Source organism: Rhinopithecus roxellana, chromosome 5 (genome assembly GCF_007565055.1).
Source record: "Rhinopithecus roxellana isolate Shanxi Qingling chromosome 5, ASM756505v1, whole genome shotgun sequence".
Classification (NCBI taxonomy): Eukaryota; Metazoa; Chordata; class Mammalia; order Primates; family Cercopithecidae; genus Rhinopithecus; species Rhinopithecus roxellana.
In genome coordinates, this window is record NC_044553.1 from 78209348 (window position 1) to 78349572 (window position 140225).

The window sequence follows — 140225 nt, forward strand, 5'->3', positions numbered from 1 at the left end:
TTTGTTTCTTTGTTTTAAAATTTTTATTGTTGTTGTAGCACCAAAGAAATGAAAACAGATCACCCCCAAAGTCAAGCAAGTGATTGGGTACCCCGGCCCCTCTGGCCCCTCCCTCAAGCCCAGTGAGGAGGCGGGCGGAGGCAGGCAGGGGAGACGACTCAGGGATCGCGGGGGCGGGGAGGTGGAGTGGAGAGGCCCGCTCTCACGCTGGTCGGGCCCTGAAACCACACCAGTTCTGAAGACCGTTTTCTGCCACACCCCCACCCCCAGCTGACCAGGGAGGCAGCAGGACATCTCCCCATCACTCAGCATTCCCAGCTCAGGGCACAGGCAGGCTGGGTCCTTGCTGACCTTGCCAGAGGTTGAGCCACCCCAGGGTATGAGGAGATGAAGAACTCCACAGCTCCTCCTGAACCCTGGGTGGGAGCAGGCAGCTCCTGTGCTGTAAAGAAAAGGCAGTTCTTGCGTGCAGCTCACCTCAGTCGAGGAAGCCCTGGAATGTTCAGCAGAACACCACCATTGGGACATGGGGCTGTGGCAGTGGGAGACACCACACATGGCGTGTGTGTGTGTGGCGGCGCGGCTTGCATTCAGTCCTGTGTAGGAGAGGAAAGGGAATCAAAAGCTTGAGCACAAACAGATACCTCAGCCTGGTAAGCTGCAGCTCTGCTCAACTGCATCTTCTCTCAGCCCTCCACACACGCTCACCCCCACTCCCACATTCACACACACACACCCATTTCCCGGGGGCTGACCTCGTCTAGCCTCAGCCTGCAGGGTGTGGGCAGAGAAGGGCATCTGGGACCTGGTGCCAGTGAGGAGCCCAGTTGGCTGGCACTGGGCCCATTTGAAGGTGTCTCAGACATTTGGCCAGTATGTCTTTCTCAGGGGTTTGGTCACAAAGGATGGACTCTTCCCACCCAGAGGATGCAGGGACAACACACTGTGTCCTTCTGGTCACTGGATCCTCTCGCTTTCCCCAAGCAGCTCGCCTGGCCACACCGTTGGAGTGAACCCTCACTGCCCTCAAGGACAACAGCAGGGTCTCACCCAGAGCGTGATGGGGGGTGCCAGCAGGTACCCCCAGGAGTGGGGCCTTGGCCCAAGCAGAGCTTTCCCTGAAGGTGCCATCAGCCAGGGCAGCTCTGTCCCCTCCCTGCTCCCCATCTTATGTGTATTCTAACCAGAAAAATGTGATAGCACATGGGTAGCCTAGGCAGTGAATAAATACCTCAGATGTCCTCCTGCAGCAAGTGTCTGTATATGTTGTGGTTATTTTCTATCTTACATGTTCTCGAATGTTTATATTTCAATAAACCTCTACCTCTTCACACAAGCAGGTCTCTCTCAGTTGCTTTGAGTGGCCCTTCCACTGAATAGTACTGGGGAGAGGTGAGCTCCTTCAGAGTGAAAGGGGACTGAGTGAACTACTCCTGACCCCTTGATTTCTCCTGAATCTTCTCCCATTCACTCACCCCTTCTTCAAAGGGAAGGCTCACTGAGCTCACTCTCAGCTTACCTTCTGTGTTAGCAGGGTTCCCCTGAGTTAGCATTACCTCATCATCAGAACTGACTCCAGTGATGTCACATCAGTGTCCTGGCAGGCACAGGGCCAGTGGGTCACCTTGATTGAGACCCTGTTGAGCTCCTGCTGAGCTCCTGCTGGGTCAGACGATAAGGGAGGACCCACACAGGGTTATCTAGACGGAGATGGATTCTTTTTTTTTTTTTTTTTTTTTGAGGCGGAGTCTCGCTCTGTCGCCCGGACTGGAGTGCAGTGGCCGGATCTCAGCTCACTGCAAGCTCCGCCTCCCGGGTTTGCGCCATACTCCCGCCTCAGCCTCCCGAGTAGCTGGGACTACAGGCGCCCGCCACCTCGCCCGGCTAGTTTTTTGTATTTTTAGTAGAGACGGGGTTTCACCGGGTTAGCCAGGATGGTCTCGATCTTCTGACCTCGTGATCCGCCCGTCTCGGCCTCCCAAAGTGCTGGGATTACAGGCTTGAGCCACCGCGCCCGGCCAGATGGATTCTTTAGACTACAGCATCACTGGGACTGAACAGCAGGCTACCACTGGTGGGAGACAGAAGCTGCAGCAGCCGCAGAACTTCTGGAAGGCTTCCCATAGGTGGTAACGTTAAAGCTGGAAGAGTCAGAGTTTGCACCTGGAGACGAGCAATTCTTGCAGAGGAATACATGCATGCATACATACATATGAATACATATGGAAATGCAGTGGCATCAAAGGACCTGGCATTGGGGAACTATGGCTGGTGCCTTGGGTCAGTGGGTGGATGGGAGGGGAATTGGGAAAAGCTGGGGCCAGGATTAATGGATTTGGGAGCCATCCTCTGAGAATCAGGATATATTTTCACCAGGGCATGGGCTTAAAAGCTTTTCTAGAAAGGTGATGCCAGGCGACCTGCTGGGCGTGGAACACTGGGGCACTGCCAGTGGAGCTCAGGCCTATCCCCAGAGCCTTTCTCTACCATGATGCACACTCCTCTGGGCGTACCCTGAAGATGTGCAGAGAGGCAGGCCTTGTGTGGACTGGTAATTGCCTCCGCCGTCCATGACAACGTACTGACGACACCTGTTTAGGTAACCACGTGAAGTCAGACTACCAGGGTTTCCCATCTGGCATTTTTTATTTTGTGTGTGTGTGTATACATATACATATATACATACACATATATGTGTGTGTGTGTGTGTGTGTGGTTTTGTTTTGTTTTTGAGACATTGTCTTGCTGTGTCATGCAGGCTGGAGTGCAGTGGCACAATTATAGCTCACTGCAGCCTCAAATTGGGCTCAGGCGATCCACCCATTTCAGCCTCCCAGATAGCTGGGACTACAGGTGCATGCCACCACGCCTGGCTAATTTTTTCTTAAAAACTTTTTGTAGAGATGTGGTCTTGCCACGCTGCCCAAGCTGGTCTTGAACTCCTAGGCTGAAATGATCCTTCTGCTTCAGCATCCCAAAGTGTTGGGATTACAGGCATGAACCACCACACCCAGCCTCTGGCATTTTGAAATGCTAGAAAAAGAGGGTGACATTGGGACAGTCTTGAGCATCCATTGCTGATTTTTTTTAATCTTGTGAAAAAAAAATATTCTATAGTACTTTACTGGTAACCACTCATTGGTATCACACTTCACACCTTCTGGCTACATGGAAATTAAAAGGACCCATCTAGGAGGGAGCTGAGTGATGAAGAGCAGAACCAGGCCCAGAGGCATTTGAGATGGAAACAGCACGTGGTGGCTGGCGAGGCAGGGATCCTGGGAGAGTTCTGGCAGAAGTGGCATCCAACAGAAATGATGAATTTCTGATCCTTTTCAAATTAACAAAATATTGGAGAATATCTTGGCCTTAAGAAGAATTTCTCAAGCTAGACCCTTCAATTAAATTAAAAGCTGGATTAAATGAGTGGCTGGGCGTGGTGGCTCATGCCTGTAATCCCAGCACTTTGGGAGGTCAACGCGGGAGGATCACTTGATGAGTCTGAAACCAGTCCTGGCAACATAGCGAGACCCTCCTCTCTACAAAACAAAATTTAAAAATTAGCCAGGCATGCTGGTGTGTACCCAGCCCATAATGATTTCTTTTTAATGCTTATTCTTAAGACAAAAGCAAAAAGTAAGAGTTAGGGAGAGGGGGTAGAGTCACAAATAGATGCTTTGTCTAAGACAAAATACAAATGGCTTGACCTCATTCGCTATCAGGGAAATGGGCAAGAAACCACCTCACACTACTGGATAGACACAAAAGTCATACTGTACCAGGTCCTGGCAAGGATGAGCAGCAGCAGGACCTCTCACACTCTTGGGCTAACCAATTTGGAAACCACTTTGGCATTACCTAGTAAAGCTGATCATGCACTTGGCCCTAGGGCCCTGTAATTTTACTCCTACGTTTGTGCCCCAAGAGATGGGCAGGAAGGTTCACACAGCACTGATGAATGCATAGTAAGTTGGCTGTGAAACTACCAATTGAACCTGGTGTGGTGAGGTCTCACAGCTAGGGAGCAGAGGAGCTGGGGCTGTAGTTCAGTGGCTGCAGGGCCCAGAGCCTGTGCCCTGAACACAAGTGCTAAGCCCTCTATACAAGTTGTCTCATTTCATACTCTACCCACAGCTCTATAAGCCAGTTTTTTTTTTAATTATGTGTTATAAAATTATAGAGACGAGGTCTCACTGTGTTGCCCAGGCTGGTCTCAAACTCCCGGGCTCAATCGATCTTCTCGTTCCGGCTTCCCAAAATTCTGGAATTACAGGCGTGAGTCACCACGCTCTGCCAAGCTAGTTGTTTTGTTCATTTTTCAGATGAAGAAACTGAGGAACAAAAATGTGCTGGAAGTCGTATATCTAGTGAATGGCAAGGCTGGGGCGGGACTCCAAAGCGGGTGCCTTTTAACCTCTCCCCCAAGTCCTCCCCTTCAGGGAGGGAAAGGGGCGAGGGAGGCAGAGGTTGTCTCCTTCTGCCTCCCTCCAAGAGGAGAGGTGCCTCTCCCTCTTGGGGACAACCGTTGTCCCCAAGATCTCGGCTATGCTACGCTGTGCCCAGCTGAGGATTCCCGGACAGCCTCCAGAAGCTCCTAGAAAAGCTTGCCCGGGCCGGGCGCGGTGGCTCAAGCCTGTAATCCCAGCACTTTGGGAGGCCGAGACGGGCGGATCACGAGGTCAGGAGACCGAGACCACCCTGGCTAACACGGTGAAATCCCGTCTCTACTAAAAAATACAAAAAACTAGCCGGGCGAGGTGGCGGGCGCCTGTAGTCCCAGCTACTCGGGAGGCTGAGGCAGGAGAATGGCGTGAACCCGAGAGGCGGAGCTTGCAGTGAGCTGAGATCCAGCCACTGCACTCCAGCCTGGGCGGACAGAGCGAGACTCCGTCTCAAAAAAAAAAAAAAAAAAAAAAAAAAAAAAAAAAGCAAAGCAAAGCAAAGCTTGCCCGGCTACAAGTCACAGGCCCCACCACGCCATTGGCCAGGATTGAGTCACGTGCCCCCCCAGAGCCAATGGGAGCGAGGGGGCAGGGTGACCCGGAATGACCTTAGACTGTCCGCGCTGCGCGGAGGGAAACCCACTACAGGCTGCGCCTCTCCCCCAGCGAGGGGGTACCCCTGGGTCCCTGGGAAACGGAATCGAGGGTCTTATGGAAGAGAAGGTTTGGAACCACCGCTGGAGGGAAGGGGAGAAGGAAGCAAGCAGGAGTTGCGGGAACAGGAAGGGACTAGGGATAGAAGCCGGGCTTGGAGACAGTGAGGCACGAACCCCGGCAGACAGAGACATACAAGGGGTGCCCATCTCCTCAATGGGCGGGGTGGGCAGGAAAAGAAGCAGAAGCTGGAGCTAGGGTGAGGGTTGCGGGCGGCGAGTATATACCCGGCCTCAGGGAGGGGCTTTTAGGAGGACAGGGGTCTCCTTTGGAGCAGCACCGGGGACGTTTGCTTGGCAAGGTTTCTTTGTGCGAAGTAACCGAAGCCAGTCAGGCCAATGGAGGCAGAGAGGAAAGGGATTTATTATTGGATCCAGGGTGTGCGGAGGAGCCTAAGGGCAGTTGGACCTGTGTTGACGTCCCGAAGGGCCCGGAACCCGGGAAGCTCTGCCCGCGGAGGGTATTCCTTTCCCTCTGAAGACCACCTCAAAGCTCAACTTTACCACCCACGCATGAGACCGCCCTGGGCTGAACTAAAATCTCACCATCCCAATTCGAGTTTCTGGGAATTGTCAGCTCCATTCGCGCTCATTTAAATCCAGTTTTTTTCACGAGGTGAGTAACAGGGCAGTTGACAGTTCCCAAGTTTTGTGTGTGCAGTCTTCAGTCCTGGAGGGACTCTTCTGCTCCAAGTCCACCGATCCCAGGAGGGGGTCCGCTGGTCCAGTACAGCTCAGTACCCAGCTCTGGATCCACAAGCTGAGGCTGGAAGGAGTGGTCATGAAGAACTCAGCATGAACGCAGCTGGGTACGAATTCCCAGAGGTGTCCTGTCCCTCCACGGTACCAAGGACCCCTCCTTTGAGAAACTGCTTCACTGGAGGCGCAGATGGAGGGAGGAGTGGGCAACAGAGTTGAGAGGGGTTCCGGGGGCACATGGCTCAGCCAGAGGAAGCAGGCTGGGGAGGGGCATTCAGAATGGCCAGATGACCTCGAGGGGAATGCCAAGCCTCTGCCCACTTTGCCTGTGGCTCCTGAGGATGGTCATGCTGTCAAGCTCAGAACAGTTGAGAAACTACCTTTCTGGGGCAGATTAGGGGACCACCGGGCTTAGTTTGCTGGTTTGCTGTGTGGCCTATGACAAATTCTCTGGGCAGGCAGTCTGTGAAATGGGGACTCTAGTGTGATCAGACACACAAGTGAATGAGAACTCACTTTGAAATGTCTAAAGCGCAGTGCCTAAGGCCTTCCCTGGCAAGACAGGGGGTCCCTGGTAGGCACTGTCCTATGGCATTAGGGCAGTAATTGGGCCAACCAAGCCTACAGGCCCGCAGCATCCCCTATGGTGCTGAGCACTGCCTGCCCAGCTCTACTCTTAGCCACAGGGTCCCCTGGGAAAGTGTCAGGTGGTCTCATCCACCAAGAGTCATATTGACACTGTGCCAACATGGACATTTCAGGCCTGTGGCAGGGAGGGGACAAGGAGTGGTTTCTGCCAGGGAGGCCTCTGACTGCAGTTGCCTATGACAGGCTCCAGGCTTCAGGTCTCATAGAAATCCTGGCCTTGGGGGCTTAAGGCACAGCCAAAGGGGCCTCCCCTCTTCCCAAGTCCTTGCCCAGCCACTGTTGCCTCAGGCCTCTTTTTTTTTTTTTTTTTTTGAGACAGAGTCTGGCTCCGTCATCTAGGCTGGAGTGCAGTGGTGCGATCTTGGCTCACTGTAAGCTCCGCCTCCTGGGTTCACGCCATTCTCCTGCCTCAGCCACTAGAGTAGCTGGGACTACAGGCGCCCACCACCACGCCTGGCTAATTTTTTGTATTTTTAGTAGAGACGGGGTTTCACCGTGTTCGCCAGGATGGTCTCCATCTCCTGACCTCGTGATCCGCCCGTCTCGGCCTCCCAAAGTGCTGGGATTACAGGCTTGAGCCACCGTGCCCGGCCTTTTTTTTTGAGACAGAGTCTCACTCTCGCCCAGGCTGGAGTGCAGTGGTGCAATCTTGGCTCACTGCAACCTCCGCCTCCTGGGTTCAAGCGATTCTCCTGCCTCAGTCTCATGAGTAGTTGGGATTACAGGCACGTGCCACCACACCCAGCTAATTTTGTATTTTTTAGTGGAAACAGGGTTTCCCCCATGTTAACCAGGCTGGTCTTGAACTCCTGGCCTCAAGTCATCCACCTGCCTCAGCCTTCCAAAATGCTGGGACTGCAGGTGTGAGCCACCGTGCCCAACTCACTGAGGCCTCTCAATTCAGCCTGTCTATGCCAGGACCCTTCAGCTCACTGGGCAGAGATGCAGGGCCTGACCTCAAGCTCTTGTGCTGCAGTGAGGCTGTGAATCTGCCCCTGGCTGACTCGGCACAGTCTACACTGCCTGGGCACTGCCCCTGGCTTCCAACTTTTCTCAGATGCCCTTCCTTGGGCTCCAGGGCTGTGGCTGGGATCTAGGGGCAGATAAGACAGAGGTTGATACCATGGGGGTGAGAGAGGCAGGGCAGGGGGTAGCTTCCGCTCTGTCCAGAGACAGGGAGGCCAGCTCAGGAATCCATTTAGAACCAGTAAAAGCCTGAGCTGGAAGGGCCTTTCTAGCCTTCTATTTCCCCTCTACAACCTGCAGACGGGAAGGCCATGGGACAGAAAGGAACTGGTCAGAGGTCACTCCCCACCCCATCTAGAGGGTCCCCATATGCTACCTTTCAGGTGCTGTGGAGATGACTGGAGGCTCCTGTCCTCCTGGTGCTGGAGCCCTTGGTGCTCAGACCTGCAGCAGGTCCCACTCCCTGAGGACACTTGAGAGTCAGAACTCTTAGGGTCTCCCAGACCCCATCGGCGGCTCTGACCCTCTTTTATGAAAGCCTCCCCATCCTGGCTAATACGGTGAAACCCCGTCTCTACTAAAAAATACAAAAAACTAGCCGGGCGACGAGGCGGGCGCCTGTAGTCCCAGCTACTCGGGAGGCTGAGACAGGAGAATGGCGTGAACCCGGGAGGCGGAGCTTGCAGTGAGCTGAGAGCCGGCCACTGCACTCCAGCCTGGGCGGCAGAGCAAGACTCCGTCTCAAAAAAAAAAAAAAAAGAAAGCCTCCAAAGAGCAGCTGAGGCAGAGCACAGCATCCCCCACCCTATTGAGCTCCTCATTGCAGGAGCTCAAAGATGATGACCTTGGTCAGAATGAAATGGTATTTAAGCACAAGCCAGTAGCTGTCGCCAGCCTGGGAATGTGCTGTATTGTCTGTCACTGGCAGCTCTGCATTACATCAAACTATTTCCTGAATATCCCAAGAAGTGCAAACAAAGCCTTGCGGATTGAACACTGCATAAAATAGGCTTTGTGCTGGGCGCCATGGCTCATGCCTGTAATCCCAGCACTTTGGGAGGCCGAGGTGGGCGGATCACCTGAGGTCGGGAGTTTGAGACCAGCCTGACCAACAAGGAGAAACCCCATCGCTATTAAAAATACAAAACTAGGCCGGGCGCAGTGGCTCACGCATGTAATCCCAGCTCTCAGGGAGGAAGAGGTGGGAGGATAGCTTGAGCCCAGGAGTTCGAGACCTGCCTGGGTAATACAGCGAGACCCCGTTCTCCACAAAAAGGAAAAAAAAAAAAAAAAGACAGAAAAAAAATACAAAACTAGCTAGGCGTGGTGTGCATGCCTGTAATCCCAGCTACTCAGGAGGCTGAGGCAGGAGAATCACTTGAACCCAGAAGACGGAGGTTGCAGCGAGCCAAGACTACACCACTACACTCCAGCCTGGGCAACAAGAGCAAAACTCCATCTCAAAGGAAAAAAAAAAAAAAAAAAGACTTTGTGACTAGAGCCCATATGCAGCCGCCCCTGGGCACATGTATGTGATTTTATGACTTTGGTACTGACTCAGCCTAACTGGACCCCAGATACAGGAGAAACCAAGGAGGACGGAGAACACAGGCACGCTCCTTGGTGCACTGTGTCCCATGTCATCCTCACATCAATCCCATGTCATAGGTACTGTCCGTGTTCCCATTTTACAGAGAAGGATACTAAGGCTTAGCGAAGACAAGACTTGCTCATGCTCGCCAAGCTTGGGAGTGGTGGAGAGTGAAGTGTAAGACTTCTCGGTTCCACGGCCACTCTCCTTCCATGCATTGCTCCAGGTCCAGGGGCCCAGATGGCCTGATTCCCTGTGCCCCACAGCCTACCCTGCCATACCCCCTCCTGCTGCTGCTTCCCCTGGCTTCCCCTCTTCAGAGAGAAGGCAGACCAGGAGATAGATCAGGCCTCAGGCTGCTGCTCAGTCCCACCCGTCCTAACCCCTGTGGGGATAAGATGGCAGCCTCCACAACATGTCCCTAAATGCCTCTGCCCGCCCGGCCCAGGTTATCAGAGAAGAGGGAGAACTGTGGGGGCTGAGGAGTATCTGGGAGGGAGGGTGGGGTTTCTCCCCCCAGAGCCCCTCAGACGCAGGCACCCTTCACCCTGCGGTCATTGCTTCTCTACCAGCTCCTATTCAGCTGCTGCTGCTGCAGCCTCAGTTTCTCAGGGAGACTCTCCACCAGCTTGGAGGTGGGTGGGGGGAAACAGTGAGTACATTCCAGGCTGAGCCCTTCCCATGGGCAGTGAGGGCTTGGGAGAAACTTGAGTGACAGAGTGTGAGGAAGGGAAGGTCAAGGCCATGGTAGGCACCATGTGGCGGGCACCAGGGATCAGGCATGGGGGAGCCTGTGGGGGCCAGTCAGAAGCACACTGCAGGGGGGCAGCTGCTGAGCACCTGGTCCTGGACAGCCTCCAGGACCCACTGCTGAGCTCTCAGCTGTGAGTCTCAAGCTTCCAGCACACTGCAGACCTTCTCGAGGTCAGTCCGCATCTTAGCCAGCTCTGAACCCATCTGCAAAGAAGTCTGGGATGGAGGAGGGCGGGGCTGCAGCATGTCTTGATCTGGGGCCTCCCCAAGACTTTACTCTCCCTTGGATTCAGAGCTCCAGCCTCACAGGGGCCTTTCTAGGGACTGTGCTTTGCCCCAAAGAGGCCACCATGGCGGTATCAGGTGCAGTGCTGACGGAACAGCACCAGGGGAGGGGGCAAGAGGGCTCACCTTCCCCTCCAAGCTGTGCAGGTGACTGAAGTCCAGAACACTTGCCCTGAACCCCTAATCCTTTACTTCCCTCTTTTACCCTGACTCCCGCAGCACTCCCCATACGGCTAGTACTGCCTAGCCCAGGAGCCCCTGAGGGCAGGCCTCACATCGCCCTCCATCTCCACATCCTTCCCAGGGTCCCCGTACAGGTTCCCTGCACAGGGCTAGGCCCGCAGAGCCTTGCTCCCCAACGCACTTGTTTCATCACATCCATTGCTGAGTCCACCCTGCCAAGGATGCCTAGTCCCCTCTCAGGGCCACGCTGAGGTTGTACAAGGACAGGGCAGCCGGGGTTCCAGGCCTGGGATGAATCTAGGCTGAGTCCTCAGTGCTCAGTGGAGAACCCCCAACCCGATTCATTGGTTCCAACAAGCCAGGCTCCCTACACCATCCCCTGCCCTGCCCGGCCCAGGCCCTGCCTTCACTTCACACGGCCCCTGTCTCAGCTACTCCAGCTCTTGGAAACAAGGGCCCAGTCCACATGGCAATGGGAGATCACACCCAAGTTCTCTGCCTGGGAGGTCCCACTTCCATCCAGCCTGATCTCAGGGAAGGCAACCAGGGCTGCCCCACACTAGCTCTCACCCCTGGAGGGGGCTGTCCCAGCTCCACCCGTCTGCCCTTGAGCTCACCCATTGGCCTCTGGTGGAGTCCACACTGCAGACTCCAGTTCCTTGGCAGACCTGGGTCCCACAGCTCCTGGGGTATGAGAGGCAGAAACGCTGCTGGGGTGTGGCAGGGATAGTGGGAACCTGTCCCCTTGCCCCCACCCCGTTCTGTGGATCATTAGCTCCACCAAGGCCACTGGGCAACTCAGCTGGGGCACAGGCACAGTTCTATAGAGCTGGGACGCAGGGACAGTGACCCAGTGAGTAAACTGAACAGGGTCATAGGATTACTGAGTGTCAGAGCTTCCCAGAGTCCCCCAGACACCATACCCAATGTACAGATGGAACCTGAGCCCCACAGCAGTGAGGGGCTTGGCTAAGGCCACTGGCCAGTTTGTGGCAGAGCTGGGACTGGAATCTCCATTGGTGTTTGTGGAACCCCTGTCGCTTGACCAGCCAGTGAGGATTCCCAGCAGCTCCACCCACAGGCTGTGGGGCTTGGAGGTGTGTGGGTGGGGCTTGGCTGGCACCCACTCAGGTAAATGCCTGTGTAGTACCCAGGAGAAGCCACAGTGGGCTGGGTGGTGCAGGGGTGAGGTGAGACCCACCTTCCCTTTGCAGAATCTGGAGGCTGGCCTGGGGTCTCTGCTGGGGTCTGCCCTGTGGGAAGAAGGCAGGTGGCTGCCCTTCCTTCAGGCTGGCAGGATTGTCTAGATTCTTTGTGTGTGTGTGTGTGTGACAGTTTTTGCTCTTTTTTGCCCCGGCTGGAGTGCAATGGCATGATCTCGGCTCACTGCAACCTCCGTCTCCCAGGTTCAAGTGATTCTCCTGCCTCAGCCTCCCAAATAGCTGGGATTACAGGCACTTGCCACCACATCTGGTTAATTTTTTGTATTTTTAGTAGAGACAGGGTTTCACCATGTTGGCCAGGATGGTCTCTTGACCTCGTGATCCACCCACCTCAGCCTCCCAAAGTGCTGGGATTACAGGCATGAGCCACTGTGTCCAGCCAGGATTGTCCAGATCCTTATGTACCTGTCCTTGGGTGGGCAGGCTCAGGCCACCCTGACCTGGGGGCACCTGACCCTCACCCCTAGCAGCTGGTGCTGAGGGTTCTGGTGCCAGTGGCAGCCAAAGTCTTGCTCCTGCCCACAGGCACCCAGCTCAAGCTGGAGGGCAAGGCCCTTTCTATTCATGGACAGATGGGCCGTAGTAGCCCTGGAGGCCCCACACCCCTGGGCCTGAGCACCCTGGTACTCAGGGCCAGGGTGAGGAGCTTGGGACCCATTAAACACACAGGAAGCTGAGGCCCCATGAGAAGAGCTGTGGCTGTGGCACAGCCCAGGCCTCCACTTTATTGCACAAGTCCCTGACTTCAGGCTTGGGGAGGGCTCTAGGGTCCTCAGGAGGGGTTCTTTGGGGGCCCTGACTGCAGGTGGGGCCACCTCACACCGCCCCAAGCAGCCAGCTCCTGCCTACCTTTCGCCTCTGGATCCCAGCAGCCATCTGGTCATTCTCCCTCTCCAGCGCCTGCATCCTGCTCCTGTGGCTGGCCAGGGAGGGGCAGGCTGCATTCCCATCTAGGGGCCCTGCTATCCCATCCTCTCATGCCTGCAGAAACCCTCACCCTGGTTCTTGGGTTTGGGCAGGTCCAGCCTGCAGAGGGGAGCAGATCTCCTCCTGGGCCCTGGCCTGCCCTCCCTGGCTGGCATGTGGACTAGGGGCCTGGGGGCTCACTGGGTGGTGCCCACCCAGACTCACAGCAGCTCCTTCAGCACACACTCTGGCCTCTCTGCAGCTGCATGAGGGTCCTGTGGTTACATGATGGGAAAAGCAAGAGGGAGTAGCTGGGGGCCTGAGGTCCCAAGTCACACCCAAACCAAACCACCCAGCCAGGAAGATAGCAGGAAGCAAATTGGAGGCGTTCTGGGTTGAACTGTATCCCCTGCAACAACAAAAAAATATACTGACGTCCCCAGTACCTCCTAATGAGACGGAATCATTACAGAGGTAATCAGACTAAAATGAAGTCAATAAGCTGGGCTTTCATCCAAGGTGACCAGTGTCCTATACCAAGGGGAAATGTGGACACAGGCACACACACAGGGAGATGCCACACAGACATCCCTTGCCCAGGAGGAATGTCAAAGACTGCTGGCAAAGCACCAGAAGCTGGGGGCAAGGCCTACAACAGACCCTCCCTCACAGCCCTCGGGAGGAACCAACCCTGCCGACACCCTGACGTGAACTTCAGTCTCCAGAACCAAGAGACGATGAATGCCTGCCGTTGAAGCTAGCATCTTCAGCACTTTATTACCACAGCCCTAGCAAACTCACAGAGGGTAAGTGGGCTCCAGCCCCATGTGGCCCCAAAAGGACCCTGATTTCGAGCAGAACTTTCTCCTCAAAGCGGCCGCACCGCAGCACCAGGAAGTGTGCAATCAGTGGCTAATGCTTCATGACTGAATACCATGTGTTTTCACATGCTTGTCAAATGTCACCCTCTTAAGCACCCATTCAGGGAGGATAACTGTTATTTTCCCTTTTACAGATAAGGCCCAGAGAGGCAGAGTAACTGCCCAAGGTCACACAGCTAGTATATCGTGGAGTCAAGATTTAAACCCACAATCATAGCCACTAATCTGGGGACAGTGCAGACTACTGAATCCTGGGATTGAAGACAGACTGAGGTAGAGACCCAGAGAGGGTTGGGTGGAGAAGCTTGAGGCTGGGGATGGGACTGGAGGTGGAGCATGCCAGAGGCCCTGGGAGCACTGGGCGCCGAGCCCTCAAACCCCCTGGCCAGCCGGACGTTGATGTAATATGGCTTCATCCAGACCCTATCCAGCTGCTGCCCCATCTCTGAGAGCCTCGCCCTGCTGGAAGTGCGCTGCTAGTCTGGTCCATCAGCCACTCTGCACAGGACCCCTGCCCAGGACCCAGGGTCTGCATTTTAGGCCATCCTCACTGGATAGGCCCAGAGCCCAGGGTCCCCACCTGCCCGCAGAAGGTGAATCCTGGGTTGGTCTTCTAGGGGTCCAGGGAGGGAGCAGAAATGGCCTGGGCAGTCTCTGACGGGCTGGAAGGCCCTACACATGGGGCCCAAATTGGCACTGGCTTATGCATCATGTGCAGGCTAAGTGCATCCGGCTCACCTAGCACCACTTCCTGCTAGGAGATGAATCTGCTGAGGGCCCAGCCCTCTGTCACTCCACTACCTTCTCACTGACACCATCCACTGCAGATCCTCAGACTTGACCAAAGAATATAGCCCATCCAGGCCCTGAGGATCTGTCACTCCACTACGTTCTCACTGACACCATCCACTGCAGGTCCTCAGACTTGACCAAAGAATATAGCCCATCCAGGCCCTGAGGATATATCCTCTGACCCTCAAGGGTCTGGTTTGAGAAATAGACACACACACACACAAAAAAAAAACCCTGAGATTTTCTTCTGTACAAATATATAATGGCAGACTCTACTTCTGATTTTAGGAACAGCCCCCTCTGAGCACAGCTGTGTACCTGTTTGAGATACACTGATTTAGACCAACTCAGCCTTTTCTGAGGCCCAAGGCCAGCTAAACTTTCTCTCCTTTTCCTTCCATTGTGATCAGCAGATCAGCTCCGTCGGGGTCTTGTGGCAGAGTGTGGATCCCACCCGGGGTCCTTAGAACACTACTTCCCTATGGCTCCCAGGCACCTCATTGCAATCATAATGGCTAATGTCTGTATCTCTCTCTGTGCCTGTGTGTGTGCATATCTGGGGGTGTCTGCACATGTCTGATGTGTATCTTGGGGGGGTGTACGTACATGCATGTCTGTGTGTCTGTCTGCCCATGCACACATACACTTGCCCAGGAGACTTACAGATGCTGGCCAGGAGAAGGCAGCCACCAAGCTGGAGTTGAGTCAGATGGACAGGAGCTGGGACATCTAAACCCTAGATGTGGCCCCTGTCCCATGTCCATAGTAACCCTTGCACCCACTGTCGTCCTCATTTGGATCAGGGACTATTTACAACACTCCTCACCTGTCTCTCTGGGTGTATGCGCATGCAGTTTCCTCTTGCTGAAATGCCCTTCATTCCCTCTCTCCTCCTGGAAAATGCCTGTCTATCCTGTGTGACGGTTCAGAGGCTCAGAAACCCTTCTCTGGGAGGGACTCTCCTATTTGCCACCCCTTAACCAACTCCCATTGTGCCTCTTCCCTCATTTGGCACATTAAATTATCATTGCTTACAAAATAGGCACAGTGGCTTGTGCCTGTAGTCTCAGCACTTTGGGAGGCCAAGGTGGGAGAACTGCTTGAGGTCAGGAGTTCGAGACCAGCCTGGGCAATGTAGTAAGACCTCCATCTCTACAAATAAAAACAAAAACAAACTTAGCCAGGCATGGTGATGCGTGCCTGCAGTCCCAGCTACCTGAGGCAGGAGGATCGCTTGAGTCCAGGAGTTCGAGGCTGCAGTGAGCTATGATTGTACCACTGCACTTCAGTCTGGGTGACAGAGACTGTGATGCAATCAATCAATCAATTATAAATCAACCAATAATAAATAAATAATTGCTTGCTCAATTACCGGGTACCCCCAAACCATAAGCTGTTGAGGACAAGGAGTGATCTGATTTGACATTGCTTCTGCACACAGAAGAGGGCCAGGCATGTAGCAGATGCTCAATAAATGCATGCTGAACACATGGATGGAGAATGATGAGGCATGATGAGGAAGAGCCAGAAAATGGGAAGGAAGTATAGGATCACGATGGGGGCATCCTAAGGAGCGGGTAAGACATTAGTTGGTTTGTATGGGAAAGACTGGGCAGTGGGGAAGACAATGGGGAGAACAGGGTTGTGGGGGGTGGAGAAGAAGGAGAGACAGAGAGTGCCCACCTGGGGAGGCCAGGTCCCACTCTGCCTCTGGAGTCTCTGCAGTTCCTCCTCTTTAAATTTCAGGGCAACTGCCACCTGGTGCCAGCGTGTCCTACAGTACTCAGCCATCTCCTCACGAAGCCTGGGATGTGATTCTTGTGCTTCTAGCTGTTTCCTGAGCGGCACTGGTACCTCCGGGACCTGGAGTGTACTGGAAGAAATGGGGCAGTCCAGGTATAGCATGGACCCCAGATCACCCCCACCCCACTCCCTTTCAATGATTATTATGTCTTATGAGCTAGGGCGGGGAGTGGGGCAGACATGCCTCTTTCATGGCTCCCTGAACACACAGAACCCTCTGTACTGGGCACTTCTACTCTCAAGCACCCTGACTTGCACCCAGCAGCTAAGGTCATCTCACCCCCACCTCCCACCTGCCCCTGGGCCAGCAGGAGGGGCTTGGCCATGTGTAGGGGAGACAGGACTTCTTGAAGCTGAAAGATTTCCCACAACATAAGAGTCAGAATGTGAAAACCAGGAGCGCTGATACCTGGGGAAGGAAGACTGGCTCCGGTCAAGTGATTCCGGGTTTAGGGCTCTGGGCCATTCCCCCTCAGCCAGCTGGTGACAGAGGCTGGCCCACCGCCTGCTGAGAGGGCCATCTCACCCATGGTGAGAACAGAGCACCCACCCCAGCCTGGCTTGGACAGTCTGAGGATGGGCCCAAGCAGCCACCTACCAGGCCTCTTGGCCCGGGGTCACACCCACTACTGCTAGCAGCACCACCTTCTCCCGAAGTAGCCAGGTGCGCTCTGCCTCCAGGGCCTGCACACAACCCCCCAATACCATCTGCTCTCCCTACAGATGCTGCAAATGCTCCAAGCAGGCCCCCAGTTGCTGGGAGCTCCGGCCCAGCTCTTCTGAGAGTCTCTTGTTCACCTGAGGAGACCTCTACCCCACCCAGTTGTGGCTCAGCCTCCACCAGGGTTGTGGGGCTCCAGCCTTTACCCATACAGCCCCTTCTTCTCCTCAGAGGCCCCAAACTCCACTTCATCTGGGTCTCAGCCCTTCCAGGAGGCCTCTCTGACCACCCTAGCCTGCAGTCTCCTCTACACTCCAGGGGATGACTCTGGACCAGCGCCTGGCTGCACACTAGCAGGGGGGCCAGTTATGTGAGGATGAGGATGGTGCTCTCTGGAGTGTGTGTGGACGCGCTGCTAGAATCTGTCTCTTCTTGTCATTCTCCTTTCCTCTGTGCCCCCAGATCCCCTCGCCCTACATTGAAATCCCCCAGGAATGGGGCCCAGGCTCCCTTGCCTCTGCCCCCTGGTACAGATGGGCATGGCCTGGATCAGCTAATGCCCAGATTCCCTTTCCTGTGGGGCTGCCCCTGCCAGCTGTCTTGACCAACCTCAGTGAGCATCAGTAACTGTTCCTACAGATGGACTGTGTCCTGGGCCTGGGCAGGGGTCTCAGCTGCTGGCATGGAGACTCTGTCTGGGTCCCAAAGCTCCTGGGCCCTGCCTCCATCCTAGCTCTGCTCTTGGATCTGCAGGCCTGGCACCAGCATCTCCTGTGGATACACTTGGTCCAGAATCCTGGGGTCTCCTTCCAGCTTCCAGACCACACTGGGATAGTCTAGGCAGACCCTTGATGCCTAAGGGCATGTTGTGGCAGGGTCCTGGCCCCAACTCAAGTTATGACTCTGAACAAGCTCTCCTCTGCCCTCTGGTCTCAGTTTCCCATCTGAACCAGGAGGGAAGTCACTGAATGATCCCAGGGTATTCCCAAATGTTGGAAAAGGATCCCTCTCTGGGCTGGACTAAGCCCCTGTGCTGCCCTCCTTCTCCAGATAATGCTCCAATAACGAGGACCAGAGAATAAAGTGTAGGGCAGGGTCAAAGGTATGGCAGGGCCAGTGCTCAGGGCCTGCCATGCACCCACTTGGGGTATCCCCGGGCTGGGCTCTGGGCCAAGAGGCTGTTGGGTCATCTGGTCCAAATGCCGCTGGGCCTTTTCCACTTCTGTCTGCAGCAGCAGGATCCTGTGGGTAGAAGAGACTGTCTGCCTGTTCCCTGCCACCCCACCCCTCCCCCACAGCCCAGCCCTACTCACTTGTCTTCTATGTCCTGGTCTGGCCTCCTCCACTCAGCCTGTCCCTGGGATCCCTGCCTTTGGTGCCTCTCCTGCTCCAGGCAGGCCAGGGAGCACTCCACTTGCTGGGAGGAGACTGAGTGGGAGGGTCAAAGGCAGCACAGAGCCTCGGATAGGTAGGCCTAGCTTCCCTGCCTCCCACCAGGCAGGGCAGTGTCTGCAGCCTCTGATAACGCAGGCGGACTGGCAGCCAACAGCCCAGCTGACAGCCCAGCATGGACCCGTGCCCTGGGGCCCTGAGGGGCTGCTTTTGGCTGTTATCTATCACGACACGCTCCAGCTGTGCATCCTCTGCCTCCAGCTGGGTCCGAGATACACTGCCTCTCCAGCTACTCTCCAGCTGCTGACGGGTTTCAGGGTGGAGGCCAGCAGAACTGCTGTGGCATGCTAAAGGGCGGGCAGACATGAGGTTGTCAACTAGGTCCCAAGGGTCCCCCAGGCCTAGTAAGGGAGGAGTGGCTCCAGGAGGGCCAGCTGTGAGCTAAGACACGGAGTCACTGAAGGCTTGGGTAACTGGGCCATCACACGGTGTCCTTCCTACCCTCACACGAGGTAGGAGATGCTGGTAATCTTCCCAAGAACCCTCAGCCTGCACAGCCATCTCCCCCTCTCTGGGGATCGCCTGTTTCACTTGGGGAGATGGCGCTTCTAAGGAAGCTCTTCAGTCTATGGAGCTAAAACCAGCCCCTCCCTCCCTCAGATTCTCCCTGGGGGGCCTCAGATTCTCCCTGAAGGGGGGCCTCCCTGGCCCTTCCTTCACCTCCAGTGGTGTCCCTAGCCACCCCGAACATATGCCTCCCAGGCAACACCCTGCACCCTTCCAGGGGTACCATTCAGAGACATCTCTGTTCAACACCGCAGCCTTGCTGGGGACTCCATTTCCCTTCCTCTGGGTGCCCCAGACCCCGGCAAGCCTCCCTGAGAATATGGCACCAGATGTGGACACCAGCTCTGTGCATTCTGGAGCTTTCAGCCTGCTAAGGGGATGTTGGTAGCTCAGCGGACCTCCTTTCAGCTACAGAAAGCCCAGGAAGAAGGAGTGGGGGAAGACAGGGCCTCACTTGCTGCTTTAGGACCAGCTGAGTCCCAGCTCATGCTCTCCTCTGCAGCACAAGGGCTTGCTCCGATAGGGCCTCCAGCACTGCTCGAAGATGGCTGGCCAGCTCGGCCCTTTGCCGCCTGCTTTCTGCCAGCTCCTCCCACAGGTCCTTCTCTGACTGCCTCCAGTCCTGCTCAGGGGCCCTGTTGGAGCACCTGCCAGGGAGAGAGGAGCCAGACTTCAGCCCGGGGCCAAGGGAGCTGCCATGCCCAACTTCCCTATGCTCACCTGCACCCTTCAGTGGGGCTTTGTGGGCAGACATGGTCCAATGCCCCAAGGAAATAGGAGCTCTGGAGACAGCGGGCAGGGCTGGGCATCAAGTCCATAGGCTCTGCCTCAGTGGGCCCTGAGAGCAGGACAGATCAGGGGCAGTCCTGGCTTCCCAAAGCACCAGGCTCTAAGGTGCTTCCCAAAGCACCAGACTCAGAATTGAGGCCCCGTGGCTGAGCACGCACTAAAACCCTTCAACCCTGATCCTCTGGCCCGAAAGTCTCCTGGTGATTGGAACTTCACTAAACACCAGCCTCAACTCCACTAAAGAGTTCTCAATTCCCTGTGGTTTCCATGAGCTGTAGGTGCTGCCACGGGTGGCCACTTGCTACATAAACACAAACCCCATTATCCTCACAGCAGCAGGTCTGGGGAGGTGCAGCAGGCACTCCTGAAGGGAAGCCAGTATCCAAGTTTGGCAGGGAGTCCCGTGAGGAGCTGCAATTCCCACCCAACACTGTCTGCACCAGAGCCCCATTCCCCCTTCCAGTGTGGGAGTCTGGAAATGGCAGGGAAGCATTTGGGGGACCCCACAGTTTAGCTATGATGTGGGTGTCAGAGCCTTTAAGTCAAGTCACTGCTCAGGTACCTCTCTGGCTTCCATAGCTTCAGCTGTAAGATGGAGGCCCTGACGGATCTCTCACCCACCAGCTTGGTGAGGGAGGTCAGAGGGTAGACAGGGGCTGTTCTGCCAGTGTTGCCATCCCTACACCCCTCACCATCACCCTCTTCACCTCTAGGGTCTGGGCCCAAGTCCACTGCGTCCCGACTCCCAACCCTGGGCATGAGGCACCCTGCCCAGGCTCTGAAAGTGCACAGGAGTTGTCTTCACCTAACAGTGGGTACACCTGGCACCTCTACCACCCCCACCCTGACCTCCCCACACCTCACATTCCCAGGACTTCTCCACTCAGGATGGCACCATTGCCCACCAGGGCTTCTCCCCACTGGACAGCTTGACTCTCCTCTCCCCTTACTCCAGGCCCAGGCTCCTGCAGCCCCCTCCAAAATTGCCTCCCCTCCAAAATATCACTGCCACACAAGGCTTCTCTAAGATGGACCATGAAGACTGGCCCTGCCCCCACCTCCCATACTGGGCACAGTTCCCACAATGCCACTCTGCCTGGGCGCTGTCTTGCCAGTCAGTAGTGACGGGTTTTCCATGGCAGCCCCCTGCCCTTAGTGAGAACCTGAGCTGTGCCCAGCTTGGTCTGGGAGGGACTCATGGTCCACAGAATGGAGTGCACATGCAGGCCAGATTGCCCTCAGCAGGGGGGCAGGCCAGGGCAGCCCCAGGAAGGCTTTCCAGGGAGGTGACCCTGGGGGCAAGGCTCAGAGGTGAATCAACTGCCTCCAGAGAAATCAAAGTCAGATGAGGCAGACAGAGGAAGAGTAAGGACAACAGGACAAGGAGGGCATCAGAGCAGCTCGGCCTGGCAGGCAGTGAGCTGAGCCCTAAGCTCAGTGGAAGTGGAGGTGGGGGGCAAAAGGGAGACCAAGAGGAGTGAGAGGAGCTGTGGGGTTTGGGAGGATGCAGGGCAGCGGCACCTCCCCAGGTGCCCTTGAGATATGCTGCAGTCCTCAACTCCACAGAGGCTGAGGACTGAGACGGGAGCCTGGGCCTGAGGGGCAGTGGAGGTGCAGCAAGCCTCTTCTAGGGTGGGGATGGGAGAGGAGGAGTTACCCAAACCTCACCTGGGGGCACATCTTTCTCCAAGTGTCTGAAAGCTGTGAAAACCACAGAAGAATGAAACTCTAAGGGTAGAATGCCAGGCAGGATGGCCTCCAGGCTGCAAAGTGTGGAGAGGGAGAGAGCTGGGAGATGGCTTCTTTTCCACCTCAGAAAAAGAGAGTTGCTTTGTGACTGGGAGGCAGGGACTCCTGGATTCTTAATGGTAGGCAGTTTGGTAGGAAGGTGACTAACTTACCCCATTAGAGCCTGGAGCTCAGGGCAGGGCTGGGGATAGGAGCTTCTCTGAGAACATCCATCCCTCAGGGCTGGTATCCTGGAGCCATGGAAACTCAGGACACTAAGTGGTGGGAGGAGGAGACACCACAGAGTCCTCCCACCTCATCTGAGCTGATGAAACCCCGAGATGGAACCTGGCTAGTGTGGCTGAGGCCATGGGGACCAGGCAGGAATGGCATCTCAGATGGCCTGGGATTGTTCAAAATCTTTAGCTTTTGAGGTAGCACTAAGCGGGGCAGGACCTCAGCAGCTGATCTGGGTCACCCACTGTACACTGAAGCGGCTCCTGACTTTCTTTTTTGAGATGGAGTTTCGCTGTTTTGCCCAGGCCGCAGTGAAGTGGCCTGATCTCGACTCACTGCAATCTCTGCCTCCCGGGTTCAAGTGATTCTCCCACCTCAGCCTCCCCAGCAGCTGGGACTACAGGCGCGTACCACCACGTCCAGCTAATTTTTGTATTTTTAGCAGAGATGGGGTTTCGCCATGTTGGCCGGGCGGGTCTCGAACTCCTGACCTCAGGTGATCCATCCACTTCAGCCTCCCAAAGTGCTGGGATTACAGGCGTGAACCACCGCACCTGGCAGATTTTTTGTTTGTTTTTGAGACAGGGTCTTGCTCTGTCGCCCAGGCTGGAGTGCGGTGGTGTGATCACAGCTCATTGCAATCTCAACCCCCTGAGATCAAGTGATCCTCCTGCTTCAGTCCGCTGCAAGAAGCTGGAACTACAGGCACGCGCCACCAAGTCCGGCTAATTTTTGTAATTTTTTGTAAGGGGACTTAGTTTTGAATTAGCTTCTATTGTTTACTTCCGGTAGCCGTGGTGGAGCTGGCAGAGATTTGGGGGATACTAAACACCCCTACAAATCATGCCGTGAGATCCCCCGTTTCATGGACAGCCGCTGGCGAAGAACTTGAAGCAGTCGCAGCTTGGAAGGGGGGCCCCACTGCGACAGCGTCGCGCGTCAGGGGCGGGCCCAGCCCGGCGGGGGAGTGGGTATGGGCTGGGCAGCGGCTGGCTGGCCCGTGGGGAGCCCCACGGTGGTGGGGAAACCCTTGGGGCCCCGGCGGAGCGGTCCCGAGGAGGGGGGGGTGCCTGCAGGGATGGTCCGCCCCGACTAAGGGTTTCTAGCCCGCGCGTGGCGTGGGGACAATTAGGCGCCACGCCCTGTCGCTTCGCTGCACCAAGCTCGCGAGGCCGGGGACGCCACTCCCAGACCGGGCGGGACGCGCACGCTCACAGTGAGGTCTCTCAAAAGAGCCCCACCTCAGTTTTCTCATCTGCAAAGTGGGGCCTCGTAATCCTGCCCGACCTGGCGCGGGACAGTAGGTGTCAGGGATTTTGGTGACCTCACGCTCGAGGCCTCTGCAAAACGGGGCTGTCCAGTGGCCCGGAGACGCGGCCGGCTGGGGTTTTGTCTGGCGGGGGAGTCTTAACGGAGAGGCCACGCAGGCTGGCAGGAAGCCGCTCCACCCGAGGGGGCTCAAGGAAAGGGGATCTCCTCCCCGCCAGACCCCGGCCCCGCCGACAGGCCCTGCCAGAGTGGCTCTAGGGTATCTTCCCAGAAACTGCCCCGCACGCACTGGCTAGCTGGGAGCCACCAGGGCTTTCAAAAAACCCGCACACACCAAGACAATAATGTGTCGTTCGCTCGTTTCGCGCAAGCGGAGTCGCGTCCGCCTTCCCGAGCCCCAGGGCACAGACCTCAGGCCGCTCTCGCGCTCTCCGGGGCCCCGAGAACAATGCCCGTCCTCTCCGCGCGCAGGAGGGAGTTGGCGGACCACGCGGGGTCGGGGCGGCGGAGCGGGCCCAGCCCCGCGGCCGGGTCGGGGCCCCACGTCTCGGCTCTGAGAGCCCAGTCGGCCCGGGCCGCGCACCTGTCAGGTCGGGGAACCTACGTGCGCCGCGACACGGCGGGAGGCGGGCCGGGCCGGGCCCGTCCCCTCGACCCTCCCGGAACTAGTCTCCGAGGCCGCGGCGCCCACCGGAGCGGAGAGGGCTGGTGTCCCGGAGCCTTCGAGTCGGGGGCTAGAGCGGCCAGGCCTCCGAGCCGGGTCGAGCCAGGGCTCGCGACGGCTGCGTCACGCGAGGGGGCGGGGCCGCCACGGGCGGAGGTCGCAGCCGGAAGCGGAAGAAGCGCTTGGAGAGGGGAGTGGGGCCTAGCTGCAGCCGGAGCCTGGGAGACGGTAAGTGTGGGCTGGGGCCCGTGGCGGCGACAGCGGTGGCGGCGGCCGGGGGTGAGTCGGCGGGGAAAGCGCGCTGGTGCCATTCGGTCTCGGCTTACTCCCTTTCTTTCTCCTCTTCGACCCACCTCGGGCCGCGGCCTCGACCTCTCACCCCTGACCCGCTGCTTCTGCCCCGGAGGGCGGTCACTGCAGACCCTGACCTCGATTCCGCGGTGTTGAAGGCGGAGCCTGAACGGTCTCTGGGGCCGCTCAGGAGTCCAGTTTAGGTTTTGTGCCTGCCCGCGGAATGGGGTCGGGTCCGACGTGGAATAGCCGGAGTCCCTTCAGACACCTCCCCTACCCCTGGCTTCAGACTTGGTCCACAGACGACTCCTCCTTTGGCGGCCTGGAGTTTGATTCTAGCCCAGTTCGGCTTTCCCTCTGCCCCCGGGTTTCCCCTCGGCTCCACTGGTGGCGGTTACAGGAGAGGGGACTCTGAGACCCCTGGGACCTGGCGCGGCAGGAAGGGACGCGAACGAGAGCGCAGGCCCCCTTGTGTGTTTTGTTGTGGTGATGGAGCCGCTCCAGCCCGGGGGATGGGCTAGGCCAAGCTGACAGTACAAATCCCCTGGCTGCACCTCCGTCCTGCCGGGAGTCTCTAGCTTTAGTTCCGGGTGTGGGTGCCCTGATGTGGAGCTGGGGTGGAAATTGCCTGAACCAGGCCCCCAGCAGAGGCGGAGTTGGCGGCCTTCCAGCTTCCATCCTTGATGCCCTTGAAAAGAAGAAGCGTTTCACCCGTTGGTGGTGGAGGCTTGCGAGGTGGCAGGTTTGAGGTTGCAGTGGTAGGGCAGTGCCAGCCAAAAATAACCATGGGTGCTGGGGTGGCTGGAATCTGGGAGGGCAGCCGCTGACCTGGCTGGCTGCACTTCTAGTCAGCCCAGTTCTCTGGCCAGGAACAGCAAATGAGAAGCCGACAAGGCCTGTGCTCAAAGTTGACATCCCTGGCTTGGTTTCCTTCACATCACCTTTTTCCTTATTGTGCAGAGCAGAGCTTCCCAAAGCATAATTGTGGCCTTTAGCTGCTTTTTAAACAAGCTGTTTGCTGAGGTTTTAGAGAATCAGAGATAATTGAGAAATAGGCCCCAGAGCCCTGGCTGGGAGGATGATATCTGCCATTTCCAGTATTTTACTTGCCTAGAATGTGTTAAAGGAAGGATACTGTATTACTGCTTTGTGTGCGGTACCTTATAACTCTCATACTTCTCATCTCTTTTGCCAGGCTGGGAAATGTTATCTCCGTTTTCCAGGCATGCTAACCAAGGCCTAGAGTGCCTTGTCTAAGGTCATGAGGCTGGTATGTGACAGCACTAGGATTTAGTTTAGAGTTTTCTGCCAGAGCTCTCTCCTCCCAGTTTCCTTGGAAGGGACTTATAAAATGTCTGTAAGGCATTTAACACACCCCTGAAGTGTTACCTGGAACTTTTAAATGTTGATGAAAAGCTGCCACTAGTACCTCTGTGGGCACAAAGCTGTGCTAGGCATTTCACTTACAGGACAGACATATTTTATCCTCACAAAACCTTGTAAGAGATTACTATTCCCTTGATGCAAGAGGAAGCTGATGGTCAGAGTAGTGTAATAATTTGTTCAAAGGCACACAGCTAGAAGTAGCATGCCATGATTCAAATGGACATCTATAAGACTCTGAAATTGTGTTCTCCATTGATGTGAATATGTATGGACATAAGAATCTTCTAGGTCCCAGGAGGGAGTCTTTGACCTGGTGTGACCGTGCTCATGTCCTACAGTTCTGGTGTTTGTCTGCCCAGTGAGGATGGGCAGGACCATACTTGCCTTATGGCATGATATGTGCCCTGGCCAGTGGAGCATCTTCTGGGTCAATTAGTGGGATGTGAGTTACTGCTTTCATTCCATAACTTGGGCACCTGACCCAGAGTAATTGCAGGAAAACAGTGAAACATTAGTCAACTGATTACCAAAACAACAAATCTAAGCTTCTGGGGAGGTGATTTTACAAAATATTTATCTCCAAAGACTTCCCAGGTAAACGGGGGAAGACATGTTAGTGGGGAGATGGAGGGCTTTCTTAGGGACACAGAGAGGCTCCCGGGGTGTGGTCACATAGGCCTCACTGTCCTGCTCATGCATGGGGAGCTGTTCTATGCTGATCTTCTCCTGACGGACCCTGCTGGTGAGATGGGGCAGCCTCAGTGGGTTTGTACAAAATGTGCTTGGCCAGGCAAGCTCAGGACTGACCATGACTAGAGGTTGGCTGTGGCCAAGTGTGAGCGTTGGCAAGAAGACTGGCTCCATGGAGGCAGTCAGGGGTTCATGTATGGGTGGAGCAGGTTGCTGGCCTCACATAGCCAGCTTTCTCCGCTGGTGGCAGATCCAGCCTGGCAGTTTCATGTGATGGATATAAGTCCTCACTGAACAGGGATAGCGAGGTGAGGCTCTTTTACCTGCCAGACGACTAACCCTCTGGCTATCCTGAGATAGGCGTAGGGTAGGATACTAGAGCCAGAGAGCTAGAAGAAGGGACAGTAATGGTACTGTAGGATAAAGGCAAGGCACCTGGCAGGGCACTATGGGGGTCTAAAAGGGTACTAAATGGGCCTCTGGCAAGAAAGTTGGATACTCTGAGGACCTTGGCATCCTTCCCAGTGCTGAGACCCAGGGGCTGGATAGACCCCCTGGGTCCACGTCTCCTTGGGTAGACCCTCGGGAGGGCTATGGAATGTTCCTGAGGCCTGTGTGCCTCTTTCTCCAAGGGCTGCTCTTCTCGTCTCTGTTGTGGCTCCTCATGCTCACTTGTGGTCCTTACTTCCTTGGGTGGGGTCCAGTTCAGGGCCTCAGCCAGACAGCGTTCAGCTTCTCAAACTAGAGGTCTTTGAGCCCTCGCCTCCCGTGTGTTGGCTCCATGCCAACAGCCCTTTGCCTGGCCTCTGGCATTAAAGAGCGTTCACTTCACAGGACTCCCCAGGCAGGAGGAAATGGAGTGCAGGAGGCTCCCCTTTCTCCTGCTTTTGATCTCCCTGCGGTAGTGTTCACCGTCCCAGGGTTCCTGCCTCAGCCCTTGGCCCTGGCTCACCCAGTTCCCTGAGCACTCAGGCCACCAGGCCAGTGATGCTCTGCTGGGAGGCAGCTGTTTGTTTGTTCACTGGCAGAGAAGGTTGTTTCCCATTGTCTGCTGTTTGACCAGTGTGACCTCAGAGTTCTTCTTGCTTCATAAACCTCTGGGAGGGGCCACATCCAAACAGAACAATGGGCCTCTTCAGGAGCAACTGGGAAGCCCCAGGCAGCCCCATGGCTGGAGGTGGCTGGCTGTGTGTTTAGCAGGGCTTTCTGTTCCTCGTGGTCTAGATGCATCACTGTAAGCGATACCGCTCCCCTGAACCAGACCCGTACCTGAGCTACCGATGGAAGAGGAGGAGGTCCTACAGTCGGGAACATGAAGGGAGACTGCGATACCCGTCCCGAAGGGAGCCTCCCCCACGGAGATCTCGGTCCAGAAGGTGAGAGGAAACTAGATAGGAGGGAAAGGCTCCTTCTGTCAGCTGGGCTCAGCTGTGGCAACTCCAGACTCCTTGAGATGACTCCATCCCCGCCCAGCTGTCCCTGGATCCCTGCCCTGTCCTCTTTGGGCTCCTCCACTAACCTCACCTGCATGCCTTGGCCTCAGCAGTAGCTGCCTTCCTTGTCGCCCAGTCTTTCTCTGTTTTGGAGTGCCTTTTCTCCCTACACATTCCCCCATTTTCTAGGCTGGCAACTTTCTTGCTTAACCTCCTAAGCCTTCCTCGGTGAGAATTAGGAACATAACCTCACCCCTGGAAAGGTTGTTCCCTGGGCCTATCTCAGCCCCCAGGCCAAACTTAAGAGTTGCAGCAGGCCACAGGGAACTCTGGAGGGTGTAGAACTCTTAGAGGCCCTCTACCATACTCCCCTTCCCCTGTACCCCTCCTCCTATGGCTGGAGGATGCTGCTGTTGGACAGGGCTCTGGAGGGCAGGCTTAGTACCTTTGCACCCTCCCCTCTCAGCCACTTCCCACCAGTCTGGATGCTTTTAGCACAGGCTGTCCCCCTTCAGCCCTTTACAGTGGCCCTACCACAGGTCTCTTGCCTGCTAACAGCAAGGACCCAGCTGACCAGCATCCCCATCCCCCTTTTGGCAGCCATGACCGCCTGCCCTACCAGAGGAGGTACCGGGAGCGCCGTGACAGCGATACATACCGGTGTGAAGAGCGGAGCTCATCCTTTGGAGAGGACTACTATGGATCTTCACGTTCTCGTCATCGTCGGCGATCGCGGGAGAGGGGGCCATACCGGACCCGCAAGCATGCCCACCACTGCCACAAACGCCGCACCAGGTCTTGTAGCAGCGCCTCCTCGGTGAGTGGTAGCCAGAGTGTGCTGGCTGGGGCTTAAAGGCCTCATCTCTTCCTAGCCTTCTCTCAGGCTGGCTGGTCCGGGTGAGTACTGCCAGCCCTGTGCACGTGCACTGGTGTGCGTGCATGTGTGTGTGTATGTGTTGTCTGGTCCAGGTGCAGGGCTGATCACAGGGTCCTGGCCCCTGTGTCTTCTGGCCCCTTCCAGTGGCAACTATAGGAACTCTGGCTCCGATGCTGGCTGGCCTCTGGCCTGTCTATGTCTACACAGTGCTCCAGACACAGGCCACGTGGTGCAAGTGGCTGGGGACACTTCTTAGGACACTTCTTAAGGATCCTAGTAGAGTGGCTGGTATGGTGGTCTGCAGCTATATGGCCTGGTCCTTCCCACCCAGAGACTGCCTCCTCGTGTAACTGAGTGCTCTGATGTGGACTGCATCCACCTCTGCGTCTCATCTGCATACCCCTTCCCAAAGGCCCCCAGTCTGGAGTGCCTCACAGGACGGGAGGATTTGCCTGTCAGCCAGCTCAGACTGGGAACTTCCCTTCTAATCTCCAGCCAGGCCCTCTCCAGCCGAGCCTCTTTACGAGGGGCAGTCGCGGTGAGGAGGGGCAGGTGCCTGTGTGATGGGGCATGTGAAGAAATGGTGGAAAGGCTGCTGCCCCAGGCCTTGTCCAGTTGCAGGCCACATGCCCAGAGCAGGGCCTGGCCAGTATTCCTAGCACAGAGGGTTGTAAGGTCTCTGGAGCCCTCACTGCGCTCAGTTCCCTGGGGAAGGAAAGCCAGTTGTGTATTTCCGAGGTTACGTGCGGTCTTCTCTTCTCCCCCATCCCTCTTCCCTGCCTCCCCGCTGCCGGCCTTGAGGCCCCTGAGGAGAGGTGGAGAGGCCAGGCGTCTTCTCTGCCCAGCTCTTTCTGTGACTTCTTTGGCCATAGGTTGAGGGTTGACTGTGCCGGCGATTGCAGCGTGGCCCTTTCGCCTCTCTGCACACTGCCACATGCTGCCACAGGATGGCAGTGCAGGTCTGGCTCTGCTTCTCTGTTTGGTGCCCTCTTATCGATCGTCGTGAGACTTGGGATGGGCCTAGATTGTGAGCAGCACAGGTGCCAAGGCCAGGGCAGGAGCTGGCATGGGGCCTGTGTGGGCCATTGTGGTAGGAAGCCTGGCAGTTGACTGGCCCAGAGGATCCAAGGCTGCTTTCCTGCTTGAGGCTGGTGGCAGAAGGGCTGCTGACGGAAGGCTGTTTCTGGTAGTGATGGTGAAGTCTGGCCAAGGATGCCGTCTGGAGGCAGGTAGCAGCTTGGCTCTGAGTGGCAGCTGTCAGGCATGTGCAAGTCTGCGTGGACGAACAGAGGCAGGCAAGGACAGGCTGGGCATTCTGCAGCTGAAGCCGGAGCAGCCGCTGACCAGTCTGGATGGTTGGACCCAGGAGGGGCCAGCTGCCTTCTTGCGCCACCGTTCTCATTGCATCTTCCGCTCTGGCGAAAGCCACATGGGAGGGCCTGGGAGGGAGAGACTCGGAGGAGGAGGAGGAGGAGGGAGTCGGGGCAATGGCTCTCCTCACAGCGTGGCCCTCAGCAGCAGAGGCAGGTCGTCTTCCTGAGCGTTTGTGGCGCTCCTCTTAGAGATAATGTCCGAGTTTTCTTTACATACCTGTAGCTGTTTTTACTTTTCTGTTTTTGAAGTCAGTTTGTGTCTTGACGTGTCCCTTGCAATATCCCTATCGTTATATATGCTGTGTGCCTTATGAAATGCTGGGATCTGGAAAATCCAACCAACCAACCCACCGGCTCCTCACCGTCTCCACCTCTGCCTTTGACTGACACCTCAATCTGTCAATCGGAACCGCCTACCATGCGATTGGTCGGATGGCGTTTCGGGGGGCGGTGCATGCAGAGAAGCCAACAGAGCAGTAAGCGCAGCAGCCGGAGTGTGGAAGATGACAAGGAGGGTCACCTGGTGTGCCGGATCGGCGATTGGCTCCAAGAGCGATGTACAGCCACCTTTCGTAAAACTTTACCTCTCTACTTTCTATCCCCCTTGTTAGATGAGACCTCTCCTGCCTGGAGGGGCCTCTAGTGCGCGTGGTGCCTTAGCGGGGCCACCAGTAATTGCCTGAATGACACAGACACTAGCAACTTCCATTTTAAAGAGTGTAGCAGTGAGAGAGAAACCTTTTTTGTTTTTGAGAATTTGAATGCTGTGAACTTGCAGGAGCTGCCAACTCCCTGCCCTCCAGATTCTCATGCCCAATTTCTTTTCTCTCCTAGATGAGATTGTGGGGAACCTGGGTGAAGGCACCTTTGGCAAGGTGGTGGAGTGCTTGGACCATGCCAGGTGAGCGAGCTGGGGCAGTACAGCTGGCTCTGGATGTGATCTTCCTGGAAAGAGCTGGCCTGAGTTCTTGAGGGTGGCAGCTATCAGAGCTTAACTTTTTTCTTTTTGAAGGGTGGCACCAAAGTAGGGTTCTGACCTGTCCATGTTGGGGTTTTGCTGATCCCCTGTAATAAGGGAGAAATTCTTGGGTCCTGCAGGTATGTGGCAACACTACCCAAGAATTGTTGCTCAGTGAAAGGTTCTGCTCTAATCTCTCTACTTCTCCAGGACTGTAGTGGTGGATATAAGAACAAGGCCAAGGCCCCAGCTCCCCTATGGCTTGGAGCTGCCTCCTGTGATAACTTTTAGGTTCTTGGCCTGGCAAGGGGCTAGGAGTACCACTAAGCCCAGCCCTAAGGGCATAAGCCCATCCCCTGAGGGTCTGCCTTTGAAGCTGTGCAGATCTTAGTCGAGAGAAACATGACCCTGGGCTTTCTCACCAAGCAGGCCGCTGCCTTCTTCAGTGTGGCTAGGGTAGTGTGTGGTCTCTGCTGAGTGTGCCCAGGAGAGTGGGGTATACCTGTGTGTGCCGTGCTGCACCTCACTCTTTCCCAAGCCCAACAGTGCAATAGTTTTGTCCCTTCACCGTTCCACAAGACTAGAACATTTGCTTCCTCTCATATAGGTCTGGGTTGGGGAGGCCACCTCCAGGGAGCCAGTTGCCTCCCTGCCGTAGTTGGTTTGGCACTTCAGCTACAAAGTGCTTGTGTCCTCACTGGAGCCGCGTGCCACCCATATGTGGCCCTCTCGCTGTTGCAGAGATGAATAAACATACTCAGGGTTTGCCTGCATCATACTCCAGTTAACGGCAGAGTTGGCCTCCACTGCGCTGTAGTGCTCCTGCATTAAATGGGGTACTCAAGTCATTCAGACCCAGGCATCCAGCCTTCCCTGTGGCCACAAGGTAGACTGAGAGGAAGTTTCCATTTGCTCCAAGTTTCCATGCAAATGCCTGTACGACTCAGTGCGGCCCAAGAGGTTAGGGTTGGGACCAGTGGGTGGAGGGACATGCACAACTACACCGTGGCCAGGTGAAGACATGGCAGACTCAAGTAGGCGGTCTGGGCTGCTCCTCTCTGAGGAGCTGGAGGGAAAATGAGCCTCTGGAGTTACTAGGGGGCAGGTGGAGGGTCTGGGGAACCTTTACTTTCACTCAAAGGACTCAAAGGGAGCCAGGGCCAGTGAGGGTTGTCATGTGGAGGCAGAATTCAGCTCAGTGAAAGGCAGGGTCTTATTGTAAGAGCCATGCAACTCTGGCAGGGCTGCCTTGGAAGTGATGAGCTCCCTGTGCTGAGGACTGGGATGCCACGGAGGGACCCTGTTTCAGGAGGAGGCCGGAGTGCATGACCTCCCTGAGGTCCCTTCCTGCCCTGAGAATCTGGGAAAATAGGATAGGGAGAGAAAAGCAGGGGATTCTCTAGAAGATCCCTTTACCCTGGGCCTGTGAGCCTTAGGCACCACCGTCAGCCTCCCTGAGGCCTCAGACATGCCCTTCCAGGCTAGGGCTGTCTCACTCAAGTTCCCCACTGGACATCTGAATTCTAGCGGTCCTTTCCTGACAGGGCCTGGCAGCCAGACCTCAGCAGGTTTCCTTCTCTGCTGGCTCCCCGCAGATGGCCTCCTGGGGTGGGGTTGGGGGTGGGAAGCACAGAGCAGGGACTGTTAAAATCTTCTCTGGACACTTAAGAAGGGTTCCTGGCATTTTGTGGTCACTGATAAACGCTGTGGCAGGTAGGTGCGGCTGGAGAGGGGTGTGGTAAAAGGAGTGGCCCTGGACCCCACAGTGAGAGGTACCCTTGCTGGTACCCCTACCTCTTGCCAGATCTTTACTCGATCCTGGCACCCCCATCCCTGTTTGCTCAGACTTGCCGACAAGCTCAGGAAGGTCAAGAGGTGCTGCTGCAGGAGGGCTCTGGATGGGACAGCCTGACCAGGGTTGGGGCTGCCTGGCCAATAGGTTAGGTCACTGTGTGAGCTCTTGGGCTGGCGCTGGGTAAGCAGGATTGGCCTCTACTCTGCCACACTCCTTTGGGAGCTGGCAGTGGCTGAGAACATAAAAGCCTAAGGCTGGCATGGATGCCAAGAGTATTAACTCACAGATGTCAGGGCGCTTGCTGTGGGGTGGGCAAAGGTCTGGTGTTGCATGGGGCAGGCTGGGCATCCAGTATCTGCTCTCTTCAGTGCAGGCTGCTCCTGGAGCAGTGTTTGTTGGGAGTTGCTGGATTGGGGTGGTGGGTGGGGGAAGGACTGGGCAGCTGCTGATGAGAACCTCTGTTTCCTTCCCGGGTACCAGAGGGAAGTCTCAGGTTGCCCTGAAGATCATCCGCAATGTGGGCAAGTACCGGGAGGCTGCCCGGCTAGAAATCAACGTGCTCAAAAAAATCAAGGAGAAGGACAAAGAAAACAAGTTGTGAGTGTCTGCAAGGAGTGGGAGGGAAGCCTTCAGTGGGGCTGCTGGACCCCCAGGGGCTTAGTAGTGTCCCCTTACCCTTCTGCACTGTGCCTTCTCCCCACACTCAGAGCCAGGGGAGTGTGGCAAAGGTCTTGCTGGAAGCCTTTAGACTGCAGTCCAGGCTCCACCCCAGCTGGCTCTGTGGCCTGAGGCAGGTCTCCCAGCCCTGCATTTGTGAATTGGGGAGCTCACTGGGTTATGTTGGGCGTAAGACAAGATAAAAACATGAAGCCGTTTGGGGCTTTTACATAGTAGGAGATACCCAAAGGAGGGCCTTTCTGTGGCAAACACACTGAGCACTCTCCTCCACACATTGTGCTGAGCCTGGGCAGATGGGTGAATCCAGCACACCCTCACGAAGCTCAGCAGAGTGGGCAGGTCGAGAAAAGCAGCACTAGTCCTGCAGAGTGCACTAGCACTTTCCATGTCTCCCTCAGCAATTCTGAGGCAGGGCTTCTCCCACATCATAAGTAGGGAAGCTTGGAGGGCTTGGACCAGAACTGTGGACATCTCCCCTACCCACTGCAGGAAGCTTAGTCCTTGCCCAGAGCTCATCTGGGGATTGGGTGATGGCTGGTGGGGAGAGGTGCTCTTGCTCTGGTTCTCTTGCATTGTGTGTATCTGCGTTCTGGTGTGTGACCCGGTGGCCTAGGAGAGAGTTGGGAACTGTCTTCATCTGAGAGAGGGGGTGAGGCAGGCCCCCAGCACACAGCCTGAGCCCTGCCCATCCTCCTCCTCCAGCCTGTGCGTCTTGATGTCTGACTGGTTCAACTTCCACGGTCACATGTGCATCGCCTTTGAGCTCCTGGGCAAGAACACCTTTGAGTTCCTGAAGGAGAATAACTTCCAGCCTTACCCCCTACCACATGTCCGGCACATGGCCTACCAGCTCTGCCACGCCCTTAGATGTAAGTGTCCACCCTCAAAAGAAGCATGGGCAGCTACATTCCTACAGCCAAGTCATCTGGTTACTTGTTGTCCCCATTCATTCCAGCACGTTACTAACCATTCTCCTGGGCCTGAGGGACACCAGATCCCCTTTGGCGGAAAGGCCTGTCTTCAGGTGGGAATCTCAGTGTGAGGATGGAAAGGCTAGGTAGGGCTCCCTCCAGGGACCCCCGGACCAGCCTCTCTACCCCCAGGCGCTCAGGAAGAAAACAGAAAAGAACTGCTCCAGAATTGGCCTAACCACCAACCCCACCTCCCTGCTTCATGCATGGGGTAAAAAGGTAGAAGCCTGACCTGACAGATAGGGCCATAGGTCCTACCCACATGGAGACCCTCTGTGCAACCCTGACTTGTCATCTCCCTGCTAGCCTTGAAAAGCATTTGGTGGTGCCAGGGCTCAGCACTGTAGGATTTGCAGTGGTTGCAGCAGTACAGAAAGGCTCCTTGGTGAAGTTGGTAGACCTTGAGCTAGAATATAGAATAGCTCAAGGTAACCCCGCATCGCTCCCCTACCCTGAGCACTGCTACTTTGTGATAGGCTGCAGGCCACTGGGGTGGGAAGCCCCACATGGATGAAGAAGTCTTTCTCCTCCCACAGGATTTGCAAGATGGGACAGGGACAAAGTTTCCAAGCAAGGGGAACAGCTTGGTGAGGCCTGGAGCCTGTTATGGGCTGAGAATTGGCTCTAGTAGAATAGACTATCATTGGGGAGTCGTGGGCCACACAGTTGTGAGGGTCTTGAGTGCCAGATGGGAGCCTTGAGCTGAAAAGTGACTACAAGCAGGTAGCCACTGTCAGAAGGGGCTGGACGGGAAAGGCTTCCCTGCTCATGACTAGCGATGAGAGGTGGGGCTGGCTTCCTGGGTATGCAACCTGTGCACTCAGTCACACAGGACCCTGTGCTTGATTCTTAGTAACTTGAACAGGGGACCTGCATTTTCATTTTGCAAAGGGCCCTGCAAATTATGCAGCTGGTGCGGGGAAGAGGGAACCAACTCAAGGCTGTTGCTGTAGCTTTGGTGAGAGACAGGTGAGGAGGCCTGGTCTCTGCAGAGGAGAAGTGGAGGGAGGTTTTTCAAATGACTAATTTCTTTCCCACCCCCTGCTAAAGTATCAGAACCCTCCAAGGCCTCAAGTACAGAGAACCCTTGAGAGAGAGGCCAGCACAGAGGCAGACTGCAGTCCAGCTCCCTGCTGAGGTGGGGGTGTGAGGAGCTCTGGCAGTTGCTGGCATTGGAGGAGGGGTCTGGCCTAGCGCTGGCAGGAGAGTCAGCTACTCATTTGCCTACTTCCCCTTCTTTCCCTGCTCCCTTAGTTCTGCATGAGAATCAGCTGACCCATACAGACTTGAAGCCAGAGAACATTCTGTTTGTGAATTCTGAGTTTGAAACCCTCTACAATGAGCACAAGGTATTGGTGGGGGTAAGGGTGAGGCCCTGCTCCAGGGGTGGGTTACCCACTCGTGTGGACTCCTGACCTGGCAGGCCTGCCTTGCCTTTCAGAGCTGTGAGGAGAAGTCAGTGAAGAACACCAGCATCCGAGTGGCTGACTTTGGCAGTGCCACCTTTGACCATGAGCATCACACAACCATTGTGGCCACCCGTCACTATCGCCCACCTGAGGTGATCCTTGGTGAGTGACTGTATGGCCTGTGACCTTGTCACACTAGACTGTTGGGAGGATATAAACAGAGGCAGTGGCATGCCTGGCCGTCTCTGCCACCCAGGGCAGGCAGAGTTTCTCAGACCAAGAGGCCAGTGTCATGAGACACAGGTGACTGACCTGGCTTTATCTGTCAGCCTTACTGAAGAGAGGGCCTTGTAATGGGATTTGGGCAAGAGTCCTGCCAGCCAGTGTGGTGGCTGCCCTGTGACCTCCAGGCTGGAAGCATAGGGCCAGATCTCACGGCCTCTCCCCATCTTGGCTTTCAGAGCTGGGCTGGGCACAGCCCTGTGACGTCTGGAGCATTGGCTGCATTCTCTTTGAGTACTACCGGGGCTTCACACTCTTCCAGGTACAGCCACCCCACATCGCTCCCCTACCCTGAGCACTGCTACTGTGATAGGCTGCAGGCCACTGGGGTGGGAAGCCCCACCTGGATGAGAAGACAGGTGTCTTCCTCCTCCCATTAGTCATCATGTGAGATTCAGAGTCTTAAGGATGTAGATGCTAAAGGGAGTGCACAAGTCAGGGGAGCTGGAATACTCAGAGGAGTCTTATGCTAGGCCGTCGAGGATGGAGGATGGGCAGGAGGTGACCTGACCTTCTAGATAAAAGGCACAGATGAATAAAGGCATCGGGATGGGCTGGGACAGGGCATGTTCTGGGCAGGGAGCGAAGAGCTAACCAGAGGGAAATGCAGTCACAGCCCAGTCTGCCTCCACCCACAAGGGCTGAGGAGCCTGAGCCTAAGCCTGAGCACAGGCTGTCAGGAGAAGCTGGGGCTGCCGCTTCATTGGTAGGTTTGCATCTCTGGGGGCAGTGAGGGCACTTGCCCATCTTTCTTGTTTCTTATTCTCCTTGAAGGGGCCAGGGCTAGGACTGACCCCCTTGCACTGTCCCTAATCTTCCACAGACCCACGAAAACCGAGAGCATCTGGTGATGATGGAGAAGATCCTAGGGCCCATCCCATCACACATGATCCACCGTACCAGGTAAGGACCCCAGTAGCCCCCTCAGGGTTGGTATAGGGGCCTTTCTCTTCTTGGCTGTGGGTCAGCAGGGTACTGGATGTGGTGAGTCTTTGCTGGACAGTCCATGGGTCCCAAAAACCTTCCCTGTGTGCCCCTGCAAACCTCTTGCCCTGGTTCTGCTGCTGTCTTGGGAGCTGCTCTTCCCCACCTCCCACCAGAGGCTTGTCCCCTTTCTGCTCCCACACTTGACCCCACCCCCTTAATTTTCAGGAAGCAGAAATATTTCTACAAAGGGGGCCTAGTTTGGGATGAGAACAGCTCTGATGGCCGGTATGTGAAGGAGAACTGCAAACCTCTGAAGGTCAGTTTCTGGCTACCCCCAGCTCAACTCATGCCAAGGAGAGACCCCAGACAATGGGCAGACATACAGCAGAGACAGGCCAGGCCACTAAAGGCTGCCTCCTCGATCCAGCTCTGTGGGAGGCGGCACCCAAGACTGCTGGATGCTGGCAGTGGGGCTTCTTGCATACTGTCCCAGAGGGGCCCTTGGCCCTACCCCTTCCCCATAGGGTGGCTATGAATGTAATTGGGGAACACCAGAAGAGCCAGATGTCAGAAACCCTGCTGCTTCCTGTCCCTCTCTCTCCGCAAAATTTTGGGAAGAACTAGGCAGGACTGAGGTGAGGGGGAGGGAAGACCTAGACATGGCCAGGAAGCCAACTGCATTTGGTCTCTGTCAACTGCATTTGGTGCTCGGGCAAGTGAATTTCGCAGAGGTGATCTCTACCCACTTGTCAGGACTTTGCATGTGGGGGCAGAGGCATCAATCCAGCAAGACACCTAGTAGCCTGGCAAGTTCCGAGCAAAACGTTAAACAGAGGCATGAAAGGAAAGGAGCTGCTCATTGTCCAGGAGGGCGGAAGTAGAGTCCTCCAAGGAGGCAACACTGCCTCCTCGATCCAGTCCAGCAAGGCATCCCAGAGGCAAGGGGACCTGCTGTGGCTTCCCACGATCCTGCCGTCACACTGAGGCACCTTGTGTCCCTGAGCAGAGTTACATGCTCCAAGACTCCCTGGAGCACGTGCAGCTGTTTGACCTGATGAGGAGGATGTTAGAATTTGACCCTGCCCAGCGCATCACACTGGCCGAGGCCCTGCTGCACCCCTTCTTTGCTGGCCTGACCCCTGAGGAGCGGTCCTTCCACACCAGCCGCAACCCAAGCAGATGACAGGTGCAGGCCACGGCATGAGGAGATGGAGGGCGGGACTGGGCCGCCCAGCCCCTTGACTCCAGCCTCGACCACCAGGTCCCAGGCCAGAGCCACCCAATGAACAGTGCAATGTGAAGGAAGGCAGGAGCCTGCAGGGGAGCAGACTTGGTGCCCAGCTGCCAGAAAGCACAGATTTGACCCAAGCTATTTATATGTTGTAAAGTTATAATAAAGTGTTTCTTACTGTTTGTAACCCCTGGTACCAGTGTGTCCATCTCCAGGCTCCTTGCCTTCCCCTTACCTGACCTTATTAATAAAGTCTTTCTTAGCAGTTCAGCTTGTGGAGAGCTAAGTGTGAACTGGGCCAGGCACAGAAGAGCTAGGCAGGGGTAAGACCAGAAGTGGGGATGTCCTCTGAGCCCAGGCTGCTGAGCAGTCCTAGACAGCACCTCTGCCCTGCTGGCTCCTGTCTATACCTCTCAGCCCCCGAGAATGTAACGGAATCAGCCCACCGTGACTAGCCAGGTGGGGTCTGGTTTTCCGCAGCCTGCCAGTCCCATTACTGGCTGGGACTTTAGGCTGTATGTGCCCAACAACTATGGTCTGCTGAGGGCAGGAGACAAGTGGGGCGGGTTCCTAGGCTGGAACAGGCAGCACCTCATGACAGCCTACAGAGCAATTCACACGCCACAGGACTCAGTCATTCAGCTTTATTTCAGTGCTGGTTTTTGGTTCCCTAAGAGCTGCACAAGTGCTAGGTTTCACCACATGACTGAGGGCCCCTTGGGAACTGGGTACTATGGGCAGGATGCCCCTGAAAAGAACTGAAGATGGAGGAATCATACTTAATACCTCTGGGGAAGGCCCAGGCTAAGGATAAGGGCAAGGACCAGTCCCAGTGCCCCCTGGGGGGAGAAGCTTGGGCACAAACTCCCAGTGGCCCCGCAAGGCTATCATCCCTGGATCTTGCTGGAGTGGGCAGTCTCCTGGGCCAGGGTTCTTCTAGCTTGTTTCTCACTGTACCTAATCAGGGGGCCTAACTGCATTAACAGGCAGCCAGAACCTGTCTACCAAAATGCCTGTAATCTACACTGCTCTTCAGATTGTGGCCAAGAGAGGGCCCCGGCTTGGGAGCTGCTTGGCCCTGAGAGTGAGCAGAGGCTCAGAGAATACATAGCACGAGGGTTACAGTCCCTGGCCTCTTCCCATTGCTGGAGACAATTTAAGACTGAAGGGAAGATGAGAGGAGGGGCCAGCCCTCTACCCTGGCTCATCTGCTTCTGGCTATGCTCCTACAAGGAAAGTGGTAACAGCCTGAAACCCATGGTACCAGGGCCTACCCTGTGTCCACAATCCTCGGTAAGCCCTTCTGCCCACCCATCCACCCGCTCAGCCAGTCTGGGCAGACACAGAGCAGAAGCAGCCTGAAGCCCTGAAGCAGGCTTAAGCACAAGTTCTTGGCAGGAATCCCTGCCAGGGTTCCAGGCATAGATCCTGTTCTACCAGCCTCCAGGGCCTAGGGCTTGGCACCTTAGGATTTGAGCATCAGTGTGTTCCTATGGTTGGAACCCACACCAGCTAGCTCATCCAGAACTAGCCTCATTTTGCCATCTTTGAGACAGGGTGCTGGCCCCAAGCCTATTCATCTAGACTGGACAACTGTAAAGGGTTCTAAGCCCAGATGTTTTAAGAGCTGGGATGGAGCTCAAGCAGGGGAGCCCATGTGCCCTGCTCTGGGATGACAGCTGCAAAGGACCATTTCAGGGGAAGGGCAGAGGGGACGAAAGAGTAGGTGGGGCATGTATATGCGGGCAAAGGGCTGGAGGAGTGGTGGCCTAGGACAGAAGCACCAGGAAGCCTCTTCTGGCTCAGCACCAGGCTCCCCCAGGGATATCCCCATCTGAGGGGTCTGGCCCCAGACTAGGCAAAGGCTCAGCCTGCTCAGTTTTGGGGTGGGGGCGGGCACTGCTGGCAAGATGGGCACTGTGGTTCTACAGTAATATAACCTTATACTACCTATGCTGAAGATGACAGAACATAAAATCCCAATACAGTAACACCATCCTAATGCCGCCCCCTTCCCTACCTCTGAGTGATGGAGGGAAAAGGAGGGAGAGATCCTTGGAAAAATCAGCATAAAACTTGGATCAGCTCAGGAGTAAGGGTCAAAACCCCCCAAATCAACTTGTGGGGCTAGGGGAAGGCCTGGTCTGTCACAGCCCTGGAAATGAATGGAGAGTGCAGGTCTGCCCTCTGGTGGACAGCTGCCACGCAGCTGGTTCTACAGAGGAAGGGCTGTCTGCATGGGGAAAGCAAGGGAGACACAAAGCCACAAGCTCTGAAATAGAGCAGGTACAGGCCCCCAAACAGGACCTGGCCCACTCCTCAATGCATGTGCCCAGGCCCAGTGGCTGTAAACCTGAAACACAGTCTTAGAGAGCTGCCTACGGCTGTAAACAAAGGCCCACCTGGCCGTGCAGGGGGCTGAGGGTAGAGATGCCTGGAGCTGCTGCACGCTCAGCCTGCCGCCCAGCCCGGAACCCAGTGGGAAAGACTTCCCTGGCTAAGAGCAAGTGACAGGTCAGTTTTAAGTAAGTTCTGTTCTCTCACAGAAGAAACAAACCCAAAAGGGAAAAAACTTTAACAAGGTCCATGAAGCTTCATATCCTTAAGGCGTTCGTTATCAGAGCAGCAGGGGACAGCAGGGTCCTGCCTGCGCAGGAACCCTCTAGGCAGAGTGCAGTGGGATAACAAACTTGCAGCCAAAGGGCGAGTGGTAGTTGATGCCCACCTCCTGGAAGACCTGCTGGGGAATGCCAATGTCGCACAAATAGATACGGCCTGCGTGTTCCCCCAGTGGCAAAGGCAGGCCCAGTGCCAGTGACCATTTGGCATCAATGCCCTGTTCAACTTCATGCACAGGAGGGTCTATGCTGAGTACTGGTGCCCGGTTCTGGTTGGCCCAGGCCACAGCAGCCTTGTACCAGGGTTGATCCCGCAGGAAGACGTTCTCAGGGCAATCCAGGCAGTTGATGACCAGGTCCACAGGGCTAGTGGGCAGATCTGCAGGTGGAAAGAGTGCCATCTGAAAATCCCTATAAGCAGAGAGCAGCCCAGGCTGGGACTAGGCCCCAGGTCGTCCCAAGGGTATCTTTGTTTTCCAGACACCACTCCGATGCCTCTCCAAAGGCTGGCCTTCTTAAAGCTGGGCCAGGGCATAGGCCCTAGAGTTGCAAGCTGGCTGGGCTGAGTGCTAGAGACCAAGTTGCATGTCCACTGCCCTCCTGGAGTTCTCGGGATGAACCATTGTCCTGCTCAGTGTGCAGAGCTTCTCAGGGCACAAAGCCCTCACCTCCTCTGCCTTCTCAGGCACGCCTCTGTATATCCAACTAATGCCCTGGGCACCTTATGACCTCTGGGAAGGCAGAGTCCACTGTCAAGGTGGCTGTCACAGGGAAGCCCCACTCAGGTCCAGCAAAAACAGGAACTGATTGCTATCTGCTGACTGACCCAAGAAGGGTGAGCAGGTGAGAGCATGCTTATTCTATTCCGGAGGGCCTACTCATTCTACTCTAGCAAGCCTGTCCTCTCTCGTACTCATAGGAATGGGTCACCCACTCAGCCCAACCTTAATTAAGAATTAAGAGAGAATCCCAGCACTTTGGGAGGCCGAGACGGGCGGATCACGAGGTCAGGAGATCGAGACCATCCTGGCTAACACGGTGAAACCCCGTCTCTACTAAAAACACAAAAACTAGCCGGGCGAGGTGGCGGGCGCCTGTGGTCCCAGCTACTCGGGAGGCTGAGGCAGGAGAATGGCGTAAACCCGGGAGGCGGAGCTTGCAGTGAGCTGAGATCTGGCCACTGCACTCCAGTCCGGGCGACAGAGCGAGACTCCGCCTCAAAAAAAAAAAAAAAAAAAGAATTAAGAGAGAACCTATTACTATTCTCCCAGGCTCCTCTGCTCTAACCAGGCCTCTGGGACAGTATTAGAAAGGGATGTCTCACCAAGTATATAGATCCTGTACCGGCCTAAGAGGTTAAACTGAGAATAGCAGAAATCAGACCAAACTTAATCGTCGTTCAGACTCGTGTCCGGGAGCAGCTGGGATAGGAAAACCTTTGGGCAGCAAAAGGAAGAACTGCCTAGAAGGGGGCATCATGTTAAAAATTACAAGAAGGGGAACCCACACCAGGCCCCCTTCCCAGCTCTCAGCCTAGAGTAATATCATTTCTCAGCTAGAGACTCACAACTTCCCTGCTTAGAATGTGCCGTCGGGGGGAGTCCCTGTGGGTGATGAGGCTCTCAAGAGTGTGAGTGGCATCCTATCTTCTGTGTGCCCACAGGAGCCTGGCCTGAGACTTAGGAGACAAAGGTTCTGGTCCAGGCTTTGCCCTTGACTCACCATCTGACCTCTGGTGAAGTCCTTTCTCTGGGCCATATTTGCTCTTCTCCAATTCTTCCCCCTGCCATTCTCATTTAAACCCATTCCAGTCAGACTCTGTCCCTACCACTCCACTTGAGACTACACTCGTCAAGCTCACCAGGAGCCTCCACAGAGATGCTAAATCCAGTGGTCGATTCCTTCTTCCTTTGACCTTAACCTAGAGCGTGGCTTGCTGACACAGCTGATGACATGCTCCTTTCTTCACTTGGCTTTCAGCTACCATACTCTCCTGGTTTTCCTTCTCCCTCACTGACCATTCCAGTCCCATCTCCTTGGTTAGGCTCTTTACTCCCTGACTTCTAAATAAAGAGCTCAGTTTTCCAACTTCTGTATCTACTCTCTTCCTATGTGACAGCATATCCAGGCTCCTCATGGCTTAAATATTCCCTATGGCTTGTAACTCTAGGCTGAATCCTTTCACTTCAGATTCATATAACTCCTTCCCTATCAACATTTCCACCTGCATATCCAATAGGTGCCTCAAGCTGAGCTTCTGCTGTTCCTCCCCAAACCTTCTCCATCAAGCTTTCCCATCTTAGTGATCGCACCTCAGTTACTGAGGCCAAAAACCTTGGAGCCATTCCCAAGTCTCTTTCTCCCACCCCCATACATCCAATCTGTGGATTCTATCTCCAGAACTGATTTAGAAACTACCTTCACCACCTCTGGCACTACCACTCTGTCTTAGCCACCATAATCTCTCTCTCCCATAATCACAATAGCACCCTGACACCTCTGTGTACTCCTTTGTGTAGTCTACTCTCAAATAGCACCCAAAATGATCTGGAACCTAAGTTTGATTATATCATTTCCCTACTTGTTCCTTCAATGACTGCCCATCTCACCAGAGTAAAAGCCCAAATCCTTGTGGTCATCCCCAAGGCCCATCATGACCTGACCCTGAAATGTCCAAGTCTCCTAACTCTCTACCCAGTCCTCCAACATGCCTCCTTTCCCTGCTTTACTTTTATTCATATCTCTTACTACAACTACACAAGTATGTTACATACTGTTTGTTCCTCCTAACCAGAATATAAGCTCCACGGAAGAATGGATTTTAAAATATCTGTTGCCATATCCCTAGCATCAGGAAGAGTGCCTGTTCAACGAATATTTGTGGAATGGACCAGTAGGTCCCCAGCTTTTCATCTGAGTAGTGGGAGAGAGAGAAGAGTAAGGGGATGGAAAGTAGTATATTACTGTTCTAAGACTCCTTAGAGGCAGAGCACCATCCTTACACACGGTGCCTTTCCACCTGTCGCCACTGGGTGGCATGACGAGACCATCAAACTGCTAAGGAGGGAGGAGGCCTTCAGCCCAGCCCTGCATAAGTGCTCACCTTTGAGGCTAGACACTTGTTGGCCTTGTGTCTTGCTGAAGAGCGACAGCTCGTTGGTGATAGATTCCAACATCTTGACAAAATTGGGCAGGAAAAGGATGACCTGGACATCATGGTTGGCTAGGTGCCTTCCACAGCTGATACCCTGAGCCCCCTTCACATGAGGTCCACACAGTAGAGCCACTGTAGGCCTCTGGTGAACATTTTTGGGATTCAATCTGGAAAAGAAGGTGAAGAAGCAGTATCAGCTACAGACTTGCCAATCCCTTGCACCCTATATCAGACAATTGCCTGTAGCACCTATTGGTCTCAGATCTCTTACCCACTGCTCACCAAGTCCCAGGCTCCAGAGGGGGACAAAATCCACTACAGGCCAGGTCTATAGGGTGGCATTCCCGTTGTCCCAAACCCCAGCCTCACGTCATTGCTGGGTCCTCCCACTAAGTGGTTCACCCAGATCCTGCGCCACACAACACTGTTGCCAGAACACTGCTTTGCTGACCCATGAACACTCTGCAGCCTTCTCTGCTCTTCTTCTGCAGCCTTCTCTGCTCTTCTTCCCCAACGACGTGTCTGCTTCACTCCAGCAGGGCTGGTCTCATTCTCTCCTGCACTTGTAAGGCTCTTTCCTGCTTATGCTCAAACTACGGTCCCTGCCAGAAAGCCTTTCACATTCCAAACTGTGACCCGCCTTTTCTTAGAGATCCAGCTCAAGGCTTACCTCTGCTGGGATTACGCTGGCTCATGCCTTTACCTCTCCTCAACTCCTAATAAGCTCACAGCAAGTACCATAGCCCTCATTCTCCTCAATCAGTTGCCAATCCAAGTTCTCTTTACTGAGCTTAGTAGCTTACTGAAGCTAATGAAAGCAATGCTGCAGGCATTAACAGTACCTATTTCATAAGATGCTGTGTGGATACTGGATGCCCAGCACTTAGCAGTGCCTAACACAAAGAAGGTACTCAATCAGTGCTGACCATGGAGGAGGCAGCAGGCTAAGGGTTACCTGGCCTCCTATGCTAGCAGCTGCCTTGGATGAAATAGTCACTTCCAGTTTTCTGCTATTCAAAACTCAGACTCCTTTGGACTCAGAGAAGTCACAAATAAGGAGATAACGAGGATTAGCCCTGGAGCTGTGCCGAACTCATAGGCAGCACAGCTGGCTCACGGGGCAGCAAGGCACGGAGGAGATGGACGGCAGGGCCATATGTCCCTGCCTAGTGGCGGAGCAATGATTGTCACTTACCGGTTTCCCAAAGGGAGAAAGATGACAAGATGTTGTCAACAAACTAAGAGGAGCTTCATAACTGCCCCCATTCCCAGACACATTTTGGAGAATTTAACAATCTACTTTACCTTCTAGACACCAAACCATTTGCCTTTCCATTTCTGCATTTAGAGGAAATATGATGAGAACTGCTCCCTTCAGAGGATGCTGCAGAGCTGTGGAATCTGACTCACTTTGTTCCCTAAAAGGGTTCTTCCTCTCAGGGAGAACCTGTCCCACCCCCAATCAAAAGAAGCAGAGCACAGCATTCACACACCCAGCGGCAAGGCAAAGAGTATATGGGCACTGGAAATGGACCTATGTGGATTAGAGGCCTGGCTGGACTGTGTACCAGCAGTATCATGTGGGCAAGTCCCTCGGTTCTCTGAGCCACAGTGTTCTCATCCAAAAACACAGGGCTATTATTTAGCTTTGAGGTGAAGTTATGAGGACCACATTAAATTATGCTGTGAAAGCACCGTGGAACACTGCATGGCACTTGATATACATTAACTTCAAGATTACTAACTACAGGTCTGATTTCTCAACATCAGCAACTGCTACAAAGGACAGGAGATAGACCTTTGGACAGTTCAGACACTAAGAGAAAAGACTGGCACAAGAACAGCCAGCCCCGAGAAGCTGGCTAGAGAGGAGTGTGATTTGTTAAGGACATTCAGCTCCTGCCCCAAAACTACTGTTTCTGGGAAGCCACTTAATGGTCTCAAAGTGCCCCCAACAGCGGCTCTGGGAGGAGGTGCAGGAGACACCAGACCCACAGGCCTGATGCTCTTTCAGAGGGTGCCTCACACTACCCCTTCCTATAGGCATTTCCCTGGCTCTTCCCTGGCACAGGAGAGCCCAAAGATCTAACAGCTAGGAAGCAGGCCTAAATCAAGGGACAAGGAAAAACTAACACTCCAACCCCCAACTCAAATAGGATGAGGGAGATGGAAATCTTACATCTGGGTTGGACTAAGCCTGCTTGAATCAAGATCACTTCAGAATCAGGAGATGCCTTCCATCCAAACACATTATCAGGCCCAGAGAATGAAAAGAGGCTGGAGTGAGGAGCTACAGGATTTATCTGCAATATCAGTTTTCTGGCAAGGACTCCCAAACACCATGGCTGGAAGCACAAGCCAAGGACCAGGTTCCATTTTGCAAATAGGGAAGGGGCCCTGTAGGAAGCAACATCCTATCATGTGAGGCTTTGGATCTGTGAGTGCTGCTCAGGGAAAAGAGGCTTTCCTTGCCCCACTGAACCCAGATCTGCCCTGCTCCTTGGAAGCCACCTCCCCACTCCAGACACCAGTCTCCCACAAGGTTGCCCACATCCTCCTCTTTACTGACAAAGCCAATAGGCACTTGTCAACTCTAATTTTGATTGATCTCTCAGCAGTACCACTGCCAGCCATTCCTTTTGACTTCAAATACTATTTCCTTGGTTCTTACACGCTACCCTCTTGGTTTCTTACCTCTCTTGCTTTCTTCTTCATCCTCCTAACTGTGCCCTACATGCCGATGTTCCCCAGAATCCCACCCTAGGCCCTTTCTTTTCACACCTTCTCACATGATCTCATCTACTCTTACACCATCTACAAGCTGACAACTCTCAAATCTCTAGCATCAGCTCAGACCCTTTTCTGAACTTCAGATCTTTTTTTTTTTTCTGAGATGGAGTCTTGCTCTTGTTGCCCAGGCTGGAGTGCAGTGGTGTGATCTCGGCTCACTGCAACCTTCTCCTCCCATGTTCAAGCAATTCTCCTGCCTCAGCCTCCTTAGTAGCTAGGACTATAGGCACCTGCCACCACGCCTAGCTAATTTTTATATTTTTAGTAGAGACAGCGTTTCACCATGTTGGCCAGGCTGGTTTTGAACTCCTGACCTCAAGTGATCTGCCCACCTTGGCCTCCCGAAGTGCAGGGATTACAGGTGTGAGCCACCACGCCTGGCCTAAATTTCAGATCCTGATAGCTAAGAGACTATTTGGATATCTTACGGGTATTCCAAACTCAAACACATCCAAAACAAAACCCACCATCTCTCTCAAACCTGCTCTTCTTCCCATGTTTCCTATCACAGTGAATGTGTACCATCATCCAATCAGATGTCCAGGCTAGAAAGCTTGAAGTTCACTGATTTCTGACACTATACTTTCCATCACCTCTAAAATCCATTCAACTACCTTGCCCTGCTGAATTTACCTTAACAACAACAACAACAAACCCTCATCTGTCCACTTCTCTTTCTTTTTTTAAGAGACGAGGTCATATAAAAAAAAAAAAAAGAGAGAGAGAAAGAGAGACAGACAAGGTCTCACTATGTTGCCCAGGCTGGCCTCAAATTCCTGGGCTCAAGCAATCCTCCCACCCCAGCCTCTGGAGTAGCTGGGATATAGGCATGCATCACCAAACCTATTTGTACACTTTTCTGATCCCTGCTTCCCTAGTTGGGCCACCATCATTTGGGCCCTGGCTCAGTTTTCTAAGTGTTGCAGTTTTCTACCTGATCTCACTGCCTTCAGTCTTGCCTCCACTGAATCTACTGTCCTCATTGTAGCTAAAAATCATCTTTTTAAAACACAAGACTAACCATGTCATAGCTCTATTGAAATTTCTTCAGCAGCTCCCTATCACTCAGCTATACTGAGGCCCTACTTTCCAGCGACAGAGTGACTTACAGATTGCCAACAATTCCATGGTCTCTCGATTCTCTCTGCCCTTGGCACATGCTACTCCCTGTACTTAGAATACCTTCTTCTTGGCCAGGTGCGATGGCTCACACTTGTAATTCCAGCACTTTGGGAGGCAGAGGCGCGCAGATTACCTGAGGCCAAAAGTTTGGGACCAGCCTGGACAACATGGCGAAACCCTGTCTCTATCAAAAACAAAAAAATTAGCCGTGCATGGTGGCACATGCCTGCAGTCTCAGCTACTTAAGGCTGAGGTGGGAGAATTGACCAAACTCGGGAGGTGGAAGTTGCAGTGAGCTGAGATTGTGCCACTGTGCTCCAGCCTGGGTGACAGAGTGAGAACCTATCTCAACAAAAAAAAAGAATGTCTTCCTCTTTCTTGCTTGCCCCTGCTAATCACCCCTTGTTCATCAGGGCTCAGCTTGGATGCCACTGCTCCAGAAGGTTGACTGGTTTCTCCAGCCTGCGGCAATAATATGGCTTCCTGGAGAATTTTGTTTCCTCTATCACAGCACTAGACTTTCTAGAGACCTCACTGGGCTACTGGAGGAAAGGTGCAGTATTTTATTCTTCGTGTCCCCAGTGTCTAGCAGAAGGTCTGGCACCTGGTATCAGTCTGTCCACAAATAAGGCACTGCCCTTGATATATGAGCATAAGGGGCAGGTGGGAAGGTGCCAAACTCCAGCTCCCCTACTCAGTTGTCAGTGTGGTTCTGGAAGCTCTCAGATATGGAGACTGATTTGCATCCCAGCCACGTAAAGTAAATGATGAGTGCCAAAGGCCAGGTCTCCGAAGGTTTCTAGAAGGAAGGCTTCTGATAGTTAGCAGGAGTCTCAGGCCAGATGGCGGCTATCAGGAAACAGAGGGTCAAAAGGCAGTTTGCCAGAAGAAGAATGAGGACGTCTAGGAGATGGGTCTGAGGAGGGGCAAAGAAACCTCACAGCATCCAGGAAAGTGACTTCAGAGAGATACTCCCATCAGATGGGCAGAAAACTGCCTAATGAACTCGTCTGTGTGTATGGGAGGCACTGTGGTGGTGGCCAAGCAGAGCATCCTCACTCCACATTGAGTCCCTGCCAGTTTACAGGCATTTACCTGTTGGGTCCTCCGAGGAGGGTCAGTGCCATCTGACTGGCACACACACCTGTCATCTCCAGTCTCCGCTCCAGGGTCAGCCCATGCTTCTCAGCCACAGACAACAGCTTTTTATGTAGCTCATAGGAAACACTTGGGACAACCAGGCCAGAATCTGCAGTTCAAAGGGAGAAGAGAAAGGTAAAGTGACTACAGAAACCAGGTCCAAACTGGGTATACTCTATCCAAGATTCTGCAAATGCCAACATTTTACCATGGACCACCCTCTGGCCCATCCTCTTCATCTTCCGGGACTAAGGCACACTCTGAGTAGTGAATGGTGAACCAAGTAACAACTTGTTCCAGGTCACCACAGAGTGGGGACAAACTTAAGCTCCCTTAGCAGTTTAGCTTTAGATGACGAAGGCCAAATCTACCAGGATATATTTAGTGCTATCGAGACCAGCACACAGCCAGTAATAGCATATTCAGGCACAAGAGAAGAGAACATGATTTTCCCAAAGTGGGGGAAATGCCATCTTGGGCAGCAGGGTTTCCTCACAAGCAGGCGCCTTGTCCTTCCTGAGAAGTGGAACAGACACAGACACTAGCTAACCCTGATGGCCCTCTGGTCCCTGCTGTTCAACTGTAGGGCAGGACTTGTTCCATCTGCTTCCCTCTTCTTCTTCCTTCTCTCTTCTATTTACCCTTCCTCTTTGATTAAGAAACTCAGCTAGCAAAGTTGTTTTCTCAAATAATTTGTCATTTTCTCCCCATCTGAATTGGGTGTAACCCAATACTCACAAAACAGGGAGGGAGTACAAGTTAAGTAAGCTATGGCTGACTTTAAGCTACTTTCACCATTAAAAAAGGGCAACTTTTACAAAAGTTGGGGAGAATTAGTCACTGAAAGTACACTATGGAAAATACTTGGCTTTTCAAGGCTCAAAGCCAATATCTACAGCAGCTGATGTATGTGAATAAGTCCATAATATTATTATATGCACCAGTGTCAACATACTAGGAAAGAAACAGCAAACCCAAAAATTGTGATCTGCAATGGACAGCTCTTACCTTGACAACCAAGGTATTGCTCCCTCCAAGAAGCCAATGCTGTCTTTTTTTTTTTTTTTGAGACGGAGTCTCGCTCTGTCGCCCAAGCTGGAGTGCAGTGGCCGGATCTCAGCTCACTGCAAGCTCCACCTCCCGGGTTCACGCCATTCTCCTGCCTCAGCCTCCCGAGTAGCTGGGACTACAGGCGCCCGCCACGTCGCCCGGCTAGTTTTTTGTGCTTTTTAGTAGAGATGGGGTTTCACCGTGTTAGCCAGGATGGTCTCGATCTCCTGACCTCGTGATCCGCCCACCTCGGCCTCCCAAAGTGCTGGGATTACAGGCTTGAGCCACCGCGCCCGGCCAATGCTGTCTTACAAATGCCAAAGCCACTGGGCTGAGCAGCAGACCCTTTCCCAAAGAGCCCCATTTGGCTTCACTGGCCAATGGACCAACAAATGCAGATTCTAATTAGCAAGTCATTGTGGGACTGCACGTTGCTAGCTTTGTCCAGCTAGATCAGATACCTTTTTAGATCCTGTGTCCTCAATTATACAGGACTGTCAACTGCCTGAGATAAGGAAATTAATCTTTTACTTCTTCAGCCTTCACCTTCTCAACTTGTTCCATGTACACTTATCAACAAAGCTGAGTTCTTATCAGGTACTCAGACATACAAATGATGCAAAACTAGTGCCATTTCTGGTCTGGTCTAACTCTAAGGTAGAAGAGTTAGGGAATAAAAGTTAATAAATTTTTCAGTACATTTATCTGATTGCATCGTTACAGAGTCCTGTCTAGAAAAATCTGTTTTCTTCACTGGTCATGTCAGGAGAAATCTCTTGAGGTTCTATCAGGTCCAGTCCTACCTGCATAGATTCTTAAAACCACACAGAATGAGGCTATAGCTTCATGTTTTAGCAACAGGAAACCAAGCACAAAGACTGAACCTATAGGACCCAGGTCTGTATCCTCTCAGGGAAGGCAGAATAATAATGTCATGTCGTGTGTGAAATTGTTTTGGGTATTGATTTTTCTAGTCAGATTGAGTCTAGTAAGAGAAAGGCCAGGTTTTGACTTATGATTAGGTTTTGGTAGGGAATTATTCAGTGAATTGTAGTGGGAAAATATCCTAATATGTTAGAGAATTTGAACATGTGTGATGGGGTGTTTATGTAATGATGATGATAAAAAATGTCTAACATATCAAATAAACACTATTCTGTTGGCTAACTGAGCCCTCTACCTGTCCAAATCCTATTCCTGGCCTAGAGAGAGGCAACAAACAGTGCCATTAGGAGCACTGAGTCTCTCCTCTCACCTCTTTCTGAAATGTCAGTCATTGGTATCTCAGGTGCCAGTGCTGGAGGCTGCAGCCTGACCTTGCATGTCAACAGCTGATTAAAACAGCCATTTTTATGGCCTGCTTCAGACACGCACATATTATCAGAACTAATTAGGCTGAACAATTTTCAAAAGTCCTAAGCCACTAACAACTCAAACCTATCAGACAAGTCACGCACCTGACTACTTCAAACACCCTCTTTACCTGCAGAGTCACGCAAGGCAGAGCTTTCACTCGTCTATGCATTCCTTCACCTATTTATCAGAACTCTTTCTGTTAGATTTGAAATGGGTCAGGGTAGTGAGTCTTGGGCCTGCTACTCCACAAATCAAGCATTCTTTCTGGGTCTGGCTCTTGTGCTATGTGTACAGGCAGGCAGCCCCTCCCCTGCCCCCTCATTCTGAAGGCTCTCTGGGAGCAGGCAGAAGCATTTTCTGCTAGCTGTCCCCTCACAGTCTATAAGAGTACAAAACTTAAGTACAGGAGAGGACAAAAAATGGTACAGGAGAGGAGACACTGGCTGGCTAGATGCTGCTGCTGGAAGCTGTGAGTCGCTTACCATCTCCTCACTTATCTGTGTTGGGGGAAGGGGCACTGTTGGTGAATCAGCATATTTTTGCAGCCTAGAGAAAGACAAAGCCAGGAGCCTTTCTGCTCAGAGTCTGGCAGTTACAAGGTCTAGAACTCTACTCTGACTTTCCTCTGAAAGGAACATACAAACACCACAAAATGTTCCTTTTAAACGTTTATCCACATAAGTCCAACGAGTTGGACTGGCTTATCAGAAACAGACCAAGGGAATAAAATAAATTCCAGAGGAAAGGAACCAAGAACATAGCGTGTAAATTGCAAACAACAACGCTGCTACTGCCAAACCCTGAACATGGGCCAAGTCTAATTATGTTTGAGTTGGAAGGTAGATCTTTATTGTTCAGGATTCAAGGCAGTAAAATCAGTTGGTAAGGTTTCTTTGAGCATTAATATGCATTTTATAGCTGCTGGTGAAACAAGAAAGGGAGAGATAATTATAACCTGTTCGTGACAAGCAGGGAACTTCTTAGGATCTGATTGACCTTAGGGTATCAAGGAAGACAACAAGTACACTCAGTACAGGCCAGGAAAGAAAACTCCTCCTTGTACACCTGCTTTCCACTGCAAGAGGCTGAAGCTGTCTCTTCGGACCATGGAACGCAGTGGTCCAGCATGCATGTGCCGGCTGCAGTCTGCCCCTTGTCAGGTCATCACTTTGGCACTGCTCATTCCAGCACACAGCATTTCAGGCCTTTCCCTCCCTTATGGACACATATGCATGTCCCCACTCCCCCCTACACAGACACCCTTCAGTACCATGTCCAAGGTTCCTATCTCCTTCAGACCTGCCCAGTCTTTCTGTTGTGTAACAAGGCTCCCACAACAAAGTGTTATCTCAGATCTAAGTCAATCCTCTCACTGATTGGCCCTTTAATTGGAAAGGCTGCATATGTCCCAAGTCTTATCAATAAGGAACACAGCTCATTTACAGGCATGGGATTTCTCTAGGACTATGACTTCTGATTCTATTCTGTGGCAGTCACAAAACTGAGTGCTGATGTCACACTGGTTCCTTTAGGGATATAAATCCACTGGTAAATTTACACCCCCTGACCAGTAATGTACACACAGTCCCTGGAGATCTACACTAAAGCTACCACAAACTAGTAGTAATGCAATTTAGTGTCAAGTGTTCTCTGAAGGAAGGATTTGTTATAAGAAACCTAACTACACATTCACAATACTCTTTATTATGACCCACAAGACCTGCTGTGATCTGGCAACCTTTACCAGGTACCCAAGCTGCACCCCAGACACCTTGGCCACCTTCTGGTTCCTAAATTCTCCAAGTTCCTTCTGGCCTCAAGAGACAGTTCCTTTCACATGCTTTCTCTATCCCAGCACTTTATTCTCTCTTCTGGGGCTCTATTCTCTCTTCCAATGCTATCCCTACACAGCGGGCTCCTCACCTGTCAGGTGTCAGCACGCTGCTTACTTCCCTTCATTGTATTCAATACATCTGACTCCACTCTTAAGTGGGAGTTGAACAATGCGAACACATGGACACAGGGAGGGGAACATCACACACTGGGGCCTGTCGGGGGGTGAGGAAGGGATAGCATTAAGAGAAATACCTAATGTAGATGACAGGTTGATGGGTGCAGCAAACCACCCATGGCATGTGTGTATACCTATGTAACAAGCCTGCACATTCTGCACATGTATCTCAGAACTTACAGTATATATATATATATATATAAATACATCTGACTCTTTCCCCACCTCTTCCCTTCCCCACTTACAACTAGACCACCCCCGTGTCCACACTGGACCTCATTCCTTCATACTGGAACAAGCTTTGAACTTTAAGAGGCAAAGAACTGCTCAACAAGAAACTCACTAATTATGAAGGGAAAAATTCTCTTTATGAGGAAGAAATCTGGTGGTCAACACCTTACCAAGTGGTTAAACAGCCTCAGTGATGGGACAATGAGATACAATGTACTCCCTGATGTGACGTCTTGAGAAAGACACAGCCCTACCAAAATCCTAGAAAACATGTTTAACATGAATCAGATAAAAGGGAAACAAACAATACATCAAAACGACGAGACATTCTGCAAATCAACTGGCCTAGATTCTTCACTAATATCAATGTCACAAAGGACAACAAAAGTTGCAGGAACTGTTCTAGTTTAAAGGAAACAGAAGAGATATGACAGCTGGATGTAGTGTGCAATGGATGATTAAAAATACAGCTATAAAGGATATTACTGGGATAATTGGAAAGTTCTGCATACAGAGTATATTAGATAATACTTTTGTAATAATTTAAATTTTGCTGAGAGCAATCTTGTAGTGTGGTTGTGTAGAGCAATATATATATATCACACTGAATTTATGTGCTGTGGAAGTATTTAGGGATGAAATCTAATGATGAGTACAACTAAATCTCAAATGGTTCAGAAATATGTGTGTGCTCATATGTATTTATTTTATATAAAACAAATGTGTCAAAATGTTAACTGGTGAATTTAAATGAGGGGTATAGGGTTGTTCGGTTGTTCATTATACTATTCTAGTAATTTTTCTGTAAGCTTGAAATACTACTGAGGATAAAGAAAAATCTGTTGCCAAGGCTGCTACAGAACACAGTGTCTGCATATTAAATTAGAAAAAATGACCTCCCTAGTCCTTTCCAGACTTTTTTTTTTTTTTTTTAAAGACACAGTCTCTTTCTGTCACCCAGGCTGGAGTGCAGTGGCGCCATCTTGGTTTACTGCAACCTCCATCTCCTGGGTTCAAGTGATTCTCCTGCCTCAACCTCCCAAGTAGCTGGGACTACAGGCATGTGCCACAACGGATAGCTAATTTTTATATTTTTAGTAGAGACAGGGTTTCACCATGTTGGTCAGGCTGGTCTCAAACTCCTGACCTCAAGTGAGCTGTCTGCCTCAGCCTGATGGCTGAATTTCAAGAGGATGGTATAAACATAGACATCAAACTTCTTTCTCACTCTGTTTAGGCACCTGTGGCTCTGGAATGGCAAGAGGGCATATATTAGCAAAGCAGTCACATTAGCAGGGACCAGTGCATTTCTGGAATGACCAATGGGCAGTTTCATAAAAACTCAGATGTCAGGCTGTAATGCACTAGGCTCCAGATACTCTAGCCCTTGGTTTGAGCTTAAACTCTTGGAAAACATGTAAGAAGCACAATGGTTCATTACTGGGCTAGGAGTCCAGCCAAAACACCTATCTTAACAGTACTGCTCTAAAACCTCATGAGATCACCAATGACCACAACCAAGGCCTTCAAGTCTATGACAACCATCCACCCGATTACCCAGGCCCAGGAACTCTGAAGGATTCCAAGGTAAAGAAAAGGACTGATAAATTCTTCCACTTCTGGCACTGAAAGATCTGCTAGAGCCTGAGGTTCCCCAACTCAACCAAGTCACTGTTAAGTAAGTCTGCCTGCCGGAGACACAAATTCAGAAACTAGGCTCATTAGCTCTGTTCAGTGAAAAGTTGTGACACTTCATAGAGGAGCACAGGTTTATCCAGTGCAGGTGTTCTGTCCAGAACACCACCCAGAATTTATTTCCTGATGTCCCCCAGTGGCTCTCCCTCAGAATGACATCCTTGTGGCACCTGATCTAATCCATACACATACACTCGGGGAATGAAGTTGGGGAGGGGGTTATGGGGAGACAAGGCAGGACCCTGCATGGGTTGGGTCTATGGGTGAGAAGGCAATGAGATGTTGACCAGCTCCATGGTGGCAGACACTTGATTCTCTCAATGGAAAGAATTCTCTGCAAGAATACAACAGCTGCCAAAGGAGACCTCATTATCTCCAGGGTCAAATTCTTCAGTGGCACTTCTAAACTCCAAGATTTATTTCTTCCTGAATTTCTTTTGAACACACATGCAAAAAAATCAAAACAGATTTCTTGACTACCCATTTTTGAGGAGATAAAAACACCGTTGGTCTTGAAAGCCTTAGACTACTTCTAGAGGGACTCTTGGTGACAAGAAGCAGAGGAAGGCAGCTACGGCTCAGAGGCAGGAATGGAATGCCAGCTGTGAAAGAGACAACTGCTAGCCTGGAATTTTCTGAAAGCCAAACTTGTCCTGAGAGCTAGATACATCTCCACTAAGACTCAAAGACTTAGCCATCCAGGGTGAGAAGAGTACAGTCACAAAGCAGCAGGAACAAATCACTTGTGACTTCACCAGCTGCCTCCCTTCCTAGCAGATACCAGAACTGCCTTTTCCAAAAGAAATGAGTATTGGTAGGAGGTGCTCGAGCTCAGACCAGAGCACCTCACTCAAGTTTAACTGGATCCTTTTAAAGACAATAAATAGGAACTCTAGTTCAGGTCATCCTCACATACTTGCTGTTCCCTAAATCTCAGCACACAGTGTGGAGGTGGATCATCCTTCAGGCAAAGCTGCAGAGATGCCTGCACCAAGAGCACCCTACTGCCTCCCATCTGGGCTTTTACATACTTGAGGACAGAAGAGGCGCCGCACAGTAGAAAACAAATGGTGGAGGTTAAAGAAGTCTACCCAAAAGGAAAGGCTCATGAATAGAGGATTTATTACAACAGAGGGAAGGAAGAATTCTAGTCATTTTTTAAAAAAGTTGAGATAGGATCTTGCTAGGTTGCCCAGGCTGGTCTCGAACTCCTGGCCTCAAGCAATCCCCCAACCTGTATCTCCCGAGTTGCTGGGACCACAGACACATACCATCACACCCTGCTAATTTTTTATTTTTATATTTTGTAGAGACGAGATCTCATTATGTTGCTTAGGCTGGGCTCAAGCAAGCCAGCCTCCTGCCTCAGTCTCCCAAAGTGTTGGGATTACACGGCAGCCGACTACACTTCTGTTATTAGTATATTTACATATTTGGTTTGGTTATATTCAGAGGCCCTAAGGTGATGAACTATGACTTACCCAGAGTATCTAAAACAGTGTCTGGCACATAGTAGGTATTCTACAAATGTTGATGCTTTGAAATAATCTTCCTGAGGTGGCCTTTGCAAATTCACATTTGAAGTCAAATATTTACTGAATAATAATTACAAATTGGGTATTGTGCTAGCTACTTTTCCACATAATCTCATTTAATCCATAGTATTAGCCCACTTTATAGATAAGGAAACCAGCTTAGTAGCCTCTCTTTGGCTATACAACTTTTAACTTCTTATTAAAGCTCTTAATAACCAATAACTCCCACATCTCCCTATCCCTCATTGTAACAACTCTCGCCTTTGCTTTCTCTGGGCTCAGGCACAAAGCATTGTAGGAGGGGGGAAAAAAGCGGGGGGCGGGGGGCAGGAGGGGGTCACAAAACCATGTAGGCTTGGCCCACTACAAATTCATGCAATCTAATGATAACTTGACTCACTGCCATTCTTCCTGCCTCACAGGTTCAATACCTCCAAATCCTCCTGTTCACTCAACTCTATTTTCAATCATCATAGCCTATCAACTTGCCCTCTGTCGCTTGTCTCAAATCTTTGTGTTCCTTTCCATTCAATGGTCCAAATCCCTAGTATGTAAATTATATCATGAGCATGACTGATCCTGCTCTGGTCTCTTCTCTCCCCTCTCGTTCCACCTAGAATCCTACCACAAGACCAGTCTTCCTAGAAGAGATTTGGTTCATGTCATTTTCCTATCCAAAAGCCTTCAGTTGTTCCCTATGACTACAGGACAAGGATAGCACTGGCACACAAGGCCCTCTGTGCTCTGGTCCAAAGCTGTATTTTAGTTCCTTCCAATCCCCAGCACAAACTCTCTGCCCTGGCCAAGCCAGCTAATGACCAGTCTCCCACACAGCCCTTTACACATACTATTCACCTGCACCTGCCTAGCCTACCCACGAATATCCTCCTCTTTCTCTCTGCCTGGTGAAATCCTGCCCATGTTTCAAGGCTTCCATCATGAAGCCTTCCTTGATGCAACCTACAGGACCTCTCCTGCCTCTCAACACCTAGTGGCACTTAATGTCCACATTTTCACTGGACTCTGGGCATATATGGAATCTTTCCATCTCCTATTACATTTTCGTAACTTAAAGGCAAGCATGTCTTAGAGTCAGTTACATATAATAAACATAATAAACAGTGTTTTGACTGACCCAAACTGTCTTAAAATATTTCCTTTAGAATATCATGAGTGTTAGGCTGGGCACGGTGGCTCATGCCTGTAATCCCAGCACTTTGGGAGGCCAAGGTGGGCAGATCACCTGAGATCAGGAATTCAAGACCAGCCTGGCCAAAATGGTGAAACCTCATCTCTACTAAAAATACAAAAATTTGCCAGGTGTGGTGGTGTGCGCCTGTAATCCCAGCTACATGGGAGGCTAAGGCAGGAGAATCGCTTGAACTCAGGTGGTGGAGTTTGCAGGGAGCTGAGATCGCGCCACTGCACTCCAGCCTGGGTGACAGAGCGAGACTCCGTCTCAAAAAAAAAAAAAAAAAAGATTCTTCTCTGAAGCCTTACCACTTTCCTAAGCAGTATTCTTTGGGGAGTTCTTACCACTGAACATAGAGTGCTCACACACATCTAGTGTTTTATATTTAAACTTAACACATGCACATAGAATCAGTCTTCAAAGAATTTCAAATTACAAGTCTGGATCCAGAAAGACCCTGGCCAATCCAGAGTGTGATCACTGGACACCATTATTTAGCAGGGCAGAGCCAAGCTAGAGAAATGTCTGATGATCCATGACTGCTGGAGACAGAGGCCCTGCCAAAGAACCTGAAAGGACTTTTCAGAGAGAAAAAATTGGGGTTAAACAAAGAGCTACATTTAGTTGCTTCCTGAATGTGTTTTCCCAATCAACAGACCTAAAACAACACTGTTCCCCATCACAACACACACAGCTGGCAAAGAGTACTGCCAAGAGGAGTATGAGCAATTAGTGAATAATAGCTTATGTACTTGGTTGATACCACTTAGCATGAAGTCAATATACAGGGCACCAGCAGCAAGCTGTCAGAATCCTAAATCCCAAGCCATCACCAAATGAGTAATAAACATGTTCTTTTGCTACAGTGGGGATTAGTAGAAAAGTACTTGGTATTCTAGGATATGAATGCCACAAGGCCAGACTGTGGGAGCTCTCCAAGTTACTCCAAGTTACTTCTGTAAACTGATGCTCTATTCCTGAGACAGTGCAGTACTAAAGAAAACACTACAGAGATATCCCTCAACTTAAAATGGGTGTTATCCCAATAAATCCATCGTAAATTGAAAATATCTAAGTTGAAAATGCATTTAATACACCTAACCTACCAAACAAAACACCATAGTTCAGCCTAGCCTACCTTAAACCTGCCCAGACCACTTACATTAGCCTACAGTTGGACAAAATCATCTGGCAAAACAGTACACTGTAGAATACTGGTTGTTTACTCTTATGACTGCATGGCTGACTACTGTGGCTCCTGCTGCTGCCCAGCATTGGAGAATATCATACCTGCATATTGCTAGCTCAGGAAAAGATGTAAGTTCATAATTTGAAATACTGAATAAGTATTGCTTTCACATCATCCTAGAGTCAAAAAATAAGTCTAACCATTGTAAGTTGGGGATCATCTGTAGTCTATTTGCCATTAAACTGTCCTTCTCTTATTTTTGCTCATTTTTTATTCACATTTAGAAGAGAAAAGGAGATGTGATGGGTAAGGTTTTCGTGGTTTTTTTTTTTTGAGACAGGGTCTGGCTCTGTCATCCAGGCTGGAGTACAGTGGCATGACTTTGGCTCATTGCAGCCTCAACCTCATGGGCTCAAACGATGCTCCTACCTCAGCCTTCTGAGTAGCTGGGACTATAGACATGTGCCACCGTGCCCAGTTAATGTTTTCTATTTTTTTTGTAGAGACAGGGTCTCACTTTGTTGTCCAAGCTGGTCTTGAACTCCTGAGTTCAAGCAATCCTCCCACCTTGGCCTCCCAAAGTGCTGCAATTACAGGAGTGAGTCACTGCATTTGGCCAATGGAAAAGCCTTTACCAGCCGGGCGCAGTGGCTCACGCCTGTAATCCCAGCACTTTGGGAGGCCAAGGCAGGCAGATAACTTGAGGCCAGGAGTTTGAGACCAGCCTGGCCAACATGGTGAAACTTCATCTCTACTAAAAATACAAAAATTAGCTAGGTATGGTGATCACGGCTACTCAGAAGTCTGAGGCAGAAGAATCGCTTGAACCCGGGAGGTAGAGGTTGCAGTGCGCTGAGAGCTGAGATCATGCCACTACACTCCAGCCTGGATGACAGAGCAAGACTCTTTTTTTTTTTTTTTTTTTTTTAAAAAAGCCTTGGCCGGGCGCGGTGGCTCAAGCCTGTAATCCCAGCACTTTGGGAGGCCAAGACGGGCGGATCACAAGGGCAGGAGATCGAGACCATCCTGGCTAACCTGGTGAAACCCCGTCTCTACTAAAAAATATTAAAAAAAAAACTAGCCGGGCAAGGTGGCGGGCGCTTGTAGTCCCAGCTACTCGGGAGGCTGAGGCAGGAGAATGGCGTAAACCCGGGAGGCGGAGCTTGCAGTAAGCTGAGATCTGGCCACTGCACTCCAGCCTGGGCGACAGAGCGAGACTCCGTCTCAAAAAAAAAAAAAAAAGTCTTTACCTCTCTGGGCCTCATGTCCTCATCTGTAAAATGAGAAAATTATACTAGGTGATCAACTAACCTAACACTAACATTTTATAGTCTTAGACTGTTTCCCTATACAATCTAGTTTGCCTTTTTTCACCCAAACATTTGGATAGCAGATCCAATGGAGAAAGATCAATGGAAAAACTGCGTTGACTGACTGCCCCTCAGTGAAAACCTGCTTGAGGATTGTGCCTTGGAACTGGAACACAGAGAAAAAACCCCTGTAGAAGAAGCTGCTCAGTAAGATAACTGCCTGCTTGCTCTATTTCCAGCACAGATACTGCTTGGCAAAAGGGCTTCATTTTCTTTTTTTTTTTTTTTTTTTTTTTTTTTTTTTTTTTTTTGAGACGGAGTCTTGCTCTGCCGCCCAGGCTGGAGTGCAGTGGCCGGCTCTCAGCTCACTGCAAGCTCCGCCTCCCGGGTTGACGCCATTCTCCTGTCTCAGCCTCCCGAGTAGCTGGGACTACAGGCGTCCGCCTCGTCGCCCGGCTGATTTTTTGTATTTTTTAGTAGAGACAGGGTTTCACCGTATTAGCCAGGATGGTCTCGATCTCCTGACCTCGTGATCCGCCCGTCTCGGCCTCCCAAAGTGCTGGGATTACAGGCTTGAGCCACCGCGCCCGGCAAGGGCTTCATTTTCACTCCTTGTCAATGTTAAGAACAAACAGAAAAACCAGATGGCATAAAGTTGCTGGGCTTCTTTCCCCCTCATTGAACCGGTGGAGTGCAACTGGTCACTACATACCACAAGACGCCACACCCAAGTTTATGGCTAAGGACCAGCACATGTGGTTTGTAGTACGTTTATTGATAGGAAAACAGTTTTATATGACAGAACTTTTCACTTCAGTCATTAAAAACAAAACAGGTGTGAAGATCAAGTTGGGGAGCCAGAGTGTGCAGAAGGAAAAAATTTCTACCTCTGCTTTTGTCCACATTAGTAAATATTTTCTCAGGCTCTGTTAGATCTGAGAATCCTCCCTGATTCTCACTGTTATTCTCACTCTTAGCCACTTGACTCCAGGGCAGATCATAATCTTCCCAAGTTCAAAAAATCCTGAAGTGTAGGGCCGGGTGCGGTGGCTCATGCCTATAATCCCAGCACTTTGGGAGGCCAAGGCGAGTGGATCATGAGGTCAGGAGTTCAAGACCAGCCTGGCCAATATGGTGAACCCCATCTCTACTAAAAATACAAAAAAATTAGCTGGGCATGGTGGTCCCAGCTACTCGGGAGGTTGAGGCAGGAGAATCGCTTGAACCTGGGAGGTGGAGGTTGCAGTGAGCTGAGATCGCGCCATTGCACTCCAGCTGGGGCAACAGAGTGAGACTTCATCTCAAAAAAAAAAAAAAAAAATTCCTGCAGTGTAAATAGTTCCAGGGAAATCACAACTGTATAATCCAACAGCCTCAGTGGTAGCACTTGGACTACAGATACAGAGAGCTAGCAGCAGGAGCAGCTTTTTTTTTTTTTTTTTTTTTTTTTTACAAAGATGGCAGTAAAAAAAGGAAGCAGTCAGAGGTGGATAGTTGGCTGATCTGGAGGAGTACCAAACTTAACAGATGATAATTGCCTTTGAAAGGCTTAAAACCTAGCAATTTAAATTAAACCCGATTCCGAGCTAGGCTGTTTGCGTTTACACAGGTGTTAAAAACTAAAGGACTTTGGCAAGTTACACTGTCACTGTCACTGCCACTGAAGGACACCACCTTAGTAAACAGGCATGCCTACTACAATCTGCCAGCAAAAGACTGACATAATTCAGCAGTCTTGGTTTTTTTTTAGCAGTCTTTCTTAGCCTGACAGTTGGCCTATTTTTTTTTCACATGGAAAGCACAAGCAAGCTACTATACTCAGCAAAACCAAATACAACAGAGTCTTACTATTATCTATAAAAAAAAGCCATGTCTGACTTTGCTCCAAATGCAATTAGCCGCATCCACTGTTCTCCTTATAGCAGCTACCAGCATTCAAGATTTATATTCCTTATATTCCAACTTTAAACCAAAATAAAAATATTATACTCAATTCCTTCTCTACTTACTAAAATGATTATGACTTCCCCTTTAGCTCTTAGATCATTCCATAACAACAGTTTTCAAACCATATTCCAAGAAGTCCAGTTAGTAATGTGGTTTGGAGGGAAGGGATGGGACAGGGATGTGGTGAATTACCTCTCTCACAGCTGCTTTAATCTGTTTTCTATGCCATGGGTTTGAAGAAAAGGTTCTAACACTAAAACAAGAAACAATAATCACTGAGGTAACAGAACTAGATTGTCATCTACAGTAGCCTACATAAGGTACTACAATGTTACATGAAATTAACCAACTTTCAATATCCTGGGCTAACAGGAGATAAGAACAGCATAGTAAAGAAATGTAATTTATTAAAACTCTATTTTTAGCCAATGATTCCAATCACCCATCTTCAACTGTTTTTTTGCAACAACAAATACTTAGTAAAACAGAGTTGAAGTCTGGTGAAATATATGGGCAGTAACAGGAAAGCCAACGTAAAAATAGATCTGAATATTTGAATCTACATAGCAGGTCCTTTGCCTTTAGTTGTTACTCACAACATACTAAATAAGTAGTAGGTCAGATCCTGCCAGATACAGGATATACACAGACATCTCGAGAAATTACCCCCCCACCATGGCAGAATGCTGTTATTGGCTGCAGTCCCCAAGAGACAATAATACTGGGCTAGCCACCAAGCCACTTAAATGAATTCCTAGTGTGAGATTCTAACTCAGAAGCCAGGTCTTTCTGTTTTAAGCACAAGAGAAAGGCAACAGCAACCAGCAGGATGTGGGACCTGGTGCGACTCACCCGTACAGAACTCCTTGCTCACGTTGTGGGGCACTGTGATCCGTCGGTAGACAATGGGCTCTGACTCCAAGATGTTCTCATCATGGCGGTACCGAGTAGGCCTTTCGTTTGGGATGCCCCGGGAACGGGTACCACTTCTCCTTTCATAGGTATCAATCTCCTCAAACACAGCTGCCTTGTCAAAAAGAGCCAGGTTCCCTTCAAAATCAAAATCTGTGTCTGGGATCTCCTCAATATCATCCCCGAAGCACTCGTCATCTTTATTCTTCATCTGGCCATTCTTTAAACCACTTTTCTTTGGAGTTGCCTGATTTGGGTGCCTGCTACTAGATGACCCTGGAGAAAAAACAGGGACTAAAGTCAGTGTATCCACAGAAAGCACTAAGTGAAAGTGGAAAATACAGTACATTAGTCCTTTGTGGAAAGCGTTACAGGAGCCAATGTGAAAATGGTAAAGGTAAGTATTGCAAAATCATATTAAATAGCACAAACAACAAATCTCATTTGGAATAATAGGTTTCAAACATCACCCAATCTGGGCACGGTGGCTCACGCCTATAATCCCATGTTGGGAGGCTGAGGCAGGAGGATCACTTGTGCCTAGGAGTTCAAGGCTGCAGTGAGCTATGATTGCGACACTGCACCCCAGCCTGGGCAACAGAGCAAGAACCTGTCTCAAAACACACACACACACACACACACACACACACACACACAAACAACAACAATAACAAATATTACACCCAAGTAACTTGTTAATGAATATGAACTAAGCAGTACTCCTGGAAATCTTAACCGGTTATCCCCTTTATAAGGAAACTGGTAATGACAAAAGCTTTTCTGACAACTTACTATTAGCAAACAAGAGGAAGAGTAAGAACATAGCATGGTGGTTTTGATACAACGATACAGGCAGGAGGCAGAGAAATTCTAGAGGCAGGTCCCTGGCGAAGCCCCACTTTCGAAGCTGAAAAGCGTGAGATTGTGGCCCAAAGTGAGAACTTATATCCCTGTTCTCCCACCAGAATGTTGCCTTTTCTTAAACCACCCATGGCCCTGCGCCACCCTAACCTGTGCCTATAAAGACCCCAGACTCAGTCAGCAGAGATGAGAAACAGCTGGACGTTGGAGACTACGGCTGGATGTCAGAGAAGTGGCTTGACTTCAGAGGAACAGCTTGACTGTGTAACTGTGGAGAAGAATCCGGCTGGAGACAGCCAGACTTCAAGGGAAAATTACCTATCCACCACCCCATCCCCTTTTCAGCTCCCTTTCCCACATAAATAAAAAAAAAATCACCCACATTTACCATCCTTTAATTTGTTTATGTGACCTCATTTTTCCTGGACACTGGACAAAAGCTCAGAAGCCATGAGTGCAGGTACAAAAGGCTGTCATACTGGCCCTTTGCCCTCACTGGCAGAGGGCAGCTACAGGCCCACTGAGCTGTTAACACTTAAGCCATCTGTGGATGGCAGAGCTAAAAGAGCACCATAACACATCCTCTGGGGCTTCATGAGTTATAGGCACCCCACGTAGGTGCTGCCACATGGCCTGCACTGAGTTCGCTCCTGCTGGTGCCCAAGAGCATTCGTTCTGGCTCCTGCACCTGCTCATCTGTGCACTCACTCCCACAATGGGTAGAATACAGCGGGTCTGAGTGGAGTTTGATCCCACTGGCACTGAAACAGCCAGTTCCAGGGCTTGTGCACTCCAGTTCCTGCCTCATTCACTCGCACACTCCCTTCGGCAAGCAGTTGAGAGCAGTGGGTGGAGTAAATGAGGTACCCCATCATGAGTCCCATGAATAGGTCAGGGAAGGGAAATATCCTGCTTCAGTTTGAGTCTGAACGTCTGGCAGTTGTTTAAGAGAGAAATACCCCCAGACTAAAAGAAGGCCTGGTCTTCTTTTAGCTTGCAGGAAAATACTATTCAGCTAGTCCTTATGCTTACCCAGCAAGCAATCTTCTGATTTTTAATTTGGCCTTAGGCTAGATCCCAGCAGTGGGGAATCCCTGGTTTGTTCAAGAAATTCTACATTCTGAGCCAGGTATACACCTACCAATACAAATTGCTATACTGACTTACAAACCTTTCTTTAGACCTTTCGGTTAATGTGATCTCTTTTCTCAGAATTTTCTCTCTTCTGGGTAAGCAGTTCTGAAACACCAAATAATAAGGGTCCATACCGAGCTGATCCTGTACAGGCCACACTAATGCATATCCACAACACTGTAGCCAGCCACACCCTGTCTCTGACACCCTATTTGGCTACCACACATCAGTCAACAACTACTCTAGCAGCCAAGGCAGAAGGTCCCACAGAATTCTCCAAACCACCCACCCCCAAAGAATCAAGCTCTGGTCTCCATCTGACTACCCTGAAAGAGTGGATCAGGTGACTGGTATGCTAGACTGAACCTCTATTACAGTCTAAATAAATGGAAGGAGGGGTTTCACCATGTTGGTCAGGCTGGTCTGGAACTTCTGATCTCAGGTGATCTGCCCACCTCGGCCTCCCAAAGGGCTAGGATTACCGGTGTGAGTCACCACCCCCGGCTGTGGTACATTTTCTAGACATTATCCTCTGTGTTCTTTTAACTTTGCCTAGACCATGACTGTGTGCCAATAAAACTTTATTTACAAAAACAGGCAATGGGTTGGATTTGGCCCATGGGCTATAGTTTGCAGACTTTTGATGCAGAGTATACACTTAGGGTGAAGTTAATTCATAACAGTTAATGTGGATTCATGTTTCGAATGACCTTCTTGATACTTTTTAATTTGGGAGACCATCTTCATAGATTTGATTAATTTTTGACAACCTCATTCTAGCTAAAGAAGGCCTATAAGAGGAATAGGGAAAGTGTTCTGCCATTTTCTTGTTTACTTATGATTACATTAGTATTATCATTACTTAACATATAGTTTCTTTATGCGAATCTTTTTAAGCCACATATACATTTTTGTATGCTTTAGTTAAAAATTGGCATGGTTGTAGAGTGTGAATGCACTTAATGCCACTGAACTGTACACTTAAAAATGGTTAAAATGGTAAATTTTATGTAATGTATATTTTACTGCAATTTTTAAAAAATGATGTATACCCACTAGCATGGATAGACTTCTTGTTATAGAAAGTCACATTTTCCTCAGATATCTCAAATACAGGCAGCAATTGGCTGGCATGGAACTTCATAAGGGTGCTAGTTTTCATCAATACATTAAAATTCATAAAGTTTAATTTCTACTGTTTTTAGTTAAAATAAAAAATGGAATATTAAGTATCTCCTTCCTACGTCCTGGTGAATCATTCCGTCCACCCCTGGGGAAACACATACCCACTGAAGAGTGACCACTGGGCAAGAGACCTATTTCTAATAGGATGTTTTGATTTAATGTTGAGGCAGTACGTTGATAATCCTTATTCTCTTGTTCTTCCCTTGTCTGTGTATATTGCTACTGGTGTTATCCTGACCTTGTATTTTCATACCCATTCTTTCTTCCTGATCCAGCTCTGCTTTCTCACCCCATCTCTACTAAAAATACAAAAAAATTCACTGGGCATGGTGGCACACACCTGTAATCCCAGCTACTCGGGAGGCTGAGGCACGAGAATCGCTTGAACCTGGGAGGTGAAGCTTGCAGTGAGCCAAGATTTCACCACTGCACTCCAGCCTGGGTGACAGGGCGAGCCTCTGTCTCAAAAAAAAAAAAAAGAAAAAAGAAAAAATGTACACACAATGCAAAAATGAAAAACGATTCAGTACAGCACAATGGTCAAATAAATAATTCAAAGGTAATAGGAAATGAGTATTCCTTTTTAAAAATAATGTTTGTTAACAGATGTTCATACCAGATAATGCACAAAATATGTAGAAAATTCTAAATATTCACATAGTATTTTGATTTTTCTTTTAGTAAAAAATTTGCATCCATCTTATGAAGTTTTGTATCCTGCTTTCTTGCTCAGGAGCATCCTTGAGTTTCATGAAAAAATTCTTCAAAGACTGTATCTTACTTTTTATAACTGCATAAATCGTAGATCATACCATATTGATATACAGCACATAGATCATACCTACTGATTAACTTTTAAGTCATTTCTCATTTTTGCTGTTACAGACTCAGCCCAAACATACTATCTTTGATTACTCTTGCTTAAAAAATCACTCCCATCTGACCACTTACAACACTGTGGGTACCACTGACCTAGCACTTATGCTATATTACCAACTTTGTTCTGTAGTTAATCTGTGTTCTTGCTCTAACTTCCCAAGGAGTTTATAAGCCAACAGAGGACAGGAATGATGTCATTCACACCTGTCACCCAACACTATGCCCGGTTCAGTGTAAGGACACAAAACTCCGCTGAATTAAGAAATAAAAACAGTTATATATATATTTTAAAAAAGCAAACGCTAGCCAATCAAAAGTTAAAAGTCTAAAAAGAGGTTATAAAAAAAGGGCAACTTGAGATTAACTACAAGAAAAAGCAATAAAAATCATGCCAACTTTTTGCATGACTGAAAAGACCAGGAAGATAAAGTTGTTGACAATAATATAATACAAAAGAGTTATGAAGCAAGGGCTTCAGTGGAAAAAGTTCAATCACGTCCAATATGACTGACAATGAACTATCCTGGAACTATTACAATGACTGATGAAAATAAGCAGTTGATCAATGAAGAAGAAGACAGGGTTAAGGAAGCAAAATGGGAAATCATTCCCATTCAGATAAAACCCAAAGCTCCTGAAACCAGGTGACCAAGAATAAAGCTCAGAGGAAACAGGATACAGACACTGCTAAAGAGGAACAGGTAGAGGCACAAAAACAGTCATAGGAGAAAACAGGAAAGAATCTAGAATCTAAAGACCCAAATACTCTGAAGGCAGGTCGGACTTCCCAAATGACACTGGTAGAAGGCCAGTTATCCTGGAACTAAAGTTTGAAAAGCATGAGCTGGCCTGGCAAGGTGGCTCACACCTGTAATCCCAGCACTGTGGGAGGCCAAGGTGGGTGGATCACCTGAGGTCAGGAGTTCAAGACCAACCTGGCCAACATGGCGAAACCTGCCTCTACTAAAAATACAAAAATTAGCTGGGCGTGGTGGCACGTGCCTGTAATCCCAGCTACTCCAGAGGCTGAGGCAGGAGAATCACTTGAAACCGGGAGGCAGAGGTTGCAGTGAGTTGAGATTGCGCCACTGCACTCCAGCCTGGGTGACACAGCAAGACTCCATCTCAATAAAATAAAATAAAATAAAACATAAAGAAAAAGAAAAAGCAAAGCACGAGTTGCTTCTCTAACCACTAGCCCAGTATTTCTTAGCCCTAAACAGTGCACTAACCACTGAACACCAATATGAATGTTTAAAAGCACAAGCTGAGCATCCCTAATCCAAACATCCAAAATCCAAAAATTTCTGAGTGCCAACGTGGTGTTCAAAGAAAATGCTGATTGGAGCATTTTGGATTTCTGGATTAGGGAAATACTCCAAAATCCTTTTTAAATAATCCAAAATCTGAAACACTTCTGCTCCCTAGCATTTTGCATAAGAGATACTCAACCTTTATTTGAGGGGAGAGAGTGCAGCGTAGAAAGAAAACTTTTGCTCAGTTTCAAAAAATGAAAAATAAAAATAAAAAGCTAAAAAATAGTACCCATTTCATATCATGCCACATGATGAGGAGCTACTGAAATGCAAAGTAGAAAAGCAAAGAAAACAAACATGACTAGCTGTAAAGTTCGCTCACAGCATGTTGACAAAGTGCCCCACTATGAAGACTAACAGGGTCCACAATGGGAGACGCCCTAATTCTGCCCTAATGATGCTGGGCACTGGTCACTGTTTTTTGGCTCAGCTGTAGGACTCTACAAACATAACTTACAACAAAACCCAGAGATGTGTATGTAGAAGGTTTCAGGTGTTTTCCTGTACTCCTCTAAATGCAGAGTTGATTCATTTGAGACACAGACACTAAGGACTAGCTATGTTTTAAACACTGTCAGGAAAGTGGAGTGTGAAAAACATTTCCCAAGGGAAATACTGACATCACAGGTCAGTAAGAGAATATAAAATAAATGCAAGGCAGGCTAATGTGCTCAGTTGTCTCTTATTCTTCCCTTTCCTCTTACTTTAATACAAATATTATCAGTACTTGGCTAACTCAGACCAAAGAGCCTGGCTCTGCATTAAACTGGCCTTCGGCCACTGCAAGAGAAAAACACTTCCATTGGAAAAGATAAACAGTCTTCCCAGATTTCTTTACCTTTCAATTACAAGGGCCATGCAAGTATTAAGACTGCAGGGGTCGGGTGCGGTGGCTCACGCCTGTAATCCCAGCACTTTGGGAGGCCAAGGCGGGTGGACCACAAGATCAGGAAATCAAGACCATCCTAGTTAACACGGTAAAACCTCATCTAAATACTAAAAAATTAGCTAAAAAATTTTTTTAGCGCCTGCTACCACGCCTGGCTAAAAATACAAAAAAATTAGCCAGGCGTGGTGGCAGGCGCCTGTAGTCCCAGTTACTCGGGAGGCTGAGGCAGAAGAATGGCTTGAACCCGGGAGGCGGAGCTTGCAGTGAGCCAAGATTGCGCCACTGCACTCCAGCCTGGGTGACAGAGTGAGACTCCGTCTCCAAAAAAAAAAAAAAAAAGACTGCAGGCTGGTCGCCTTCCTGTGCCGTTTTTCTGCCAGCCTTTGGCACAGAGGCCCTTTGGCTGGGACAACCTGTAACAAACCCATTGTTGTGTAACCCTCAATGCCACTTATTTATTGGTTTTTGTCACACACACACTGTAAGGGGGAACTTTGTCCTACAAAAAACATTTGTCCTACAAATGTTTTACTGCCAGATTCAACAGGCATCATGAGAAGGTGCCTGAGAATATATGGGACCTTCTTCTTAACTCTCAAATTCTAGGCCTTGGGTTTTCAAGCCTATTAGATATATGAAGCACATCCAAGGAAGTTTAAAAGTCAAGAAGACCTCAGTAGGACCATGAAAACTTGGCAAAATTCACTTCCTGCCTCAGGTGGTGGGATGACTGTTAAAATGAACAGACCGTTAAAGCCCAACCATATTGCAACAAGATAATATTGACCATCTTTCCATTTAAAAGATTCAATTCCATTTCTCATTTCTCTCCACCTCCAGTAACAAAGAGAAAAAGGGAAATCAGCGCTAAACTTAACAGGCAATGTCATGCCTATAGGACCACCTCTCTCTAAATATAAATGAGCTAAAGGCCAGCTATCTACTTCGTTTGTTTTGAGATGGAGTTTCACTCTTGTTGCCCAGGCTGGAGTGCAATGGCACGATCTTGGCTCATTGCAGCCTCCACCTCCCGGGTTCAAGCAATTCTCCTGCCTCAGCCTCCCGAGAAGCTGGGATTACAGGCGTGTACCACCAGGCCCAGCTAATTTTTTGTATTTTTAGTAGAGTCAGGGTTTCGTCATGTTGGCCAGGCTGGTCTCAAACTCCTGATCTCAGGTGATCCGCCCACCTTAGTCTCCCAAAGTGCTGGGATTAGAGGCATGAGCCACTGTGCCCGGCCTCAGCTACCTACTTTCATGTTCTACAGGCAAAAGAGCCTTAACTTAACTGTTGAATTTTTATTCAAATGCATGTTACCAATGACTATTCAAGTTCATAGACTAAGATTTCAGAGAGGGATGCCTTTCATCTGCCCCTCATGGTCACCATTTTTAGCTGTGACATGGGATTTGATAAATATGAATTATACCCATACACAGAGCTGCATCCTAAACAAGGCTTGGTTTCCCTCTGCTCCCTGGGACTGATGTTATATCTATTTGACAAACATTCTGAATGGTCACAGAAAAACTATTCTTTATATGATTCTTTAAACCCACTCCCACCCCAAGAGAAGAGATTAAAATCTGCTTGTGCTAAATTATCAATGTTGGATTACGTAACTATTACAAACCAACAAATTCCTCAACTCCTTATTGCAATCCTGAAAGAACACTTAAAAGCCAGAAATGATGACAGATTATATTTCCTTTCTTTTTTTTATTTCCTGAGACAGAGTTTTGCTTTGTTGCCCAGGCTGGAGGGCAGTGGCACGATCTCGGCTTACTGCAACCTCCACCTCCCAGGTTCAGGCAATTCTTATGCCTCAGCCTCCTGAGTAACTGGCATTACAGGCGCCCGCCACCAAGCCCAGCTGATTTTTTGTATTTTTGCAGAGACAGGGTTTCACCATGTTGCCCAGGCTAGTCTCAAACTCCTGAGCTCAGGCAACCTGCCCATCCCGGCCTCCCAAAGTGTTAAGATTATAGGTGTGAGCCACCACACCCGGCCGACAGATATTTATATAGCTTCATCAATCTACTAGTCTCAACGTCAATGTACATAAACTGGAGAAAATTCTAAGGCAGACCTTTCTACTTACAGGGCTCAATGAGTGGAAAAATAATTATAACTCTACCTTCTTTCAGAAACCTATTCTAAGCCATGTCTCATTACCAAATTCCCAGGCCGCAAACATTTTCCAAACTAATCTGGATTCTAAATAAGTTCCTTGAAAAATAGTAACATTTTACTGCCCTACAATCTCTTTACCTTACTTATGTACAGTTAACAATCTAGAAAAAGGAAACTGACAAAACAGCAAAAGCAGAATAACCAAAACCTGGAAGCCACCAAGATGCCCTGCAATAGGTGAATGGAACTGATACATCCACACAATGGAACATTATCCATCAATTAAAGAAATGAGCTATCAAGCCACAAAAAGACATGAATGAATCTTAAATGCATCTTGCTAAGTGAAAGAAGCCAGTCTGAAAGGGCAATATACTGTATCATTTTAATTATGCGATATTCTGGAAAATGCAAAACTGCAAAGATGGGATAATAAAAAGATTAGTAGTGGCCAGGGGGAAGTGGGGACAGCTGAACAGGTGAGGCACAAGAGATTGTTTAGGACAATGCACTATTCTGTTTAACACTGTAATGACAGATACATGATGCTGTATTTGTCAAAACCCACAGAGCTTTACAGCACAAAGAGTGAGCCTTAGTGTACGCAAATTTTAAAAAATCATTCAAGAGGTTAGGAGATCCCAGGATGGAATGCAGAATGTGACAAAACAAATTAACTGTATTATGAATATATGAAACAAGTCAATGAAGGAAATGGGAGACCTAAATAACTCTAGAAATGAATGGAGTCAGATGAAAGGCAAAAGAAACGGTACGTAAGTGCCATATTCTATTTGACAGTCTCCCACAGGAATGGGGATACGAGTTAATAATTCTGATACCACTATACATGTATACTGGAATTGAATAATTATGTAAAGAATGAATGACAATAGCAGACAGGTTTCTCACTGTTGGAGTGAGAAGTAACAGACAAGCAAAAGGAGAAGGCTAGAAGGATCCATGTGGTAATGGATTAAAGTTGGAGACATCAGTATGAACTAATTCTTAGTATAGTACAATATACATAGTTACATATAGAAATATTTAAATATATATACACTGGTTAAATATACACATATATATTTTCTTTTCTGTGAACTCTGCAGAGAAGTATATACACATATTTTCTTGCTGTCAGCTATAAGGGTGACACCCAGGAGCAATGAGCATACCTAGCGAAGAAGGAAGAAAGGAGAAGCGGGGAGGAGGGGCGGGAGGGAGGGGGAGAAAGGAGGAGGAAGAGGAGGAAGAGGAGGAGGAGGAGGAGAGCAGAAGCAGCAGCAGCAGCAGCAGCAGCAGCAGTAGTGGTAGTAACAAGCATCTTTCAGTGTCAGAAACTACCTAAGTACTAAAAACAAAAACAAAAACAAAAAAAAATTCTACTGGAGTATGTCAAAGGGACATGAGATCCAAGTGAAAGATTGGAGACTAGCCAAAACTGAAATAATTTGAGTAACAAAATAAAGTAATATTGAATTATAAGACAAAGTATAAAATAAATACCTGTGAGTACATGCTGATATAAATAAATGACTGAACACATAAACAAATGGGGGGAGAGGAATCTCTGGAATAAAAGAATTTCAAGTAATGTCTGAAGATGCTGTGTCCTCAAGGAGAGGGAACATAACTCCTCACTCCCTGGGTGTGGGCTGCACATAATGATTTCCTTCCAAAGAGTACGTATGTAACGGGGAAGAAAAAGAGTCACTTTACAGAGGAGAAACTAGATATATACTACTTTAGCCAGGTGATCAAGGTGAACATCAAAAGTTCTAAACCATAGTGACAATATATACACTTGACACAAAGTGATGAAAATGGTACTTTACCTCTGTTGTCTTCCACCCCCAAACATATAACCCCAGTCTAATAATGAGAAAAACATCAACTACCAAGTGAGGGACATTCCACAAAATACCTGACCAGTATTCATCAAAATGTCTAGGTCATCAAAAACAAGGAAGGTCTGAGAAACTGTAAGAGCCAAGCAGAGACATGACTACCAAATGTGATGTGATATACTGGACAGGATCCTGGAACAAGGGCATCAGATAAAAACTAAGGCAATCTGAATAAAATATGGACTTTGTTTAATGATAATGCATCAACACCGGTTCAATAATCATAACAAATGTACCATACCAATGTAAGATGTTAATAACAGGGAGAAAAATATGTAGGAAAAAATAATACAAATTGCTAATAAGGGTCACCTTCAAGTGCATGGAAGATTATAAACTGCCTATATGAACTTCTAACAAATCAACAATTTCTGGTAAAAGAAAAAAGATTTTCAGACTGGGCAACATAGTGAGACCTGGTCTCTACGAAAAATAAAAAAACTAGCCAGGCATGGTGGCACACACCTGTAGTCCCAGGTACTCAGGAGTATGAGGTGGGAGGATTGTTTGAGCCCAGGAGTTCAAGGTTGTAGTGAGCTGTGATTATATCACTGCATTCCAGCCTGAGTGTCAAGGCAAGACCCTAACAATAGAATATAGAATATAGAATATAGAATATAGAATATAGAATATAGAATAGAATAGAATAGAAATAGAAATAGGAATAGAATAGAAATAGAATAGAATAGAATAGAATAGAAATAGAATAGAATAGAATAGAAATAGAAATAGAATAGAATAGAATATAGAATAGAATAGAATAGAATAGAATAGAACAGAATAGAACAGAAGAATAGAATAGAATAGAATAGAATAGAATAGAATAGAATAGAATAGAATAGAATAGAACAGAACAGAACAGAACAGAACAGAACAGAACAGAATAGAATGCAAGCAAAATAGAGAAGGTTAAAGTCCAAATGGAAAGAATCATTTTCTATCCAAGCATTCTACAATTTTTCTAAGGATACAGAACTCACAAGTGAATTTCAGTCTCATATTTACAAACATCATCATTTCAGATTGTTGTTTCTTATGCACCAAAGGAAACTACCTTGAAACTGTACATTACATACATTAAAAATTTTTTTTTAGGCCAGGCATGGTGGCTCACACCTGTAATCCCAGCACTTTTGGAGGCTGAGGCAGGTGGACCACCTGAGGTCAGGAGTTCGAAATTAGCTTGGGCAACATGGCAAAACCCCATCTCTACTAAAAATACAAAAATTAGCCAGGGAGCCTGGTATGGTGGCTCACACCTGTAATCTCAGCACTTTGGGAGGCCAAGGTGGGCGGATCACCTGAGGTCGGGAGTTTGAGACCAGCCTGACCAACATGGAGCCCCATCTCTATTAAAAATACAAAATTAGCCAGACGTGGTGGCACATGCCTGTAATCCCAGCTACTCGGGAGGCTGAGGCAGGAGAATCATTTGAACCCAGGAGGCGGAGGTTGCAGCAAGCCACGATCACGCCATTGCACTCCAGCCTGAGCAACAAGAGCGAAACCCTGTCTCAAAAAAAAAAAATTAGCCAGGCATGGCAGCAAGTGCCTATAGTACCAGCTCCTAGTGAGGCTGAGGCAGGAGAATCACCTGAACACGGGAGGTGGAGGTTGCAGTGAGCTGAGATGACACCACTGCACTCCAGCCTGGGCAACAGAGTGATACTCCATCTCAAAAAAAAATGTTGGCCCTTGACACAGGTGTCACACCACAAGCTATTAACAGAATTCACCCAGCACACTAAAACCTTACTACAATGCCACCAGGACCACAGTGTGAGGAGCAACAATGGTAGCAAGAAGTATCTGGAATTTTATGTAATAAACTTTCCGAGTGGGGTCTAGAGAGACATTGCTCACTCTAAACTGTGCCTTTTAGAAGGTAATGCCATAGCATGACTCTAGCTTATAATTTTAAATGAGTTAACGAATACTCATTTAAAATTTCTTTTGGTTGTTCGTTTTGAGACAGAGTCTCACTCTGTCACCCAGGCTGAAGTGCAGTGGCATGATCTCGGCTAATCATAACCTCTGCCTCCCTGGCTCAAGCCATCCTTCCACCTCAGCCTCCTGAGTAGCTGGGACCACAGGTGCACGCCGCCATGCCCAGCTAATTTTTTTGTATTTTTTTTTGTAGAGATGGGTTTTTGCCATGTTGCTCAGGCTGGTCTCAAACTCCGGGGCTCAAGCGATCCGCCTGCCTCAGCCTCCTGAAGTGTTGGGATTACAGGTGTGAGCCACTGCACCCAGTCTCTCACTTAAAGTTTCTAATACATTCTGCTACCATCTCTGAGTGCAAAACCATCTAAGTAAAATGAGAATAGTTTGCCATTTGGAAGTAATTTTTTAAAACAACATTCATATTAATTTAAGGAGCATAACAGATTCCAGTGAATGTTATGATTCACTATTGTAACATTATTCTAGTAAATACGTTGGAGAAGAACAGTTTTAGTGAATTAACTATGGTTTTGGAAGGCAGCTATGCTCACATCATACCACTAACACAACTATGGTTTCATTTTATATTATTTATTTTATTTTTGAGACAGAGTCTTGCTCTATCGCCCAGGCTGGAGTGGCACAATCTCAGCTCACTGCAACCTCTGCCTCCTGGGTTCAAGGGATTCTCCTGCCTCAACCTCCAAAGTAGCTGGGATTATATGCATGTGCCTCCACGCACAGCTAATTTTTGTATTTTTAGCAGAGATGAGGTTTCACCATGTTGGCCAGGCTGGCCTCAAACGCCTGTCCTCAGGTGATCTGCCCGCCTCGGCCTCCCAAAATGCTAGGATTACAGGTGTGAGCCACCATGCCTGGCCACAGCTATGGTTTTATAATCAGCAAATGACATTTAATAACAGGTTAGTATCAAACAAAACTGGGCACCAACACAGACCAATGCACATTCTTCTTGATGTATCTGTAGGGACAAATACAGCAAATTAAAAATTGTCAGTCTGCTAGAAAATGAAAGATCACAGAGATGTTTGGATCAGTCCTCTTCTCTTTTCGGAAGATGAGTCTCAAATCACAGGAAGAGAAGTTACTCAAGAATCCTCTGGAACAGCCCAAGTGCAGGTTCAACTCAGACACTACTACCAGCATCAGTAACAGGATATAAGTTTTTTTTTCTTTTTTAGAGACAGAATCTCGCTATTTTGCCCAGACTAGCCTTGAACTCCTGGGCTCAAACAATCCTCCTGCCTCAACCTCTCAAGTACCTGGGACTACAGATGCATGCCACCACACCCAGTAGTTACTGGATTTAAAACATCACTGTTAGTCTCAGTAAACTCTGGGCAGACTTTTCCTGAAGGAAGTGGTAAGAGAGGGCAGGAAGCTCACAGGCATCCCTAACACCTTATTTCCTTTCCCTTAACATCTTGAGGAACTAGGCCTGGAGGAAGAGAACCATGTTGTATTTTTGCGAAGCTCAGCCAGCATCCATTTTATTGGAGTAATAAAGGATTTATTTAAAGAGCAGCAGTGCTTATAGCTTAGCAGTGCTTATAGCTTACAGCCCTGAAACACCAGATTGAGAAGAAATATCAACTTGACCCTACTTACAGGAGTTGTGCCGACGACGGAAACTTTTGGACTGACTCAAGGATTCCATGTGCCTGTCGACATAGCTCTTTGAACACTGTTGCTGCTGGGGGGAAACGGCAACATCTTGGCTCTTCACATCTGTCCTCTTAGGGATATTCTGAGGGGCACTGCTGGAAGGGGTTGGCTTCTTGACCAACTTGCCTGTGCCATTCTGACTGATGCCCACTTGGCAGCCAACACCAGAAGGGCCTAATTCTGTCTGATGAACGTCTCCAAAATGTTGGTTGTCTCCAGGTCCTGGTATCTCCAGAATTTTTAACTCCATAATGTCACCTGCCCTGAAATACACAAAAAAGCCAAGTCTCAAAATTATAATAGTGGTAAGAATGATGAAACTGAGATCATTAGCAAACAGCTACCCCTTTGCAGGGCTGCATTTTAATGAGTTATCAGAGGCTAGGAAAGGGGGCTGTGTGCTTAAGGACAGGGGTCAGCCACCAACTGTCCAAGTGACACAATGCTGGCCTTTAAAAAGAGGCTATTGATAACAACAAAACTATATTAATCTTACATTCCCACAATGTTTAATGGCTTTTTTTCATTCATTCACTCCCTTGCTCATTCAACAGGCATAAATATAAAATACTATATGGTAAGCCCTCCACTAGGAACTATTCTGATCTGGTATATAGAGATGAAAACCACTATGTGACCACAGGAACTCAGTCTGATCAGTGGAAAAGACAAGTACATATTCAATCAAAAGTGTTACATGGGCTAGGCACAATGGCTCATGCCTATAATCCCAGCACTCTGGAAGGCCGAGGCAGGCGAATCACTTGAGGCGTTTGAGACCAGCCTGGTCAACATGGCAAAACTCTGTCTCTACTAAAAATAGAAATGATTAGTTGGGTGTGATGGTGCACACCTGTTAGCTACCAGGAGGCTGAGGTATGAGAATCGTTTCACCCTGGGAGGCAAAGGTTGCAGTGAGCAGAGTGCACCACTGCACTTCAGCCTGGGCAACAAAGTGAGACTCTGTCTTAAAAATAAATAAATAAATAAATAAAATAAAATGTTTTTAAAGTGTTACATGTTATGGCAGGGGTGTGCATAGGAGACTAGAGAGCCTAAAAGCAAAATATTTAAGTTAGTCTGGTGGAGATGAATGTAATACTTAAGCTAAATCTGGCCAGGACAGGAGGAAGGAGCGGCTAAGCAAAGAACAGTAGGGAGAAAGGCATCTCAGGTAGGGACTCAGAGACTAAGGAAATGTAGAAAATATGGCCCACGTGAGAAATTGCAAATGTTATGGTGATACTAAACAGAAGGATGCTTGTGGAAGGCCATCAGGAAGTAAGGCTGCAGAGGTAACCAGGGACCACATCTTGATCACAATGGATTTTCCTGGTGGCTATAGGGAAGGAGAAGAAACAAGAGGCAGTGGTACCAGTTAGAAGACCAAGCAAGAAATAAGAGGGGATGAACCAAGCAAGTGGTAATTGCAAAGGGAAAAGGGAGAAGGGATCAAGAGACATTTCGAATCCATAGGATTTTGGCAACTAAGTGAACACGAGGATTAAAGAGAAAAAAGAGTTTATTATGACTCCTAAGTTTCTAACGTGGGGGAAAGGTGTTATTAATCATAAATAATGGGTATGCCCTTGGAAAAAGAAATCTACAGGAAAACATAACAAGATTAGCTCTGAAAATCTTGCATTTAAGATACCTTGTGGGATATCCAACGGAAATGACCAGCAGATGAGGTGTCTGTCTCATAATGGGCCTAAGTTAAAGATTTGAGGTCTCATTAATGTATAAGGTACACGAGATTGTCTAGAGAATAAAAGCTGAGAAAAGAACCAAAGATAGAATGCTGAGTAATTCAATCTTAACAGGTGAGAAGAAGAAAAGGAACATAAAAGTAAAGGAATGGAGGAATATGTGGAATACATGCAAAGAAAAACCAGAAGTGACAGGGAAACTAAAGGAAAATACTGTACTTTAAAAGTTAGGGAGCATTGGCTGGGCGCGGTGACTCATGCCTGTAATCCCAGCACCTTGGGAGGCCAAGGTGGGCGGATCACTTCAGGTCAGGAGTTCGAGACCAGCCTGGCTAACATGGTGAAACCCCATCTCTACTAAAAATACAAAAAATTAGCCGGGCGTGGTGGCAAGTGCCTGTAATCCTAGTTACTCTGGAGGCTGAGGTGGGAGAATTGCTGGAACCCGGGAGGCGGAGGTTGCAGTGAGTTGAGATCGTGCCACTGCACTCCAGCCTGGGAAACAGAGTAAGACTCTATCTCAAAAAAAAAAAAAAAAAAAAAAAAAAAAAAAAAGTTAGGGAGCACTGTATTTTTATTTATTTTTTTAGAGACAGGGTCTGTTCTATCACCCAGGCTGGAGTGCAGTGGTGCTATCATGGCTCACTGCAGCCTCCAACTCCTAGGCTCAAGTGATCTTCCTGTCTCAGCCTCAGGAGTAGCTGGGGTTACAGGCACATGCCACCACGCTCAGCTAAGCTTTTAAGTTTTTCTTTTGTAAAGATGAGGTCTCATTATGTTGACCAGCCAGTTTTGAAATCCTGGCCTCAAGTGATTCTCCTGCCTTGGCCTCCCAAAGTGCTGGAATTACAGGCTTAAGCCACTACAGCCATGAGGGAGCATTCAAATCAGATTGGGATTGAGATACTGTCAGTGAATTTGGCCATTAGGTTATTTGTAACCTTGGCAAAAGCTAATTCAGCAAGATGATAAAGTTAGAAAAAAAGATAATGGTAGGGTAAGGAGGGTCTAGAGAATGAAGCCACAAAACATAGAGAAAGCAGACTATTCGGCTCTGACAAGGATGATGGGTTCAAGGGAAGGGAAATGATACAATACCTAGTGGCAAATGCAAGGTCTAAGGGAGAAGGTTGTTTTTAATACACGGGAGGCCAAGGAATGAATATCAGAATGCAAAGAGGAAATAAACAGTATAGGCCAGGCATGGTGGTTCACACCTGAAATCCCAGCACTTTGGGAGGCCATCATGGGCAGATCACTTGAGGCCAGTAGTTCGAGACCAGCCTGGCCAACATGGTGAAACCCCATCTCTACTAAAAATACAAAAAGCGGCCATATGCCAAGAGAATACTAGCAATCAGACCTAGGTTCAAGCTCCACAGACCACCAGATTGGATTCAGAAGAGTCAGTCAGGACACTCACCTGAAGGTGACTTCTGGAACAAGACACTTCACTCCATTATGGAAAGGCCGGGTGAGAGAAATGGTCTGGCTGACCTGATCCACAGCTGACACTCTTCCCTGATAGACACCCAAGCTATCTCCACAATTGATGGACACAATACTTCCCAGCCAATCTGTAGCCATGTTTCAGATGTGAGACCACTGTGAAGAGAAAGAACTATTCAGTGTGCCTTGGTGAAAAGACAAACTTTTAATTAAATTCAGCAAATACATCAGGCTCTGTACCAAGTGTTGGTTAATAAAACATATTCTATCACATTGTTAACTAAGGTAATAAACCATGAAAAAATTTAAAAACTTTTTCAGGAGTATACATATTAATAAGTAATATTGTTTAATACATATAAAGATCTTATAATTGCTTTAAAGCACATACATTGGATAAAGATAATATTTATTACACATCAAATCACACAAACTATAATCTGTTTATATTGTGTTTTAATAAATCTGCTGCCAAAATGCTTTCAAAGAGAGTATGTTACTGAGAAATAATATACTAAAAAAACAAATACTGGTAATGCCACTCTTGCTGATAATAATAATAAATTCTGGGTAGTTGCCTTTTGTTCTGTTTTTTTTTTTGAAACGGAGTTTCACTCTTGTTGCCCAGGCTGGAGAGCAATGGCGCGATCTCGGCTCAACACAACCTCTGCCTCCCGGGTTCAAGCGATTCTCCTGCCTCAGCCTCCCAAGTAGCTGGGATCACAGGCATAGGTCACCACACCCGGCAAATTTTGTATTTTTATTTTTAGTAGAGACAGGGTTTCTCCATGTTGGTCAGGCTGGTCTAAAACTCCCGACCTCAGGTGATCTGCCTGAGTCGGCCTCCCAAAGTGCTGGGATTACAGGAGTGAGCCACTGCGTCTGGCTTTTTTTTTTTTTTTTTTTTTTTTTGACACAGAGTCTCACTCTGTTACCTAGCCTGGAGTGCAGTAGTGCCATCATAGCTCACTGCAGCCTCAACCTCCCAGGCCCAACCAATCAATCCTCCCACCTCAGCCTCCTGAGTAGCTGCGACTAGAGTCCTGTGCTACCAATCCCAGCTAATTTAAATTTTTTTGTAGAGACAAGGTCTTGCTACGTTGCCCAGGCTAGTCTCAAACTCCTGGCCTGAAGCAATCCCCCCACCTAGGCCTCCCAAAGTGCTGGAATTACAGACATGAACCACTGCGCTTGGCCTAAAAAAAATTTTTAAAGCCAATTGAAGGTACTACATAACACTAACCCTAACAACTACAGAATATATATCCTTTTCAAGTCTATACAGAATGTTCATGCATATATGTTGGGTGTTAAAGAAGTATGAATAAAGTTAAAAAGACTGAGATCACATAAAATATATCCTCTACCCACAATAGAATTAAATTTAAAATTGATAAAAATAGATATTTAGAATATTCCCAAATATCTGGAAATTAAGCAAGACATTTCCAAATAACCTATGGATAAAAGAAATCAAAAGGGCAGTCAGAAAATGGTTTGAACTCAATGATAATGAAAACACAATACCACCTTTTGTATGACGTGCTTAATATAGTGCGTAAAAGGGGGAATGTATAACTTTAAGTGATTATATTAGGAAAGAAAGGTCTAAAATCAATTATCTGAGATTCCATCTTAAGTATTAGTAAAAAAAAGAACAGATTAACCTGATGTTTCATAGAAAGGAAATCAAGAGCAGAAACCAGTGAAACAAGAAACAACTAAGAAAAATAAACCAAAAATTAGCTCTTTGAAAATATTAAACAAGTTGGTAAATGCCTAATAAAGAAAAAAGATAAAACATGTTATTAATATCAGAAATGAACAAAGAGATATCACAGACATTAAAAAATAACCTTACACCAGTAAATCTGACAACTAGACGAAATGGGGAAATTCTTAGACAAAAGTTATCAAAACTGATACAAGAAATAGAAAATCTGAGTAGCTGCATGTCTATTTTAAAAACTGAATTTATCAAGAGAATAAGACAAAACACAAACTAAGAGAAAATATTTGCAAAAGACATATTTGATAAAGGTCTGTTATCCATAACATACCAAGAATTCTTAAAACTCAACAATAGGCCGGGCGCGGTGGCTCAAGCCTGTAATCCCAGCACTTTGGGAGGCCGAGACGGGTGGATCACGAGGTCAGGAGATCGAGACCATCCTGGCTAACACGGTGAAACCCTGTCTCTACTAAAAAATACAAAAAAAAAAAACCCAGCCAGGCGAGGTGGCGGGCGCCTGTAGTCCCAGCTACTCAGGAGGCTGAGGCAGGAGAATGACGTGAACCCGGGAGGCGGAGCTTGCAGTGAGCTGAGATCCGGCCACTGCACTCCAGCCTGGGCGACAGAGCCAGACTCCGTCTCAAAAAAAAAAAAAAAAACAAAAAACAAAAAAACTCAACAATAAGAAAATGAACAACCTGATGAAAAAATGAGCAAGAGACCCGAAAGGATACTTCACTAAAGAAGACATGGACATGGCAGGCAAGCATATGAAAAGATGCTCTACATCACATCATTAGGGAATTAATGGAAATTAAAACAACGAGATGCTACTACACACCTGTCAGAATGGCCAAAATCCAAAACACTGACAACACCAAATGCTGATGAGGATGTGGAGCAACAAAAACCATCATTCATTGCTGACAGGAACGCAAAATGATGCAGCCAATGATGAGTATGCATTTTTTTCTTTTTTTTTTTCTTTTTTTTTTTATTTTGAGATGGAGTCTCACTCTGTTGCCCAGGCTAGAATGCAGTGGCACAATCCTGGCTCACTGCATCCTCCACCTCCCAGGTTCAAGCAGTTCTCCTGCCTCAGCCTCCTGAGTAGCTGGGATTACAGGAATGCACCACCATGCCTGGCTAATTTTTGTATTTTTAGTAGAGATGGGGTTTCACCATGTTGGTCAGGCTGGTCTCGAACTCCTGACCTCGTGATCCACCTGCCTCAGTCTCCCAAAGTGCTGGGATTACAGGCGTGAGCCACCGTGCCCAGCCTCTTTTATTTATTTATTTATTTATTTATTTAGAGACTGAGTCTCGCTCTACCGGCCAGGCTGGAGTGCAGTGGCACGATCTCAGCTCATTGCAGCCTCTGCCTCCCAGGTTCAAGCAATTCTCCTGCCTCAGCCTTCCAAGTAATTGGAACTACAGGCACGTGCCACCACACACCAAGCTAATTTTTTTTGTTTGTTTGTTTTCCAGTAGAGACGGAGTTTCACCATGTTGCCCAGGTTGGTCTCAAACTCCTGACCTCAAGTGATCCGCCTGCCTCGGCCTCCTAAGAGATGGGTTTACAGGCATGAGCCACTGCGCCTAGCCTGCATATGCATATTAGTAAGGTAGTTTCTCACAAAACTAAATATACCATCTGATTCAGCAATCACTCTCCTTGGTATTTACCCAGATGAACTGAAAATTTACGTCCACCATAAATCTGCACGTGGATGTTTACAGCAGCTCTGTTCAAAATTGCTCAAATTTGGAAGCAATCAAGACATCCTTCAGTAGGTGAATGGATGAATGAACTATGGCACATCCAGACAATGGAATACGATTCAGCACAAAAAAGAAATGAGCTATCAAGCCATGAAAAGACATGGAGGAAACTTAAGAGCACATTGCTAAGTGAAAGAAGCCAAAGTGAAAAGGATACATACATACTATGATTCCAGCTACAAGGTTTTCTGGAAAAGGCAAAACTATGGAGACAGTAAAGGAGCAGTGGACACCAGTGGCTGGTGGGCGGGGCGGGGGGGGTGGGAGGTGAATAGGCAGAACACAAGAGAATTTTTAGGGCAGTGAAACTATTCTGTTTGATGCTATAATGGTAGACACGTGTCACTTCAAAACCCACAGAATGTACAACACCAAGAGTGAACCCTAATGTTAACTATGGACTCTGGATGACAATGATGTGTCAGTGTAGATTCACCAATTGTAACGAATACAACTGTGGTAGTGTTGACAGCAGGGGGGCTTATAGGGTGACAACAGTGAGATATATGGGAACCTTATGTACTTTGGGCTCAATTTTTCCCTGAAACTAAAACTGCTCTAAAAAATAAAGTCTATTTAATAGAAAAAAACAAATTGATTATGTCACTTAAAACCTTGCTACAAAGAAAAATCCAGGCCTAGATGGCTTTACTGGCGGTTTTTCTTTTTAACCAAGTCTGAACTAGACAGTTTTACTAGTTAATTTTATCAAACATTTTAAGAAAAAAATAATGTCAATCTCATACAAACTTTTAGAAAACACAGGAGAATGAGGCTGGACACAATGGCTCATGCCTGTAATCCAAGCACTCTGGGAGACTGAGGCAGGTGGATCACTTGAGGTCAGCAGTTTGTGACCAGCCTGGCCAACATTGTGCAACCCGTCTCTACTAAAAATACAAAAACTAGCCAGGCGTGCTGGCACGCGCCTGTAATCCCAGCTACTCAGGAGGCTAAGGCAGGAGAATCACTTGAATCCAGGAGGCAGAGGTTGCAGTGACCCGAGATCACGCCACCGCACTGCAGCTTGGGTGACAGAGCAAGACTCCGTCTCAAAAAAAAAAAAAAAAGGCTGGGCACAGTGGCTCACACCTGTAATCCCAGCACTTTGGAAGACTCAGGACGGTAGATCACTTGAGTTCAGGAGTTCAAGACCAGCCTGGTCAACATGGTGAAACCCCATCACTACTAAAAATAACAACAACAAAAAAAATTAGCCAGGTGTGGTGGTACACACCTGTAATCCCAGCTACTCAAGAGGCAGAGGCAGGAGAATGGCTTGAACCCAGAAGGGGAGGTTGCAGTGAGCAAAGATCGCACCACTGCATTCTAGCCCAGGTGACAGAGCAAGACTCTGTCTCAAAAATAAAAATTAAAAAAAAGAAAGAAACATTTCCCAATTTGTTCAATGTAGCTAGCATAACTCTGAAGTGAAAGCCTCCCCACAAAGGCTTTATAAGAAAAAGATCAACATCCTGCACAAATATAGACCAAAAACCTTCAACAAGATATTAACAAATCAAATCCAGCAATAAATTTTAAAAGTCTAATATATCACGTATATCTAGGTCTCTACTCCTAGAATGCAAAATTGGTTTGGTATTTTAAAAACTGATCAATTTTAAATCATTTTAACAGAATGAGAAAATCATATAACTTTATCACATCAATAAATACAGAAATATTATCTTGATACCAAGATGTGACAACAATAGTACAAAAACAAAACTACAGAATACTATCCCCCATGAATGTAAACATAAAATTCCTTATTGAAATATCACCCAACAATTCAACAATAATGATCCAGGCTCAGTGGCTCACACCTGTAATCCCAACACTTTGGGAGGTCAAGGTGGAAGGATTGCTTGAGGCCAGGAGTTTGAAACCAGCCTGGGCAACATAGTGAGACCTTATTTCTACCAAAAAAAAAAAAACCAAAAAAACAAAAACAAAAAAAACCAACAGGTGTGGTGGTGCATATCAGTAATCTCAGCTACTTGGGAGGTTGAGGTGGGAGGGGAGCTTGGGTCCATGAGTCAGTGGATGGAGTGAGCTATGATCACACCACTGCACTCCAGCCTGGGCAACAAAGCAAGACACCATCTCTAAAAATAAAAATAAAAAACAAAACAATAAACATACAGAATTATACACCACACCCGGCCAGGTGCGGTGGCTCATGCCTGTAATCCCAGCACTTTGGGAGGCCAAGGCGGGAGGATACCGAGGTCAGGAGATCAAGACCATTCTAGCTAATATGGTGAAACCCCATCCCTACTAAAAATACAAAAAATTAGCCAAGCGTGGTAGCATGCACCTGTAGTCCCAGCTACTCTAGAGGCTGAGGCAGGAGAATGGTGTGAACCCAGGAGGCGGAACTTGCAGTGAGTCGCGATCACGCACTGCACTCCAGTCTGGGCGACAGAGCAAGACTCTGTCTCAAAAAAAAAAAAAAAAAAAAGAATGATATACCACACCTAGGTGGAGTTTATTCCAAGGATGCAATGCTGACTCAATATCAGAAAGTCAATCAATATAATCTACCATATCAACAGGCTAAATAAGAAAAACACATGTTCATAGCAACCAACACAGAAAATGCATCTGACAAAATTCAACACCCATTCATTCTTTTTAAAAAAGTCTCCCAGAAAAATGGGAATAGAGAGGAACTTCATTAATCTGGTAAAGGCATCTAAAAAGCGCCTACAGCTAACATTATATTAAATGGTGAAAGACTGAATGCTTTCCCTATAAGAACATGAACAAGGTAAGGATATCCACTTTCACTCAACACAGCCCTAGAAGTTCTTGCAAAAACGCAAGAAACAGATAAAAAAAAAAAAAAAAAAAAAAAAAAAAAAAAAAAAAAAAAGCCATACGGTTTGGAAAGGAACAAACAAAACTGTCCCCATTTGCAGATGACATAACTGTCTATGTAGAAATTCCCCATAATCTACAAAAAGTCTTAGAACAAATGAGTTCAGCAAGATTGTGGGATACAGGATAAACATACAAAAGCTAATCTTATTTCAGTATATTGGCAATGAACACATGGGCAATGAAATTTAAAATACAATACCATTTACAATTGCTCAAAAAATAAAGGACTAGGTGTAAATCTAAAAAAAAAAAGGGTACATGATTTGTATACTGAAAATATGCAACACTGAGGAAAAAATCAAAATGCTAAATATAACAGATATAACATGTTCATGGATTAAAAGACTCAACATAAAGTATGTAAATTCTCCCCAAATTGGTATAAAGGATCAATGCCATTCTTATCAAAATCCCAGCAAGATTTGTAGACATACACAAAGTTATTTTAAAATTCACATGGAAAGGCAAAGAAACTAAAATAGCTAAATCACTTGTTTTGTTTTGTTTTGTTTGCGACGGAGTCTCACTCTGTCACCCAGGCTGGAGTGCAGTGGCACAATCTTGGCTCAATGCAGCCTCCACCTCCCGGGTTCAAGCAATTTTCTGCTTCAGCCTGCCAAGTAGCTGGCATTACAGGCGCCCGCCACCACGCCCAGCTAGTTTTTGTATTTTTAGTAGAGAAGGGATTTCACCATCTTGGCCAGGCTGGTCTTGAACTCCTGACCTGTGATCCACCCACCTCAGCCTCCCAAAGTGCTGGGATTACAGGATTACCATGCCTGGGTGCTAAATCAATTTTTTCAAAGAAAGTGGGAACAATCAGTCCACCTGATTTCAAGACTTACACAATTATAATAATCAAGATTATGTAGTACTGGCAGAGGGACAGACATGTAAATCAATAAAATAGAAGGCAGAACCCAGAAACAGACTCACAAAAATATGCCCAACTGATTTTTGACAAAGTGCAAAAACAATTCAATGCAGACAGCGTAGTTTTTACAACAATAGCGCTGGAGCAAATGGAAATCCATCAGCAAAAAAATGAACCTCAAACTAAGTTTCACACTTTGTACAAAAATTTACTCAAAATGGATCATGAACTTAAATGTAAAACATCAAACTCTAAAACTTTTATAAAAAACATAACAGAAACCCTCAAGATCTAGGGCTAGGCAAAGAGTTCTTAGACTTGACACCAAAAGCACAATGCATAAAAAGGAAAGCTGATCAACTAGACATCTTGAAAATTAAAAATTTTTATTCCACAAAAGACAGGTTACAGACTGGGAGAAAATACTTGTAAAGCACCTATCTGACAATGACAAAAGAGTAGTATCTAGGATATATATACCTTTCAAAATGGCTAAAATATAGTGATAACACCAAGTGCTAGTAAGAATGTGGAAAAAATGGATCACTCGTACATTGCTAGTCCAAATATTGAATAGTACAGCCACTCTGGAAAACATCCTGGCAGATTATTAAAAAACTAAACATGTAATAATCAGCCAGGTATGGTGGCACACACCTGTAATCCCAGCTACTTGAGGGACTAAGGCATGAGAATCGCTTGAACCTGGGAGGTGGAAGTTGCAGTGAGCCGTGATCGCACCACTGCACTCTAGCCTGAGCAAGACTGTCTCAAAAACAAAACAAAGGCCGGGCACGGTGGCTCAAGCCTGTAATCCCAGCACTTTGGGAGGCCGAGACGGGCGGATCACGAGGTCAGGAGATCGAGACCATCCTGGCTAACACGGTGAAACCCCGTCTCTACTAAAAATACAAAAACTAGCCGGGCGAGGTGGCGGGCGCCTGTAGTCCCAGCTACTCAGGAGGCTGAGGCAGGAGAATGGCGTAAACCCGGGAGGCGGAGCTTGCAGTGAGCTGAGATCTGGCCACTGCACTCCAGTCCGGGCGACAGAGCGAGACTCCGCCTCAAAAAAAAAAAAAAAAACAACAACAAAACAAAACAAAACAAAACAAAAAAACCCAAGGCTGGGTGCGGTGGCTCACGCCTGTAATCTCAGCACTTTGGGAGGCCAAGACGGGTGGATCACAAGGTCAGGAGATCGAGACAATCCTGGCTAACATGGTGAAACTCCGTCTCTACTAAAAATACAAAAAAATTAGCTGGGCATGGTAGCGGGTGCCTGTAGTCCCAGCTACTCGAGGCTGAGGCAGGACAATGGCATGAACCCAGGAAGCGGAGCTTGCAGTGAGCCAAGATGGCGCCACTGCACTCCAGCCCGGGTGACAAAGACTCCGTCTCAAAAACAAAAACAAAAACAAAAACAAAAACCCAAAAACCTAAACATGCAACTACAACATGACCCAGCAATTGCACTCCTGGTCATTTATCCCAGAGAAAGGAAGACCTAGGTTCACACAAAAACCTGTACACAGGCTGGGCATGGTGGCTCATGCCTGTAATCCCAGTATTTTGGGAGTCTGAGGCAGGCGGATCACCCGAGGCCGGGAGTTTGATACCACCCTGACCAACATGGAGAAACCCCGTCTCTACTAAAAACACAAAATCAGCTGGGCATGGTGCCGCATGCCTGTAATCCCAGCTACTTGGGAGGCTGAGGCAGGAGAATCGCTTGAACCCAGGAGGCAGAGGTTGTGGTGAGCTGAGATCGCACCATTGCACTCCATTCTGGGCAACAAGAGCGAAACTGTCTCAAAAACTTAAAAAAAAAAAAAAAAAAAAAAAAAAAAAAAAATACCCTGTACACAAGTGTTCCAGATCACATTTACTCAAAAAAGCTACAGACTGGAAACAACCCAGATGACCTCAATGGGTGAATAAACAAACAGTGGTACATCCATACCACGGGGCAAAAAGTAAAAATGCCAACCCCAAAAGGTTGTGTTCTGTATGATTCCATTTGTGTAACATTCTTGAAATCACAAAGCTATAGAAATGGAGAACAGGGCTGGGCATGGTGGCTGATGCCTGTAATCCCAGCACTTTGGGAGGCTGAGGAGGGTGGATCACCTGAGGTCACGAGTTCAAAACCAACCTGGCCAACATGGCGAAGCCCCATCTCTACCAAAAATACAAAAATTAGCCAGGCGTGGTGGCGAGCGCCTATAGTCCCAGCTACTCGGGAGGCTGAGGCAGGAGAATCACTTGAACCTGGGAGGCGGAAATCGCAGTGAGGTCATGACAATGTACTCCAGCCTGGGCAACAGAGTGGCAACATGAGGGACTCTTGTAGTAATGGAACTATTTTACATTTTGACCATATCAATGTCAGTATCCTAGTAGTGATACTGTATTCTAGTTTTGCAAGATGTTACCAACAGGGAAAACTGGGTAGGGCATAAGGAATCTCTCTGTATTATTTCTTACAATGGCATGTGAATCTACAACTATCTCAGAAGTTTAATTTAAAAAAAATCAATGCCTTCCATCACATTAACAAAATAAGTGATGAAATCATGTATAATCATATCAATAAATGCAGAAAGATAATTGGACAAAATTTAACAATCATTTACTATATTTAAAAAGGGGCAGGAAAGCTGGCATCTATGAAACAATTACAGCTAACATCATACTTAAAGGTGAAATAGGCCAGGCATGGTGGCTCACACTTGTAATCTCAGCACTTTCAGAGGCTGAGGCAGGAAGATCACTGAGCTCAGGAGTTTATGTTTATATCTAAATGTCTTGGCTCTTTGTGAAAATGGTTCTAAAAAATACAGTATTCTTATGCATACTCTATGCAAAATCCTATATAAGATATGAAACCTAACACTTCCCCATTCACACAAGGAAGTCAGGAAATAGCTAGCAGATAAATATAAATACACATGTTAAGCACAAAGTGAAACACTGGGTCAATGTTTTTACATTAAAAAAAAAAAACCAGCACTTGAAGCTGTTTCAAATACTAATTTCAGACATAAAGGGGCAAAAAAGGATATAAAGCACCCCTCTGGTAAAAGAGTATATCCCGACTGAGTGTGGTGGCTCACGTTTGTAATTCCAGCAGTTTGGGATGACGGGGCAGGTGGATCACACGAGGTCACCAGTTCGAGACCAGCCTGACCAACATGATGAAACCCCATATCTACTAAAAATACAAAATTGGCTGGGCGCAGTGGCTCACACCTGTAATCCCAGCACTTTGGAGGGCTGAGGCGGGCAGATCACAAGGTCAGGAGTTCGAGACCAGCCTGACCAAAGAGGTGAAACCCTGTCTCTACTAAAAATACAAAAATTAGCCAACTGTGGTGGCATGTGCCTGTAATCCCAGCTACTCAGGAGGCTGAAGCAGGAGAATTGCTTGAACCCGGGAGGCGGAGGATGCAGTGAGCTGAGATCGTGCCATTGCACTCCAGCCTGGGCAACAAGAACGAGACTCAGTCTCAAAAAAAAAAAAAGTTAGCTGGGCATGGTGGCGCATTCCTGTAATCCCAGCTACTTGGGAGGCTGAGGCAGGGGAATCACTTGAAATTGGGAGGCAAAGGTTGCAGTGAGCTGAGATCACGCCACTGCACTCCAGCCTGGGCAACAAGAATGAGAATCCACCTCAAAAAAAATTAAATAGGCCAGGCGCAGTGGCTCATGCCTATAATCCCAGCACTTTCGGAGGCCGAGGTGGGTGGATCACCTGAGGTGAGGAATTCGAGACCAGCCTGGCCAACATGGTGAAACCCCATTTCTACTAAAAATACAAAAATTAGCTGGGTGTGGTGGTAGGTGCCTGTAATCCCAGCTACTCGGGAGGCTGACGTGGGAAAACCGCTTGAACCCAAGAGGTGGAGGACACAGTATTCAAAATTGCGCCACTGCACTCCAGCCTGGGTAACAAGAGCAAGACTTTGTCTCAAAATAAATAAATAAATGAAGGGAAAAGGGCAAAAAAGCATATAAAGCACTCCTCTGGGCCAGCTGCAGTGGCTCATGCCTATAATTCCAGCGCTTTCAGAGGCCGAGGTGGGTGGATCACGAGGTCAGGAGTTTGAGACCAGCCTGGCTGACATGGTGAAACCTCATCTCTACTAAAAATACAAAAATTAGCCAGTCATGGTGGCGTGCACCTGTAATCCCAGCTACTCGGGAAGCTGAGGCAGGAGAACCGCTTGAATCCAATAGGTGGAGGCTGCAGTGAGCTGAGACCACACCACTGCACTCCAGCCAGGGCTACAGAGCAAGACTCCGTCTAGAAAAAAATAAAAAATAAATAAAAATAAAGCACTCCTGGCTGGGCGTGGTAGCTCACAGTTTTAATTCCAGGAGTTGGGGAAGCCAAGGCAGGAGGATCACCTGAGTCCAGGAGTTCAAGACCAGCCTGGGCAACACAGCAAGACCCTGTCTCAAAAACAAACAAAAAAAAAGTATGCCCCTTCAGAAACACGAAGTCTGAAAGAGTCCAGCTCTAGGGATTAATCAAACTCTAGATAGTTCTCTAGTGATCTAACCGAGCAAATATCATAAAACTATGCAGACAGAACCAAAGATTAAAAGAACAATAAATTAGCAGGCTCATCCAAGGCTTTTGTTGTTGTTGTTACATTTTATTATATAATGAGACGGAGCCTTGCTCTGTCACCCAGGCTGGAGTGCAGTGGCACAATCTTGGTTCACTGCAACTTCCGCCTCCCAGGTTCAAGCGATTCTCTTGTCTCAGCCTCCTGAGTAGCTGGGACTATAGGCGCCCGCCATGACGCCCAGGTAATTTTTGTATTTTTAGTAGAGATGGGGTTTTGCCACGTTGGCCAGACTGGTCTCGGACCCCTGACCTCAGGTGATCTGTTCACCTCAGCCTCCGTGCTGGGATTACAGGCATGAGCCACCGTGCCTGGCCCTTGGGTAAATTTTCAATGCAACACAATTTCAACAATAATGATGATGGTAAAAAGGCACAAAATACACATATTTTAGACTTTTTTCCCTTCCTGATCAACCTTTGTCTAATGTCACAAAACTATGAGTTTCCTTTCCTATCATTTATAATCCATCATAATTCTACTCAGATGATTATATAGATGCAGAATAAAAAGCACCAGAAATTAACCAGATATGAAAAGGCTTTTACTTCTTTATTTAACATATATCTTTAAGACACTCATGTTGTACATTCAAGTTTATATTATGGTAATAGTAACTGAATAGAATTTTTAATACTTAGAAAATGTGGATACTCATTCATAAGTGTTCTTCTATGTAGTCAATATTAATAGAAACTTTTAAAAATGTAACCACTGAAAGCGTAACAAACTGCCCTTTCCTCAGAAACTTCCCTCAGTAAAATACATTAATGCATTATTCAAAACTCCTCAAACAGGTTTATTCTATAAAGAAAATTATGTTATTTACAGAAAACAGTAAATCTAAAACAAGTACAGTACCCATCAACTGTGTTCCTAATCAGACTAGGGAAGGGGCTCCATCAATTATAGAGCTAACACCTCCATGTCATAAGATGTACAGGAGATATAGGAGCTACAAGGAACCAATCTTGTTTTTTATTTTCTACTTTTCTATCAAGGTATAACATATACAGTAAGTCAGTCTATATATTTTAAGTGTACACCTCCATGAAATTTTACATATCAATTCACCCATGTGACCACCACTCAAAACAAGACAGACAATTTCCAACACCTCAAAAGGCTCCATTGTGTCCTCCTACAGGTAGTTATTATTCTGATATCTATCATGAAAGATTATTTGAAGCCGGGCACGGTGGCTCAAGCCTGTAATCCCAGCACTTTGGGAGGCCGAGATGGGCGGATCACGAGGTCAGGAGATCGAGACCATTCTGGCTAACCCAGTGAAACCCCGTCTCTACTAAAAAATACAAAAAAAAAAACTAGCCGGGCGAGGTGGCGGGCGCCTGTAGTCCCAGCTACTGGGGAGGCTGAGGCAGGAGAATGGCGTTAACCCGGGAGACAGAGCTTGCAGTGAGCCAAGATCCAGCCACTGCACTCCAGCCTGGGTGGCAGAGCAAGACTCCTGTCTCAAAAAAAAAAAAAAAAAAAAAAAAAAAAAAAAAAAAAAAAAAAAAAAAAAAAAAAAAAAGAAAGATTATTTGAGCCTAATTTTGAGCTTCATACAAACAGAATCATAAAGGTTCTCTTTTAGAGTGTTTGTCTTCTTTTGCTCAAAAGTACATCTGTGAGGGTAGGCACAGTGGCTCACACCTGTAATCCCAGCACTTTGGGAGGCCAGGCAGGGTGGTTCACTTGAGGTCAAGAGTTCAAGACCAATCTAGCCAACATGGCAAAACCCTGTCTCTACTAAAAATACAAAAAATTAGCTAGGCGTGGTGACACATGCCTGTAATCCCAGCTACTTAGGAGGCAGAGGCACAAGAATCGCTTGAACTGGGGAGGCGGAGGTTGCAGTGAGCCAAGATCCTGCTACCGCACTCCAGTATGGGTGACAGAGTGAGACATCTCAAAAAAAAAAAAAAAAAAAAAGTACCTTTGTGAGATTCATCCCCATTGTTGCATGTATCAGAAGTGCATTATTTTTCATAGCTGTGCTGCTTTCTGTAAGTATGCCTCAATGTATTTATCCATTCTACTGCTGATACACAGTTGGGTTATTTCTAGTTCTGACTTATTACGAATAATATTCTTATACTGCATACAGTATATTTTTGCGATGGATAAATGCATCCATTTCTACTGGGCATATAACACAGGAAGTCATATTATACTTATGACTTTATTAGGAACTGCCAAACAGTTTTCCAAAGTGGTTGTACCATTTTATATTACATCTACATTTACACAACCCTCTATACGTCAGTTCCTTTTGCTCATCTTGCCAAAACTTGGTACTATGGTTCTCTTTAACTTATTCTGGTGGGGTGCAATGGTTTTGATATTTTCTTAAACATACTTCTTATGTACTCTTGCTTCATTGATACTGTTTTTCTCCCAATAAATTATTCCTAAAATTGTAATGACTACTGAATTCAGAAATGTTATGATTTACTATTCAGTCAAGAACTTGCTATCAAAGTTCATTTAGTCTTATTTGTCTTCCTTCTGCCTCCATTTCTTTTTTTTTTTTTTTTTTTTTTTTTGAGACGGAGTCTCGCTCTGCCGCCCAGGCTGGAGTGCAGTGGCCAGATCTCAGCTCACTGCAAACTCCGCCTCCCGGGTTTACGCCATTCTCCTGCCTCAGCCTCCCAAGTAGCTGGGACTACAGGCGCCCACCACCTCGCCCGGCTAGTTTTTTGTATTTTTTTAGTAGAGACGGGGTTTCACCGTGTTAGCCAGGATGGTCTCGATCTCCTGACCTCGTGATCCGCCCGTCTCGGCCTCCCAAAGTGCTGGGATTACAGGCTTGAGCCACCGCGCCCGGCCCTGCCTCCATTTCTTAAACATCTCCAGGTAAGAACACTTTAATTCATTTATCATTTTGTCCTTATACAAATAAACAAGTTGCCAATTACAAATCTAGCTACTTTGGAATATCCTTCATCTCATTAATACATTGCTACTTCTTGTGTAAGTTTGCTGACAGGATGTTACATACAATAAAAAAAATACATCTTCCCTGTAAAGCCTATTCGTGACAATAAATCCTTCAAACAATTCCACTTCTAAAAAGAATTCTTCTGTGTAGTATTCAACAATGTTAAATATTTCAAAAAAAAATGCAATGTTGGTGCAGCTAGCTAACCAACACTTACTTTGCCACCTTGTTATTAAAATCTATTGTAACAATCTGTGTAGCTAGGAAGGGAGCCACAAATGTCACATAATCAGGATTTTCCATATTACTTTTAATCATGGGATTATTTTGCTCAAATGCTGAACTATCAGGATTTCCAGACTACTGAATGCCAGATAAGTAATGGGAGTTTATCATTACTCTGATAAGCCTTTGGATAACAAAGTCAGGTAGTGCTAAACACTCTTCCATCTATTATATTACTGAGGCAGCTGCCCAAATGATCCATAAATTACAAATAAACAAGTTGCCAATTACAAATCTAGCTACTTCATCTCTGTGCCACATCAGACAACTCACAGCATTCAGATCCAACGAACAACCCTTGGCCTGCTAAAAACAATTATAATTAACAGCCGTGGATGAGTGAGTGAGACTTATAGATTTCTGAAAAACTAGGAATTGTTCCACACAACAGGAAAGGTGTTTGTTGAATCAAAATCTTGGGAATGGCAGAGATCTTAAAAGAAAATATGCAACCAAGCATGATGGCTCAGGCCCTACATCCCAGCACTTTGGGAGGCTGAGGCAAGAGGATCACTTGAGGCCAGGAGTGTCAGAGCAGCCTGGGCAACATAGCAAGACTGTTTCCACCCCCATCCCCACCTCGCCTCAGAAAAAGAAATCCAGCACAATCCTAGTACTAAACCCATATCTTCCATAAAAGGCAGCATGGTGAAAAGAGAATAAAATTCTGAAATCATGTTGGGTGTGGTGGCTCACGCCTCAGGTGGTTGCAATCCTAGCACTTTGGGAGGCCAAGGAGGGCTGACCGTTTGAGCCTAGGAGTTCAAAGCCAGCCTGGGCAACATGGCAAAACCCTGTCTCTAGAAAAAAATACAAAAAATTAGTCAGAAGTGGTGGGAGGCAGAGGTTGCAGTGAGCCAAGATTGCACCACTGCACTCCAGCCTGGATGGCAGAGCAAGACCCTGTCTCAACAAAAAAAAAAAAAAAAAAAAGGGAAAGAAAGAAAAAGAAAAAAGTGAAATCAGACATCACAGACCCTGGTTCACTTTTTTTTTTTTTTTTTTGAGACTGTCGCCCAGGCTCGAGTGCAGTGGCGCGATCCTGGCTCACTGCAACCTCTGCCTCCCAGGTTCAAGCAATTCTCCTGCCTCAGCCTCCCGAGTAGCTGGGACTACAGGCGCCCACCACCATGCCCGGCTAATTTTTTGTATTTTTAATAGAGATGGGGTTTCACCATGTTAGCCAGGATGGTCTCGATCTCCTGACCTCGTGATCCGCCCGCCTCAGCCTCCCAAAGTGTTGGGATTATAGGCGTGAGCCACCGCACCCTGGCCGCCCCGGTTCACTTCTGTACTTCCTTACTAACCAGCACTATGACCTGGGCAAATTACCTACTCTGAGTCTCAACTGCATCATCTGTAGGGAATTATGCCAATTATACCCCTATCTCATAGAACCACTATATGAATTATTTTAAGATTAAGATACCATATGGATTATTTTAAGATTAAATGAGATAATCCATATAGTGTCTACCACATAAAAAAAATTAGTTCAAATGTCTCCTTTTGCCAGAAAGAATACCGCTCACATAGGAAACTTAAGTTACGGCCCTGGAAAATTATACTGTGAGGGCCACCTCACTTCTCACCCAAACAAAATGACAAAAATACATGAATTCCCTCTACAACATCTTGGAAATCAAGTCCTGGTCTTTAAACTGGAATACACATATCCCTAGGGGGTACATAAAGATATGCAAGCAAGGGAATCGATTTCCACACTACTCTTATAATCCTGATTTGTGTGGATAACTAGATGATCAATTTTAAATTTTCAAGCATAAAATTTACTACTTTAGGATGGGTAGGAAAACTACAGCCCTAAGCCAGAGCTGGTCTGCTACCAATAAAGTTTTATTGGAACACAACTACACACAAATACTTGCGCATTATCTACGGCTGTTTTCTGTTTTTGGGTGGTTTTTTTTTGAGATGTAGTCTTGCTATATCACCCAGGCTGGAGTGCAGTGGAGCGATCTCGGCTCACTGCAACCTCCACCTCCCAGGTTCAAGCGATTCTCCTGCCTCAGCCTCCCAAGTAGCTGGGACTACAGGTGCCTGCCACCACTCCCAGCTAACTTTTGTATTTTTAGTAGAGACTGGGTCTAGCCTCAGCCTCCCGAATAGCTGGGACTACAGGCGCCCACCACCACACCTGGCTTTTTTTTTTTTTCTTTTTTGAGATGAAGTCTCGCTCTGTCAACCAGACTGGAGTGCAGTGGTGCGATCTCAGCTCATTGCAAGCTCCGCCTCCCGGGTGCACGCTATTCTCCTGCCTCAGCCTCCCGAGTAGCTGGGACTACAGGCACCTGTCACCACGCCTGGCTAATTCTTTTTGTATTTTTTAGTAGAGACGGGGTTTCACCATATTAGCCAGGATGGTCTCGATCTCCTGACCCTGAGATCCACCTGCCTTGGCCTCCCAAAGCGCTGGGATTACAGGCGTGAGCCACTGTGCCCAGCCACATATTGTCTATGGCTGTTTTCTCACTACAGTGAGAGTTGAGCAGTAATCACAGAAACCACTTGGCTCATAAAGCCTTTCATCTGGCCTTTCGCAGCAAGTTGACTTTTGCTTTAGGATAAAATTCTGTGGGAAAAGTGGAATGGATACAATTTCAAAAAGAAAAAGGAAAAATACGTAATGGACAAACTCCCAAAATGATAAAAATGACCAAAACTAACTCAACTAACTGTATTATGAAATTGAATTAGTAAAATCTTCCCAGAGAGAAAAACCCAGGCCCATAGGACTTCACTGGTAAATTCTATGAAACACGTAAGAAATAATACCAATCCTACACAAACTCTTTCAGAAAACAGAGGAGGAAGGAACACTTCTCAATTCATTTTATGAGGTCATAATTACTCTGCTACTAAGGCCAAAGATGACATAAAAAAAAGGAAACCTCAGACCAAAATCCATCATGAACATAGTCACAAAAATTCTTAACTAAATGTTAGCAAATTGAATCCATCTACATGTAAAAAGTAGTAGATACATGACTAAGTGGGGTTCATTTCACAAATGCAAGATAGGCTTAAAGTCTGAAAATCAAGTAATGTAACAAGCTATGTTATATATTTCTTAGTGTTTCAAAAGTTTAGTTGTATGTTTTTAAAACATCAAATTGATATTGTATTTAGGTAATTTTATATTTATTTTTAAGAAGTCAATATTTACTTGCCAGAAATTACATCCTAAACTATTTAAAATTAAATACTAACACTATTTAAATCTACGATGAAAAGTTTCAGGTGCCAACTTAGAAGTACATAAGATCTAACAGATTCCCCAGTCTTTTAGACATTCTCAAGAAGTTTTAAGACCAATGACCCAGCCTATACCTGAAAGTCTGAAATGACAAGGAGAAAAACACTCACTCATGCTAAAGCAACACCACCATATCTTCAGACTTTTGACTTCTGCCCATAAATTTACTCTTAGCACATCTAGATCCAAACCTAATATTCCAGGTACAAGCCTACCAGTGATGCAACCTTTCTCATTCTACATTTTGTATTTTCCTAATACAATATACTAATGCAGGTCACATCAGTTCTTCTCACAGCCTTCTTAACCACACCACTGACTGGTGATTAAAACATCAAATCTTTTTATTATAGGAACTCCTGTGAGGTTACATCTCCACCCTCCCCCAATAGGTATAGTTGATTTTTTTTTTGGACCCACGCACAATTTCTCAACATTTATACAAGCTTCTTCCATTTCATTAAACAGCACTGAGTAAATATATTGAGATCTTTTCCCATTCTGGCAATCATCAACCAAATGACTCTTTCTTTACTTCATAAAGGCACCAAATCCAATAAGCAAACCTTCCAGATAAGGTTTCAAATACATGAATTGTATAAAGTGATGAAACCCCAGTTCAGATCACCAGAATTCCAGCTGCAAGTAGTGCTCCCAAATCAAACCTCCATACACAGATGCTCAAACTCATGACTCCACCTAATTCTACCACAATCTGGCAAATTCCTCCATCTCACCCACTCGGTTATCATAAGACTTAGTAAGACCAGGCGCAGCGGCTCACACCTGTAACCCCAGCACTTTGGGAGGCTGAGGTGGGTGGATCACGAGGTCAGGAGTTCGAGACCAGCCTGGCCAACATGGTGAATCCCCATCTCTACTAAAAATACAAAAATTAGCCAGGCATGGTGGCGTATGCCTGTAATCCCAGGTACTTGGGAGGCTGAGGCAGAAGAATCGCTTGAACCTAGGAGGCAGAGGTTACAGTGAGCAGAGATTGCGCCACTGTACTCTGTTCAACCTGGGCAATGGAATGAGACTCCATCTCAAAAAAAAAAAAAAAAAGACTTCATAAATGCCTTGCTAAAATTCTGACACACTATCATTACGGTCACTACACTCCTTTGAGACACAATTTGGATGTCCTGTCCTGCTGTTCTGGCTGAATATAGGAGAACTCTAGTAAGCCCTTCTCTGGATAAGAAAAGAAAAATGATACATCTTCCATTTTGTATTAATTACAGAATCTCACAAACGGCAAGGATTTTAAGCATTTTCTAATATTGTTTTTCTTAGAGACAGAGCCCAGGCTGGCCTTAAGCAATCCTCCCACCACTGCACTCAGCCCTAGTCTAATATTTTTCTTCTTTTCTTTTTTTGAGACAGAGTTTAGCTCTTGTTGCCCAGGCTGGAGTGCAATAGCACTATCTTGGCTCACTGCAACCTCTTGCCTCCCGGGTTCAAGAGTTTCTCCTGCCTCAGCCTCCCAAGTAGCTGGGATTACAGGTACGCACCACCACACTCATCTAAGTTTTATATTTTTAGTAGAGACAGGGTTTCACCATGTTGGCCAGACTGGTCTCCAACTCCTGACCTCAGGTGATCCACCCGCCTCAGTCTCCCAAAGTGCTGAGATTACTGGTGTGAGCCACAGTGCCCGCCCTTAACATTTTTCAAACTATACTTCACCACCCATTAGGGGTCAGACACAATTTAGCGCGTTGCAACCCATTTTTTTTTAGAATGCATCTTCTGTAGAAAGGGTAAGTAAACTTTTCATTGGTGGGTGGGGTTGTGTGTGTGTGTGTAGACACTGAGTGTGCAGGGGCACAATGAGTAATGTCATGATGTAAAATATATCTAACTGTAGGTCACAGGTCAAAAATTTTGAGACACTTTTCTAGCCCCATAACCCTATGCCAAGGAGGCTCTACCAAGAATTTGGTAATAAACAAAAAGTCATGTTTTTACAATCATTTTTACATTATACAGAGAAACCAGCTAAGAGGATTTTGTGCTCAGTACACCTAATCTGCCATTCATTAAAAAAAAAAAAAAAAAAGATTAGGATCCATCTGGGTGTCCAGTTGAAATACTAAACTGCTTGGAGACAACCATTTCTGTTTTGGTGGGGTGAAAACCTGTATTTAAGACAGCAGACTGAAATCGGTTTGGTCTGTGGCTAGGGAAGAGAAGAAAAACCATTCTGGGTCGCGAGTTCCTCATCTGTAACCACAGGAGAAGACTGTTGCCTTGGTCAGTTGATTTTCAACTAATATCCCGATTGCAGAGTTAGGCGAAGCAATTGCTATCGGGAGATTAATTGAAAATCAACTGACCAAGTCAACAAGGGCTATGCCTCCCACAAACCAAAACACTTTAACCACTCAACAAGTCAAGTATTGATAAATACAATCAATATCACACAAAGAGTACTGATAAGAACCATAGACTTGCACCAAAGGCAGAAATGAATCCAGGGATAACTTCCTGGGATTCAGAAGATGTGACCTGGTAAGTATAAATTTCTCAGGCATCCTCTTTTTCTACCCTCCAGTTCACCTCTGTCCTCAAGCTATTAGTCAGGGATGTGGCACTGGCGTTCTTCTCTGCCACCGTATCTCATTATGCAAAGGGAAACTGAGGCACGAAGAAATGAGTGAGCCAATGAACTGCAGCAGCCACCAACAAGGCTGGACTAAGGGCCCAAGCAGCCAATGCCTCACTCCTCACACAATCCCCATACTATTTAGAATCCTGCAGTCCTCAGCCTCCCACCTCAAACCAAACTCCTGGGGCCGCCCATAGTACCCGGCCCCCCTGCGAACCCGATGAAGCCCCCAGCTCTTGCCTGCCTGCCTCTATAAAGGTCTATGAGGCCTGGAACTCCGAAGCCTAAAGCAAGCCCGGCATCCCCCTCCCACGAGCGTCCACAAACCAGCAGCCTCCTCCCTTCGCTCCCACCTCCGCCCCGACGGGCCTGGAGCTCCTCTGCACACCACACCAAGCCGACCACGCAACACCAGACGACCCACAGAAGAACTCTCTCCACGCCCACGCCCACGCCCACCCCCACAGCTTCGGCCGTCGCCGCCGCCGCCGCCGCCGCCGCCGGAAGCGCCCCCACGACTCCACGCCACCGCCGTGAGGTCACTTCCGGCGCGACACCGTGGAATCCAGGGCAAGCAACTGAGGGGCGTGGCACCCGGGAAATTTAAGAGGTTGGAAGAACGTCCCTTCGGCCTTACAGACTTGCGCTTGGGTAGCCATTTTGCTTTCCACGCTTACTTACGTCCTATGCCATCTTGGCTGAAATCGGGGCTCTACCCACGACTCCCCGGCCTCGATGCCCGGGCCCCACGTTGCAGGCTCGATGCAAAGCGCCCGCTTCCCCTCCTGTTCCCCCAGCGCCAATCGCAGAGCTGGAGCGGAGGACTTTCAGGGAGGCCCCCTCCGTGCTCTACCGCAGCTGTGGGACTCAATAAGTGGGACAACCCCCTGATGGATTAAAGAAAACAAGATATTCCTGCCGTGGTCGATCTTCAAAGCGTTATCAGCTTCAGCCCATTTGGGGCTTAGAATAGCCAGTCCATGCTTGACTGCTCTCCCTTCCGCCATATTCAGTACACGGGAAAGTGCTGCTCTTCTACCTTTTGCATTTTAGAGTCTTGATTTATGGGGAGAGGGGAAAGCATGTGTTTGGGGCCAGGACAGTGTAATGAGGAATATTGCACAGCCTTGAAGCCTGACACCTGGTTTGGGAACCACTACTTAGGCGAGTAGCATAAAGTAGGGTAGCAGTTCCAAACCTAGCTCTACAAAATCAGTTGAAGAACTTTGTAAAATTTCCACTTTCTAGGGGACTACTTCGTCCTCCCCCTCCATCACCAGAGATTCCCTAGGTCAGAAGGGTCTTTGTCTTTTACTGTTATTAACGAACACTTCTAGAGCAGTTTTTGGTTCAGGGCAAAATTGAACAGAAAGTAGAGAGTTCCCATATATCCCCTGTACACGTAGGCACATACACACACAACTTGTCCCCTTATGGACATCTTGTGCTACAGTGGTACATTTGGTAACAATTGATGACCCTACTTTGACACATCATTATCACCCAGAGTCCATAGTTTACAATAGCATTTTCTCTCGGTGTTGCACATTCTATGGGTTTTGACAAATATATAATGACATGTATCCACCATTATGGTATCATACACGATAGTTTCACCGCCCTGAAAATCCTCCGTCCTCTGCCTATTCATCCTTCTCAGTCCCCTGACCACTGGCAACCACTGCTACTTTTACTGTCTCCATAGTTTTGCCTTTTCCAGAATCGCATATAGTTGGAATCATACAGTATGCAGCCTTTTCACATCGGCTTCTTTCACTTAGTAATATGCTTTTGAAGTTATTCCATGTCTTTTCATAGCTTGATAGCTCATTTCTTTTTTGTGCTGAATAATAATATTCCATCATCTGGATGTGCTGCGACTTATCCATTCACCTGCTAAAAGACATCTTGGTGGCTTCTAAGTTTGGGCAATTATGAATAAAGCCGCTATACATCATGTGCAGATTTTTGTGTAGACATGAGTTTTCAATTCATCTGAGTAAATCCCAAGGAATGCAACTGCTGGATTGGATGGTATATTTAGTTTTGTGAGAAACTACCGAACGGATTTTCAAAGTGGCTCCATCATTTTTTGCATTCCCACCAGCAGTGAACGATGGTTTCTGTGCTCCACATCCTTGTCAGCATTTTGTGGTGTCAGTATTTTGAATTTTGGCCGTTCAAATAAGTGTGTAGTAGTATCTTATTGTTTTACATGCAATGCCCTAATGACATATGATATTGAACATCTTTTCATATACTTACTTGCCATGTGTATATCTTCTTTGATGAAGTGTTTGTTCAGGTATTTTGCCCATTTTTACATTGTGTTATTTTCCTGTTGTGATTTAAGAGTTCTAGGTATATTGTAGATAACAGTCCTTTATCAGATATGTCTTTTATAATATTTTCTCCTAGTCTGTGGCTTGTCTTCTCATGCTTTTGAAGAGCAGAAGTTTTAAATTTTAATGAAGTCCAGCTTATCAATTATATTTTTCACAGATTATGCTATTGATATTGCCCTAAAAAGTCATTGCCATTCGCAAGATCAGTTAGGTTTTCTCCTATGTTGTCTTCCAGGAGCTTTATAGTGTTCATTTTCAATTTAGGTTTACAATCCATGTTAATTTTTATGAAGGGTGCAATGTCTTTGTCTAGATAATTTTTTTTTTTTTTGAGAGTCTCACTCTGTCACAGAGGCTGGAGTACAGTGGCACAATCCTAGCTCACTGCAACGTCCGTCTCCTGGGTTCAAGCGGTTCTCCTGTCTCAGTCTCCTGAGAAGCTGGGATTACAGGCACCCGCCACCATGCCTGGCTAATTTTTGTATTTTTAGTAGAGACAGGGTTTCACCATGTTGGCCAGGCTGGTCTCAAATTCCTGACCTCAAGTGATCCACCCGCCTTGGCCTTCCAAAGTGCTGGAATTACAGGCATGAGCCACCACGCCCGGCCTGATACATTTTTTATGTGTGTGAAAGTTCAGTTATTCAGCATAATTTGTTGAAAAACCTATCTTTGCTCCATTGTATTGCTTTAACTCCTCTGTCAAAGATCAGTTGACTATATTTATGAGTCTACTTCTGGATTGTTTATTCTTTCACCAGTACCACATTGTCGTTATTACTGTAGTTTATAGTAAGTCTTGAATTTGGCTAGTATCAGTCCTCCAACTTTGTTCTCCTTTAATAGTGAGTTGGCTCTTCTGGGTCTTTTGTCTCTCCATATCAATTTTACAATCAGTTTGTCGACATCCACAAAAATAACATGCTGATACTTGGATTGGGATTGCATTGAATCTATAGATCAGGTTTGGAAGAACAGATGTTTTAACTGTATTGTCTTCCTATCTGTGAACGTGAAATATTTCTCAATTTATATAATTCTTTGATATCTTTGATCAGAGTTTTGTAGTATTACTCATATAGCTCTTGTATATGTTTTGCTGTGTAGATTTATACCCTGATAACTTTTTTTTTTTTGAGACAGAGTTTCACTCTTGTTCCCCAGGCTGGAGTGCAATGGCACGATCTCGGCTCACCACAACCTCTGCCTCCTGGGTTCAAGCGATTCTCCTGCCTCAGCCTCCCGAGTACCTGGGATTACAGACATGCACCACCACACCCAGCTAATTTTGTATTTTTAGTAGAGATGGGGTTTCTCCATGTTGGTCAGGCTGGTCTTGAACTCCCCACCTCAGGTGACCTGCCTGCCTCAGCCTCCCAAAATGCTGGGATTACAGGTGTGAGCCACCGTGCCCAGCCTACCTTTTGTTTCTCAAATCTGCTCTTTCTGACGTTAGTATACCTACTCCTGCTTTCTTTTGATAAGTATTATCTATGATATATCCTTCTCCATCACTTTACTTTTAATCTATATATGTCTTTATATTTAAAATGTGTTTCTTGTAGACAACATATAGTTGGGTCTTGTTTTTCGTTCATACTGAGAACCTCTGTCTTTTGATTGGTGTATTTAGACCACTGACGCTTAAAGTGATTAATGATATAGTTGAATTAATGTCTACTATATTTGTTACTGTTTTCTTTCTTTTTTTGTCATTCTTGTTTGTTTGTTTGTTTTTTGAGACACAGTTTTGCTCTGTTGCCAAGGCTGGAGTGCAATGGCATGATCTCAGCTCACAGCAACTGCTACCTCCTGAATTCAAGTGATTCTCCTGCCTCAGCCTCCCAAGTAGCTGAGATTACATGCTCATGCCACCAAACCTGGCTAATTTTTGTATTTTTAGTAGAAATAGGGTTTCACCATATTGGCCAGAGTAGTCTTGAACTCCTGACCTCAAGTGATCCACCAGTCTTGGCCTCCCAAAGTGCTGGGATTACAGGTGTGAACCACCACACCTGGCCTTTTTTTTTTTCTTTTTTTTTTCTTTTTTTTTTTTTTTGAGTTGAAGTCTCACTCTGTCACCCAGGCTAGAGTGCAATGGTATGATCGTGGCTCACTGCAGCCTTAAAATCCTGGGCTTAAGCGATCCTCCCACTTCCCAAGTAGTGGTACTATAGGTGCCCACCTCCACACTTGACTAAGCTTTTTTTTTTTTTTTTTTGAAACAGAGTCTTGCTCTGTCACCCAGGCTAGAGTGCAGTGATGCCATCTCTATAGAGTGGAACCCCATCTCACTGCAAGCTCTGCCTCCCAAGTTCACACCAGTCTCCTGCCTCAGCCCCCAGAGTAGCTGGGACTATAGGCACCCAACATCATGCCCGGCTAATTTTTTTATATTTTTAGTAGAGACGGGGTTTCACCGTGTTAGCCAGGATGGTCTCGATCTCCTGACCTCATTATCTGCCCGCCTCAGCCTCCCAAAGTGCTGGGATTACAGGCGTGAGCCACTCCGCCCTGCCTGCTAAGCTTTTTTATTTGTTTGTTTGTTTTGTAGCGACAGAGTCTCACTATGTTGTCCAGGCTGCTCTTCAATTCTTGGTGTTAAGTGATCCTCCTGCCTCAGCCTCCGAAAGTATTGGATTTGCGGTGTGAGCCATGGCACCTGGCCTTGTTACTATTTTCTATTTGTTAGCCTTATTTTTTTATCTATATTTGTTTTCTACACATTTTCTGCCTTTGGGGTGTGTGTGTGTGTGTGTGTGTGTGTGTGTGTGTGATGGAGTCTTGCTCTTGTCCCCCAGGCTGGAGTGCAGTGGTGCCATCTTGGCTCACTGCAACCTCTGCCTCCCTGGTTCAAGCGATTCTCCTGCCTCAGCCTCCCGAGTAGCTGGGACTACGGGAATGCGCCACCACACCGGCTAATTTTTGTGTTTTTCATAGAGATGGGGATTCACCATGTTGTCCAGGCTGATCTTGAACTCCTGACCTCAGATGATCCACCTGCCTCAGCCTCCCAAATTGCTGGGATTACAGGTGTGAGCCACCACACCCGGACACCTTTTGGGTTTTTAATTGAGAATTTTATATGATTCTCTTTTCTCACCTTTATTAACATACCAGTTATTCTTTTGTCTTTGTTTTGTTTTGTTTTAGTGGTTGCCCAAGAATTTGCAAATATGCAATTTACATTTTCAAATAATCCAATTACACTTTCAGATAACACTATACTACCTCATGGACATTGCAAGTACCTTATAATAACAAAATATTCCTAATTCTTCCCTCTCGTCCCTGCTATCATTGTTGTCATTCTTTCCACTTACACAGAAGCATATATATTAACTTTACCAGGGTTTCTTAGTTTTCTCTTCACCTTAGGTGGGACAGGATGGCTAAAGAGGCTAAAGTTTGGTATTTTTCTTTCCCCAGCAAGGTTAGGCTTTAATAAAACCTCAGTAGATTAGGCTCCTACCACTTCAGGCCTTTCCCCCAGAGACTCTGATTCACCTAGTCTAGGGTACAAGCCAGGGATCTGTATTTTAAAAAGCTCTTCAGATTACCTGGGTGTGGGAGCTCACACCTGTAGTCCCAGCTACTTGGGGGGCTGAGGCAGGAGGATAACTTTAGCCCAGGAGGCGGAGGTTGCAGTGAGCCAAGATCGTGCCACTGCACTTCAGCCTGGGCAACAGAGTGAGACCCTGTCTTAAAAAAAAAAAAAGAAAGAAAAAGAAAAAAAGGAGCTCCTCAGAGAATTCAGATGCTTGTGGCCAGAAGCAGAAGACCACACTTTTGGAGCTGCACCAAACTCTTTGCTTAACATTATAAGGGAAAGCATCATATCGCCACCATTCCCTCCCCAAGACTCTCAACACCACCCCATGCCTCATTCACACATGAAAATCTGGAGGTTCATTGCTCCAATGTCTAATTTGATTCTTTTCTTCCCCACCTTTTTCCCTGGGCTCTTATCACTCCCACACTAATGCATATCTAGTTTTACACAAGAGGATGTTTTCACAACAGAATCTAGAACTTGATGTGTTTGTTAATTATACAACAAATTCGAATTAAAGATCAACATCATACAGAATTAGGGACACATGGGTCATGCTATAACATTTTCCAGATACCTTGTCTTTTCTACAATCACCAGCAATAGTGTGTTAAAACTGAATACAAGTTGGGACAAGAAATGTACATCACATGCCTGGAACATCTTGTCATATAAGACAGCAAAGAAACCATCACACTACAAGATTTTCGTTAAAAGAACTTGGATGTCAACTTGAAGAGGCCTTCACTGGTCAAAAGTAGGACAATTTGAGCATAAATAAGGGCAATAGAAATGGATCAAATATATTTAAATCTGTGTGCCACTAATTATAATTTCTTTTCTTTTCTTTTCTTTTTTTTTTTGAGATGGAGTCTCACTCTGTCGCCCAGGCTGGAGTGCAGTGGTGAGATCTCGGCTCACTGCAACCTCCGCCTTCCAGGTTCAAGCGATTCTCCTGTCTCAGCCTCTCTCCCAAGTAGCTGCCCACCTCAGCCTCCCAGAGTGCTGGAATTACAGGCATAAGCCACCACACCACACCCAGCCTGTTTTTTTCTTTTTTTAGACAGAGTTTCACTCTTGTTGCCCAGGCTGGAGTGCAGTGGTGCAATCTCGGCTCACTGCAACCTCCGCCTCCTGGGTTTAAGCGATTCTCCTGCCTCAGCCTACCAAGTAGCTGGGATTACAGGCATGCACCACCACGCCAGCTAATTTTGTATTTTTAGTAGAGACAGGGTTTCTCCATGTTGTTCAGGCTGATCTTGAACTCCCGACCTGAGGTGATCTACTCACCTCGGCCTCCCAAAGTGCTGGAATTACAGGTGTGAGCCACTGCACCCGGCCTGATAATTTCAAGAAACTTAATTGGAAACATATACTTAACCATATACCCAAGAATCCCAACTTAACCATATACCCCAATCCAAATAATCCTAGTTGTTTATTCAAGTGAAATTAAAACCGATGTTCACATAAAAACCTATACGTGAATGTATATAGCAGCTTTATTAATAATTACCAAAAATTGGAAACAACGTAAATATCCCACAATTGGGGAGTGGATAATCTGTGATACATCCATACAATGGCACTAAAAATGAAAAAATTATGAATGTATACAACAACATGGATAATTTGAAATGCATTACACTAAGTGAAAGACAATATACTGTATATTTCTATTTATTTTCATGGTTTTTTTTTTTTTTTTTTTTTTTGAGATGGAGTCTTGCTCTTGTTCCCCAGGATGGAGTACAATGGCACAATCTCGTCTCACTGCAACATCCACCTCCCAGCTTCAATCAATTATCCTGCCTCGGCCTCCTGAGTAGCTGGGACTACAGGCGCCCGCCACCACACCCGGCTAATTTTTTGTGTTTTTGGTAGAGATGGGGTTTCACCATGATGGCCAGGGTAGGCTCGAACTCCTGACCTCAGGTGATCCACCTGCCTCAGCCTCCCAAAATGCTGGGATTATAGGCGTGAGCCACCACGCCCAGCCGAGTCTCACGGTCTTGCCCAGGCTGCAGTGCAGTGGCTGGATCTCGGCTCACTGCAACCTCCACCTCCCAGGTTCAAGCGATTCTCCCACCTCAACCTCCCAAGTTGCTGGGACTACAGGCACACGCCATCACGCCTGGCTAATTTTTGTATTTTTTGGTAGAGACGGGCTTTCACTATGTTGGCCAGGCTGGTCTCAACCTCCTGACCTCAAGTGATCCACCATCCACTGGGATTACAGGCATGAGCCACCTCGCATGGCCTGTGTAATTTCTGTTTATATGACATTCTGGAAAAGACGAAACTATAGGAAGAGAAAACATCAGTGTTTGCCTGGGGGTAGGAAATGGGAGGGTATGACTATAAAGAGGTAGCACAAGGGATTTGGCAAGAGGGTTGGAGGAGTGGTAGAACTAAATCTTGATTATATACATTTGCAAAACTCATGGAAATGCACACCTGGAATAATAGATCTGGAGCTCAGGAAAGAAAGATGAGGTTTGGAAGTCAATTACCAGGCAATAATTAAAGTCCCAGTAATGGGCATTATGGTTCAGGGATAGCATATAGCATGAGAAGAGTCAAGAGCTCAGGACAGAACCCTAAGGAACACCGACATTTAAGGGATACGCACGGGATGAGGTCTATTCAAGGGCAACTGAGAAGCAGCAGCTAAGAACATAGAAGAAAATCCAGCAGGGGTGATGCCAAAGAGGCCAAGAGGATTTTTAAGAAAGTCAACAGTGCTAAATATTCCAAAGAGCTCAAATCAGAGGAAGACTGAAAATGTACATTAGATTTAGCAACTAGGAGGTCGTTCGTGATTTTGACAGAGGTTTTAAAGCAGAGTAAAGGCCCCAGAAGTCAAATGCCAGTGGTTTGAGGAGAGAATGGGAGGTAAACAAGTGGAAGTACTGAGTATAGACAACTTCCAAGAAGTTTCACTATGAAGGTTAGGGAGATACAGCAATAGCTACAGAGGCAGGTGGGACAGGATAACAACATTCACTGACAGGATTTACTGTTCACCAAATCCTTCAAGAGAAGCCTTCCTGAACTCTCAAAGAACTCCTCCAGGTATTTCTGGTTATAGATAGTTATCTGAACTAGGTGGACACCACCTGACCACTGGAGTCAAGTTTCTGGGAATCATTGCAGTCATTGGAGTCAAAAAACAGTGGGCAGCACCTACTTGCCTCTCTCCACTTAGGGAAGTTGTCATTTGTTTTAACAAGACTTGCAACTGGGCGCGGGGTGAGTTTGAGACTAGCCTGGCCAACATGGTGAAACCCCATATCTACTAAAAGTACAAAAATTAGCCAGGCATGGTGGCGCGTACCTGTAGTCCCAGTTGGGAGGCTGAGACGGGGGAATCACTTGAACCTGGAAGGCAGAGGTTGCAGTGAACCGAGATTATGCCACTGCACTCCAGCCTGGGTGACAGAGCGAGACTCCATCTCAAAAAAAAAAAAAAAAAAAATTATCTACTTCACCCCATATGTATAGCTGAAAGCTTAGCAAGTTAATGCTGAATCTGACATTAGAACTCAGGTCTCTATTTTATATATATATGTAGGGGAAACATATGTTCTAGTTTGGATGGAACAGTCCCCGTTCATGCCTGTTACCTTATTGTAATTATTAATAGCACATGCTTTTATTCTCAAATATGTTGAGAAAAATTTGATTAAAAGTGATAACTTTTTGGCTGGGCACGGTGGCTCATGCCTGTAATCCCAGCACTTTGGGAGGCCGAGGCGGGTGAATCACGAGGTCAGGAGATCAAGACCAGCCTGGCCAAGCTGGTGAAACCCCGTCTCTACTAAAAATACAAAACAATTAGCCAGGCGTGGTGGCATGCACCTGTAATCCCATCTAGTCTGGAGGCTGAGGCAGAGAATTGCTTAAACCTGGAGGGGCGGAGGTTGCAGTGAGCTGAGATCGCGCCACTGCACTCCAGCCTAGGCAACAGAGTGAGACTCCATCTCAAAAAAAAAAAAAAAAAAAAAAAAAGTGATAACTTTTTATAGTCACCCTACTTATATGGCATAGGTTTTGAGGCTAGGCAAGCATTCTTGGTTACACTTAAGTTCATTTTTGTTTTATATTATCTCAAAGATTTAAGTCTCTTACATTCTCAAATGTCACTTTATAAATGAAGTAAGGTACATACATGAAAGCAGACCCCAGACTATAAAGTGCTGAACAAAGGTTAGGATTAAAAAGAATAATAACCTTTTAGGCAACAGTTTCTTAAATATGACACCAAAAGCACAAACAAAGCAATAAAAAAAAAAACTGCACTTCATCAAAATTAAAAACTTTTGTGCATTAAGAGATATATCAAGAAAGTGAAAAGACAACCTACAGAATGGTAGAAAATATTTACAAATAATATATTTGATAACGGTCTGGTATTCAGAATATGTAAAGAACTTTCTCTTGGTCAATAAAGGGTTTAAAGAAATAAAAACAAGAAATAACAAAAAAGAACTCTCAACAACAAAAAGATAAACAACTCAGTCTTAAAATGAGCAAAGTACTTAACAGACATGTCTCCAAAAAAGATGCATGAATGACCAACAAGCACAGAAAACGACACTCAACATCAGTAGTCATTAGGGAGACGAAAATGAAAGCCACAACGAGGCCAGGCACTATGGTTCATGCCTGCAATCCCAGCACTTAGGGAGAATGAGGCAGGAGGATGGCTTAAAGCCAGAAGTTCAAGGCCAACCTGGGCAACAAAGTGATACCCTGTCTCTACAAAAATTTAAAAAATTGGCCTGTGGGTCAGGTGCAGTGGCTCACTCCTGTAATCCCAGCACTTCGGGAGGCTGAGGCGGGCAGATCACTTGGGGTTAGGAGTTGAAGACCAGCCTGGCCAACATGGTGAAACTCCATGCCTACTAAAACAAAAATTTGTTGGGCATGGTGGCACGTGCCTGTAGTCCCAACTACTCGGGAGGCTGAGGCACGAGAATCGCTTCAACCTGGAAGGCAGAGATTACAGTGAGCCGAGATCGCGCCACTGCTCTCCAGCCTGGACAACAGAGCAAGACTCTGTCTCAAAAAAAAAAAAAAAAATTTATCCTGTGCAGTGATGTACGCCTATAGGCCCGCTTACTTGTGAGGCTGAGGCAGGATGATCCCTTGAACCCAAGAGTTCGAGGCTGCAGTGAGCTATGTTCATGCCACTGCACTCCAGCCTGGGTGACATAGGGAACCCAGTCTCTAAAATGAAACACAGCCAAAAAAAAAAAAAAAAAAAAAAATCCCAAAACAATGAGATGCTACTTCACACCCATTAGGATGGCTATAATTTTTAAAAAGGAAAATAAATGTTGGCAAAAATGTGGAGAAATTGGAACCCTTGTATATTGCTGGTGGAAATGGAAAATGGGACAGCCACTATAGAAAACAGTTTGAGAGTTCCTCAGTAAGTTAAATGTAGAATTATCATGTGACCCAGCAATTCCACTTCTAAGCATACATCTAAGAGAGTTGAAAACAAGTGTTCAAATAAAAACTTATACATGAATGTGTATACAAAATGTGGTCTCGCCATATAATGAAATTATTCAGTCATAAAAAGGAATGAGGCTGGGTGCTGTGGCTCTTGGGAGGCTGAGGCGGGTAGATTGCCTGAGGTCAGGAGTTCGAGACCAGCCTTGTCAACATGGCAAAACCCCATCTCTACTAAAAACACAAAAATTAGCCGGGTGTGATGGTGCATGCCCATAGTCCCAGCTACTCAGGGGCTGAAGCAGGAGAATCACTTGAACCCCCAAGGTGGAGGTTGCAGTGAGCCAAAATCGCACGACTGCACTCCAGCCTGTGTGATAGAGCAAGACTCAGTCTCAAAATAAAATAAAAAAATAGAAAGGAATGAAGTACTGTTACATGGCAAAACATGGATGAACCTTGAAAACATTATGCTAACTGAAAGAAGTCAGTCACAAAAGGCCACATATTGTATGATTTCATTTATATAAGACATTCAGAATAGGCAAATCTATAGAGATCCCATTAAGCAGTCACTTCCTGTTCCCCTTCCCCTTGGATCCTGGGAACCACTACTTTACTTTCTGTCTCTATGTTTATCCATTCATCTGTTGATGGACATTTAAGTTGTTTTCATCTTTGCCTATTGTAAACTGTGCTGCTATGAACATTTGTGTACAAAATTTTCTTTTTTTTTTTTTGAGACGGAGTCTTGCTCTGTCGCCCAGGCTGGAGTGCAGTGGCGCGATCTCGGCTCACTGCAAGCTCCGCCTCCTGGGTTCAAGCCATTCTCCTGCCTCAGCCTCCGGAGTAGCTGGGACTACAGGCGCCTGCCACCTCGCCCGGCTAGTTTTTTGTATTTTTTAGTAGAGACGGGGTTTCACCGTTTTAGTCAGGATGGTCTCGATCTCCTGACCTCCTGATCCGCCCATCTCGGCCTCCCAAAGTGCTGGGATTACAGGCTTGAGCCACCGCGCCCGGCCCAAAATTTTCTTTGAACATATGCTTTCCATTCTCTTGGTATATACCTAGAAGTGAAATTGCTGGGTCATATGGTAATTCTAAGTTTAACTTTTTGAGGAACTGCCCAGTGTTTTCCACAATGGCTACATCATTTTACATTCCTACCAGCAATGCATGAAGATCCAATTTTCTCCACATTCTTGTCAGCATTTATTTTCATTTTTAAAAATTATAGCTATCCAAAGGGGTGTGAAGTTGTATCTCATTGTGGTTTTCATTTCTTGTTTCTTTTTCTTTCTTTTTTTTTTTTTCTTTTTGAGATAGAGTCTACTCTGTCGCCCAGATTTTGACTCATTGCAACCTCCACCTCCCAGGTTCAAGCAATTCTCCTGCCTCAGCCTCCCAAGTAGCTGGGATTACAGGTGCCCGCCACCACACCCAGCTAATTGTTTTTTTTTTTTTTTTTTGAGACGGAGTTTCGCTCTGTCGCCCAGGCTGGAGTGCAGTGGCTGGATCTCAGCTCACTGCAAGCTCTGCCTCCCGGGTTTACGCCATTCTCCTGCCTCAGCCTCCCGAGTAGATGGGACTACAGGCGCCCGCCACCTCGCCCGGCTAGTTTTCTGTATTTTTTAGTAGAGACAGGGTTTCACCGTGTTAGCCAGGATGGTCTCGATCTCCTGACCTCGTGATCCGCCCGTCTTGGCCTCCCAAAGTGCTGGGATTACAGGCTTGAGCCACTGCGCCCGGCCTAGCTAATTTTTTTATTTTTAGTAGAGACGGGGTTTCACCGTGTTGGCCAGGCTAGTCTCGAACTCCTGACCTCGTGATCCACCTACCTTGGCCTCCCAAAGTGCTGGGATTACAGGTATGAGCCACCGCACCCTACCTTCATTTTCTTAATGATTAATGGCAAGCATCTTTTCATGTGCTCTTTGTCCATGTCTTCTTTGGAGACATGTTTATCAAGTCCTTTGCTCATTTTAAATTGGGTTGTTTGTCTTTTTGTTATTGAGTTGGATTTTTGTTTTGTTTTTTGAAGCAAGGTCTCGCTCTGTCCCCCAGGCTGGAGTGCAGTGGCTTGATCTCAGCTCACTGCAGCCTTGACCTTTGGGACTCAAGAGATCCTCCCACCTCAGCCTCCCGAGTAGCTGGGACTACAGACAGGTATCACCATGCCTGGCTAATTTTTGTATTTTTTTGTAGAGATGGGGTTTCATTATGTTGCCTAGGTTGGTCTTGAACTCCTGGGCTCAAGCTCTCTGCCTACCTTGGCCTCCAAAAGTGCTGGGATTAGAGGTGTGAGCCACTTCGCCAAGCCTGTTTTGCGGGGGGAAGGGAGAAAGATGATGAAAACGTTCTGGAATCGAATAGTGCTGATGACTGCACAACATTGTGAATATACTAAAAATCATGGAATTGTACACTTTAAAATGGTAAAAGGGTGGATTTTATGTAATGTGAATTTTACTTCAATAAATAAAAATTTAAATAATAATATACTTAATGAACAATGAATACTCAGTTCTTTTTTAAAAAATGTTAGTTCTGCAGCCAGGTGCAGTGGCTCACATCTCTCATCCCAGCATTTTGGGAAACCAAGGCAGGAGGATTGCTTGAGGCCAGGAGTTTGAGACCAGCCTGGGCAACAAAGCAAGACCCCATCTCAAAAAAAAAAAAAATTTTAATTAGCCAGACATGATGACATGGGCCTGTAGTCCCAGCTACTCAGGAGGCTAAGGCGAGAGGATTGCTTGAGCCCAGGAGTTCAAGGTTACGGTGAGCTATGATATGGCCACTGCACTATAGCTTAGGCAACAGAGTGAGACCCTGTCTCTAAATAATAATAATAATGTTATCTCACTGTTAGCATTATTATTGCAATTATTTTTGTTTGCAAGGCCAGAAACTCTCTTCATCATTCATCAATTTTTGTCATGGAAGACAATGGTGAAATGGGATTCATCTCATAGAAACTTGTCTCACCATCAGACTTGTTGCAATTTCCCCGTTCTGTTAATCAAGAACTCCCCAAGTAAATTAATCCAGATTTGCTAGCAGGTAGCTTTGTGTTTTGGCTGCAATCATCTGAGAATAGCTTTCCCTTTCAACCTCATTATGTTGAGATCAGTTTAGGCATGAAACAGTAGTCAGGTGCAGTAAGTGGGGATCCTGAATCCCAGCAGATGAGGCTAGATGAGGACCTGACTTCAAGGATTCTTGTTTGTTTCCTCCACCCATCCACAACAGCACACCTCTCTCCCTTATGCCCTCCCTCCTGCTGCCCCCCTCCCACAACATCCTGTAATCCTTGCTTCTTCCTTGGCCTGCTTTCTCATGCTCCATTGTCTATGTCTAAACTAGAGAGAATTCTCTTAATTAAAACTGGAGCAGGGATGGATATTGAACATAAAGAACAGGATGGGGAGGGAGAGTGGGCTGGTACAGTGGCTCACACCTGTAATCCCAGCATTTCAGGAGGCCGAGGCAGACAGATCACTTGAGCTCAGGAGTTTGAGACCAGCCTGGGCAACATAGCAAGACCCCATATCTACAAAAAATACAAAAATTAGCCAGTGTGGTAGCATGCGCCTGTGGTCCCAGCTACTTGGGAGGCTGAGGTGGGAGGGTTGCTTGAGCCCAGGAGGTCGAGGTTGCAGTGAACCAAAATCAGCCACTGCATTCCAACCTGGGTAATGGAACAAGACCCTGTCTCAAAAAAAAAAAAAAAAAAAAAAAAAAAAAAAATTAAAAATTAAGAAAAAAAAAAGAACAAGGAGGAATCCAGAATGATGCTAGTTAACAGAGGCATGTGTGTTGCTTATTTGAAAAGACATCTGAGGCTGGATTATCATGCCTGTAATCCCAGCACTTTGGGAGGCTGAGGCGGGCAGATCATCTGAGGTCAGGAGTTTGAGACCAGCCTGGCCAACGTGGTGAAAACCCATCTCTACTAAAAATACAAAAATTAGCTGGGCGTGGTGGCACGCACCTGTTATCCCAGCTACTCAGGAAGCTGAGGCAGGAGAATCGCTTGAACCCAGAAGGCACAGGTTGTAGTGAACGGAGATCGCACCATTGCACTCCAGCCTGGGCAACAAGAGTGAAACTCCATCTCAAAAAAAAAAAAAAAAAAAAAGACATCTGAGAAGAGAACAGACAGCTGTGACTGCTTTGGCAGCAGCCCTGCCTCAGGTGTGTGGCCCCTCCCAGCTCCAGCCGCTTGACCTCTGCTGTCTGCCGCCTCCCCTTCCCCTCCTGGGATACACACTTAGAGAGCGACTGGTTCAGCAACAGTTAGCCTTTTCAGAACTGCCAGTGAGTTGCCACTTCTTACTCCTGTGCTGGGGCTTTCAACAGTTTCAGGAGTGCCAGCTTCCCCATCTCCTCTCAGCTTCACAGGCAAGCCTGAGGGGGCTACATGAAGACAAGTGGCTCATGGTTTTCCTTACCTGGACCTGCAAGACAACTATTAAGATATTCAGGAGAGGTGATCTTGCTGTGCAGGCACAGAACTGGACCAGACACAAGCTCAGATGGTGGAGGAGAGGGGGTGGTGGGTTGGAGAAGCTTCCGGGGTCATCATGGGAAATAGCACAGAGCATGGGCTCCCTTCTAGGTTCTGTGTACTCCTGGGGACCTAGAAGCCAGTAGTCATCGCCAAGCATCACAAGGGTTAGACCACTGTGCAGGGTGTTTAGGAGTCCAGGGCACTTCTGTGTGTTACCTACAACCCAAATGAATGAAAATTGCAAGGTGTATACTTTTTTGCTGCCATGTTCTCTGAGGGACCCCTCTGCCTCCACTACCACACACTTCAGTCTTACATCCTGAAATATCTGACATCTGACATTCCCCCTGCAAGAGAAGTACAGAGAAAAGTGGTAAGTGAATGAATTATTTTGCATACTGGGTAAAAAGCATTTAAACAAACTGTGATTAAACCCAAAAATGTTTCACAAGACCTGTTTCACAATTTTTCTGCATTTAAAATAAAGTAGATTAAGTCTTCCTATGACTCAATTTTCATAAGACTCAGTCTTCACAGATCGCACCAGGAGATGCTCTGGAAAAGTTTCGACATGGAGATTGACATCTTTATTCATACCTAATCCAGTCCTTGGAAAGAATAAACAGAGATATAAACAGGAGACAAATGCATTTATCCAGGGAAGCAAAACAGTATTCTCAAAGTCACCCAATCAACCAAGACAGTTTCTAGTGAATAACTGATTCATCAGCAAGTCTTTTCTTCTTCTCCTTCTCCTTCTTTTTTCTTCTTTCTTTTTTAAGACAGGGTTTTCCTCTGCTTTCCAGGTGGGAGTGCAGTCATGATCATGGCTTATTGCAGACTTGACCTCCTAAGCTCAAGCGATCCTCCTGCCTCATTTTTTATTTTTATTTTTTTGTAGAGATAGTCTCACTATGTTGCCCAGGGAGTCTCACTATGTTGTCCAGGCTAGTCTCAAACTCCTGGGCTCAAGCAATTCTCCTGCCTCAGCCTCCCAAAGTGCTGAGATTACAAGCATGAGCCATCACACCCAGCAATCAACAAGTCTTTATGTAATGCCCAATATGTGCTCAGTCCCAGTGCTAGAAGCTGGGATGGAGGAAACAAAGAAATTGACCTGCCCCATTTAAGTCTCATGTATGGTTCAAAAATTGTATGAACCATACATGTTCAAACCTTACATGGTTCAAAAATTAAATAAAAAAACCTGATGGGCCCTGAAGAAGCTTATGGCTCATCCATGGAAACTCAATTAACACAGGGTATCAATTGTCCATTGCCTTGTAACAACTACCCCAAAATTTAGTGACTTAAAATAACAACCATGTATTGAGCTCACTAGTCTGTGGCTTAGGTGGGTATACTGCTGATTGGGCTGGGCCTGGCTGATCTTGGCTGGACTCACTCAAGGAAGTTGGCTAGAGCCTGGCTGGTCTATGGTGGCCTCAACCAGGGCAATTCCTCTCTGTTTCATATGGTCTTTTATCTTCCAGCAGGTTCCCTGGGTTTGTTGTTGTGGTCGTGGCAGGATTCCGAGAGAGTAAAGGTGGACAAGGTCTCTTGAGACCTGGCCTCAAAACTAGCATGCCATTACCTCCGATGCATTGGACTGATCAAAGCAAGTCACCAGGCCAGACCAGATTCAAGGAGGGAGAAAACAGACCATGCATTTTCACAAGAAGAGATGTAAAGTCACTTTGTAAAGGGAATAAATACAGGAAGGAAATAAAATTGGGCCACAATGACACAGGAAGTAACAAGAAAAACCAGCAAGTGGCTAAAGGCCACTCTGTGCTGGGAAGAAGTTGACCAGGTCCCAGGGCTAGAACCCAGGCCAGGCTTCTTGTCAGAAGTCAGGGTAGCAAACCACTCATACTGCTCCCAGTCCCTCTGGGAAATAGTTAACATTTGTTGTAGGCCAACAGCCAGTGTGAGTTTCAAGAAGGCTTTTAAGGGTGGGTGGTGGTGGAGGTGGTGCCCAGGCTCGGAATGGGAGATCCGGCATCTCCTTCAGAACTCTCTGTGTCCTTGGCTCCTTAAACAAGCTAGATAGTCACTCCTATGACTCCCATTTTCCAGAGGAAATTGAGGCCCTGTATGGAAGCTGCCAAACTCTTTTTGAGTCACTGAGGGACCCCTTAGATACTCTCCCCTTGGTGGAGGCCTATGGCCTTCATAGATTAACCATAACAGCTTATGCAGCCTGATCTCACGTTGACTCTTCTTCCTCCTTTCATCCTTTGACTATGATTTGGCTAGGAATGGATGCAGATTTATTCTGAGGGAGCAGGCTTTTAGTAAATAAACGAATGAGGAAAATGGGTGCATTTTCTGCCCTTCAAACTGTGTGGTATCTCACAAAGCAAAATATGAAGTCACTTTGGATTGTTTTGTTTACTGTCCAGTGTTTGACATTATTGTGTTTAATAAAATGTAATACTCCATGATTTGTACTATTGAAAAGGGAAGGGAGGTGATGAGGGCGAATACATCCACTTTTTTTTTTTTTTTTTTTGTCACCCAGGCTAGACTACGGTGGTGCAATCTCAGCTCACTGCAACCTCCACCTCCTGGGTTCACGTGAGTCTTCTGCCTCAGCCTTCTGAGTAGCTGGGACTACAGATGCCCAGTGCCATGCCTGGCTAATTTTTGTATTTTTAGTAGAGACGGGGGTTTCACCATGTTGGCCAGGCTGGTCTCGAACTCCTGACCTCAAGTGATCTGCCTGCCTCAGCCTCCCAAAGTGCTGGGATTACAGGCGTGAGCCACCACACCTGGCCAGGTCTACATTTTTCAGAGTCCCCAACCTCTTCACCAACCTGCCTCCTTACCCCTCATCTAAGTCTCCTTTCCATTCAGAGTCTCACTCTAGGCCCATTTCATTTGTGAGGCCCTCATGACTGGACTCCTTTGTGCTTGCGGCCCTAGATGCACAGCCCGCTCCCCTTTCACTCACTGACACCTGCTGCTTGGTCATCCTTGCATGAGTGTGAATTGTAACTACAAGGAAACAATGCAATATTTTAATGCACAAAGAAGACTTATTAGTCCAAGAGGGTCCAAATCAGTAGGCTTGTTATATGTCTTGGATTTCATCAACCTTGAATTTTCTGAGGGCACCTCTGGAACTGCTCTTTGAGAATGGACTTCTGAGTCCATTTCTGAGCCACACAAGAATATCACTTATACCTCAGGCTTTCATTCCACAGACTTTTGGTAATGTTTCTCCAACTTATTTACCTACTTGATTACAAATATTATAGGGCCAGGTGCAGTGGCTCAAGCCTATAATCGCAGCACTTTGGGAGGCCAAGGCGGGAGGATTACATGAGCCCAGGAGTTCAAGGTTGGCTTGGGCAATATTTCAAGACCCCGTTTCTACAAAAAATTTAGTTAGCTGGGCGTGGTGGCTTGCACCTGTAGTCCCAGCTACTCAGGGGACTAAGGCGGGAGGATTACTTAGTCCAGGAGTTTGAGGCTGCAGTGAAGCCATGTTCGCACCTCTGTGCTCCAGCCTGGGCGAGAGAGTGAGGCTCTGTCTCTAAAAAAAATTAAAAATTTAAATTAGGCCGGGCGTGGTGGCTCAAGCCTGTAATCCCAGCACTTTGGGAGGCTGAGGCAGGCGGATCACGAGGTCAGGAGATCGAGACCATCCTGGCTAACACGGTGAAACCCTGTCTCTACTAAAAAATACAAAAAACTAGCCAGGCAAGGTGGCGGGTGCCTGTAGTCCCAGCTACTTGGGAGGCTGAGGCAGGAGAATGGCGTAAACCCGGGAGGCGGAGCTTGCAGTGAGCTGAGATCTGGCCAATGCACTCCAGCCTGGGCGACAGAGCAAGACTCCGTCTCCAAAAAAAAAAAAAAAAAATTTAAATTAAATGTGACATAACCAGTTGACACACTGTTTTTTTGTTTTGTTTTGTTTTGAGATGGAGTTTTGCTGTTGTTTCCCAGGCTAGAGTGTGAAGGCATAATCTCAGCTAACTGCAACCTCTGACTCCTGGGTTCAAGTGATTCTCCTGCCTCAGCCTCCCGAGTAGCTGGGATTACAGATGCCTGCCACCACCCCTGGCTAATTTTGTATTTTTAGTAGAGACGGAGTTTCACCATGTTGGCCAGTCTGGTCTCGAACTCCTGACCTCAAGTGATCCACCCGCCTCAGCCTCCCAAAGTGCTAGGATTACAGGCGTGAGCCACTGCGCCCGGCAGGAAGCAAAAAAAAAAAAAAAAAAAAAAAAAAAAAAAAAATTAAATTAAATTAAAAATGTCTCACCATGGACCAGGCATGGGGACTCACTCCTGTGATCTCAGCACTTTGGAAGGCCGAGGTAGGAGGATTGCTTGAAGCCAGGAGTCCAAGACCAGTCTGGGCAACATAGCAAGACCTCACTATATGAAAGAAAAAATTTTTTTCACCATTACGTTAGCTGTAGGTTGTTAGACTGAGAAATTTCCCTTCTATATTTAGTTTGCTGAGAATTTTTATAAGTATTAAATTTTATCAAATGTGTTTTCTTTATCTATTCAAATGAGCAAATGGTTTTTCTCTTTTACTCTATTAAAATGGAGAATTACATCAATTGATTTTCTTTATTTTTATTTTTATTTTTTTTTTTTGGAGACAGAGTCTCGCTCTAGCTCTATCCCCCAGGTTGGAGTGCAGTGGTGCCATCTCAGCTCACTGTAATTTCCGCTTCCCGGGTTGAAGTGATTCTCCTGCCTCAGCCTCCCCAACACCCAGCTAAGTTTTTTATTTTTAGTAGAGACAGGGTTTCACCATGTTGGCCAGGCTGGTCTTGAACTCCTGACCTCAGGTGATCCGCCTGCCTCTGCCTTGAAAAGTGCTGGGATTATAGACGCGAGCCACTGTGCCTGGCTGATTCTCAAATGTTAAACCAACCTTGCATTTTAAAGATAATCCTGCTTGATCATAATGTGTCTGTATGTCTGGGTCTTGATCATTTCCCTGTGTTTCTTATATGTTGTTAGATTCTGTTGGCTAATACTTTTGCTGAGGTTTTTTGTTTTTGTTTTTGTTTTTAGAGACAGAGTCTTGCCATGTTGCCCAGGCTGGTCTCGAACTCCTGGGCTCAAGCAATCCTCCCGCCTCAGCCTCCCAAAGTGCTGGGATTACAGATGTGAGCCACTGTGCCTAGCCCCTTTTAATAGCATTTTTGTCAGGCTTTGGTATTATAATTATGATGACCTCATAAAATAAGCTGAGAATTGGCTGGGCGCGGTGGCTCAAGCCTGTAATCCCAGCACTTTGGGAGGCCGAGACGGGCGGATCGCGAGGTCAGGAGATCAAGACCTTCCTGGCTAACACTGTGAAACCCCGTCTCTACTAAAAATACAAAAACTAGCCGGGCGAGATGGCGGGCGCCTGTAGTCCCAGCTAGTCAGGAGGCTGAGGCAGGAGAATGGTGTAAACCCGGAAGGCGGAGCTTGCAGTGAGCTGAGATCCGGCCACTGCACTCCAGTCCGGGCAACAGAGCGAGACTCCGCCTCAAAAAAAAAAAAAAAAAAAAAAAAAAAAAAAAAAAAAAAAAGCTGAGAATTGTCTCCTTCTCCTCTATTTTCTGAAAAAGTTTAGAAGGGTGTTGTTATTTCTTCCTTAAATATCTGATAGGATTTACTTATGAAATTATCTGGGCCTGAAGTTTTCTTGCTGGGAAGGTTTTGATAACAAATTCAATGTCTTTAATAGATATAAGACTATTCAGGTTTTCTGTTTAATTTTGAGCCAGTTTTGGTAAGTTATATATAGTTTTAATTTGTCCATCTCACCAAAGTTGTCAAAATTTTTAGCATAATGTTAATAATATTCCCTTTTCTTTTCTTTTTTTAAGGCAGGCTGGAGTGCAGTGGCATGATTGTAGTTCACTGTGGCCTTGAATTCTTTGGCTCAAGTGATCCTCCGCCTCAGCCTCCCAAGTAGCTGGGACTACTACAGGTGTGCACCACTACACCCAGCTCATTAAAAAAAGAAAATTGTAGAGACAAAGTCTTGCTTTGTTGCCCAGATTGGTCTTGAACTCCTGGCTTCAAGTGACCCTCTCGCTTTGGCCTTCCGAAGTGCTGGGATCACAGACGTGAGCCACTGTACCCGGCCACTTTTTATCTTTTCAATGTAAGTAGAATTTATAGTAATAATCCTTTCTTTTTTTATTATTTATTTATTTATTTATTCATTTATTTATTTATTTTGAGATCCAGTTTCACTTTTTGCCCAGGCTGGAATGCAATGACACAATCTCGGCTCACCGCAACTTCTGCCTCCTGGGTTCAAGCGATTCTCCTGCCTCAGCCTCCCAAGTAGCTGGGATTACAGGCATGTGCCACCACCCCGGCTAATTTTGTGTTTTGAGTAGAGACAGGGTTTCTCCATGTTGGTCAGGCTGGTCTTGAACTCCCGACCTCAGGTGATCCACCCACCTCGGCCTCCCAAAGTGCTGGGATTTCAGGCATGAGCCACTGTGCCCGCCAGTAGTAATCCTTCCATACTGAATATTGGTAGCTTGTGTTCTTTCTCTTTTTTGCTCAATCATTCTTGCTAAGGGTTTATCAATTTTGTTGATCTTTTCACATAATCAGATTTTGGCTTCGTTAATTTTCTCTATTGTTTTAATGGTTTTTTTTTATTTCATTGAGTTTTGCTCTTTATTTCATTTATTCTACTTACTTTGGGTACACTTTGCTCTTCTCTTCGTAGCTTCTTAGGGTGGACCCATAGGTCATTGATCTTATACTCTTATTCTTTTGTAATATTCGCATTTAAAGCTATAAATCTCTTTTTTCAGCCTTATTGATGTATAACTGATAAATACAAATTCTATGTATCCAAGGTGTACCACATGATGGTTTGATATATGTTTACATTGTGTAATGATTACCGTAATCGAATTAACTAACACCTCCTTCACCACACATGGTTACCATTTTGGGCAGAGGGGTGAGGACACTTATCTGCTCTCTTAGCAAATTTCAAGTAAATAATACAGTATTATTAACTGTGGTTGCCATACCATACATTAGATTATCAGAACTTATTCATCTTTTTTTTTTTTTGAGACGGAGTCTCGCTCTGTCGCCCAGGCTGGAGTGCAGTGGCCGGATCTCAGCTCACTGCAAGCTCCGCCTCCCAGGTTTACGCCATTCTCCTGCCTCAGCCTCCCCAGTAGCTGGGACTACAGGCGCCCGCCACCTCGCCCGGCTAGATTTTTGTATATTTTAGTAGAGACAGGGTTTCACTGTGTTAGCCAGGATGGTCTTGATCTCCTGACCTCGTGATCCGCCCATCTCGGCCTCCCAAAGTGCTGGGATTACAGGCTTGAGCCACCGCGCCTGGCCAAACTTATTCATCTTATAACTGAAAGTTTGTACTCCTTGACTGTCTCCCCATTTCCTCCACCCCACAGCAACCTGGCAACCATCATTCTACTCTCGGCTTGTATGAGTGGTTTTTGGATTCCACATGTAAGTGAGATCATGCAGGTTTGTCTTTCTGTGCCTGGCTTAATTCTCTTAGCATCATGTCCTCCAGGTTCATCCACATTGTAGCAAATGGCATGATTTCCTTCTTTTTTATGGCTAAATATATTTATTTGTGCATATATATATGTTTTTCTTTTGTGTGTGTGTGTTAACTTAAAAAGATTTGTTTCTAGCTTTATTGGGTATTATTGACAAATAGAAGTGGATAATTTTAAGGTATACAATGTGGCATTTTGTGAAATGATTACCACAATTAAGTTAGTTAACACACCTGTCACCTCACCTAGTTGCTTTTGTTCTGGTTTGGTTTGGTTTCTGGTGACAACATTTTAGCAAATTTCAAGTATATAATTCAGTATTGTTAACTATTGTTACCATGCTGTATGCTAGATCCCCTGAACTTATTCATCTTACAACTAAAAGTTTGTAGCCTTTGACCAACATCTACCCTTTTCTTCCACCACACTGGCCCTGGTAACCACCATTCTACTTTCTGTTTCTATGAGTTCAACTTTTTTTTTGAGATGGAATCTTACTCTGTGGCCCAGGCTGGAGTGCAATGGCACGATCTCGGCTCACTGCAACCTCCGCCTCCCGGGTTCAAGCAGTTCTCCTGCCTCAGCCTCCCAAGTAGCTGGGATTACAGACATGTGCCCCATGCCTGGCTAATTTTTTGTATTTTTAGTAGAGATGGATTTTCACCCTGTTGGCCAGCCTGATCTTGAACTCCTGACCTCAGGTGATCCACCTGCCTTGGCCTCCCAAAGTGCTGCGATTACAGGTATGAGCCACCGTGCCCAGCCTCCTTTAGCCTTTCTAATAAAGCAATGCAGACCTACTGACAACTACTTTTCTTAATTTTCTTTCATCTGAAAATGTTTATTTCACTTTTCATCCTGAGTGATATTTTCACTGGGATATAGAATTCTGGGTTGACAGGATTTTTTTCCTTTCAAAACTTTAGATGTTGTTCTAGTATCTTCTTTCCGTCATCATTACTGACAAAACGTCAACAATAATTTAAATATTTGTTTCCCTGTATGTAATGTTTCATTTTTCTCTGAATACTTTCAAAATTTGTTCTGTATATTTGTTGTTTAGCAGTTTTATTTGTCACCTGGACATGATTATCTTTTTTTTTTTTTTTTTTGAAACAGAGTCTTACTCTGTCACCTAGGCTGGAGTGTAGTGGCACTATCTTGACTCACTGCAACCTCTGACTCCCGGGTTTAAGCAATTCTCTTGCCTCAGCCTCCCAAGTAGCTGGGATTTACAGGCATGTGCCACCACGCCCGACTAAGTTTTGTACTTTTAGTAGAGATGGGGTCTTACCATGTTGGCCAGGCTGGTCTTGAACTCCTGACCTCAAGTGATCCGCCCACCTTGGCGTCCCAAAATGCTAGGATTACAGGTGTGAACCACTGCACCTGGCCATGATTTTCTTCATATATTATATGATATATATCATATTATATATAATATGATATATTATATCATATATCATATGTCATATATCATATACTATATTATATATCATATTATATATTATATTATATGTCTATTATAGTTTAGTGTTGTTCATTTCTTAAAATTTTATGTCTTTTTGTAGTCTCTTTTCATCTACAAGTTTTCCCTCCATCCCTTTCCTTTCCTTATAGATTTTCTGTTGAAGAACCCAGGCCTTTTGACCTACAGAGTCTTCCAAAGTCTGAATTTTACTGACTGCACATTCATGTTGCAGTTCACGTCCCTTCATCCTCTGTATTTATTGCGAATTGGCAGCTGGTTCCAGAGGCTCGGTCAGCCTCCAATGCAATCCCTTTGACAACACTGTAGATGCTGTTGTGTTCGTTCATTAGGAGTCACATGACGTCTGATTTTCTCTCCTTTTATGATGTCAGCAGTTGTTAGGCACAATGTTTAGATCTATTGATTTATTGGTGGCTACAAAATAATGACACTCCAATTCTATAATTTCTTTTTCACATAATAATTGATTTTTTTTTTTTTTTTTTTGAGACGGAGTTTTCGATCTTTGTTGTCCAGGTTGGAGTGCAGTGGCATGATCTCAGCTCACTGCAACCTCCGCCTCCCGGGTTCAAGCGATTCTCCTGTCTCAGCTTCCCAAACAGCTGGCATTACAGGTGCCCACCACCACACCCCACACCTGGCTAATTTTTGTATTTTTAGTAGAGACACAGTTTCACCATGTTGGCCAGGCTGGTCTTGAACTCCTGACTTCAGGTGATCTCGGCCTCCCAAAGTGCTGGGATTACAGGCATGAGCCACTGCGACCAGCTGGAATATTTTTAACAGATGCTTCTTTCTAATCTATTTGGTTCTTTATAGGTATAGTTCATATAGGACAGGTAGAATAAATTCTTGATTTTTTTTTTTTTTTTTGTTTTTTTTTTTTTTTTTGAGACAAAGTCTTACTATGTCATCCAGGCTGGAATGCAGTGGTGTGATCTCAGCTTACTGTAACCTCCACCTCCTGGGTTCAAGCAATTCTCGTGCCTCAGCCTCCTGAGTAGCTGGTATTATAGGCATGTGCCACCATGCCCAACTAATTTTTGTATTTTTAGTAGAGACAGGGTTTCACCATGTTGCCCAGGCTGGTCTCGAACTCCTGGCCTCCAGTGATCCACACACCTTGGCTTCCCAAATTGCTGGGATTACAGACATGAGCCACTGCACCTGGTCAATTCTTGATTCTTTACCTTTGTTTTTTCGCTTCTCACGTTACTTAGTTGGTTCCTATAAAGAACCAGCTCTCTTTAAAAAATAAAAGTATAAACTTATGAATTCTAACACATTTGATGGGTTTTAATCCATAGCAGTTATTATTATTAATGACACTCAAATTGTCCTGTCTCCCAGAGTTGGAGCCTCTTCAAGTCAGCTCCAGAATGACTTGATAAACTCCTGGTAGTGTTTGTAGCATCCTTACTATCTGGTATGACCAAGCGTCTCAGGCTTGTCTTTTATATTCCTCATCCCAGATTTACGATAACTGTTTCTCCAAAAAGCCCTGAATCACAATCCAAAGAGCTGGGATTACAGACATGAGCCACCGCGCCAGGCCTTTTCTCTACCATTTAAACCATTTTGAACTGCATAAGTCACTGGTTTTTAGTATATTCACAAAGTTGTTCAACCATCACCGCTCTCTAATTCTGGAATATTTCCATCACCCCTAAGTAAACTCTGCATCTCCCAATTCCCTCTGCCCCATATTCCCTGGCAACTGCTCATCTACTTTCTGTCCCTATAAATTTACCTATTCTGGACTTTTCGTACACATGGAGTCATACAATACATGGCCTTTCGTGTCTGACTTCTTTCACATAGCATGCTTTCATGACTTGTTTATGTATATAGCATAAATGCAAGTTATTAAGTAGAAAATATAAATCAATACGAGAATGATTGAGCACCAAATTTCTCATCTCCCCCCTCCCCCCACCCCGCCGCCGCCGCACAAAGCAGGTTGCTGCAGCTGACTTCAGCTTGGTTGTTCCTTGAAGTAGTCTGAAGCTCCTGGTGAGCAGGAGCCATCTACCCCTGCCAGGAAGCACGATGCATGGACAGCAACTGCTGGCCACTACGCAATGCTTCAGGAAGAAAGCTGGTCTGGGGTGGGGTAGGGAGGTCACATCCCAAGGTGTGTCTCCCTTCAGCCCCTTAGTCAGAACAACTCCTGGCTATGTGGGTCCAGCTTCTGACATACTTGGCATCACCACCACTTTGCCATCCCAGATGGACAGTGGTTTTCAGCATTGAGATGTGGGTTCTAATGTGGTTGCAGAACCTAAACCAGGGCATGAAGAGTGAGGAATAGATTACAACTGCTGAGCTGAGAACCCCTCTCCCCATAAAACTGTGACCAGAGTCTACCCCCTTGGACTTCAACAACTAATGCTATCAGTCCCAAGTGAGAGACTGCCTCTCATCCTTCAAGGAAGGCTTGGCTCAGATAGCCTCAAGACCTGGAGCCAGGCTCAGTGGCTCATGCCTGTAATCCCAGCACTTTGGGAGGCCGAGACAGGTGGATCACGAGGTCAGGAGATCAAGACCATCCTGGCTAATATAGTGAAACCCCATCTCTACTAAAAATACAAAAAATTAACCAGGCGTGGTGGCAGGCGCCTGTAGTCCCAGCTACTCAGGAGGCTGAGGCAGGAGAATGGTGAGAACCTGGGAGGTGGAGCTTGCAGTGAGTTGAGATCGTGCCACTGCACTCCAGCCTGGGCAGCAGAGCAAGACTCCATCTCAAAAACAAACAAACAAACAAAAAAGACCTGAAAATCTCTCCCAGTGCCTACTCCCCCACCCAGCGCCACCCCCAACTCTGGACCCCGCCTCCCGTATGCATCTGTCTGGTAGAGCTCTGACCACAGTGAGTTGAATGATGTGTTTATGTGTCAGTTTCCTCAACTATTTTGGGAGGTTCTTGAAAGCAGGGACTGCATTATATTCACTTGATATCCTTATTGCCTAATTCAGAGAATATTGTTCATCAATTTGTGATAAGTTAGAGAGGGAATAAGTCAGCATAGTGATTAGGAGTCTTCTTCTGGCCGGACGATGTGGCTCATGCCTATAATCCCAGCACTTTGGAAGGGTAAGGCGGGTGGATCACTTGAGCTCAGGAGTTTGAGACCAGCCTGGGCAACATGGTGAAACCCCATCTCTACAAAAAATACAAAAAAAAAAAAAAAAAAAAAAAAAATTAGCCATGGTGGCATGTGCCTGCGGCCCAACTACTCAGAGGCTGAGGTGAGAGGATCGCGTGAGCCCAGGAGGTGGAGGTTACAGCGAAACAAAATGGTGCCACTGCACTCCAGCCCGGACGACCTGAAGACACTGTCTCAAAAAATAGAGTCTGTCCTTCAAATAGACTGCCTAAGTGTGGCAGCTTCAACTCTTCACTGCTCCTCCTCTTCTTCCTCCCTACAGTAAAACCCCACACAGAATGGGGTTCAGGGTAAGTATTTAGATGAGTGATGAATCATTTAAAATTTAAAAATCTCCACCTATAGGATTTCTGAACAATATCTTTATTTAGCTCAGGTAGTTGTTCTTACACATTTTGGATACTTGGGTTAGAACTTTCCCTATTACATTAAATCAATGGTTCTTAAGCTCTTATGCAAGCATGTAAGCACAATGCAGGCTAGAATAGAAAGATTGTTGTGTACAAACATTAAAAATAGACATTTTATTACAAGAGTGTAGAGAAGGGAGACCAATAGAAGGTAATTGAAATACCACAACCTCACTCCAGCCCCAATCCTGGTGCCTGAATATGTGCACTGCCTCTGCGCTCTGCTCCCCGTAGACACAAGTCCCCAGCCCCTCCTGGACAGCAACAAGGGTTTTACAAGGCCAGAAGGCAGCCCTGTTTGTTCCTGCCTACAGGAAGGGCAGAGGAATGCGATATTCCCAGGAACTGTGTCCTAGACCCATAGGACCAGATTGCTCAGCCTAGTTCAAGTAGTGAGACTACCTCTGTGCCAGTATCCTGGGCTGTCTCGTCCCTTCACTCTTGGCAGCTTCCAATTGTCAAAGATTGGACAGGGTCCTGGTGTGGCCAGTTCTAACTTGCTCAAACCAGTCAGCACCTGCACAGAGCCAGCTAGCTGCTGGGCCCAGGGGCTTCCAGAGAGTTCTTCAGAGCTTCTCGGAGGCCTAAGGACCTCCTAACTCTAGCAGGCCTCCTAGCTCAAGCACCACAACTTGGGAAGGCTCCATCAGCATCTGTGTGGCCCTGTTTTACCTGTTGTCTGTGGAGGGTGTGCAGAGGCAAGTCCAGGGTAGGGGCAGGCAGTATCCCTTAGGCTTGCCCACAGCCCAGATAGCAAAACTGTAGCCAGATCAGTGTCTATGAGTTTCAGGCTGAACCTTAGATCACTTAGGCCAGCCTGCCGATCTGGCTGCCCAACCAGACCAGATAGAAGAGTCTAGGCCTCAGGGCTCTCAAGCACCTAAGAGCGCAGCTGCATTTGGAAGTGCTCACAGCAGGCGTGCTTCATGGTCAGCCCATAGATGGGGGTCATGTCCACCTTCACACCCGGTGGCACGCTGAACTCCACCCGCTGCAGCAGGATGGCCAGGAAGAGAAAGACCTCCCAGCGGGCAATGGTCTCACCGATGCACTTCCGCTTGCCCAAGCCAAAGAGAATCATCTTCTCACTTAGCACCTTGTTGATAGCACCATCAGGGGTGATAAACCGTTCAGGTAGGAACTCAGATGGGTTGACCCATAGCTTCCTGTAACCAGAGGGAGACAACTGAAGTGGCAGCTCAGGGCTCAGAAGCATCAAGTGAGTGGAGCCCCAACCCTAAAGGATAGAGGACAGGCAAGCAGCCCATGGACAGGAGGATCAATGCAATGATAGTATTAATAATATATAAGAGCTTAAGAGGGTAGACCCAGCCTTTCCTCTGCACCTCTGAACTTACTCGTCATGGTTGATCTGCCACTGGTTCACAAAGACACAACGCCCCTTGGGGATGTAAAACCCTTTCAGACTTGTGTCTCTTGTGGTGCTAGGGAGAAAGGAAGCTCAGTCAGGCTCAGGGCAATAGGCAAATCTCCCTGTCTCCCACGCTGTGTCCCTCCCACTAACCCTAATCAGGTATGTGGTCTGGAGTAAGACCAGTAACAGACAGCAGTGTCTCCATGGGGCCTTACCTGTGGGGGATGGTGAAGGGGACGAAGGAGGAGTGTCGGAAGGTCTCCAGGATAAAGGCCTCCATATAGGGGAGATGGGATCTGTCAGAGAGCTGGGGTGGCCGTGACCTGCCAATCACTGTGTCTGCAGAACACAGAGAACAAGATGGATTCAGGGGCTGCCTAGACTTGGCCAGGCCCCTGGCACTGACCCCTTTGAAGGGAGCCACTACCTACCTAGCTCTTCTTGGATCTTTCTCTGTACTCTGGGGTTCGTCACCAAATACATGAGGCTCCAGGAGATAGCAGTTGTGACTGTGTCAAACCCTGGACAGGGTAGAACAGAAGAAGTTAGGCAGGCGGCAGGTCAGGGCACTTGAGCACAGGAAGGACACATGGGGTAACTCATACCAGCTCCAAAGAGGTCCAAGACGACATTAATGATTTTCTCATCTGACAGCTGGATATTAGCGTTCTCATCCAGCTGCTTCTCCTGACAGTGCTCAATCAGGCTGTCTGTGATGTCCCGGATGTGGCCCTTAGGTAGGGAAAGTCCACAGGTGAGCAAGATCTCAAACCCAGAGCTACCTCTCCATCCAGGTCTGGTCCTTCACTATTCCTAGCATCTTTGTTCTGGAGGTGATGCCCCCTGAGGCTGTTGTCCCAGCTTCTCTCTGCCTCTGCAAGGCTGTCTCCTACTACCTTAGAATGCTGCTAGTCCCAACTTAAGGGACAGCTGACACACAGCATCTTGTACTGTTATCACCTGGATGTGCTCTTTATCTTCTTTCTATTATGAGGCCAGGAGATGAACTCTTTAACTCTTCCTGGCTCCCTCAACAACTGCCCCAGGGTCTGGCATGTAATGGCTATTCAGTGGCTATTGCTGTCTGGTGGAAGCATGGAAGGGTTAGTCAAGAAAAGGCTCTATTTCCCTGCCAAGGAAGAAGACTATTCCACAACTGGCTTCAAGATCCCAGGTTGAAGCCTCCCTGAGAACTTGCCAAGCCCCATACAGTTCCTCTTACCTCTGACCTCCCAGGCCCTGACCCCATCGGCTTCCCACCATCCACCTGCCTTTCCCCAGACTGTACCTTCTCAAAGGTTTTGTAGTGCTCCTTGATCATCTTCTGTATGAAGCTTTGGAACTTCTCATTCAGGTCCTTGAAGCCATTAAGGGAACGGTTGGGCAGGTAGCGAAGAATAGGTATGAAGTCAGCTGGGTTTCCAGAGCCAACCACCTCCGAGAAATTATTATTCAGGAGGACTAGGCTAAGCAGTTCTTGGTGGTCGTGGTCATAGCGCTGGCCAAAGCAAATGGCACAGATGACATTGGCCACTGATACCACCACATACCTGTAGGGGTTAAAGTGCCCGGGCCCTGCCATCTGCTCCTGCAACTTGCTGATCAGGACCTCAGCCTCCTTGCTCACATGCTCCTCCAGGTAGCAGGAAGACGAGGAGGCTGGGTCAGAGGCAACAGAGAAACTTTTCAGGCCATTCTGGGCCAGGCGCCGGCGGGCAGCCCACACTGGTCCAGAGTCTGGGCCGAAGGACATGCTCTGGCCATTACTGATGAGGGTGAAGCTGTAGAGGTTGGGCCGGCCCTTGAAATCATCACCCTGCTGCACCAGGGCCTGCCGGATGGTGTCCAGGCCGCTCAGCACCAGCACGGGTGTGGAGCCAATGCGAATCTGCAGCACGTCCCCATACTGCTGGCTCATCCTTGACAGTGCCAGGTGTGGGTTCTTTCCCAGGGTCAGCATGTGCCCAATCAGGGGCCAGCCCCATGGCCCTGGTGGATTCTTCAGGCCTTTGGGGACCCGAGGTCTTGAGGCCCTGATTACCCAGAATACTAGACAGAAGATGACAGAGGCTAGAAGAAACTCCGTGGCCGACATGGAGATTCGGAAAAGCATGATCAGTGTAGGGATCTTGGAGGTGGCTGCTGAGAGAAGGGGCAGGAAGAAAAAAAATCAAGCCATCAGATTGAGGAATGAGAAGAGCCAACATCCTAGAGTATCAGGGAAAGGGGAAACTTTTCCATCAGAATTGCTTACTGAGCATGAAGAAGAGGATGAGGTGGGGAGAAGTTGTTGAGCTACCACTGTGGGCTAAGAATTTCACAGTCCTTCTTCATTCAGCACCAGCCACAAATCTATGAAGTAGGCTGCAGTGAGGCTCAGAGAAGATAAGTAACTTACCCAAGGTCACACACCCAGAAAGTGTTGGATGCAGACTCCCAAGCCAAGTTGCCTAATTCCAGAATGCTTTCTCTTAACTGCTGTACCAATCTAAAATGACATCTTCCAATGTCAATCTGTGATTTTCACATAGTACCAGTACTGTTACTTACTTCACATTTTCCTAAAATCGACTGTAAATCTATCTACATATCATCATAAACAATATATGTGTGAAAGTACAACTTTGATTTTTCCCCTAACACATTAAAATAAACACATAATCAATGTGTATCACCCCAAGTCCTACCCACCACACTTAGGAAAACCATGTTCTCAGGGGGAATTAGGGATCATCTGATCCTTTAGCCTCATTTAACATTTGGGGGAAGCAGCACTGACTTGCCCAAAGTCCCCCAGCAATCAGTGACAGAGCCAGGACTCAGACTCTTTAGGGACACTTCCCTGGAAATTTCTAGCTGCTGTCACATGTACCTCCTTTTGAAGAGTGGTCAGATCAATGAAGGAATTTTCCCAGAACCCTCAGTTCTCTGCTGCTCAATCCCAGGATGCAGGAAATCCCACCAGACCCCAGGACAGAGTAAAGAAGAGACAGGGGACAGGATGGCCACTTCCCAAACCACATTGCTCTCAACCCCAGCTCTCTGAATTCAACTGACCCACAGTTTAAAGGCAGCTGGAGACCAGCTAGATTGAGCTCTTTAGTCAGAGAAATCCAGGCCAAGGTTTTTTGGTTTTTTTTTTTTTTTTTTGGCTCAATTCTCAATGAATGAACAGTTTGGACCTCCCCCTTTTGCAGGTTACCAGAGAACAGAGAATAAATGGAAGGTTCCCACTAGGCTGTAAGAAAACCCCAGACTGGAATCAGGGAAACCAGGAATGGATCTAAACTGAAAGGAAACTGAGACAATACTTTCTCTGTAAGCTTGACCTAAAAAAGTGTTTAAATTCATAAACCACTCTCTCCAACATATCAGGCATCTGCCCGCTACCCTGGACTGGAGGTCAGTAGACCCAACATTATAGTCAAAGTGATCTTGGACTGCACATTTTACTTTTCTGGGGTCCAATTTCAACACTTGAGAGAGGGTGAGACAAGATCCCTCAGTTCAGAGTGCCCAGCTGGATCCAGAGGGAAGAGGAAACTCAGATCTGCCATGGGGAAGCTGACAGTCTTAACAGTGAGGCTCCCCACAGGAGAACCACAAGACAGGGAGATGGATGGTTCCTACCACAAGTATTATAGCGGAGGGAGGCTTCCTGGAGGGGCTAAATCACACTGGATCCCAGAGTGAACAGAGGACAGTACCAGGCTTTGGTGTGCCATGGTGTCCCCTTCTGCACAATGGGTGTCCCAAGGACCTGCAGCCTTTGTAAGATGGTAGGAGGCCAAGGGAGATGTGACTGGTGAGTTTTTAGGGACTGGTATTTCTAGCTCCCTGCAGTTGGCAATCTGTCACCCTGATTGTCTACCAGCAAAGGACAAAGAAGATGGTCAATGAGATAGGAAAGGCCTGGGACTCCTGCACAGATCTGCCTCTATTGTCTCAGCTGTCTAGGACATCTCAGCACTGACAAGCCACCCTTGGGAGGGTAAAATCTGCCAGGGGTAGCTTCTTAGGCTAGGGCAGGGTATAGCTGGTAAGAACCCAGCCAACCCCCTCCTTTCATCCTGCCCACCCAAGGAGAAGCGCCTGTCATCAGAAAGCCTGAGGGAGGGGCTGCACATATTCCAGCCTGCCAGGTGGCCTTGATGGGGAAGCCCCATGGTGGGCAGGGAGTCACTTACTAGGGGATGGAGCTGGAGCCTGGGTCCTGAAGTCCTGAATGAGATGCCATCCATATCTAGAGGTCTGGTACCAGCTGTGGGACCATGGGCAAGTCCTCCTCTTCCCCTGGCCTCAGTTTCCCCACTAGGGGGCTAGACTGCCTGATCACTAAAAACACTCTGAGCCTCCCTTTTTGGAGGTGCTAGACAGGTAGCTACCTAGGAAGTCCTGGAGGCACCAAAATGTTCCTTTTATCGGGAGAGAAGGGGCAAGCCAGAAGCCCCCCAGCAACTCACCTGTGGCTGTAAGGAGGTACTGAGCTGAGCTGGGAAGAGTGGACTCTTAGAGCCTGGGATCACAAGGATCAAGGAAGGTTCCAAGGAACTGTCACCTTCAGGGTGAGGGTGAAGGCACTGCTACCTTTATAGGCGGGCTCATACGTGTGGCCACGCCTCCTTCCCTGGAGCGTGCTGAGATGGAGGGAGGAGCCCCCTGAACCGGGCTGGTCTCTCTGGGATAGGAGGAAAAGGTGGAGGAGGGCAAGGGGATGGGGGAGGGCGGGGAGTGGGGGGGTGGGGGAGGGATGGGGGTGGGGGAGGGCAGAGGGGGTGGGCAGGAACCCACTATGGGACACCTCATCTCGGTGCCTGTACATAGAGGGGTGAGGGCTGGGGACACCTGGAAGCCCCAGTTCCAAGGCGTCCCAAGGGCAATGCAGAACCCAGCCGAGAAGGGGGTTTAAGGAAGAAGTCCCAGGACAGACCTAAGAGAGTGTACGGGAAGCTCCATCCTGGGGTGCGGGGACTTCTCTTCGTCATTTTTGCACCCACCAGAACACTGGGCGTGCAGATGCCTCCCCAGCGCTACAGCCTACCCGGACTCGGCAGGCGGGGGCGGGGCTGCCGCGTGGTGACCTCCTTCCCGGGGTTACTGAGTCCCGGCTCGCGTGAGAAGCGCTGCGACCCCGGTCCTGAGGTCACGGGCGCCGGAAGGCCAGAGGCGCCGCGTGGCTGGCCCTGTCCCCCAGAGCCCAGGCTACTAGCTGAGGTTCGCGCCTCTTGATTGAAGGATCGGAATGGATGGCAAAGGCGCAGGTTCGCTGAGCGCTCACTAGCGGCTCCGCAGCGCCTCTAGTATCGCCTTAGTCTGGATTGCAACCCCGCGGTCCCTCCAGCCAGGATCCACCACCGGCCCTTGAGGGTCCCTCTTGGCTCCTGGAGTTGCTAGTGCTTTGATTGGTGGAGCACAGAAATCCTGCGGCTGGGGGCCGAGGAAAGACTCTGGGGGCCAGGGACCACGGAGTGGACATCTGGCGCGGAGCCCCCACCCCACCCCCGGCTAGCTTGCGTGCGCTGGCGACATCCCTCTAGGGGGCAGAGGTCAGGCGGCCCGTCCCCGCCCCACCTGGCCCGGGGGCGCGGTGCCCAGGCGTTGCGTGAGAAGGACCGGAGGCCCGCGCAGCCACCCGGCCGCCCCATTCCCCGGCCCGGCGCGGGTCTCGCAGTCACGCGAGGTGGGAGGGAGTCGGGGCTGGGCTCTTAAAGGGCCAGCCTCGCGCGCGGCGTGGGGTTGGGGTGGAGGGAGAGGAACTGTCGAAGGGTGGCGGGTGCGCCATTGAATAAGGCGGTGCGGTGCAAAGGGTCCAGGTGAGCATGCGGCTTCTGCCTTCTAGGAGATGCAGTCTGCATGTGTCCACATTTTCGGTCCACGCCTGTGGCAGGACACCAAGCCCCAGCGCCACCTGGCATGGTCTAACTGCCTGCCTCCGACGCTGTCCCGCCCTCCCGAGCCTCCAGGGTTTCCAGAAAAAAAAAAAGTTGTATTTGCGTGTCTAGCTCAACCTGGCCCCAACTAACATCGTTACCCGCCATCCCCGACGTCCTCCCCAACCAGATGACACCACCATCAGTCGCTGGTCCAGGCCAGAAAACAATCCCCTCACCTCCCATTCCGGTCATAAGCGGCCTCATGCATTGCACAAATGTTTACCGAGCAAGCCATGAGCTGTTCGGAGGCACTGGCGATTGACAGAGAAGGGAACACGGCTGACAGAACTCCTAATCTCGTGGAGCTTACATTCTGATGGAAGGAGACAAGTAGTATGCCCCATATCTAGAGAATGTCAGAGGGTAAAAAGAGCTGTAGAAAATAAATAAACAGAAAAGGCGTGGGGATTATGTGAGGGCAGATTGCAATTCAAAACAAGGTGGTCAGGGACGGCCTTGCGGAGAGAGGCAGGAGTGTGGAGTCAAGAATTAAGGCACATAGATATCTGGATAAAGAGTGTACCTGGGCAGGTGCGGTGACTCATGCCTGTAATCCCAGGACTTTGGGAGGCCGAGTTGGGAGGATCACCTGAGGTCAGGAGTTCAAGATCAGCCTGGCCAATATGGCAAAACCCCATCTCTACTAAAAATACAAAAATTAGCCAGGCATGGTGTTGCTCACCTGTAATCCCAGATACTGGTGGGGGGTGGGGGGGGGGTGGTTGGGGGGTGTGGAGTCAGGCAGGAGAATTGCCTGAACCTGGGAGGTGGATGTTGCCCTGAGCTGAGATCATGCTACTGCACTCCAGCCTGGGTGACAGAGCAAGACTCTGTCTCAAAAAAATAAAAAATAAAAAATAAAAAAAATAAAAAAGACTGCAACTGTCAGAGGGAACAAGCAAAATCAAAGCCTCCCCCAAACCCCACCACAGTGGTTCTTGAAGGACAGAGCAGTACCAGGGATGTGCAGAGGTCATCTGACAGGGGAGTTCTCCTGGCATGTAGTCCAGGGGGATGGGATGCCCATGAGGGACAGCGCCCTGCCCCATGTGCAGGGAGCACCCCATTGAGAAACATCAGACTTCCTCTGTGTGAGGTAGAGACATGGCTGGGGTGTAAGAGAAGCAAGGTCACTCGGACTACTGTGCTAAGAATAGGAGGCACATTTCTCCGCTTTGGCATCTATCCAGCTCCACTGCCACAACTCATCCAGGGCCCATCATTGCTCCCTGGAGTACTTAGCCTCCACCTAGGTTTCCATTTGCCTTTTGCTCCTTCCAATTACTTCTCCATCCTGTGGCACCCAGAGTGTTCCTGTTAAAAACGCAAAATCTCATTCCATCACCACCTTGCTTAAACCTCTTTGGTAGCTCCCACCACTCTGAAGACGGGAATGAGAATCTTTAGCAGAACCTACCAGGCCTGCATCCTTCTAGTTCTAGTGTCCCCTACCTTGAGCCTCAGATAAAACATTCCTTCCTCTGGTATGCCTTTCTGGATTCTCCCCACAGAAAAAGGTTTCTCCTGGTCGCTGTTTCCAGCACTTCTCCATGGTAATTCTTAGGACACTGGATACTTGCTGTAATCCTGACCCAACCTGCCACTTCTTTCTGTATGCTCTAACAAGGAAAACCAACCTGCGGGAAATTGATCTGATACGCCAAGTCCGGGCAAGATATTAACAACTGGTAAAGGAGTTAGACACAGCTATGCTATACACAGGCCAAATGGCAAGAGAGATGTTGAATCCAAAGTGCTGATGCTATAATGGTGGAATTTAGGCAACAGAACAGGCAGGAGACAAGGGAAGTATTGCTGGGCTTTCTCAGCATCCTTCCAATCATTCTACCCTCTGCATCTTTGATTCCATCTGAGGAGTTTCATGGTACCCAAGAGAGGTCTGTCTTTCAATCCTAGTTGGAGCTAGAGCCACAGAGAGTAGAATGAGCCTGTGTGGAAGCCATGGCAAAGAAGTGGAAAGCAAGGCACTCCTAGATCCTCCAGCGTTCTCTGCAGCACAACCTCTTCTTCAGCTTCCCAGGGTCCCCGCCAATGCCCCAGCTCTGAAGAATCATGGCAGCCTGGTCACCAGGGCTGGAAGACCATCTAGTGCCGGGGCTCCCAACCAGGGACCCTTCTCTTGATAGAAAGTGCATTGCTTTGCTTGCATTATCTAAGAGGCTCTTGACTCGTTAAAAATTCATTAACTAATAAAGCCAATTCCTCTCACTTCTTAGGTGGAGAGATGGGTGCCAGAAAAGAAAAGGCCCAAGTACGCATGGCAAATCACAGCAGAGCCTAGAACTCCGGCTTCTTGCTTCTAGGCCAGGGTTCTTCTCACTATAACTTATCATCCCAGATTATGAGTGAAGCCCTAGGGAGCCAAAGGTAGACAGACTCAGCCCTTGGGCGAGGGCCCCCCACCTCTCCATACCCCTGGACTGGTGTACTGGGGTTATAAGAGATGTTGCACTTCCCATCACCAAGCCCTGTCTTGGCTAATAGTTCACAGTAACAGGAAGGGGGCCCACACTGAGCAATGGGCAGAGAAGGAGGGAGTTGAGCAGGAGATTAGAGGACCTTGGCCTGGAGCTGTACACTCAATCCTGGGTCAAAGTTTGCACGCCTTTGCGTGAGAAGCTCTTTGGCTAGGATTCCCTAGTGATCAATACCAGGAGCAGGGGCAGAAGTGCTGGGGAGGGGAGAGGGCTCTGGGCTGGAGAGATGGAGACAACTGAGAGGGCTTAGCCCAGCAGAATCATCAGTCCAGGACTTTCAGTGAGCCCTGCTGAGGGCTGTGGGCAAAGGGGACTGGGAGACAAGCAAGACCCACAGCAAACTCCTGCCCCATGGTAGAGATGGGAGTCATACCCTAGACAGATCCTGTGATGAGTCTGGAGATGCTGCAGGAGCTGTGAGGAGGCTGGGGCAGGACAGGTATTAAAGGGATGCCCCCCAGAGAGTGGAGAACTAGAGAAGAGCCCTGGAGTCTGAAGAACATAGGAAGGGCATTCCCAGCACAGGGAAGAGACACAATGTGAACAGCAGGTGGTAGTGGAAGGTCGGGGTGAGGCAGTTTGGGTAGATGTGGAGAACTGGGACTTGTCTCCCAATGTGTCCTCTCCCTACCCAGCCACCCTCTTCTCCTCCTGAGATCTGAGCCTGAGCACCTTCCCTTCCTCTCCTGCCTGTGCCCAGAGAGCCCAAGAGATTGAGTTTGCAGGATACAGTGCTCAGACGGGGCAGTTTTTGGCTCCTTGGCTCTTGGCTGCTATAGTTAGGATGACAGTACTTTCCCAGGACAGTCTAAGCCTGTTGTCCTGGCAGAATTGTTTAAAGTGCCCTCTTTCACTCTCAAAAGATCCTGGCTTGGATAATAATAAGTTATAGAGTCACCCCAGTGATGGTGGGCATGGGCGAGTTTTAGGGGCCCAGCATCTATTCTCCCTTCTTTTGGCAATACCACATCAATTATCCTTTCGGGATCACCTCACCCCTACTCTCAGTCGATTGGGTTACTGTAGCTGACCCACCCCAGGCCAAGGCAATGAGAACCCTATGGGAGTTTCCCAACACCCCTGCCTTC

The 140225-nt window shown here is 47.7% G+C and overlaps 3 protein-coding genes and 1 long non-coding RNA gene across 12 annotated transcripts; 1 reads left to right on the forward strand and 3 right to left on the reverse strand.

Moving 5' to 3' along the window:
• Positions 1-5495: 5495 nt before the first annotated feature.
• On the reverse strand, positions 5496-23243 carry LOC115897661. 3 transcript variants are annotated; one of them, XR_004057424.1, is made up of 5 exons: positions 23112-23243; positions 17860-19152; positions 17689-17788; positions 15766-15955; positions 5496-5921 (listed from the first exon to the last, which is right to left on the reverse strand). It is a non-coding gene; the product is annotated as an uncharacterized LOC115897661 (long non-coding RNA). The 3 variants fall into 3 exon arrangements; XR_004057423.1 differs by having other exon boundaries at positions 22939-23127; XR_004057422.1 differs by lacking the exon at positions 23112-23243 and having other exon boundaries at positions 17860-18285; positions 18960-19953.
• On the forward strand, positions 22278-37763 carry CLK3 (CDC like kinase 3). 2 transcript variants are annotated; one of them, XM_030931238.1, is made up of 13 exons: positions 22278-23420; positions 26784-26935; positions 27593-27809; positions 29703-29799; positions 30077-30143; positions 32476-32592; positions 33376-33542; positions 34899-34993; positions 35086-35215; positions 35515-35597; positions 36159-36238; positions 36488-36578; positions 37016-37262. In XM_030931238.1, the coding sequence occupies exons 1-13, from the start codon at positions 22977-22979 to the stop codon at positions 37244-37246; spliced, it is 1971 nt and encodes a 656-aa protein (XP_030787098.1). In that variant the 5' UTR covers positions 22278-22976; the 3' UTR covers positions 37247-37262. The 2 variants fall into 2 exon arrangements, with proteins under 2 accessions (XP_030787098.1, XP_010374164.1); XM_010375862.1 differs by lacking the exon at positions 37016-37262 and adding an exon at positions 37269-37763 and having other exon boundaries at positions 22504-23420.
• A 360-nt stretch (positions 37764-38123) lies between these two features.
• Positions 38124-101394, reverse strand: EDC3 (enhancer of mRNA decapping 3). Of its 2 annotated transcripts, XM_030931239.1 has the most exons (8): positions 101213-101327; positions 82411-82492; positions 79812-79993; positions 76623-76942; positions 62686-63021; positions 48273-48426; positions 43215-43432; positions 38124-40490 (listed from the first exon to the last, which is right to left on the reverse strand). In XM_030931239.1, the coding sequence occupies exons 3-8, from the start codon at positions 79973-79975 to the stop codon at positions 40156-40158; spliced, it is 1527 nt and encodes a 508-aa protein (XP_030787099.1). In that variant the 5' UTR covers positions 79976-79993; positions 82411-82492; positions 101213-101327; the 3' UTR covers positions 38124-40155. The 2 variants fall into 2 exon arrangements, with proteins under 2 accessions (XP_030787099.1, XP_010374165.1); XM_010375863.2 differs by lacking the exon at positions 82411-82492 and having other exon boundaries at positions 101213-101394.
• A 27869-nt stretch (positions 101395-129263) lies between these two features.
• On the reverse strand, positions 129264-135298 carry LOC104672151 (cytochrome P450 1A1). Of its 5 annotated transcripts, none has more exons than XM_030931241.1 (8): positions 135170-135298; positions 132961-133058; positions 131995-132845; positions 131312-131438; positions 131138-131227; positions 130922-131045; positions 130690-130776; positions 129264-130497 (listed from the first exon to the last, which is right to left on the reverse strand). In XM_030931241.1, the coding sequence occupies exons 2-8, from the start codon at positions 132965-132967 to the stop codon at positions 130212-130214; spliced, it is 1572 nt and encodes a 523-aa protein (XP_030787101.1). In that variant the 5' UTR covers positions 132968-133058; positions 135170-135298; the 3' UTR covers positions 129264-130211. The 5 variants fall into 5 exon arrangements, with proteins under 5 accessions (XP_030787101.1, XP_010374166.1, XP_010374167.1 ...); XM_010375864.2 differs by having other exon boundaries at positions 131995-132848; XM_010375865.2 differs by lacking the exon at positions 132961-133058 and having other exon boundaries at positions 135170-135287.
• Positions 135299-140225: the final 4927 nt, after the last annotated feature.

What these genes read in the sequence shown, in the direction of transcription:
- CLK3 (XM_030931238.1), top strand. Translation starts at nt 22,977, where the DNA reads ATGCCCGTCCTCTCCGCGCGCAGGAGGGAGTTGGCGGACCACGCGGGG. An exon ending in CGGAGATCTCGGTCCAGAAG is followed by an intron (nt 26,936 to 27,592) that starts GTGAGAGGAAAC and finishes CCCTTTTGGCAG; the next exon opens with CCATGACCGCCTGCCCTACC. An exon ending in GAGTGCTTGGACCATGCCAG is followed by an intron (nt 30,144 to 32,475) that starts GTGAGCGAGCTG and finishes CCCGGGTACCAG; the next exon opens with AGGGAAGTCTCAGGTTGCCC.
- EDC3 (XM_010375863.2), bottom strand. Translation starts at nt 79,975, where the DNA reads ATGGCTACAGATTGGCTGGGAAGTATTGTGTCCATCAATTGTGGAGAT. An exon ending in GTTCCAGAAGTCACCTTCAG is followed by an intron (nt 76,943 to 79,811) that starts GTGAGTGTCCTG and finishes TGTGTATTTCAG; the next exon opens with GGCAGGTGACATTATGGAGT. An exon ending in CCGTCGTCGGCACAACTCCT is followed by an intron (nt 63,022 to 76,622) that starts GTAAGTAGGGTC and finishes TTTTTTCTCCAG; the next exon opens with GGTCATCTAGTAGCAGGCAC.
- LOC104672151 (XM_010375864.2), bottom strand. An exon ending in CTTGGACCTCTTTGGAGCTG is followed by an intron (nt 131,228 to 131,311) that starts GTATGAGTTACC and finishes TACCCTGTCCAG; the next exon opens with GGTTTGACACAGTCACAACT. An exon ending in CCCTTCACCATCCCCCACAG is followed by an intron (nt 130,777 to 130,921) that starts GTAAGGCCCCAT and finishes CTTTCTCCCTAG; the next exon opens with CACCACAAGAGACACAAGTC.